Source organism: Podarcis filfolensis (genome assembly GCF_964270895.1).
Source record: "Podarcis filfolensis genome assembly, chromosome: 6".
In the NCBI taxonomy this organism is placed as follows: domain Eukaryota; kingdom Metazoa; phylum Chordata; class Lepidosauria; order Squamata; family Lacertidae; genus Podarcis; species Podarcis filfolensis.
In genome coordinates this window covers 86,506,812-86,650,990 of record NC_139609.1, presented here as the reverse complement: position 1 = coordinate 86,650,990, position 144,179 = coordinate 86,506,812, and the positions used below count along the sequence as shown (strand labels likewise).

At 43.2% G+C, this 144,179-nt stretch overlaps 3 protein-coding genes and 2 long non-coding RNA genes across 13 annotated transcripts; 3 read left to right on the top strand and 2 right to left on the bottom strand.

Annotated features, from left to right (window-relative positions):
* Positions 1-4,842: 4,842 nt before the first annotated feature.
* EDN3 (endothelin 3) lies at positions 4,843-44,048 on the bottom strand. 3 transcript variants are annotated; one of them, XM_083619218.1, is made up of 5 exons: positions 42,820-44,037; positions 39,264-39,537; positions 11,584-11,760; positions 9,791-9,930; positions 4,843-7,696 (listed from the first exon to the last, which is right to left on the bottom strand). In XM_083619218.1, the coding sequence occupies exons 1-4, from the start codon at positions 42,869-42,871 to the stop codon at positions 9,804-9,806; spliced, it is 630 nt and encodes a 209-aa protein (XP_083475344.1). In that variant the 5' UTR covers positions 42,872-44,037; the 3' UTR covers positions 4,843-7,696; positions 9,791-9,803. The 3 variants fall into 3 exon arrangements, with proteins under 3 accessions (XP_083475344.1, XP_083475345.1, XP_083475346.1); XM_083619219.1 differs by having other exon boundaries at positions 9,822-9,930; positions 42,820-44,026; XM_083619220.1 differs by lacking the exon at positions 9,791-9,930 and having other exon boundaries at positions 42,820-44,048.
* LOC310764820 lies at positions 20,898-34,219 on the top strand. Of its 6 annotated transcripts, none has more exons than XR_014549227.1 (4): positions 20,898-22,033; positions 24,857-25,062; positions 25,838-25,914; positions 31,102-34,219. It is a non-coding gene; the product is annotated as an uncharacterized lncRNA (long non-coding RNA). The 6 variants fall into 6 exon arrangements; XR_014549228.1 differs by lacking the exon at positions 20,898-22,033 and adding an exon at positions 22,859-23,087; XR_014549229.1 differs by lacking the exon at positions 20,898-22,033 and adding an exon at positions 23,365-23,810.
* LOC310764862 lies at positions 43,230-50,063 on the top strand. Of its 2 annotated transcripts, XR_014549289.1 has the most exons (3): positions 43,230-43,362; positions 44,672-45,029; positions 45,932-50,063. It is a non-coding gene; the product is annotated as an uncharacterized lncRNA (long non-coding RNA). The 2 variants fall into 2 exon arrangements; XR_014549290.1 differs by lacking the exon at positions 45,932-50,063 and having other exon boundaries at positions 44,672-45,060.
* Positions 50,064-95,833: 45,770 nt separating this feature from the next.
* Positions 95,834-104,376, top strand: LOC310764783 (large ribosomal subunit protein uL15-like). Its single transcript, XM_083619277.1, has 5 exons — positions 95,834-95,971; positions 99,013-99,076; positions 100,630-100,705; positions 102,904-103,078; positions 104,203-104,376. The coding sequence occupies exons 1-5, from the start codon at positions 95,969-95,971 to the stop codon at positions 104,329-104,331; spliced, it is 447 nt and encodes a 148-aa protein (XP_083475403.1). The 5' UTR covers positions 95,834-95,968; the 3' UTR covers positions 104,332-104,376.
* A 472-nt stretch (positions 104,377-104,848) lies between these two features.
* ZNF831 (zinc finger protein 831) lies at positions 104,849-142,973 on the bottom strand. The gene is given in 9 exon segments (XM_083618308.1): positions 104,849-107,466; positions 108,866-108,951; positions 112,145-112,317; positions 114,554-114,705; positions 115,047-119,267; positions 140,592-140,612; positions 140,614-140,646; positions 141,572-141,630; positions 142,889-142,973. Coding segments are annotated over 8 exon segments (5,526 nt in total). The 5' UTR covers positions 141,617-141,630; positions 142,889-142,973; the 3' UTR covers positions 104,849-106,671.
* Positions 142,974-144,179: the final 1,206 nt, after the last annotated feature.

Sequence of the window (144,179 nt, the reverse complement as noted above, 5' to 3'; positions counted from 1 at the left end):
GTCCAGTATATCTGAAGGAGCGTCTCCACCTCCATCGTTCTGCCCGGATGCTGAAGTCCAGCGCCGAGGGCCTTCTGGCAGTTCCCTCGCTGCAGGAAGCCAAGTTACAGGGAACCAGGCAGAGGGCCTTCTCAGTAGTGGCACCCGCCCTGTGGAACGCCCTCCCACCAGATGTCAAAGAGAAAAACAACTACCAGACTTTTAGAAGACATCTGAAGGCAGCCCTGTTTAGGGAAGATTTTAGTGTTTGATGCATTACTGTACTTTAATATTTTGTTGAAAGCTACCCAGAGTGGCTGGGGAAGCCCAGCCAGATGGGCGGGGTATAAATAATAATCCTCCCTCTTCAATCCTCTTCTGGTCCTGGGGCAGGAGAGGGAGATGTGGAAGCCTCCATCAGCCTGACCTCTCTCTCCCTTCTCCTGCAACTGTTCTTCACTCTCCGAACCTGCAGTTTCTCCTGTCTCTGACCCTCATCTACCTGGCTGTTACATGTTCCCCAAGTTCCCCAATCCCTTCTTCCAAGTCAGCCTCCAACCCCACTTCTCCTAGTGCCCACTCATCAGAATCCAGCCAGCACTCCTCAGTGTCCAGCCAGCCTCTGACAGCAACCCAGGGAAGAGGAGAGGAGAGGAGCCAGCAGTGATGAGTGGAAGAGGAGGCCGACAAGCATAGAAGGCAGTTCCTTGGAAGTCAAATTTGCCACCTGAGGCAGCTGCTTCACCGTGCCTCATGGGCGGGCCGGCCAAGGGCAAGTCTACTATGAAACTAATGAAGCTTAAACTTTAGGCCCCGTAATCCCAAAGGGGCCCCAGAAACAACTTTAGTGCACATTGCTCAAAAATTTTGGGTCTAGTGAGTGGCATGACTCAAATTGATTAATTTTTTGTTGTATATATATTTCTACAATCCCAAAGTTCGACCATCAGTAGCACAGATGTTGTAAAGGTGTGGTGCTCTGTCATGGAATAACCCCACTGAAGAAGATAACAGTGGTTACTCAGAACTCATTGCTGGTTGAGAAGGGCGTCCCCAAATGTAGATCTGCCAGTGGGGCCATCCCTGCTTCATAGTACCTGTCCACATATGGAGTAGGGATATCTCACAGGGCTACAATTCTCAGCGTTCCCTCAGAAGAAGGATTGGCTGTTAAACCACTTGAAAATTGTAGCTCTGTGGGGAGAAGAGGGGGTCTCCCAACATGTCCCATCACCCTTAACAAACTACAGCTCCCAGAATTCTTTGGGGTAAGCTATGGCTATTTAAAGTGGTACCATAGTGCTTTAATTGTATACTGTGAAAAGTGGCCTAGGTGTTGCCAATTTATTATTTAAGAAGCTTTGGAAATATAGGACAACCCAAATGTTCCCTTCCTCTTCTCCTCTGCCCCTCAAACACACAAACACACTGCAAGTAGAGCTTTCATTAGAAGAAAGTGCTTTTTAAAAAAAAAAAAAAAAAGCAGCTCAGTAAAATACCAAGATAATGTAAACAGAGAATTTCAATATTCTTTGTTTAAATTGCCTGGTATATTGTAAACCACTTAATCCTGAAAGATTTTGCTGTTCTATAAACCTTTTCCATACATAGAGAGAGATGTATTTCTAATCTCTTTTCTCTTTTCAGCATAGCTACAGAAACAGATCTTGTTCTGTGTATTTAACATTTTCCTTGACTGCTGCCGTAGCAGATTCTAACAAAGGGATTAAGAAGTTTTAAAGTCCACAGGGGTGGCACATTGTTCCGTTGGTCAGGAAACACTTTTGTGTTAGTTTACTCAGCTTAATAGTGGCTGAGATTACACTCTTTGGAGCTTTATTCTGACCCAAATTTCCTGGACCAAAGAGTTTCATGGTTTTTTGTTTTGTTTTGTTTTTGCACAGGGCAGCCTCAGAACCCAGAGAGAGGAGGCTTTAAAAGCAGGGAATTCCATGAGCTAATGGGCAGGATCAGGCCCTCTCAAGCATTCTTTCAGACATTGAATCCTCTTCTTTAGTTACCTTTACTTAACCAACCTTTTCATGCTTATAGATACCTGATTTTTATTTGTAGCCAGCCCCAGTAGAATGGTGGGTCTATCACCTTGATATTTATTTGCTGAGATTACCATCTGAGATAGCTTGGATGATAAAGCATGGGACTCTTAATCTTAGGCCACCTCCTGAGAAGAGAAGACTCCCTGGAAAAGACCCTGATGTTGGGAAAGATTGAGGGCACAAGGAGAAGGGGACGACAGAGGACGAGATGGTTGGACAGTGTTCTCGAAGCTACCAGCAGGAGTTTGACCAAACTTCGGGAGGCAGTGGAAGACAGGAGTGCCTGGCGTGCTCTGGTCCATGGGGTCACAAAGAGTTGGACACGACTAAACAACAACAATGGGATCTCAGGGTGACTTTTACCATCAGAGGGGAGAGCATAGGCAATTGGTTCCTATTTCCCTCTCCAGAGCACCCAAGAGCCTACAAGTAGCCTTGAGTAGTCATGCTGGCTTACCCTTCAAGTCTGGTGGTGTTGCTGGTGAATACCAAGTCGGTCCATAATAAAACATTGCTCAGCCAGGATTTGATCATGGATGAGGAGGCTGGCCTGGCATGCATTACAAAGGCCTGAGCAGGTAAGCCAGTTGTGCCCTATTAGGTACTTGGCCACATCAGAGGGTCAGAGGAGTCGCAATTGACCACAGGGGTTCCATCATAATCACTAGGAAACCAATCTGGCTGGGTGCCAGATGTGAGCGGCTGTTATCAAGTGTTGGGTGACCGGCAGATACCACTTGCCCTGATTCATGCATTACAGTCTTCAAGTGTGGTTTGGAGAACTGTGGGATTTCAGCTTGTCATTTTTTCAGGTCCAACTCAGAAATTCATGGGCAATGCGTCAACCACTGGGCTGCCTTAATACACTGATCATAGGTCCACACATAGTCATGTCCTTGGTCTGGTTTTTACTACAGGACAAACTAGGAGTAATCCAATGGCCAGGAGGGGTGAGCATCTGCTTTGCATTAAGAAGGTCCTATGTTCAACCCTTGGTATCTTCAGATTGGGCTGTGAATGTCCCATCTGAACTCCTGGAAAGTCAGTGCTAGTTGGTGTGTACACAATATAGAGTTGGATGGAGTAATGGTCAGATTCAGTATAAGGCAGCTTTCTATGTTTCTGTGTCATAGACGGATCACTTTCCGGTGTAAAAGGTAAAGGGACCCCTGACCATTAGGTCCAGTCGTGGCCGACTCTGGGGTTGCGGCACTCATCTCTTTATTGCTTTATTGGCCGAGGGAGCCGGCGTACAGCTTCCGGGTCATGTGGCCAGCATGACTAAGCTGCTTCTGGAGAACCAGAGCAGCGCACGGAAACGCTGTTTACCTTCCCGCTGGAGCGGTACCTATTTATCTACTTGCACTTTGATGTGCTTTCGAACTGCTAGGTTGGCAGGAGCAGGGACCGAGCAACAGGAGCTCACGCCGTCGCAGGGATTTGAACCGCTGACCTTCTGATCGGCAAGCCCTAGGCTCTGTGGTTTAAACCACAGCGCCACTCGCATCCCTACTTTCCGGTGAGGTTTGGACTAATATGCCCCCTCCCTACTTGGGGCAAAAAGAAGAAACAGTCCTCCAGCTACTTACAGCAAGATACTGGCCATTGTGCCTTTTAAAGCACCTACCCACCCCACAATGACTCCTGGGAACTATAGTTTATCCCTCAACAGAGCTACAAATCCAAATTGAAACGAGCACCGCTAGGCCTGCAGCATGCAGTTGAAGAGCCAAAAGAACTTCCTTCAGCCTGTTTGTGGCTAGCCTGCGAAGGAATCAAATATGTTACTGGTACGGAAGAGTCTTTATTAGTTTAGTTTCCCTGCATCAAATAAATAGTTGGATGGCAATCGCAAAGCTGCAGCCAATCACTGTGCTTTGAACTGTTTCAGATTCCTTTGATCCATTCATATCCAAGACAAAATGAATTATGGCACTGTAATGTGGCAAGTGTTGCATCCTCCAGAAACTTGGCTGATAAATTACCCAGGCAGAAGCATCACTAACCCAGAAGCAACGAAGAGAATCATGTTTCAATCACTTTGTGGGTTTTTACCATTGGAGTTTGTCTACAGACATGGCATCCCTTGAAATTTCTTGCTAAGCTACTCATTCAGATGCAGACTAAATCTATTCAGCTTCATATTTATCTCATTTAACAGGAGCCAGGGTTAACAAACTAGCATTCCTTTTGGCTGAATCAAAACTAGGCATATCTTTGTTCAACAGTAAGTTCTACAATTTCTCTTTATGACTCAGCCTAATGTTTTAAGAAGGATGGAAATAATTTGACAGCTCTGTCACTACCCTTCAAAAAATGTACTGGGATGAATTCTGGAAATGGGGAAGGGGGGGGGGACTTAGATCAGTTTGAACTGAAGGAAAGCTGACTGAAAAAAATCCCTTCTGGCTAGCATCTGTGACATCACCAACAAGGCTATTTTAACTTTTTGCTTACTTTAGACGTTTTATGGAGAAGCTAATAACACTTTATTTTTAAAAAAGCATACCTATTTTTAAAAAAGCATTCCCAACAGTTGCTAGAGAAGTTTTGCAACTTTTTTTTTAATGTTTGCAGTTTTTGCTTTAATTATGTGACTGATAATAAGACTTTATGTACCAGAACCATGCTTTGGCCAAGGTTCCCAGAAGCAGCACCACCACATAACAGCATCTTCAAAAGCGCTTGGCACTCAACAGCAGAATCCGTACCCAAAGCTGAAAGTTGCCGTGGCTGCTGGCAATTTAGGCTTAATCAAGTGTGATGCAAAGAACTTGTAGCCTAAAATATTGAGATTAATATCATCTGGGTAAATCACAAACCTTTTATTTTGCAATATGTTGTTGTGAAGTTACTCAAGTAGAGGTGGGTAGCAATCCGACAGGGCCAAACTAAACAAACCGCAGAAATTTGCTACAATCCATAAGTTAAAATTGAAAACAGATTCCATAGGAGTTGAAGCAAGTTTTGACCTGTATTTACCTAGGCTCAATAAAGAGCCAGTTTAATCTCATCATTGAGCCTCATCAAACTTAACAGAATAAATTAATCACAACTAAATTTGAGTCTCCATTCTTCTTATGTGATGCAAGTATAACTAATTACCTGGCTTGGAGACACCATATTTGCTCAATTTGATCTTTTGCTACACTAATTAACGCCTGGATTACAGAAAATGGATTTCCATTGTCTATAGGAACCCCTATCAAACCATTTGGGACTGTAAGGAACCTTGGGGAAACTGATATTCTAATTAAACCATTGACATGGATTTAATTCCATTACCTGATGACATAGATTTCTTTATATGTTGAAGGCCACATACTGGGGAAATTTGGGGGCACAATGTTGGACTTTTTTGGCACATGTTACATACGGTCAAAAGATTTAATTGTTGTGATAGAAAATACTCAGCTGCCTAAGTATCCTTACAACAGTGTCAAACTTCCTATGTGTCTATTCCAGAAGACAGCTGGATTTTTTGAAAGAGGTAAGCACACAAGCGACATATCCAATGCCTAGCATTTAGGTCAAAGATGATCAACTTATTCTCAGGAGCTACTACAACTCCCATAATCACTGACCATGAGCCATGCTGGACAATGCTCATGGGAGTTGTAGTCTAAAACATCTGGAAGACGTTGAGTTGACTACCATGACTCTAGATGATAGTCTGAGGTCCAGAACTGTTTGATCCACACTGACACACCTAGTGGACAGTTATATTCCATGATAAGGTTACTGTCTAGGATGAAGGACTTTCTGGGTAGAGACTGCATGAACTCAAATGCTATGAAGTCACTGATTGGGGTTGGGCTGAGGGTTTGCCATATGAAAGATTTGTGTACCTTTCTGCATTTTCCGAGTCTATAGAAAATAGCGACAGAATAACGTATGCATGAAGTACACGAAGAGCATCATTTTTCTTTTGCTTACAATTGGAAGTGGGCAAAGCTGCAGCTGGATTTGGGCCTTATTCTGTACGACAAGGGCCTGCTTTAAAAACAGTTTCATATGCTCACATTGCACACACACATTGTGACTTTCTAAAAGAAATCTGTGGTTATTAAAATATACCACATATACCTCAGATAGCAATCTACCTCATAATAAAAGGTTAGTTTCTTGAAACAAGAGTGATTTCTCCACTGAGTTAATGAAAAGAAACACACACAGTAAGAAAAGCTATTTGCCAGTACAATAAATAGACTACATCTCAACAAAATACACCAAATTGGGGCCAGGAAAATAGAAAACTAGTATAAATGTGATAATAGAGAGAGGTGTTTTACTTTTATAAGTAGAATAATTTATTTATGTAATATATTCATATAATGTAATATATTCATATATATAATATAGACAAAAGATCTCTTCCTTTCTTGCTGAAAACAATGTCCGTTTCTTATTTTGCAAATTTTATATAGCTGGTTTGGGGATTTGCACATTTTCTGAATGAGCCCAAAAGTTCATCAGTTCAGCCTACAGTCTTAACTGTGGTCTCCAGAACTATGTTCTTGTAAAATAATAGACTTTTAAAGAAAAATCCATTCTTATGAAAGTATCCTTTGGAAGATTATCAACTATCAGTAATGAATGTCTTTTTCCTCTTTCTGATTAGCAAACACTGGGTGAATGTTCTTCCGCAGTCTTCTTAACATGCACCCAACTAATTCAAAAAGGCCATCCATTGATTGTGTAGAAATACATCCAATTCTTTTGCTTTGTCTGTTCCTCAAAAATGAACTTTCATAATTGCAATTAACAGTTCCCATCACTGTATTTTTCCAGCCAGTCCTTCTAGCAATTTGAATTAAGGGCTAATATATGGCTTTGAATGTCCTTCAAATGCATTTTTAATGTTTCAGAATTTCTTCACCCCGGGGCAGCAGAGTGGAATAGGACGGATAAACTAGCGTTCTTCTCTCTCAACATCTATCCAGTAGATCTGTTGTAAAATTCCATTTCAGTGCAGGAATAATTGGTGCCTAAATCCAATAGCCTATGAAATACTCCCAGTATACTGTTAGCTTGCTATATGTTATAATTATATTATTAGCCATTCATATTCAATCTGCATAGATATTGTCATTTACATTTCTTCACCACTGAGATTACAATAGGAAGACAGGTTTGAACAACATTATGGAGAAAAGGGTGCCTTTTATAAAAAAAAAAAGTGACCAGAATATCAAATACAGGTACTGTTCCAATGTCCCAACTTGTCCCATGACAACTGCATGCGAAAAGCTGGACATTCATACATATGACAAGCAAACAAGTGAAGCATTCTTTTTTCCTGTCCCGCATCTTGACAGAATAGGAAAGTTTTTCACTCTTTGAATCTTTATTTTTTTTCTTTTTTAGCCAGTGAGGGCTGTTCTTGGGACCGTAAACAGCGAAAATGTTGCTTTCCAAAATTGATGGATGCCATCATGGATGTCACCATCATATGGGGTGTATAAGACTCAAGCAAGACATTAGCCAGAACATTGCAGTTCAGTAACACTTCCTCCAGGCAGGTACATTGTCCACTTTCAAGATTGCATCAGTTCAGGAAAAGGAAGCACCTGCAGGTAGATAATCCATTTGAGAGTCTTGAACATTTGTTCATCTTCAGTGAGTTTCATGTCTTAGGTAGTAGGTACTCAACTTCATACCTGTGGAAGAAAAATGCACAATGAAAGGCTTTTCCAAATGCTGTTGAAATTTTGTTTTGTATTCTGAAACCATTATTATTTTTAATGGCCAAAAGCAAGGGTTATTTTATAAATAAATGAAATAAGCACAGAGAGCCTGTGTGGTGGAGTGGTTAGAGCTGCTTTCCTCAATGTGATGTCTACACAGATCAGCTACAGATCCCACAAGACCCCTGCTCCATACAAGACTTCAAGAAAAATATATATTTACCAGGTGTCTGGACATACTGCAAAGCAAAGTGTTGTCAAGCCATCCAGCTCATTTCTGGTGGTTACTGCAAGACAAGACTTAGCTCCAATTTCCCCCACAAAAACCAATTTGTTGCTGTTGTTGTTTTGATTGATGACATGGGCTTTTCAGGAACAAACTAAGAACAGAATGCTTATGCAACTTTTGAGCCATTTGCTGTAGAATAATTCTTCATTTATAAATATAAATATATACCCAGAAATGTAGCAATCAGTGCCAGGAAATGTGCGGGCAACAGGCAAAAAATTAAATTTCTGAGAACTATTAGCCATATGTTACCACAAAAATCAACTGCCATTCTAGCAAAGAGAATGGAATTGGAGTAAGCATCATAGTATGGAAGGAACTGCTTTTAGTTATCATAGTGCCTTAGTCCACAACTAGTTTTAAAGTAGGTCAGCTCTGAGCAGGGAAGGGAGGGTGCTGCAGCAAGCCTCCCCCGCCCTTCTTCAAAATGGGCGGCCAGCAAGTCCTACTGCAATTGCTGCCACTATCTTCACACATATCTCTCATATCTGGGTCCAGCATATTCCTTAGACCTTAGGCTAGGGGCTTCGATATGGCCCAGTCTCCAGCTGGATGGAGTTCTACTTACTTCATTCAGGAATAATCCCACAGACATGAAGTTAGGGTAATGTACGCAGGTGGCGCTGTGGGTTAAACCACAGAGCCTAGGACTTGCCCATCAGAAGGTCAGCGGTTCGAATCCCCACGATGGGGTGAGCTCCCATTGCTCGGTCCCTGCTGCTGCCAACCTAGCAGTTCAAAAGCACGTCAAAGTGCAAGTAGATAAATAGGTACCACTCCAGCAGGAAGGTAAACGGCGTTTCTGTGTGCTGCTCTGGTTCACCAGAAGCTATTTAGTCATGCTGGCCACATGACCCGGAAGCTGTACACCGGCTCCCTCGGCCAATAAAGCGGGATGAGCGCCGCAACCCCAGAGTCGGTCACGACTGGACCTAATGGTCAGGAATCCCTTTACCTTTACCCTTGGTCCACCTAGCTAGATTAGTGAAATTAGTGCGATGGAGGGGGCATCTTCCCCAGGTTGGTGCCCTCCAGATGATTTGAGCACTAGCTTGGGAAATGCTGGTCTAGTGTAATGTTTTGAAGGTTAGCTGTGCACGTCGGAAACCCAGTGTCAGTTCCCTGATGGGTCATGAGGTAGTGTGACTGGCTGGCTGTCATCAAGTCTTAATTTTTCAGCCTAACCTATCTCATAGGTCATATTGAATCAAAAAAAGACCAAGATGTGGAGTGGGAAACCCCTGCCAAAGCTGAAATGTTATCTTGTTATCTCTGCCATGAACTCAGTAGGTGGCTTTGAGCAAGATACTGTTTCTTAGTACCCGCTCCAACTTCAATTGTAGGAGTAATAAAACTAATCCATCTTATTATAGGGCATCTGTAAGGCTTACTTGAGATAAGGTATATGAAGCACTTCGAACACTCTGAAATGCTATATGTTGCTATTAATAACACAGTATTAAAAAATTCTAAAATCACCAAATAATTATTTTAGGTTATGCTTTCTGTTTTGCACCAAACAAAGCTATTGAGTTGAGTTTGGTTGCACATTTGAGTCAACAGAAAACACTTTACATTTTGAATACAACACTTCTGCCTTGAGGCAAACCAATTTCATTTTTTGGCTGGAAGAACAGCGATGATTAAAAAGTGCCTTAAATATGCACATGATCAGGTAGAAACATGCCTGCTACCTGCTTCTAGGCCTTTTCTTTAAACTAACAGACTTGACAATTATCAAAATATTAACTTGCCCTCCAAACGTTTTAGCCACTTACGCGCACAATATAATTAAAACATAGACTGCACCTCTCCACTTTGAAGAAGCTGAAAATTCTCCTGGGCTACAGAGTGAGATATATGCTCCTTTTCTCGATGGGGATCTGTTTCTTCTCTGCTGTTCAGTTGCTCATTATTACTATGGAAAAGAAAGTTGGGGCTTTTAAATTACCATGCAATTTCTTCATCCCAAATATTTATCTAGCTTTAGTTTTTAATTTGCACTTTGTATTTTATTATATTATTTGTATCTGTTGTTGAAAACCACCATTATCCTAAAAGGTTTTTTAAATAAAGGGTTGCAGCCAATGCTAGACCTACTAAGAGTTGATCCACTGAAATTAAGAGACATGTTCTTTAATTTCAGTGGGTCTGCACTAAGTAGGACTAGCACTGAATATAATCCAAAGATTGTCTCTTTCAAAGAACAAGTTCAAAACATACCCATTGCTTTTCTAGCGTCTGCCTTTAAGGAATGCTAGAATAAAGCAAGCACTGCTTTGCTTAACAGTTAACTGGACAAGTGAGCATGACTTTTTTTGACACTATTTCCACAATGCTACATCCCAAATAAATATTAAGGGCTCTTCTCCATGTTTCTTCCATTCACTAAACTCATCTGGGACAAACTCTGTTGCTTGTGCTATCTTACAAACATCTGAGTTTCCTTGTAGGATCATAGCAAGGATCAATCTAGTCCACTACAGTGGTACCTCGGGTTACATACGCTTCAAGTTACATATGCTTCAGGTTACAGACTCCGCTAACCCAGAAATAGTACCTCGGGTTAAGAACTTTGCTTCAGGATGAGAACAGAAATCGTGCTCTGGCAGCGCAGCGGCAGCGGGAAGCCCCATTAACTAAAGTGGTGCTTCAGGTTAAGAACAGTTTCAGGTTAAGAAAAGACCTCTGGAACGAATTAAGTACCTAACCCAAGGTACCACTGTATTCTGTTTCCAATGGTGTCACAGCCAGATGATTCTCAACAGCTCTCACATGTAAGGTGTTAAGATTATAGAGATCCGTAACACTTCTGAATGTGAATACACCAAACAACTGAGCTGGCTGAGCTCAATTTCAAACGAATTAACAGTGGCATAACGCATGGGCCTTTCTTACCCATCTGAACTATGAGGATGCAGCTAGCTGTGGATGCATGTGAAAGGGGACAGTGCTAACGGCCATCATCACATTTGTGGTAGGGAATTCTATACAGTTGTACCTTGAATCTCAAATGCCTTGGCTCCCGAACAAACCGGCCCTCGAGCGATCGAAACCCGGAAGTGAGTGTTCCAGTTTTTGAACGATTTTCAGAAGCCAAGTGTCTGGTGTGGCTTCTGATTGGCTGCAGGGCGCTTCTGAAGCCAATCAGAATCTGTGCCTTGGTTTTCAAACGGTTCCGGGAGTTTCGAATGGACTCCCAAAACGCATTCTGCTCGAAAACCAAGGTACGACTGTACACTGAATTAAGTACTTCCTGAAAAGTTACTTCCTGTTGCTACTGCATCATTTGGTTTCTCTTATATGAGAGAGGGAGAAAAATTATACCCACGCTATTCTCAATTCCTTTTAGATACACAAATATCATAAAACAGGAGAGTGCAACATGCATTATCCTTGGGCTAATTTCATGTGAGTGGTAAGAAGGGGAAAATGAGGGAAAGGGGGCTATGCAAGAGAGGATAGGGGACAGCCCCATCCACCATAAACTCTGTCCCCACCTACCATCAGTATGGCGTCCCTCAAAAAAAAGGGGGGGCTTCTCACCCCTGTCACAGATGAACAATCTTACCATTGGCCATTCTGGGTCCTTCTGCAAAAGTGCATACACTGCTTGTCGAATCTGTCTGCACAAGAGCAGCGCAATGGAGGCTGTTTTGATGAATGCAAGCTCTTACGATGCCGCTCTGTAGATCTTTTGCCTCTGAAACTTCCCCTGTAATTTGCCAGTCCATATGGAACAATCCTCCTGCAACAAAAACGTAAGAATGCCTTAGCATTTTCAAGATCGTATGGAAGCTATTTAGGGGTCAGCAAACTTTTTCAGCAGGGGGCCGGTCCACTTTCCCTCAGACCTTGTGGGGGGCCAGACTATATTGGGGGTGGGGATGAACGAATTCCTATGCCCCACAAATAACCCAGAGATGCATTTTAAACAAAAGGACACATTCTACTCATGTAAAAACAAGCTGATTCCCGGACCGTCCGCGGGCCGGATTTAGAAGGCGATTGGGTCGGATCCGGCCCCCGGGTCTTAGTTTGTCTACCCATGTTTTAAGTGTTTTTACCCCACACTTCAGACAAAAAGAGCAGCCATGGTGGGCAGGAGAAGGGGCATCCCAGGAGAAGGAAGGAGGATGGTATATATTGTATTATTGCTTCCCAACTTACACCTCAACACAAGCAGCCTCAATATCCTCACTGGAGTGACAAACTTCCTAAATTTATATCCAAAAGATATGATGATATTAAATGAATTAGCGAAATAATTTTGGAATACGTCCTGGAGTGTAAAAAGGGAGTCTACTCCAGACCTGGTAAGAATCGTGTGGGGACGATCGGACTGGAAAGAAAAGAGAAAAATAAGGACATGCTGTAGAATTATGGAAGAGAGGGGGAAGGTAGCTGAATGACTTTAATTAAAATTGAAGAAATAAACCACATGATTTCCCCTCCTCCCCTCCCATATTTCAACAACTCACTTTCAGCCTCAACAAAATAAGAGTTCTGAATTGAAGAAGGAAAACTGAAAAAGCCAGAAGCTGCATATAAAGTCCACATGGATCTATCTATTCATGTAAGAGCCCCCCAAATGGCCTCACAATACATTTTATGTCAACATACATACTTAACGAAAGTAGCTGCAGCTTTCAGCTATACCACACAAATCAATTTGCATGCACTAGTTCACTTAAGAGACACAGCCAGTAATCTGGTTTGGGGACAATGCTAAACTATGGCTAAGTGCTAAAATGCACTAACTTTGGGCTTGTGCACTTCTTCCAATATGGCTGCAAACAGAAACTTGTTAGTTTTCACTTCCGTTTTCAATTAACTGAACTCAAAGTATGGTTAACCTTAAATGTGGTTTAGGCAAATAAGCAAAGATAATAAACCATGGCTTTGGGCTTAACGCTAAAGTGCGGTTAAGCAAAAGTAGAAGCAAAAGTTTCCAAAATCCTCCTCATAAGGGGAGGAATGAGCAAACCAAAGGCTCAATGAGGCTTGTTTCTGCAACAATAAACCATCATTCACCAATTATATGCCCACTCAAATGCTTTGATCTTCAGAACTGGCACGTTTACAAGAGCCACATAATGTTTGTTAAACACTTACAATGAACCAGCGCTTCAGTGTAGGTAGGTTTCTTTGTTGCACTGTTTTCCGTGCCTGGTAAAAACTTTTTTGTCTAGGCAAGCCTACCCAGACATGTAAATTTAACCAGTATTTTAATATGTAACATTATTTTATAGTGTATATTTGTTAACACTGCTGCTTTTATTTCTATTTTGGGGAAAGAGTTGTTCAACCTGTTTTAAAACATCTGATTTTATCAGTGATTTTAATTTATCACATATGTAAACCACTTAAGAGATTTTGATGCTCTTAAATAAGTAAATGCCAAAAGGTATCAGAGAGGGAGACGAACAGTGAAGACCAGAGCTTTCCAAACTGTGTGTCGCAGCACATTAATGTATTATTGTCACAATTAGTTTATTAATTCCCTTCTAAATCACTGTCTCTCGGCAATTTACACATACATTAATTATAAAGTTAAAACGCAGTAACAGCAAATAAATTTAAAACAAGACTAAAACTATGACAAGTGGACCCTCATGGTAAAGACCCAGCCCAATCAGCTGGGAAAGACTGAATGAATAAAATTGTTGTGAACTGTTTCTGGAAATAGCGGGTAGCGGGTGCCAGTCGTTCTGCGGCAGGAATTGTCATTCCACAGAACAGGGGCAGCAGCACTAAAAGTCCTACTCTGAGTTGCTACAGAGTGGGCTTCTGAGATCTTTAGAATTTGCAGGAGAAACTCTCCTACAGACCACAGCAATTTACTGGGTTTATAAGAGATAAAGCGGTTTCTCAAGTAACCTGGCCTTGACTTACAGGAGGAATTATAAGACTATGTTAGCACCAATACCCTCAACCAGCTAGCAAATTGGCAGCTAGTGCAAATTCTGAAAGTAAGGAATTATATGCCCAGTGTTAGCTTACAGCCACAAGCAACCTAACCACCATGTTCTGCACAACTTGCAGCCTCCAAACCAACCCCACATAGAGAGCATTGTAGTAATCCAACCATGAGGTTACTGGGGCACGAACAACTATGATAAAGTTATCCTGATCCAGAAAGGACTGCAACTGTCTTGTTGAAAAAAGAAAAAAAGGCACTCCTAGGACTCAGCTATAGAGCTGCTATACAGCTGCAAAATAAAACATTTTAAGTGTGTTTTATGTGCAATATACAATGTGACGCTAGATGGTGAGCCTAATGGAAAATTCAATGTATTTTTAAAAACACTTTTTAAAAAAAAAGCATTTTCAGAACTGTTTTTATATGTGTGTAGATTCCACCCTAGTCACTAAGGACACCTGTACAGTGGTATCTCGGGTTAAGAACTTAATTCATTCTGGAAGTCCGTTCTTAACCTGAAACTGTTCTTAACCTGAGGTACCACTCTAGCTAATGGGGCCTCCCACTGCCATGGCGTCACTGCCGCTGTTCTCATCCTGAAGCAAAGTTCTTAACCCGAGGTACTATTTCTGGGTTAGCGGAGTCTGTAACATGAAGCGTCTGTAACCTGAGGTACCACTGTACCTCCAGTGACAGAACTGGAACAAGGAGCATCCCCCAAACCACACACCTATAGTACTCCTTCAGGGAGAATCCAAATTCATTTAGCATTATGTCCAAAAGGGACATTGAAGAGTCATGAGTCCCCACTGAATCATGTAGCTCATTGGAGTAAAACAATGATAAAATTGGAGCTCTAAGATGCTCGGAGGAAGGGTGGGAGAAAATGTAACTATTCAGTAATGGCCAAGATTGGTTCCAGCAATGTCATCACAACCATTTCCTTCCTCCACTTGAGCGTCCAAGAAGAGCTCAATCATCAAGAATGATTACATTCTGCTGGAATTGCCAAATGAGTCTTCCAAACAGCACTGAAAGCTTACATATGTACACAAGAATACAAAGAATGGCAACGTTGATTGGCTATAGTGGTTACAGAAATCCTATGACTGAAGAAGAGGAATTAGGAAGGAAAGAAAGAGGAGGAAGGGGTTTGACAGCTGAAAGTGTAGGAGGTTGCATCAAGGCCTAGGAATGGCCTGAAAGATTGGTACAGAAGACATGTATTTGCAAAAATAAATGAAAGTAGATAAGAAGGCATTAAGTGAAACAGGCAGAAGAGAAAGGAGGAAAAGGAGTGTAAAATCATGGAAAAGTTACAGCAATAGAGAAAACTAAGCAATTTAAATGGGCTAACCGTGAATAAATGAGCAAGTAATTGCACTCCAGCGCAATCCTTTTGGGCTTCAGCCTACACTGAAAAAGTCAACTCTCACTTATTAAGATTTTTTTTTTAAGCCAAACACAGTGAAATTTATATTACATGTTTTAGGTTTATGTGCTCCTCCCCAAGTGCCCGTAAATATTAGCCTGACTGTGAAAAGCAATGCGTCAACGAAACTACCGAAAAATTTATTAGAGTGGAAATGGGAGCGGGGAAGAATTCGCTGAACACTGACACTAATCCTGGAAAAATTAATAGGGTTTCGCACCAATGTGTATGACTAGTAAAATTCCCCATCTCAAAGGCATTGGGTGGCTGTGTGTCTCATTTCCTGTTTTCCCCCCACATAGTACAGCAAGCAGTCTGATCAAAATTAAGTTTTATTTTCTCTGGTTTTGTACACACACACAAAGAAAAAAGGAGGGAAATTCTAAATTTGTGCAGCATAAATGTTGTTAATATGGAACCATACAAAATTCTAAAATATTCAAACATTATTCAGATGAACTGAATTGAATGCTACAGTAGAAATCTCAGCTCCAAGGAAGGTAGTACAAAATATTTTCTTGCTCACCAAGCCACTTGTTTTCCATCTATTTCTTTAACACACACACAAGCACACAAGAAAAATGTTCTTTTCTCCCAACCCCCTCTTCTCCTGTGTCTGGGTCAAAAACAAGGCATGAGAAATTAATTTCTGCCTCTTAAAACAAAACAGACCTTCCCGCAATAAGGAAGGGAAGAAGGGCATCAATAAACATCAATATAGAGGTAGAGAATGTGAAATAACGCAGAGCATTTTCTGCAGCAATAAACACAGCATATGGGAGTTAGTACTTACTCTTCTGCATTTTTATATTCAGCAGCATGAATAAATGTACACCAGTATTAAATGCCTCAGGACACCTTAGACCAAATTGGTACCCAGTCCAGCATTTTAGCTCTAATATTGGCCAGCTACCTGTGAATGTCCATTTATGTCATTCACAAACATGGCCTGATGGAAACAGCCATTCTGGATTGTTTACATCTTGCATCTGATAATCAGGAGTGTACTGCCCCTGAATATGCCATTTTTCATTATTTTGGCTACTAGTTTCCATGAAGCCATTCAATCCTCTTTAAAAGGACCATTAGACAGAGTGTTGGACTATGATCTGGGAGGCCAGGGTTCGAATTCCCCATCCAACCATGAAGTTCAATGGGTGACTTTGGGCCAGTCACTGCCTCTTAGCCTAACACACCTTACAGGGCTGTTGTGAAGATAAAATGGGTAGTGGAGAATCATGTACACTGACTTGAGCTCCTTGGAGGAAAATATGGTACATAAATGGCAATAAGAACATAAGAAGAGCCTGTTTATCAGGCCAATGGCCAGTCTAGCCCAGCATCTGTTCTCACAGTAGCCAACCAGATGCCTGTCAAAAGCTCACAAGCAGGATTCAGGCACAAGAGCGCTCTCCCCTGTTGTGGTTTCCAGCAACTGGTATTCAGAAGCATTGCCATCATGAATTTGCATTGCCATCATTGATTTGTCTATCTAGGTTAGTGGTCATCACTGTCTCTAACAGAAGCGATGCAGTTTCATTTTTTCTTCTTCAATCTATTTCAGAAACATGTCCTTTTTCTCAATCAATCCAAAATCCACTTACCCAGAAGCAACATTGAACTCAATGGGACTTCCCTCTCTGCAGATATGCATAGGATTGCACTTTCAAATGTTTTATTTAAAGCATGAACAGGTGGACCTGCCCACATAGGATGCCACGCTGTTATACCCTTTAAGATAAAAAATAAAACATGCAAAACTGACCAAAGACTGTAAGACTAATCAAATCTGCATCAACTAAGACTTGGGAAACTAAACCCAAAGCAAACCATGGGGCTACTGTCCTTAACCACAACACCACCCTGAAATCTATTTTTAGGATGCAAGTACACTTTAGACTTTTTCAAAATAAATAAATTTAAAAGATAAACGAAACTTTCCCATTCAAGGAGGAACGGAAAGCTTTTGCTGCTTACGATGTGCAGGCTTAAACCTCAACCAATTTTATTTTTCTCAAAAATGTCTGAGAACCACCAACATTACAATTTGCATGTAAAACGTCAAATGATGTCTGTCTCTGAACAGTTAGGCAGAACTAGTAGCTTCCAAAAAGGATTATCCGCTGTCTGTTTTGCCTGCCCTTTTTCCCTGTAGCGATTAGAACTGTAATCTTTCCATTATTTACTTTTAATAGCTTGAGACATTGATTCACTCTTAATCCTTCTGTCTGTCTCTCTCTCATGCAAAGTTGGAAGCAAATGCGTATACAACCCGGTGCTGTATAATTCTCTCACGCAAATCTCCCAGAAGACCACAGCAGTTTAGCAAAGGCTCAGGAACTATCCAATCCTGGGTAATGGCATTTATAAGCTTCTTTACATAATATTCTGTGTGTTTAGCTAATTTTATTTGAACTGCAATTAACATTAAACTGTGTTAGCTGGATTGATCTTCCCTACAAATATAAGGAATAAGTATGCCAACAAAGTATAAATCCTTTATTTTTATTGTGTTTTGAAAGATGTGGCCAACACAATACTTTCGCAACCTCGAGAATTTATCTGCAACTTAAGACAACTGTACAGTCATACCTCAGCTTACAGATGCTTCAGGTTGCGTTTTTTTGGGTTACGGACCCGCCGAAACCCAGAAGTACCAGAACGGGTTACTTTAGGGTTTCGGTGGTCGCACATGTGCAGAAGCACTAAATCGCACGTGTGCCGATGCGGCACTACAGGTTGCGAATACTGCGGGTTGCAACGTGCCTCCCGCACAGATCACATTTGCAACCCGAGGGTCCACTGTATTCTCTAAAAGTGTGTGTATACATACACACACACACACACACACACACACACACACACACAGTGAGTCTTTTAAAAGAGGCCCCATGGAACATGTGTACTCTGTATCTACAGGGCCTCTTTTAAAGGACTCGCCCTGTATATCTGCCTGCAGCAAAAAATACATGAACAGCTAATGTTTCATGAGCAGGTGTCAATGTTACAGGAATGTTTACTGGAAACTGTGGAAAGAAAGTTTTCCGATAAATGACCTGTGACCAACAAGTGACTATTCACTGACAGATACACAAATAAAGGCCTCATGCATATAAGGCTTTACTATGTGTTAACAAATTGCAGATCTGCACGGAGCCCATGTGGGAAGTTGTAATGCCCTTGGGAATTTGCACTTGGCTGTGGCAGTGTCCAAACTATTTGTTTCTTTTCAACCTAATCTTCATCTTCATTTGCAAGGAAGACAAATGTCAGAGGAGTCCCATTTTTTAACACAAGGATTTCATATTCAAGATCATCATACCGTCAACCATTTTCTTTTCAATTTCCATCTCAGACTCAACAATAACAAATTTGCCAACTGAAACCAGTACTTCAGTGACTGCTTCAGCATCTGTGTTTTCTTTCAGGATAATCATATTTCCTATGAGGGCATCCTCCCCTGTGTTCATTTTTAAATATGTGAAATATCCATTTACACTTTGTGTTCAACACTGCCTTCAACATTTCTACATTTCTACATTTGTACTGTCACCCTGTGAGGCAAAGTAAGAAGCCTTTGGCTCCAGAGGTGAAGTTTTGGATTTGTAAATGAGTCCACCTGTTCAGCCTGGCTCATCAGTCTGGGCCTCCCCCTCCTTGACGCATCTGAATGGAAACTGGTAGGAACTTGTATATACTTCAAGAAAAAGAGTGGGGGCTGTTAGAGAAAAATCAATACTTGAGAGAGGAGTAGAAAAATTCTAAGTTGTATGTAAAATGTCGTCTTGAAAAGCTGCTTACCAGATGGAAATTTGGAAAGTTTTCTTTAAGATTATAAAGAGCACGTTCAGTATATATGAAAATGAAAAATGGGTCTGTAGGTTGACATTTTAATGGAATTACCCTCCTGTTGTTTTCAGTGGGTAGTATGTGAAAGGGTTTGCATGTAATGCTGGAAAGTAACGCAAGTTTGGCAGCTGCAGAAACCTAAACAAGGTTTTCCACAAGTTAAATGTCAGTGGAAAGTAGCATGCAAGGGGCAGATTGGACAACACTACTAAAGACCACCATATCCAATCAGCAAATACTAACGTATTATATATACCGTTTTTTTCCATGTATAAGACTAGGTTTTTTTACCCAAAAAATTGATTTAAAATTAGGGCTCGTCTTATACATGGGTAGTGCTGAGAGGTGTTTTCTTAATTTGGAGTTCAAAAAATAGGGGGAATCTTATACCTGGGGGCATCTTATACGCGGAAATATACGAGATATATATATATATGTATTAAAAAACCTACAACATGTGTATATTGCCTTTCTATCTTTAAATAAATACAGCCTTCCCAAGGCAGGTAATAAATCTCCGTTAACTTTTTTCTCCTTGGATGCTTAACTTACATAAATCTCTGATACAAAACTGTCCCGTGCTGCCCACTTCTGCATAGTAGAAAGAAGTGTGGCCCATCCCGTTTCACCACCCGAGGTGAAATAGGAAGGTGTCGCCCCCACCAAAGCTTCACTTTCCAGGGTATGCAGGCTGAGACCCTATCTGCCCGCAGGCTGCCTGGCAAGAGTGGTGCATGCTCTGGTTCTCTCCCGCTTGGACTACTGCAATGCGCCCTACGTGGGGCTACCTTTGAAGGTGACTTGGAAACTACAACTAATCCAGAATGCGGCAGCTAGACTGGTGACTGGGAGCGGCTGCCGAGACCTCATAACACCAGTCTTGAAAGACCTACATTGGCTCCCAGTATGTTTCCGAGCACAATTCAAAGTGTTGGTGCTGACCTTTAAAGCCCTAAATGAAGGAGCGTCTCCACCCCCATTGTTCTGCCCGGACACTGAGGTCTAGCACCGAGGGCCTTCTGGCGGTTCCCTCGCTGTGAGAAGCCAAGTTACAGGGAACCAGGCAGAGGGCCTTCTCGGTAGTGGCACCCGCCCTGTGAAACGCCCTCCCACCAGATGTCAAAGAGAACAACAACTACCAGACTTTTAGAAGACATCTGAAGGCAGCCCTGTTTAGGGAAGCTTTTAACGTTTGATGTATTACGGTATTTTAATATTTTGTTGGAAGCCGCCCAGAGTGGCTGGGGAAGCCCAGCCAGGTGGGCGGGGTATAAATGATTTATTATTATTATTATTATTATTATTATTATTATTATTATTATTATTGCAAGATTTTGAAGTGAAGCTGCTGCCAAGCGACTCCAGGGATTCCACCATCCAAGGCAGCTGCTTCAGGCTGCCTCATGGGAGGGCCAGCCCTGGAAGGAAGCTCCAGAACCACTTTACAGTCCACCGGAAGTTTGTATTTTTAAAGGAGGTGTTCCTTTACATACGCCAGTGAGAAGTAGATAGGTGCACAGATAGGCAATGCTAGTATTATCTGAACTGTCAGTCACCAGAAGGAGAACCCCTCCCACAGACGCAGAGCCAGCTCCATGACATCAAAGATGTTTTCTCTGTGTGTTCAAAGAAAGCCCAAAGGGACCTCTAGAGACAGCTGTGGCTTCAGGTTTCTTTTCCCATGCTTTTTTTTTTTAGTTTAACATCTGCTTAACGGTCCATTAAGGAAACAACTATTGTTCACCGTCAATTAGCAGGCTATAAGAGAACACTCTCACTGTCCTTTACACAGCAGCATTTTCATTGCAAAGGACATTATTATAGCTCCCGACATTCCAGCAGAGTGTCAGTCAACAATGAGGAGTCTGAGACTAAGCCGCTGTCCAGTTCAAGGACAGAGGAAAATAGATTTTGTAGAATTTACACTTATAAAAAAAAGAAACCTACCACATTACTAATTCTTAAAGCAACAGGTTGCTCCACACTACAAAATGACAACTCAATATTTGAAAGCAAAGGAACAAAAATAATTTTAGTTTTAAAACTTTTTTTAAAAAAAAAAAAAACATTTTATTGGTGATGCCCTAATAGTAATCAGACTGGAAGTAATGGGGATAATTTTCAGCATTTGTGGCTTTGGCATAATAATTCAATGGGAGATATTACAATCAGCAATGTGAAACAGCTGTGTGGCAACAGCTGAAGGCAGAAGTTGACTGCATTTTGATTTCGGCAGCCAGGATCTCAGAAAACAATTGAAACTATACTTTTTGTAGCACAGTGGGCAAAAGTGAGAAGGGAACATTTCTTTATTTTTGTTCTCTTGTGAAGCACCCGAGCTAAAAATCAGCTACTGAAGTTAACCACAGCAAATAAAGAACCAGAATATACTGTGTGATTCTGGAATTGTCTTTGTCACAAAAAGGCCATAGATGTGTTCTAAAAATAAGTTCCAAAAATGAACATTGACACTGATTTGTTACGGCATTTAGTGCATCTGCCCTTGGTATTAATGAGCAATTCTATAGTTAGTCACTTATCCAGAGCAATTCCTAGTTGCACCAACTATTTTGTAACTGTTCTAGGTGGACTGAGGGGGGAAGGTGTGAAGTGGTAAAACATTTTGAAGTAATCTGCATTTAAAAGGGGGGGGGGAAGATTCTGGGGTTGCAATCCTAAACACATTTACTAGGCCACTCAACACAGTTACTGTAGATTTACTCCAGAACATAAATGCACAGGACTGCAATAAAAGCTGCTCAAGAGCTGTCCAGAGTTCCCTGGAAAGAGGAACTGATTGCCAAAGCCACAAATCCTGTGAGGGGAATATGAAATACGGGTCTCCTTGGGTGGCTTTAAAAGGTGGCTTTCACTGAGGGCTCAAACATGTTTCTGCTTATCCCACGCCTAGAAAGCACAGTCTGAGAGGGTTTCCCAGGGGCAAACTTGCTCTTTAGCACTAAACCTGAGCAAACGACTGGAAAAACCAATTGGCGTATGCTTTGATTCAGCGCTAAAGAGTGTGTTTTTTCCCCGGCAGGAAAGCGGCAAGACAAGCAGAAGTCTGGATGAGCCCAAAATCTTTTTTTTTAAATAATATTTTTATTATTTTTAGCATACAAATTTTTTTAAGACATACCACACAAATTATTATACATATGTCCTTGTTTGGACTTCCCTCAGCATCTCTGATAGCCTTCCGTCTTGATTATTTCTCCTGCAATTCTTAACTTAATATTGCCTTTACCTTTTCTAACAAATCATTTCTCCCTTTCCATTTTTACAATATTTCTTAAATTACTCCTCACAGAACTTTTTGTAGTCCTACAAACATAATCTGATCATCACAAATACTTTTCAGATACTCAGTATACCCAAAATCTTGAAGCATGATGAGGCTATTAGTGGCAATGCTGCCGCCCATTCTCCTGACCCTGGCGCTATTTAGATACGCTCCGCCACTGACAGGAGTCTCCTCACAGCACGCTTAACAAACTACAGTTGCCAGGATGCTTTGGGGAAGCCATGACTGTTTAAAGTGGTACAATGCTGCTTTAAATGTATAGTGCAGAAAGGGCCTTGCTCTTTATTTTTTAATTTCTTCCTCATTAACTCCCTACCGCCATTGCTAAGCGACATCTCAAAGAAGGCGTCTTGCCCTCCTTCCACCATTGCTAAGCAACAGCTCATGGGATTAACTGTCAGTTCCAACTGCCAACTTGAGGGAGTAACTGTCAGTTCCAACCAGGGTGGATTTGATTTAAATCATGATTTAAATCACTAGTCAGTAAGACTTGATTTAAATCATTATTTTTTTTACAGAAAGACTCATTCTTGCTGGTATAATCTTAATATTTACAACCAGATGAAGGTATCATTTTTGGAATAATACATTTTCAGAGTAGTTTTTACAGTTATATCACAAATTACTGATTTGGTTATACTATGAGAAATAGACAGATAATTATGAAATTATTGTGAGGTTTAATAAGTTAACTGTTTATATTTGCACAACTTTTCTGCTGTACTTTATTGGAACGAGAAAAATAATCATTAGTAACAATTTAAACAATTTATTTAACTAAAATAATAACATTATAGCATATCTTATCCTGGTCTGTGACCATAATAAAGTTCATTCATTATAGCATATGTATCCATGTTAACTGATGTGGTTAAATGATTTTTTTTAAAAAAAAAAAAACCTACTGAGTTTTAGCACACATGAAAAACTTAAATCCTTATTTCCTGATGAATAGCCTTTGGACTATAACGTAACTTAAATAGAAAACTATCTTTAGAAAGATTTTTCCTCCAAAAGCATTTTATTTTAAAAATCCAATTTAAATCAAAAGAATCTGATTTAAATAAAAAAAATCTATTTTTTTAAATTCTTTTTTTTAAAAAAAATCATTGATTTTTATCCACCCTGGTTCTAACTGCCAACTTGACTTGGAAGGAAAGGGATGGTTACTCAGATCGTGTCAAGAGTTGAAGGGGGATTTACATGGCAAACATTTCATTTGGCTGCTCTCTCATGGCAGGAGCACGACTTCAGAATTAACTCTTTTTAAATGGGTTTGCACCAGCAAAAGTAAACCTCACCATACTCTGGTTCACTTTGTATTCACAATGTAGTTGATGTTAAAAAATAATAATTAAATAATTAAGTGCTTTATAATAAATGATTAGGTGCTGCACAGAACATTAAAAGATGTTCCTGCCCACACACTTCCAGTTCCACAGACATGATACAAAAAAGGTGGGGAAGAATGGGCAGGGAAGAGAAAAGCAAGTAAATGTGAAGCAGATATGGGGAAATTGTCCCAAGGGAACCTTAAAATAACAAAAAGCCACACGGGAAGTCAAGTATTTGCAAACATTGTAAGCTGGCTGGGAATAGCTCACCTAAGTAGGCCTCTTTTCAATGGCTACATGCATGTGGTTTCCCTTAAGTTGTATAAGCAGTTAATAGGGGAGACGTGAAAAAGCTGTTTTAAAATGTATTCTATATTATAGCCAAAGTAGGTTTTATATTTAAATTAGAAGCACAGATAAAGTGTGCTTAAGAGACTATTGCGAGAACAGTTTAAATCTGCTTTGCCCTGCACACAAACATATTAACTGTCCTGCTGGATGTACAAAAATATCCATTTAGTCCAGTCTGGTTTCTGACTCTGAGCATGGTTGGTTCCTTTTATAGCCAAAGGCTGTAAATATTGTCTGACATGTACATGGTTTTTCCAGTCCCCTTCTACGTTTGTGGCAGCAAATTCCCCAGGTTCATTGTGTGCTTTGTCACAAGTACAGTGGTACTTCAGGTTACATACGCTTCAGGTTACAGACTCTGCTAACCCAGAAGTAGTGCTTCAGGTTAATAACTTTGCTTCAGGATAAGAACAGAAATCGTGCGGCGGCGGCGCGGCAGCAGCAGGAGGCCCCATTAGCTAAAGTGATGCTTCAGGTTAAGAACAGTTTCAGGTTAAGAACGGACCTCCGGAATGAATTAAGTGCTTAACCCGAGGTACCACTGTACTTCCTTTAGTGGTGAGGAGTCTTCCACTTCCATTGTACTGTTCTACCGTTATAATTTTAAAGTCATATGTAGTAGTTTAACATTCTGTTTTTTGTTTTATGAAGATCCCCTTTACAATAAAGACATTTTCAAGTAAAGCAGCAGAGCACAGAAACCTGGCCTAGAGCAATTCCACTTCTAGGTAACTGTGATGTCAAATTCTACCACAGAGAGCAAAAGGAGTTCGCAGAACTATGAATTAAGCCTCGTATGTCCCTTGGCAGCTGTGTTTCCTTGACGCCTCTGAGTGTTAAACAGTCTGCTCCAAAGGGTGAGTGTTCATTACATTCTAAGGTGACTCAAAATTACATCACTCTCATAACCAATTTTAATGCAAAACTCAAGACTGCACTTTAGGGCTTCTTGTAACATTTCTAATACTATGATTTCGCGTCACAAAATCAGTACAGAGAACATACAACCCTCTCCCAAACAAACACACACACAATTTAATCAGGAGAAAATAATGATCAAAACAGTTTTGTATCTTGTTGAGCATTACCAGTGTGCTGTGATTTGGGCAAGAATGTAAGAAAAGCTATACTGGATCAGGTCAAAACCCAGCATCCTGTTCTCACAGTGAAGAACCAAATGCCCATGGGAAGCATGCAAACAGGACCTGAGTGGAACAGCATTCTCCCCACTTGTGATTTCTGGTATTCAGAGGTATAATGCCTCCCAACAGTGGAGGACTGAAAATAGCCATCATTGTTGTAGTCACTGATAGTCTTACCCTCTATGACCTTGCCTAATCTCTCTTAAAGCTATCCAAGTTAATGGCAATCACAACATCTTCTGGGAATGAATTCCAGCATTTAACTGTGCAGCGTGTGGGAAAAGCACTTTATTTTGGCTGCCATGAATATACTAACATTCAGTACTGTACTTGATGGCACCCGTTTCTATGATTACAAGAGAGGAAGAGAAATGCCTCCGTATCCAATTTTTCTATGCCAAGCATAATCTTATACAACTCTATCATGTCCCCTTTACTCACCTTCCTTCCCCAGACTAAAAGCTGTTAATGCAGTAACCTTTCTTTATAGGAGAATTGCTCCAATCCCTTGATCATTTTGGTTGATCTTCTCTGAACTTCTGCTAGATCTATGATATCCTTTTAGAGGTAAGAAATGTACCAGAAATGTGCACAGTATTTCCAGGATGGTGTTCAAAACTCACCAAAGATTTGTATAACCGCATTATGATATTGACAGTTTCATTTTCATTCTTGTGACTAGTGATTCCTAACTCGGAATTCACATTTTCCACAGCTGCCACACCCTATGTTGACATCTTCATCAATCTATCTGCTAGAACTAATTTTCTATGTGCCTGGAACTTTCTTCAAGTCAAAGAACAATCATGTGAGACACACTTGCAGTTCTACTTCAGTGAGAACTGGGTCTTGCAGGAAGGAATGTGTAAATGTTTGTTATAAACATCTGCAATGTTTATTATTACTAGTGAATTTTTATAGAAACATCTATGTACGTAGTGCTTTACAAAGAACACAGCTGACATCTTCCTCCTCCAAAGGGACTTTGCACCCTAAGTATTTCAAATAGGCATTCAGATAATCTTTATTATCACACCCTGCTTAATGTGGAATAACTCAGTGTTCGCCAAGACCTCAGTCACGTAGCAACATGGACTCGTATTTTATTTCTATTCAGATATCCACCCTGCTTCGTAAAGCACAAGTAGGAAACCTTAGTCACAGGGGCCAAAGGTGGCTGCCCAGACCCTCCCCAAGCCACAATCTTTACTGGCTCTGTTCCAGGCCCTCCTTTTAAGTGATTCTGCCAGGGTAGAGGTGGGAATGTGTCCTGGCACTGTGATAATACCTCAGTTGCCTGGATGGATGGATGGATGGATGGAAAGATTTTGTGGGTGTGTAGAAAGCCAACCTGTTTGTGACTAGAATGTAGCCTACTATACAAAGGCGAGTGTCATATATTTTGAATCTGGCCCTGCCCAGAACTAGCATATGGTCCCTGAAAGGTTTCCCATGCAGGAATGCAGCAGTCAGGCTGCAAAAGGTTCGCCATCCCTGTCATAAACCATGCTCTCAAATATCTTTTCAATTAAAAATCAAGAACAGTAGAACTCAGCAAAACCAAAATAAAGGAAATGAACACTAAGTTAAGACCATCAACTTGGCCACAAAAAGACCCGTTTCCAGAACAATTATCTGCCTTCCCCTGGTCTGCAAAACAAAAATATTTTAACCACCTACAGCCTGGGAGAGAGTTTGATTAACATAATTCTGTGGCTAGGGAAACTTTTAAGTTCCTTCCTGTGGGTAACACCACTTGGCTGGGGGAAAAACATGAAACAGGAGAGTCACATATTTCCCGAGTTTTTTTCTCCCTTTGCATAAAAGTAGCTGCTGAGGTGACTTAACCCTTTCCCTAACACCATTTTCTATATGTAAATCAAGCCCTTTAGTTGAGACAGCCTTTTATTGCATAATTTTGTTGTTGTTTAGTCGTTTAGTCATGTCCGACTCTTCGTGACCCCATGGACCAGAGCACGCCAGGCACTCCTGTCATAGAATCATAGAATCATAGAGTTGGAAGAGACCACAAGGGCCATCGAGTCCAACCCCCTGCCAAGCAGGAAACACCATCAGAGCACTCCTGACATATGGTTGTCAAGCCTCTGCTTAAAGACCTCCAAAGAAGGAGACTCCACCACACTCCTTGGCAGCAAATTCCACTGTCGAACAGCTCTTACTGTCAGGAAGTTCTTCCTAATGTTTAGGTGGAATCTTCTTTCTTGTAGTTTGGAACCATTGCTCTGTGTCCACTTCTCTGGAGCAGCAGAAAACAACCTTTCTCCCTCCTCTATGTGACATCCTTTTATATATTTGAACATGGCTATCATATCACCCCTTAACCTCCTCTTCTCCAGGCTAAACATGCCCAGCTCCCTTAGCCGTTCCTCATAAGGCATTGTTTCCAGGCCTTTGACCATTTTGGTTGCCCTCCTCTGGACACGTTCCAGTTTGTCAGTGTCCTTCTTGAACTGTGGTGCCCAGAACTGGACACAGTACTCCAGGTGAGGTCTGACCAGAGCAGAATACAGTGGCACTATTACTTCCCTTGATCTAGATGCTATACTCCTATTGATGCAGCCCAGAATTGCATTGGCTTTTTTAGCTGCCGCGTCACACTGTTGGCTCATGTCAAGTTTGTGGTCAACCAAGACTCCTAGATCCTTTTCACATGTACTGCTCTCAAGCCAGGTGTCACCCATCTTGTATTTGTGCCTCTCATTTTTTTTGCCCAAGTGCAATACTTTACATTTCTCCCTGTTAAAATTCATCTTGTTTGTTTTGGCCCAGTTCTCTAATCTGTCAAGGTCGTTTTGAAGTGTGATCCTGTCCTCTGGGGTGTTAGCCACCCCTCCCAGTTCGGTGTCATCTGCAAATTTGATCAGGATGCCCTTGAGTCCATCATCCAAGTCGTTGATAAAGATGTTGAATAAGACCGGGCCCAAGACAGAACCCTGTGGCACCCCACTAGTCACTCTTCTCCAGGATGAAGAGGAACCATTGATGAGCACCCTTTGGGTTCGGTCAGTCAGCCAGTTACAAATCCACTGAGTGGTAGCATAGTCAAGACCGCATTTTACCAGCTTCTTTACAAGAATATCATGGGGCACCTTGTCAAATGCCTTGCTGAAATCAAGGTAGGCTACATCCACTGCCTCCCGCAGTTTGGTCAAACTCATGCTGGTAGATTCAAGAACACTATCCAACCATCTCGTCCTCTGTCGTCCCCTTCTCCTTGTGCCCTCCATCTTTCCCAACATCAGGGTCTTTTCCAGGGAGTCTTCTCTTCTCATGAGGTGACCAAAGTATTGGAGTCTCAGCTTCAGGATCTGTCCTTCCAGTGAGCACTCAGGGCTGATTTCCTTAAGAATGGATAGGTTTGATCTTCTTGCAGTCCATGGGACTCTCAAGAGTCTCCTCCAGCACCATAATTCAAAAGCATCAATTCTTTGGCGATCAGCCTTCTTTATGGTCCAGCTCTCACTTCCATACATCACTACTGGGAAAACCATAGCTTTAACTATATGGATCTTTGTTGGCAAGGTGATGTCTCTGCTTTTTAAGATGCTGTCTAGGTTTTTCATTGCTTAATTAAATTGCCTCATTTGGTCTGACCCCTTGGAAGTTACACCAAACCTTCTGTGCTAAAATAGTAAAGTTTAAAACATGGCAGGAACCCACAAAACAGCAGGGAATTAAAATGTCCAGGCATCAAGCACTGGCCATTAGAAGTCTTTTCGTCTTAATAGGGAGAGAAAACAAAGGGTGGAAAGGTTTGTGGTGCTTCTGGAAAATGTTCAGCCTCTAGCAGATTGGCAGCTGCCCATTTGGCAGCAAGAGTTAATGAGGAAGGAATCTATTTGAATTCAATTATATTGTATACCTAAATTCCTTTTTAAATATGTTACTCGCCTTGAAGCTTTGGAATTAAAAAAAAAAAGGTAGGAAGGAATGAAAATATAAACCAGCTAGCAGTCTGTCAGCATGTTGCTAATGCAGCAGAGCATGTGAAGAGGAAAACTTGGCATACCAATGTCATTGAGTAACACTGCCCAATAAGCAACACATGCTTACTGATTCCAACACATCAGCAGGCTGGCACATTTCAAACACTTTCCCACCCTTATTATTCTAGTTAACTCCCATTCCCTACAAATAAGCACGTATATAAGCCTGGATAGTTCAGTCGGCTAGAGAATGGTAGAGAATGATAACACCAAGGTTGCAGGTTCAATAGCTGTATGGTGCAGCTGCACATTCCTGCACTGCAGGAGGTTGGACTAGATGATCCTCAGGTCCCTTCCAACTCTATGATTCTATGATTCTATATTATACCAGCAACCATGCCACATTTAATCATAGAATAACAGAATTGCTCCCTTCTTACATCAGTTTATTATGCTATCACCAGGCTGGGCATCGCTTTCCTTTTGGGTGAAGACAGAGGCAATGTGGGTGTTTGTCACCCAATAGCATTTCTCCATCTTCTCCATGCAGAGGACCTACCACTTGTTTCTTCTTCCTCTTGCTTCGAACACAGAAAACTTTTAAAATTATTTTTAACCTCTCTTGCAAGCCTGAGCTCATTCTGAGCTTTAGCCCACCTGGCATTCACCCTCCAAATGTTTACTACTCGTGTACACTCCTCCTTTCTTCCATTTCTTACACATGCCCTTCTTAACTCTCAGCTCATCTGTAAGCTCCTTATGCAGCCACACCAGTTTCTTTAAACAATCGTCTTCCAAAGCAACTACTCTATTCCAAACTTAAAAATGGAAAGTGTAATGCTGGTGGTCCACAAAAGAGGTTTAAAGACAAATCTTTAAAAATGTAGTATAACTGTAGTATAACACTGACAACTGGGAAACACTGGCCTGCGAGCACTCCAACTGGAGAACAGCCTTTACCAAAGGTGTCATGGGCATTGAAGACACTCGAACTCAGGACACAAGGGAGAAACGTGCTAAGAGGAAGGCATGCTTGGCAAATCCACACCGTGATCAGCTCCCTCCCAGAAACCAATGTCCCCACTGTGGAAGGACATGTGGATCCAGAATTCGCCTCCACAGTCACTTACGGACTCATTGTTAAAACCGTGTTTATGGAAGACAATCTTACTCGGCTACGAGTGATTGCCAAAGAAGAAAGAAGAAGGAAGAGATGCCTCAACCTTTTCTTTCTTGTTGGAATTGTCTGCCTTTGTGCCTTTGATAGCTGACCCATTCATCTAGGACTCCCTTCTCTTGAGTATTTCTGACCCAGTAGTGCCTTAAGCTTTCTGAAATCAGCCTTAGCTTGATTTACTTAGTGCATAAATCCTCAGAATAATTGAACATCCTGTCAATTTGTAGGTAAATATTAGGGAGACAGAATCAAGTCTCCACTGTTTTCCAAATTTATCCTCACAACAACCCTTTGATGTAGGGTAATGATTTACTCAGTATTGCCCAGCAAGTTTCATGCATAAGCAGCTATTTGAACCCATGCATTGCCCTCCCATGTTCAGCAGCCTGCACTGTCAACCAAATTGCCAGTGTTGCACTAGCAAAAAGAAGGAGTAAGGAATCTGCAGCAAATAACAATGGCATGTGGGGTAGAACTTCATGTCTTCCTATCTTTAACACCAGAGGTAGTTGGTGGCTAGACCAACTACAGTAGAGAATTTGGCTGCCTGAGTCTGAATAGTCATTCAGCATAGCAAAAAAGGCAAATCAAATTCAAAACAGTGTTTTCTATTTTAACACTCTTTCACAGTTTATTAGAAAGCACTGCCAATTTAAAAATGGAAAGCATATGATTGATTCATTGCAGAAGGCCCATTTTTCAACATTAAGGACTGGAACCAGCAATTCTGCACATAAAATCCTACTAAGGTGAGCGGAATTTGATCAAGGATAACTGGCTCATTGATTGATTGATAGTATGCTATGATGTGAGATGTTTATTTCCCAAATTCAGATCTCAAATTTAAGCTGCCTCAGGCAAGAAGGTTTATCTAGACAGATAATGCTTTGGTACAAAACAACATTGATAAGAGTTTAATATTCCGTTGTATTTTATTGCACAGAAATGTGGCAGGAATGTGCAACCTATTAAAGAGAAGGGTGCATTTATCATGTGTTTGAGGAGCTCATCTACACAAAAGCAATAACTTACAGAAATCTATATTGTGTGAAAAGGTCCTCACCCTAAAAGTTCCCTAGCAGTACCTCTTTTTATATATATACTCATAAAAGGTTCAGAGACTAAGGACAGAAGTGTGCAATCCAGTAACAGTTTTCCAATAACAGTTTCCCAAGAAAGAAACACATGCTTATCATATGTGGTATGAAAACCAACCACATGTCTAATCTTTTCTCCTTTGAAAAATTACAAGTGGCAAACAGCAGATGTCCTGGGTCGCATTGATTAATGTTTTGAAGGGAACAGCCACAATTTGTTTATGTAGGTTCCTTACAAAACCAGTATCAGAAATTTCAAAACACAATACTTTGAAATAACCCTAAGTTTGCTTTAAAATGAGAACTCCAAATGCATTCTTATCCATGTCATCTTCCTTTAGCAGATAAATAAAGATAAACAGAAGCTCAAAACGTGGCATATTCAATGCACAAAAATTGTGAATACTGAAATAATGTCTTATTATTTGGGTCATGATTTAGCCTGCATTTTAAAAGAGAAATAGAGTTTAGAATGTCAATTCATATTCCTTTATTAAGCCACTTCACTCACAGCATTTTAAAGGCTTACTTCTAAAAAAATGCAATTTGTGAATTAGGCAAATGTACTAATGTATGGCACAGGTACACCTAGAGAGCCAGCATTAGCTGCACCAATCTTTCAACAATTCACTCAGTACATTACTGTATGGTATGTGGTATGGCAATTATTCTGCATTCCATCTCTGTGCCAAAGAGGAGCATTAGGATCAAGAATCACAGTGATATAGCTTCCAGATTCCGGTGCACCAGGAATGGGGTCTCTCCCATTACTGCAAGAGAGAAACAGACTGAGATAATCAGATGATGATAAGGGGATTTCATTATCTGCATTCCTCTTCGGTTGGAAGAGGAACCAGGCTCTGACCCGCAGTGTGCCTGGCGGTCTGGCACTCACTTCCCCATGGAATGCGAGGGTAGGCAAAGGTACTGGGTGCACAGAGCACTCCGGCTGCCACGAACCCCCCCCCATCCCGTTCCTGGAAACACAGGTTATGCTGTTAATTGGATTTTAATTTGAGAAAACTACAGGCATATGCCAGAGACGATGAGATAAGAAACTGCGAAAACAACCCAGCTACAAGGATGTGAAAGGTTTGGATTGAGAGCTGATTCCATTTGGTGAAAGAGACAATGCAGAGAGGGAAGCCCACGTTTGCTTACTTAAGGTTTCTCTCTACATTTCTGATACAGCAACCCCACCCCACCCCAGAATGGAAGTTTTATTTTTAAATATCTGCACAAGTGAGGATGGAAGACATTGGAATATAATATGGAATTTAACAAAATTGAAACTGTGTGTGAGAGAAAAAGGAACTGAGGGGGAACCAGGGAAGAAAGGCTATGCTTTGAAAATATAGCGCAAAATGCACCCTAACCTCCATTATCCACAAAGGAATCTGTTTGAGATAAGGATAAATGGCCATAAATCAGTGGCAGGGAGGAAAGGAGTCTACCAGTTGCAAGAATAGAAGCTTTTGGATTAACTATCTGCAGTCTGGATACAGACCGTTCTTTCTAGGCTGGAAAAATGGCGAAGATGGCTTGTTTACTAGAAACTGAATCACGGGACAAAGCGATGCAGTGACTTTTGAAAACTCTGAGATAACAATTTCTCCCAAGACATGACTGGAACCATCAACAGTTGCAGGAATAAAGGATACAACACCATATATGGATGGAAAGACATCGTGGGGGTAAATGTCACACACAGGAAAGAATAACGATTGCAGCTAAAGTTCCTCACTTGAAACTTTATAAATTACCTATTATACCAACACGAATTGAAATCACAAGATTGTAACTGTTATATAAGGGATATTTATATCTGAATGGAAAGGAATGAAAATTATTAAAATTTTGGAACACAGGAAAAATGTAGAAGAATGAACTCTAGCATGCGAGGAGGCCAGTTTAATTAAACTTTATAATTTGACATTTGAATAATTGGCATTAATAATTGTATCAATTGGATAAAATTGGTATTGTTATAATGAGGCTGTTATTGGAGCAATATACTATAGTGATATGGAAGCCAATAGCAGCATATCCTATCAAAATATCTAGCAAAAACCTTCACTTACTAGTACAAGCAAAATACTATAAAAGTGTACTGGGGCAAAATACTGTAAGTGTCCTGGAGCAACTATTACAGCTTTTCAGATATGCACCATGGAAAACTAAGCAATCTATCATCTGACAAAAAGTGCAGTTGAGAAAATCCATATGTGCAACATGATGGGATCCAGAGAAACATACTATTTCCAGTTTTCAAAAAAATCCTGTAGCATCTGGATTTCTCTTATGAAGTTATTTGCTATTACACAGGAGTTTTTAATTGAAAATGTATGCTTGTATAGTTCTTTATGACACAGCGGGCACTGTTTTCAATTCCTGGCATTCATCTGTGAGAACTGGGTACTAAAGTGGAAAACATGCATCTGGGTGTCATACATTTTCTGTGTATATGGAATTTAAATGCTAACTATTCAAGCCACAAATCAAGTGTATTTAAAAGTTGGATGGATCTGAAGGACTGCAGCGTTTTTGCAACTGGTATCTTCATGAGGGTCAAAGTAATCTGTATTCCAGTTTAATTCTAGTGCTGCTTTTGTTTCTTATAATGTATTTTAACATATTCCAATCCGTTACCCCCGAGGATGTGGACAGGCTGCTTGGACGCGTGAAACCAACCACCTGTCTCCTTGATCCTTGCCCACCCTGGCTAATAAAAGCAAGCCAGGAAGGGCTGGGCGATGGGCTCTGCGGGGTGGTGAATGCTTCCCTCTGTGAGGGAACATTCCCAGACCCGCTGAAAGAGGCGGTTATTAAACCGCTTCTTAAAAAACCATCTTTAGACCCGGCCAGTATGGCCAACTATCGCCCAGTCTCAAATCTTCCATTCTTGGGCAAGGTGATTGAGCGTGTGGTTGCTGAACAACTCCAGGCACGCCTGGAGGATGCGGACCATTTAGATCCCTTCCAATCGGGATTCAGGCCTCATCATGGGACTGAAACTGCCTTGGTCGCGCTGGTTGATGATCTCCGGCGGGCTAGGGACAAAGGTGAGAGTTGTTTCCTAGTTCTGCTGGATCTCTCAGCGGCCTTTGATACAATCGACCATAACATCCTTCTGGGCCGTCTAGAGGGGCTGGGAGCTGGGGGCACTGTTATACAGTGGTTTCGCTCCTTCCTCCTGGGCCGTGTTCAGAAAGTGGTGGTGGGGGATGAGTGTTCAGACCCCCGGGCTCTCACTTGTGGGGTGCCTCAGGGTTCTGTCCTCTCCCCCATGCTTTTCAACATCTACATGCAGCCGCTGGGAGAGATCATCAGGGGGTTTGGGCTGGGTGTTCATCAGTATGCGGATGATACCCAGCTCTACCTCTCTTTCAAATCAGAACCAGTGAAGGCGGTGACGGTCCTGTGTGAGTGTCTGGAAGCGGTTGGAGGATGGATGGCGGCTAACAGATTGAGATTGAATCCTGACAAGACAGAAGTACTGTTTCTGGGGGACAGGAGGCGGGCAAGTGTGGAGGATTTCCTGGTCCTGAACGGGGTAACTGTGCCCCTGAAGGACCAGGTGCGCAGCCTGAGAGTCATTTTGGACTCACAGCTGTCCATGGAGGCACAGGTTAAATCCGTGTCCAGGGCAGCTGTGTACCAGTCTCCATCTGGTACGCAGGCTGAGACCCTATCTGCCTGTGGACTGCCTGGCAAGAGTGGTGCATGCTCTGGTTCTCTCCCGCTTGGACTACTGCAATGCGCTCTACGTGGGGCTACCTTTGAAGGTGACTTGGAAACTACAACTAATCCAGAATGCAGCAGCCAGACTGGTGACTGGGAGCGGCCGCCGAGACCATATAACACCGGTCTTGAAAGACCTACATTGGCTCCCAGTACGTTTCCGAGCACAATTCAAAGTGTTGGTGCTGACCTTTAAAGCCCTAAACGGCCTCGGTCCAGTATACCTGAAGGAGCGTCTCCACCCCCATCATTCTACCCAGACACTGAGGTCCAGCACCGAGGGCCTTCTGGCGGTTCCCTCACTGCGAGAAGCCAAGTTACAGGGAACCAGGCAGAGGGCCTTCTCGGTAGTGGCGTCCTCCCTGTGGAACGCCCTCCCACCAGATGTCAAAGAGAACAACAACTACCAGACTTTTAGAAGACATCTGAAGGCAGCCCTGTTTAGGGATGCTTTTAATGTTTGATGTATCACAGTATTTTAATATTCTTTTGGAAGCTGCCCAGAGTGGCTGGGGAGGCCCAGCCAGATGGACGGGGTATAAATAAATTATTATTATTAATTATTATTATTATTATTATTATTATTCTGATCGGCAAGTCCTAGGCTCTGTGGTTTAACCCACAGCGCCACCAATTCCTGGTCTGAGGAAAACGTGGTGTATTAACAACAACAACGGAAATGGAATTCTGCACATGCTAAAATGCACTATTATTATTTTGAATGATACAATACAGAGTTCCAGGGTCTAAGCCCCTCCAAGGTGTGGCTCAGCCTGTGGGATGCTGGCTTATGTGTTTATGTTTGGGTTTTTATCTTTTATAGTACTGAAATCTGAATTACGCGATCTTGAGGAACCTTTGACTGAAAGGTAGGGTATAAATCTTCAAACTCAATGGCAACGGTATGGAGGATGCATAAAGGGCTACTCATTCTTAGTCTAAAACAAGAAACCAAACCATACTGTCTTTTCACACACCTAGTAGAAACACAAGAGAAGGGTATGCTAGAATCTTGTCAACATGCTCATTTTCCACGGGCAGGGGTTAACTAGTCTCTTGAGGGAGCAATATGCAGTCTTTGCATTCTGAAGCTGTATGTAGTCCAAGCCAAGGTGGAAACAATTGTTATATGTCTCCTCCAATGTTTATTTCACTTGTTTAATTAAATAGTGCTAACCATGTGCAGGGTGTTTTACAATTTGTATGAATATAAATGCCTGCCCCAAGAAACTTACAGTCCAAAATTGTAAACAGGAGTGGCAAGACAGGGGAAGTGGACAGGATAAACCTTTTGGGGAGGGGAAAGAATATATGTCAACAATTAAAAACTTTAATTAACCTGAATATACTCATCTTTTTACCTTTTGTCACATGATGAAATAAGAATAAGGAACTTTTTTTCTTTCATACAGTGCCTAATATGTTAAATGCATAACATTATTAAACATTATTATTACTACTATAGTAAGCACATAGCAATTTCACATGTCAAAGTAATAATAAATATAGCCCTGCAAATAAATTTACAAAAGATGCTTACCTACAACCCTTTTTCTAGCCTACCTGCTAACTTTATACATTCCAAGCAGCCACTGTCAGCTAAGGGATGGTTGAAAGAAAAATAAATACAGTGTTCCCTTCCTTGTTGCCTGAAGGCAATGCTTCACCACAGATGATTAGATAAGTGGCTACTTATAAGCCTGTAATAATATCATTAGCAGCCCAGTGTAACTCCAGTGAACCAACTGCCGGAACAAAATATTCCAACTAGAAAGTATTTGTGATAGAGGTTCTAGAATCGTAGAATCACAGAATGGTAGATTTGGGAGGATTTCCGAGGGTTGTCTAGTCCAACCCCCTGCAATAAAAGAATCTCAACTAAAGCATAAATGACAAATGACCATCCAATCTCTGCTTAAAAACCCCAAGGAATATTTATTATAACTGGAATCTATTGGTTCGGGTCCCACCCTCCAGGGCAGGAGAAAACAAGCTTGTTCCATCTTTCATGTTGCATATCATATCTCTCAGTCTCCTCTTCTCCAGGCTATACATACCAAACACTCTCAACCGTTCCTCATAAGGCTTTGTTTCTAGACCCTTGATCATCTTGGCTACTCTCCTCTGCACACATTCTGGCTTGTCTATATCCTTCTTAAATTGTGGCACCCAGAACTAGACATAGTTGTGGTTTGAGCAAAGCAGAATTGAGCAGTAATACTACAAATTTATAGGAAGGGGGGAAAGAGTAAGGGAATTGTGTGTGTGTGTGTGTGTGTGTGTGTGTGTACTTCTTGCATGCCAGACTGTGCTGTCCATAGATTTTTCTGGAATTCTTGAAATGTCTAGTGAAAAGAGTGGGATATAAAAATTAACTCCTAACTTTAACATGTGCCAGATGAACAAATTCACCAGCTTCCTCCAAAAAAGAGAAGGGGAACCTTTTCCAGCACTTATTGTAAAAATGAAAAATAAAAAAACCCTTCCATTTTTATGTAAACACTATTGGGGCAGTACTTCAGCATCTGAATTATTTTTGTCAAATTAGTTGTCAGCTACAAAAATAATTTCATCTATAGGTTCGGTGGCACTGTGGTCTAAACTGAGCCTCTTGGGCCGGACTGAGAAGGCGAATGGGCCGCATCCAGCCCCTGGGCCTTAGGTTGCCTACCCCTGCTCTTGGGCTTGCAGATCGGAAGGTCAGCGGTTCAAAGCCGTGCAACAGGGTGAGCTCCCATTGCTCTGTCCCAGCTTTTGCCAACCTAGCAGTTGGAAAGCACACCAGTGCAAGTAGATAAATAGGTGCCGTTGCAGCGGGAAGGTAAACGGTGTTTCCATCACGGTCCTCCGTGAGCCAATAGTGGTTTAGTCATGCTGGCCACATGACCCAGAAAGCTGTCTGTGGACAAATTCCAGCTCCCTTGGCCTGAGAAGAAAGATGAGTGCCACACCCGCCTTTGATTGGACTTACTTCATACTCCAGGATCTGGTGAAGACACTGCAATATTTAGGGTAGGAAGCAGGCATCTACAAATCGACTTGCTCAGTTAAATACCCCAGGCACTCTGGTGAAAAAGGACATCCAGCAGCTCACAATCCCGCTCTCTTCCACACTGAAATACAGCCAACTGCATTCGTATTTCTACTTGGAGAAGACAAGAACCAGCATCGCCACACCTCTCCTCTGCTGGGCTCCAGCGCATGAGGAGGTTCCTCACACAATGGCCCAACGCTGCCATGCCAGAGCTTTCAGGCTGACCCAGGGGCAGAAGAGGAGGTGTGCCACTCATCCGCTGGAGTCTGGCATGTGAGGGAGCTGCAGAGCCAGCTTCCTCACATGATGGCCCAGCACCACTGAGCTGCCCAGTCCACCGGGGGTGGCACTTGCCCCGCTGGGGCACCAGCAACCTATGCTATGCCACTGTGGGTGAGAATAAGTAGTGACTGGTAAGAAAGCCAAGCCATTATTTGCAGACTCAGAGCTGGAAGGAATTTTCATGCCAGTAAGATCAGCTACTGACCCTGTTCAGTTTTTGCCTTCCTATCCAATAGTTGCCTTTGCACAATTCACTAGGGCTATCATGTGAATAGTTTTACTCATTGGTTGCTTGCTTGATGGCTACTCCACTTGGATTCACTTTATCTCATCCTATTTTCGGCTTCTGGTACACTACTAGCTAGACGATACAAATCAAACTGTGTATAAACAGGTGCACACGCAGTCAGTTATATACAGCCACTGGAAGCGCAGCCAAACTCCACAGAAGAGCTACATAAACAACATCTAAGAGATGTATACAAACTAATACCGTATCTTATTCATTCAGCATAACCAGACTGTACCGTTATGCAGATTAAAGTGTATATTCCATATGTAACAGTGCATGTGGAGTATATAAAACAGCAGGGAGATTCACTTTTCACACATTATTTAGAGCAAACCTCCTCACTCACTCTGGGGTGTTGATCCAGATTATGTCCAGGTGGCAGTAATAAACACACTCCTTATCTTTGTAGGTGTAGCAAGTGCAGCGCTTGGCTCTGTGGTGTACCTCCGGTGGGCCAGCCACTTTCCCCACGGTGGCGTTGCCGGCTGAAAGCAGCCCTCCTACTGCTGTCTCGTTTTCTTCGCTGACCCTCCCGTGGGGCCCTGGAAACCTCAGCTCACTGTTGCTGCTACTGCCACCACTGTAGAGCAGCAGGGGGCGAGAGACGGGCAGTGAGAAGCCTGCAAAGTCGGGGAGAAAATAAAAGACAAAGTTTAATCAGAAGGGAAAGCTTCTATTTCTGCAATAAGGCATTTAAGACCAATAAAAAGGCAGCAACATCTGGAACAAGATTTAAAGGACCATTGACTGTCACAATCCTTAGCATGTTTGCTCCGAGTTAATAGTTGTTTTTTATTACTTTTTAACATATGGAATGGAAACTACAATAAATCATGAACATCTATTTATGCTAATCGACAACTCAGACTTCCACCTATGATTACATGTGTTCAGACATCATAATAAACCACAGCTTATTGAGACACTGGATATCTCAGTTGGTTAGAGCGTGGTGCTGATAATGCCAAGGTTGCAGGTTCAATCCCTGTATGGGACAACTGCATATTCCTGCATTGCAGGGGGCTGGACTAGATGATCCTGCAGGGTCCCTTCCAACTCTACAATTCTATGATTCTGTGATTATGACAGGGATGAGCCTGTGTGAGCCTTGGTTTGCACACATCCCTCTCACCTCCTCTGTCACGGCCATGAGGAGCTCAGAAGCTTTCTTTACAGTTTGATTCACCATGACCTTTTATGCCATCTGAACAAAGAAAAACTATGCTTAATGATAGCTAGGGTTTGTTTGAAACAAGAGAGCTTCAAACCACGGGGTGTAACACTACACAGCTATTAATCAGGAACAGAAGTGAAACTTCCAATCCACTTCTCACAGTCACGCTGGAGGAGTGGAAAGCTCACGAGCTGAAAACTTGCACAGGCTGATCCATCTCATAATAAACCAGTTTATCATAACATCTGAACATGGCCAATGGACGCATATCACTTAGCCATGGTTAATAAATCATAGTTTAATGAACCATGGTCTACAAAGCAGGACACTAAGTGAGTAGGACGGCGTGCATGGCATTTTAAGCCACAGTCTAGCATTAATGAGCAGATCACTCCCACTTTGCTAAAAAGAACACAAGAAAAGTCTACTGGTTCAGGACAATGGACCATCTAGTCCAGCATCTTGTTCTCACAGTGACCAACCAGATGCCTATGGGAAGTCTGAAAGCAGGACCTGAGCACAACGGCACTCTCTTAGTGGGAACTTAAAACCTCAATTCTTGGCTTAGAGTTCTATCCAAAGCAGGGATTTGTGGCTTAATTCAATCCCAACAAACCATGGACATAGCCAGGGCGCTTCCCCCAAATCAAGTAAATAAATAAAAATACTTAACTAATTGACCAATTGCATTGAATATAATTCAGTTCTGCCCCCCCCCCAATATAAAGCTTCCCCCCACAAAAAAAAGTCCTGGTTACGCTCATGCAACAAACCGTGATCTGAAGCCAAATTTTGCTTGTAGTTTGTTTGGATAAAAACAAATCACAGTCAACAATTTGGACACCATAAATCAAGGGCAGTTTTGTAGCTCCTGCTCATGCAAGGGGAGGAGCAAAATGAGACTGATCCATGCATTCCTGGTAAAATATTAACTATGGCTTACCTGAGAACAATGCCAATGAGGGAAAAGTTGAGCAAATGGATGAAAAGAATACAAAGTCGTGCATTGATTGTCAAACTGCACTACTTTGCCAAGTATAACAAGCACTAATTTCTCCTAAGCTGCCAGTATACAAATATCAGAAGTCTTTTATTGATGTTGGAGGACCACTGGCTTCAACATTTGCTCTTGGCCACTAGAAATGTGCAACTTATCCCTCGGAGTTGTGCAACTTCTAGATCCTGAAATGCAGGAAATACTCCAAAAATTCCTTGAATAATTTAGTGCCATATTACACTGTGAGAAAACCTCTCACCAAAAGTGTGCTGCCTTGCAACAAGCCATAGCATGCAAGTTAGAGGCACATTTTATTGTCATCTGCCAGATCCTTCTGGCATGCAGGATTTCAAGGGAGATCAGAGCAATACCTGCAGGGATGACAGTGCAATCTTAGAGGTGAACTCCAGGCATCCTCACTTCTACAAGCAAAAGATCCTAGATGCAACCAGTACACAGTGCAGTACAGCCATGTGAGATACCCAAAATAATGCAGTATTATTTCCGTCAGGGAACTTCCTGGTGGAGACAATACCGGACTTTTTGCGTCTTCAAAGCATTTCAGATAGACTACTAAGATGATTCTCGCAACCCCTTGGTAAGGCAAGCAAGAATGATCAACACCATTGCAGCCAAGAGACAGTGGTTTTGCTATCCTTAATGCTATGAAGAGAATGTGTTACTGAGGTTAGATTTCAGCCAGGGATTTATTCCCAGGCTCCCTGTTCATCACAGCCACAGCACGAGAAAACATTCTTCTTTGTTCAGCAGCAAACGTGCATAACTCCAAAGTACACATAATCAATATAATACTTTGGAAAGGTCTCTGCTTTTTATTTTTTAGAAAAATTGTCAGATTTCCTTGATCCAGAAAATCCTACATATTTCATTTGAGGAACAGTTAATATGGAAAGGTGGGTTCGTAATTTTTTGTTGCCAAATAGCATTATTTTTAAAAAGCAAGGGGATGGAAAAGCAGTTTTAAATGTTTGGTGTTTGGTTTGTTTCTATTTTTTATTGCTAATTGTTGTTTTTAATTATTGTACAGTGTATTTTTTTAATTTTGTCTTGCTTTTAAGTCACCAAGGGAATAGTCATTGATGTAGCCATTTAAATGTTATAATTACTTAACATTTCAGAAGTTATAAGCTTCTGGCAAGATTTTGTTGTTCCTATTTATTCTGTTTGGTATTCCATAGAGCACATTGTTCTTTAAGTTTTATATTTATTATACAGTATTGTATTATTAATAATAGGGCTGTTATTGTTAAACAGAAGAAACAGTGTTTAGAATTTCTCTAATGCCATTAAGGGAACTGTATCTTTCATCTTGACTCTACAGTTACTAGGAGGCACTAATGTCCACGGGATTTGAGACTCAGCAGTAAATCTTACTTTACTTCAGTGGGCTTTACGCTCAGGTATGTGGGTATAGGATTGCAATCTTCCACACTTGACTAGGAATAAGACCCATAGAACTAAACTAGATTTACCTCCGAGACGTGATAGGATTGCACAGCTCAAAACCTATCCACATTTACTAGGGAAGTGAGCCAATTCAAGGGCTGGGTTTTGAGTAAACTAATTACGGATCGCGCGGCTAATCGCTGCAAAATCGAATTCTTGTTCAGTATCGCCGCTCCCGGGAATCCCTCCCGAGAAAGCGATCAGAAATAACCAATACAATCGATCTCTTTCTCCACCACCTTTGTTTGGTTTGGGGTTTTTTACCTGTACTCGAGATAACTGTAAGCCCAACAAGTACCAGGAATCCCAGCTCCATGAAATCCAATGGGAAGCTTCGCAACTTGCAGGCAAACACAGGCGGCAAGGAAGAAGGGGCTGGCGGGGCGGGGCGGGGAACCCCCGTAAGACTTGCGCGTGCAAATATACTCCTGACGGAAGGGAAAATCCCGGGTCGCGGCTACATGGAAGTTCTCCTCCCGGACGTGTTTCCTCCACGCGCCGTGGAGTTTACGGCGCCTGGGGTCTTGGGTTGCCGGTTGCGCCCCCACGCCGCTTGCCCTCCAGCTCCCTCTTTGCAGATCTAGTCCCGAAGAAAGCGTTGCAAAGCCAAGACGCCCTCCATAGCTCGCCTTTCCTTTCCTCTCCCTCCTTCTCTCAGCACCTCTGGATCCGATCCGAAACGCGGGTTCGGGGCTTCCCACGCGCGCACCGACACAAACCGCTTCCAAGCGAGACTGCCGAGTTGCTATCGTCTTTCTCCGTCTCCTCCTGTTTCCCGCATCCTGCTGCAACGGCAGCTTTGCCCAGGTAAGCGCCGAGAAAAGCAGCAACGCCGGACGCTCCTCCGCCAAGGCGAGCCCGCTCTCGCCAAAACGGGGTTTTGCGCGCGTTTCTCATCCCATCACTTGCGCCGAGCTGTTAAGCGAGCCGTCGGAGGAGGGGTGGGTTTAGGGGTGAAGGCGGGGCCTGGGAGCTGGTTCTGGTCCTGATTGGTTCCGCCCCAGCCCGGGTTTTGCATACGGAGCAACAGAGAGTTGGCATTAGCTCGCAGGTTGCATCGTGGAGAAGTTGTAAATCAGTCCACAGCCACTGCGTGTTACGCAGCTTGTTTAAAAAGCATGTGCCCATATGGGCGTAGCCAAGCCCCTAACTCAATAAAAAATCGATACAAATCTGAGGTTCTTCCCCCTCCTAACAAAAGCCTTCCCCCCACCAACAAAAATCCTGGCTACGCCCATGCATGTACCGTATACAGAAACGGTTTAATGTGCAAAGTGCTTGGCAATCTTGAATCTTTGCTGGCTATCCTATCCTGAGCGTGCCTGCCCCGCCCTGCAACACCCAGGGACCGGGGCCAGAAGCCGCAGTTGACCTGTTGGGGCTGAGAGACAGGAATACTGTATGACCAAAGTCGTAAACAAAGACTACTAGGAAATAGATCAGGGTTATGAACCTGAGACTCAGGGCAAGGGAGTAGTAACGAGCCTACTGTCCAAAGGCAAAATTTGCATTTCTTGCTCCAGCCCCTTTTGCCTGTGTTCCTTTGAAGGTTGTCCAGAAGGGAATGCAATCCTCAGTGGAAAATGTAGCCTACTCCTGGCATAGATCAAAGATGGGGAACCAGCTGTGGCCCTCCAGATATCACTGGATAGCAGCTCCCATAATCCCTGAGTATTGGCTATGCTGACTGGAGTTGATGGGAGTTAAGAGTTCAACAACAAGGGCAACTCTCAGGCACTGAGAGCACTTGAACCCAGATCTAAGCCTGTCCACTAGATCAGTGGTTTGAGAGCTTCCTAACTTCATAGAATCCTTCCCATGTCATCTACCAAGACAATGGATTCTGGGCCACATATGTTCCAGGGCACACTCCCCCCTCACAGAAGACACTGAGGAAGGCCGCCTTCTGTCAGCTGAGAAGCCATCTCTTTCAGCTGCACATTGCAGAAGATTTCTATTGATGGATAAGCTGTGTTTCCAGGAAGTTTGTCTGCTGTTACTGCACTAATCATTAAGGAATAGCTGTGGGATGTGAAACACAGAGCAGTCAAGTACAACATCCGTAGAGAAAGGGGATGTCTGGACCAGCCAGTCGGAACTTCCTGTTTCCTCCTAGGCTGGGACAGACTTCCTCTACATGTGACCAGAGGTGGGTGTGGCCTCACCTGTGCAGGTAACAAAAGCATAGGGCTGGCCGCCATATCTCTCTCTCTCTGACTACATTCGTCGAAGAAGCAACATCTGCTTAGCCTAAGATGCTCTCTTGGCTTCCAGCCAAGCGAGGACAAAGGGACTATCTCTTTATGGGACTGATTCCAGGTATATTACTTTTGTAACGTAAGTCTGCCTTCTGCATAGCTGTCAACGTTTCCCTTTTTTAAAGAGAAATTCCCTTATTCCGAATAGGATTCCTCGCAAGAAAAGGGAAAAGTTGACAGCTATGGCCTTCTGGGATCCAGCTGCGGACAGAATGAGTGAGTAAACTCTTTTTATACTTTTATAGAAGACTGTGTCATGTCTATTTATTTTATGAGGGACTAAAGGGGAAATTACCGGGTAAATTATTTTAGAGGCTTTAGCGAGCCTGAGCAAATGCATCCACTGTTCAAGTTTAAAAAGGGGAATGTTACTCTGCTAAATTGTAGAACTCGTTAACACAAGTTGGAAAGGATATAATCAAATGATATATCCTCTCCTGCATCCCTGAACATCCCCACAATAGTAGATAACCTTTCAAGGAATTCCAAGGGTCCTCCAGAACACAGTTAGAAAATTGTTGCTCTAAAGCTGGCTAGTTGTTACTTTCTAAGTAAGTGGGGGGGGGGATAAGCACACCAACCCTAATAAGTTACCGTATTTTTCGCCCTATAGGACGCACTTTTTCCCCTCCAAAAATGAAGGGGAAATGTGTGTGCGTCCTATGGGGCAAATGCAGGCTTTCGCTGAAGCCTGGAGAGCAAGAGGGGTTGGTGCGCACCGACCCCTCTCGCTCTCCAGGTTTCAGGAAGCTATCCACAAGCCAAGTTCCCACGGGCTCGCAAGGCTTGCGGGCAGCAGCCTGCAGCCCGAAGCACGGGGCGCGCTGCACAGCTGCGCAGCGCGCCATCCCGCTGTTCCCCGACCTGGTTTGTGCTTCAGACAGATCTCCGCAAGCGTGGGAGCCCGGCGGGAAGTTGCGCCGGTCTCCCAAGGCTTGCGGAGAGCTGCCTGTTCTGGGGGCTGGGGTCGGGGGAAGCTCGGGCGTCCCCCGCCCCAACCCCACGCCTGGGGTGGAAATAAAATTTTTTTTCTTTATTCCCCCCCCCCAAAAAAAAACTAGGTGCGTCCTATGGGGCGAAAAATACGGTAACTAAGAAAGCATCACTTTTGAGTTCAGTGGTACCTGTTGGGTAGCCAGCTCAGTACTCAGGGACTTCAAAATGCTGGGCGGTGCTTAGAAGCAGCTGCCACCCCCTTCCTTCCTCGACAACTGAGGAACAGGACAGAAGCCGCAGCAGCAATAGCCTCTGTGCTTCTAAACTTTTATAGATGGAGGTACTATCTCTGGGTAAGGTCCAGGCAGTCTTGCTTCCAGACCATAAAGCAATGATGTGCAGTTTACAAGGGTATTCAGTACTGGTTGTGCTTATTAAAGTTTATTTGAGAACAACTTTGGAAGGAAGGTTACGGTAATTCCTCCTTATTGTAGGTGAAAGCCAGATTTCAGCTGCAACTAAAAATATTCCCAGCACTTCCCAACACAAGTACCAAATTCATTGCATCACAATAGCACGTTGCAGATTCCTCACTGATATGCTACACTGCAGATTTACAGTTATTGTGGCCTTTTTCTTCTTTACGGTAGATGAGTTACACAGGCAGACTATAACCCTGCAATATGTTATACCCTGGGATGGTTGACTCTGGCTAAAAGTCACAGGTGGGGCCATTGCTGGGTGAGCAAAGTAATATGTGTGCGAAACGCCCTGATTGAACTGTAATAAACTGAAGAGCAGCTTCTAGAGTGCTATAATTCACAAGTCTGGCTAAGTGCCCTTGACACAGGAATGGCTCCATTACAGCAGGAATTACTGTGTGATTGAAGCCATAATACAATAAACTGACCTCTGTGTACTGGCACATCATTGACACTATGCATATTGTGTCAGAGTACAGTTTCTTTTTCTTTTTTTCTTTTCTGAAAACCACAATACTGTTAGCAGTTGTCAGGCTGTAGGCCAACACCTCAAACTACAACTTACTGTCGGAAAATACCGGTATTCAGAATGATTTACAGCACACAAATGCATTGCTTTATATCTGGGTGTTCTAGATACTGCACTGATTCACTGCACAAAGTACCATATTTCACTTATTCATAGTAAATTAAAATGTACTAAGAAGACAGTTTCCTGTTGCAACGCATCATTGCAACCAATGAGACATTTATGAGGGCTTTGGTTCTTGGTTTTTATCATTTCCTTTGTTCAGATGTTGCAAAATTCCTTCTCTTTCCCAAGCAATGAAATCTTCATACAGCAATAAGGAAGAACAAGGGAACAAATCATAATTTTATTTTGTATTTATGAACTCTTGTTGACTCAGTTCCAGAGGAATAGCTGCATCAGTCTGTTGTAGTAAAATAGAGTCTGTCCCATCCTAAAGACTAACTGATTTATTGTGACATAAACCTTCATAGGCTAGAGACCACTATATCATGTAAACTGTACTGAGAAGACAGTCTCACTCAGATACTCTAATCACCATTTTCAGATTGCTCATGGTTTTTTTTTAAATAAGATATAATAAATATATGTAAGTATGTATCTAGAAAGCATGCTGGAGAGTTCACAGGTAGCCATCCTTGATTTAGAAGCAGCATCAGACAGAAGTGGTCCAGGATATTTTGTCGCCTGAAGCTGAACATCTAAATGGCACCCCAGAGTGGTAAAAATAAAATAATAAACTAGGCAAGTGGCTCTATGCTGCTTTTTAATGGCATACCCAAATTTGCTGTTTGAGTATGCTGAATAGCAGCTCTGGCCCTGACACAGGTGGCCCAGGGCTTTAAAATCCACTTCTTTCTCAACATAGATCCATCTTTGGTTCTTTTGTCTTCAAACGAAAATAGACAAATGACAGCTAATTCCTGAGCTGCAGTGTAAGAGTCCAACTTAGACATCAGACACAATTACTAGAGAATCAAACACTGGTTGGGCTGTCAGATTTCCTTTACTGTTTAAAAAAAAAACAGGATGTGTGTGTATTGTTTTCATTTGTTACTATATTGTGTATTTTTGTGTTTTTGTATTGTAAACCACCCTGAGATCCTCAGATGAAGAACCGTATAGAATTTACTTAATTTAATTAAGTTTGTATACTGCCCTTCATCCAAAGATCTCAGGGTAGTTCACAGCGTAAAAATACAAGATCAAAACACAAAATGCATAATAAAAACAAGAAGTTGATAATTTTTTATTTAAAAAAACATTAAATGAACATTCATACAATAATCCACTTAGTCATTCCTTATTAAGTCAACGAAATGAGAGTGAATCCTGTCCTGGATTCCTTGGAGGAAGGACAGGATTTTGTAAAGAGACAGAGAGATAGAGAAATAAAATAAATATTCCCTTACATTCATCATGTGCTGAAGAGCCAAGGAGTGCTTGGTCATTGCACCCAGTGCAAAGTCAGCTTACAGTCATAAAATATATTTCCTACTTAACAGCAATTAAAGTTCAGAATGGAACATCTTAGCCAATGCTTTGATCTAGCAACTTTCTTTGGGATATAATACAAATGACGTTTCCAACGCCAAAAGAAGGCCTTTGCTAAATATGTGAATAAAACAGCTTGAATTCTAGAAGACTCTGGCTGCTATCAATCAAGGCTGGGTTAAACATTTCTGTGTTTTGACTGTAATGCATCTGTGGGGTGGCTTGCCAAGAGATGGATGTCACCTGTAACTTGAGAATAGTTAGATGCCTGTTTGTTACATTTTCCTTACTGATTGAAACAAGAATTGCTTTAAGCCTCATGTGTGACAATGCCCCACAAATAAGAGCTAAATTTTGTCAGATTGCGCCATCTATCTTTATTCCGTTTCAGATAGTTGTTGCTGGAAAAATCCCATGAAGCCCAAAACAGATGCTCTCTTTCATTGGGCAAGCAACAAAATTAAAGTGAAATCAGAAATTTCACGCAGTCTTTTACTGAGGCAAAAAATGTGTGTGTGTGTAAAAGGCACAATTCACCCATTGAAGCCCCAATGATCTTAGTGGAAGAAATGTATGCATACGCTTAACTCTTCAAAATGCTTAATTTTGGCTGGATTGTACCCATAATGCTACATATAGTTAGGTTGCTTAGGTTAATCAGACCATCAAAAGCTCTGATAAAAGAAGGAATCTCTCAAATGTCAATGATCAGGGATATTTCCAAAGTAATCCCATTTAAAGTGATAAGTTGAATACAGTTGTGATATCATGACTCTTCGTTGTTCATTCAAATGAACTTGGTTTGGGAGTTCCAAACATAATTAAATGGTTCCATCCATTAATTCCCCAAGAGGGTTAAGTCAGTGGACGATGCCTCTCATTTTCTATTGTCATAAGAAAGGTTGGGTGTGCATTTTTTTAGTTCTGTGCAAATGTCACAATTTATAGCATAGCAACAACAGTCCAATCCTGCATAGAGTATGGCACATCTTAGCACATTGTTCAATATGCCTGGTTCTGCATAGGATTGGGATGAAAGGGGGGGAGCGATGAGAAAGGACCCTAATATTTATTTATTTTTAAATCCCACAAAAACATTTTATTTATATATATTTCTGTAAGCAAGCTTTTCATAGGCATGGGCATCCTGGTGCACATATTCTGCTGTTATGTTCACAATGGGGAAAGGTGATTAGCTTATTACTATAATTTTGCACACATGGATCTACTCCTTTCATTGAAATTAATGAAATGGCTTGCCCGCTTAACAGCTCAGTGAACTAATGCACACATGTGTATTAATGTTATGTCCTAGCAGTCTCTCAAGCTTGAGACAATCAGAAAATAAAACAATGGTTCTGAAATATTTAACAGCATAAATTTTAAAAGGAATAACATTTTTCTAAAAACAACCAATTTTCTTTCTCCAAATTTATCTGAGTTTCATATGGCTCTCTCTTTGAGAGCTACTAGGAAAGTACCGTATGTCCCATGGACTGCAAGAAGATCAAACCTATCCATTCTTAAGGAAATCAGCCCTGAGTGCTCACTGGAAGGACAGATTGTGAAGCTGAGGCTCCAATACTTTGGCCACCTCATGAGAAGAGAAGATTCCCTGGAAAAGACACTGATGTTGGGAAAGATGGAGGGCACAAGGAGAAGGGGACGACAGAGGACGAGATGGTTGGGCAGTGTTCTCGAAGCTACCAGCATGAGTTTGACCAAACTGCGGGAGGCAGTGGAAGACAGGAGTGCCTGGCGTGCTCTGGTCCATGGGGTCACGAAGAGTCGGACACAACTAAACAACTAAACAACAACAACAACAACAGGAAAGTTATCAATTTAGCCAAGTAAGTGCTTTGTTTCCTTGACTTTTAACAGTTGTTCCTAATAGCTGAAGTGGTGTAGTATTAAATGCCCTAGAAACAGTGATTCCCATCTCCATGTGTTCAAGGATTAATGTTTCCTTATTTGCAGCAGAGAAGACAACAACAAAAAAACTGTGGCCTTTTCTGTTGTGACAACAGTATACCCCTGCAACACAATGATTTTAGTTTTTGTAAGCCACTTTTGTATTTGGGTCAAAAGGCAAGTTAAAAATATATTAAATAATATTTAACCATTGGGTCACACCCATAACCTTGAATATATCAGAAAGCAACAGCCCAGATTTCCTCAGCACCATGCTAATGAATAGTGCAAAGTTCATGCTTCGCATTATTTCTAGTTATTGAGGCAATATCAGCAAATGTACGGGCATAAAGAATGCTGAATGTGCAGATGCATCACTCAAAGTGCAAAGGCATCACTCAAAGTAAATAGGTCATTCTCTGATGTCTGTGACATTTTGACTCAGACATGAAGCCATCTAGTCACCTTAGGGCAAGTCGCCATTACAGTATTAAACTTCAGATTCTCAACTGAAAAATGGAGCCATGGATGCCCAAAGGCTTGTTCTGAGAAACCTGACTACAGGCTCTGTCTGCTTTAATGCACTTACTAGAAGAGCCTCTCACCAGTTCTTGGAATTATTGCATGGAGACTATCCCTGGCCCTGTATCTTTAACGTTGCCTCTTAATAGGAAGTCGAGGAAGCATTTGCTTTTGTTTCCGAATCCTATTGTCCTTCCTCTTTCATGCCAAGGACATTGCACATCCTTTTGTAAACCAAGAATTCTTTAATTAAAGAAGAAGAAGAAGAAGAAGAAGAAGAAGAAGAACCAGACTCCAAGTGTGTCATACTACTGTAGGGGAAGCAGAAGATAAAAACAATAAATTAAAGGTGAATGGAAAAAGGAAAGCCTAGATGCCTCATCTACCCAACTCAGCAGCAAATTTAAATTCAGGAGGAATTTCTGCATTGTTGTTGTTGTTGTTGTTGTTGTTGTTGTTGTTGTTGTTTAGTCATTTAGTCGTGTCCGCCTCTTCGTGACCCCATGGACCAGAGCACGCCAGGCACTCCTGTCTTCCACTGCCTCCCACAGTTTGGTCAGACTCATGTTTGTAGCTTCGAGAACACCGTCCAACCATCTCGTCCTCTGTCGTCCCCTTCTCCTTGTGCCCTCCATCTTTCCCAACATCAGGGTCTTTTCCAGGGAGTCTTCTCTTCTCATGAGGTGGCCAAAGTATTGGAGTCTCAGCTTCAGGATCTGTCCTTCCAGTGAGCACTCAGGGCTGATTTCCTGAAGAATGGATAGGTTTGATCTTCTTGCAGTCCATGGGACTCTCAAGGGTCTCCTCCAGCACCATAATTCAAAAGCATCAATTCTTTGGCGATCAGCCTTCTTTATGGTCCAGCTCTCACTTCCGTACATCACTACTGGGAAAACCATAGCTTTAACTATACGGACCTTTGTTGGCAAGGTGATGTCTCTGCTTTTTAAGATGCTGTCTAGGTTTGTCATTGCTTTTCTCCCAAGAAGCAGGCGTCTTCTTCATTACAATCTAGCAACTCTAGCTCCCACCAAGGGCACAGGCCCAGGAGGGCACAAAAATTGTGCCTCTTCACTCTGGCTCGGAGTGGCAAGGAGCCCACGCATTTTCCTTGCCAAGGGCACAAGAGAGCCTAGGTATGCCTCTACTTTTGTTTACAGGTTTTTACAGAGCTTTAAAAAAAAAATTCACCACAAGGAACACATATTAGTGTGCATACCAAGGGCGACTATAACCCTGTACAATATTACTTCTTTCTGTGTACATGAACATGGGAGGAAAGAGTGGGGTTGTGCAAAGTAGCCCCACCTGACACCGGCATCTGCAACATGAATATCTGAAGGGAGGGGACCTTGGTGTGTATGGTGGGACATGTGAAAACTTCTCTGGGATCTAGAACCCGGATTCTTCAGGGTTACCGTTCCCAAGGAAACTTTTGTGCATATAACCATAAGCATGAAGGGCCCCCTCTCTATAGATGTTAATGCTGAATATGTGGGTTTTGCTGAAGGGACAGTCCTGCTCCTTGGCCCTTTGTACATAGCAAAAAATAACACCCAAATAGAGCTTACACCTATTAATTGGATCAACATCAACTCTGGTTGCAATTCGTGGGCAGTCATTTAATTTTATCCTGATTCTAATTTTTAAGCTTTATTTTAATCAATTGTTTGATTGTGTTTTAATGTATTTGATATTAACCGCCCTGAGCCTGGTCTTGGCTGGGGAGGGCAGGGTATAAATAAAGATTTACCAACTTTACTTACTTCCTTTTAGATACTATCAATTGTATCCAGTCTGGAAATTAGCTGATAACAATAATATGCAGATAGTGCTTGGAAATTATCTGCCTTGTAAATAGTTGTAAAGCTTGACATAAGCAAATACTTTGTATTTGGTACTTTCCTGAATCTGTTTTATTTTAATGGACTAACAGTAAGCTTTTCTGTTCATGCGCATTTAATTCTGAGATTAATGATTAATTTCATATGTTCTGTGACATGGATAAAAAGGCCCTTTTTGTAATCAGACAGAAAGAAATATTGTTACCACATGCAATTCTACTGTGATAGCAGCTTCTAAAGTATTTTGAGATGGGTGGTATTTCTTCTCTCTTTCATCATTTATAAATTTAGATTGGTTGCTTTTTGATATATGATTAAAGACTTTTGTAGTTAAAAAAAATCTTTTGAGAGCATGAGGTTCTAATGGTTGAAATCTAGAAATAAAACAAGCATCCTTCACAAAATAAAACCATCCCATACACATCATAATGGTGGAGAAAAAAACTAAGAAGATTCAGCATAATTAGAGCCAGAAACTTAGATTGCTATAACTGTCACTAGTTTTTGCTTTGGATGTGTTTGGTTAGATGTTGGAAAGGTAGGTTTTTCAAAGATGTAAATGGTACCCAGAGGGCATCAAATTTCCCTTAAGTCGAGGCAAAGCAAAAGATACCATTTTGAAACTGATGTACAACAAAATTCCCTTTGCACACCCCTTTGTAACAAATGAGAGCAACACAAGAACTTGTTCTTTGGCCCAGCTCACTTTTCATTTCAATTGGGTATATGCAGAAGAAATTCCTGGGGGATTGTGTCATAAACTCTAGTGTACTGCAAACACTTGCCATATCTTAAACTTTATTATCTTAATTACAGGTAGGTATCTGCCGTAGTCAAAATTTTTTTTTTTAAAATCCTTCCAGTAGCACCTTAGAGACCAACTAAGTTAGTTATTGGTATCAGCTTTCGTGTGCCTGCACACTTCTTGTGTGCATGCACACAAAAGCTGATACCAATAACTAACTTAGTTGGTCTCTAAGGTGCTACTGGAAGCAATTGTTTTGTTTTTATTATCTTAAGTACAACTCTGAATTCTGCAGGGACATTTGCCATAACTGCTCCCCTGCTAGGGCCCTAAGCCCAATGCCCATTCCCCAAATTCTAAACCTGACAGGTAACAGAGTAGCTAATCGTATTGGTACTATTCTCCCTAGGGGTGATACCCAATGTCAGACCCTATGAATAGGACTTAGCTGAAGTTTTCCCAGCTGTAGACAGAAGTTACAAATCTGTTCTCTTTCCATCAGCTGAACAACGCAAAAGGAATGAGAAGAGGGGAGCAGTATCCATTTAAAGCAGAGACAAGGGCAACACAATGTGGAAAGTGGAACAGCTGAGAAGGGTGATACCAGAATACCCAAACTGAGCTTGTAGTAGGAATCCCCAAGACAAGTGACTTCAACACATTCCATTTTCTATATTTAGAATATCATAGAATGGCAATGCAAATTCATCCCCACAGATTTCTTTAAAAGGTATTTGTCAAATTTGGCCTTTGTTTCCAAAACAGAGATTCAGAAGTTGTTATATCAGCGTCCCACAAGCATCTCTTTCCTGAATACAGGTCACTCTATTTCTGTGTTAATTATATATATAACAGATAACTGCCCTTCTGTTGCCAGACCTACACTGGAAAACTGTGCCTATCTTCATCATGCTGCCTTCATTCAGGTAACAGAGTCAAAATACTTTATTATGGAAAATAGGACATTTTCCATATTATTTTATGCATAGTTATAGACTAGAGCACTCTCCCATAATCAGTTCACAGTTAGTCTTTTTTGGTAATAAACCACTCATCCACTTAAGTTGCTACAAGCACCAGGCAGGCCTCTTTACTTTTATAATATATAATGCCCCATTCTCCATTCATAGAAAGTGATTCTCTCAGCATGCACAACATCCATCAAAGGACAAATTTTCAGGTTTGAGTGTTTCTTTCTGCAACATCCATTGCAATGCTTAATGAAAGACAATGTTTCCCCTTTCCATTTAACTACTGAATATATTTGATCAACTTTCTATTATATAAACCTTGCAAAAACCATCCTGTTATTTCAAAATACAGTGCAAATAGCTCTCCACCCCACAAGCACCATCCAGTAGCCACAGTGAGCTCCCATCCCTTTGGAATGAAAACACAGTTTTCCAGTATGTGGACGTCATTTGCACACAGGTCTCTCAACATGCAACAACTTTCTGTTTATAAATTAAACCCTTGGCATGAGGCTCAATCAATCTGTTGTATTTCTTCTCTCGGGTGACATGCTGTTTAGATCTCTTTGGGGGCCTCTCTTTGGTGGATGGGAAAGGAAAGGTCATATATTCAAGTGTTAGATTGCTAGATTGATGGGACACTGCTGTGGGAACAAATGAGAGGCTTTGGGCATAGGGCTGGGGCCTGCCTATTAATAAACAAAACGAAGGGGAAAGGGAGTTTCCTGCAACTGTTCATACCTCACTTTGGGCAGAATCCAACAAAGTCACTACAAGGGTAGGATGACTTTTGTGCCACAGAACTTCCCCTCCCTACCTCTCCCTCTGCATCGACTCTGGATGGTTAGGGCAGGAAGTGTGGTGCAAGGAGGGGTTGTTGTGGATTTTCAATTAATCACTGTTTAATTAACTAACTGCAGCATTGCAGTTAGATTAATCATTTCCAATTGTTCCCAGATGTTCCTAACCACATCCAGCTTCTTTGGCTCATTATAATGTTTTAACGTTTTGCCGTAGAGTATCCTAGATATGGTCATAATATGTAAAATCTCTGTCTGGTGGGGTTTTTTCACCCCACTCCCTTGGACCTGTGTAATAATAATAATAATAATAATAATAATAATAATAATAAATTTTATTTATATCCCGCCCTCCCCAGCCGAAGCCGGGCTCAGGGCGGCTAACAACATTCAAATAATCAAACAATCAAATAAAACAACATTCTAAAAATATTTCACTATAAAAATTAATTAAAATCAAGTTGATGGTAACCATTAAGCAAAACTCTGTGCAGGTTACCAGAGGAGGGAGTCAGGCTGCGCCCTGACCAAAGGCCTGGTGGAACAACTCTGTCTTGCAGGCCCTGCGGAAAGATGTCAGGTCCCACAGGGCCCTAGTCTCTTGTGACAGAGCGTTCCACCAGATTGGAGCCGCAGCCGAGAAGGCCCTGGCTCTAGTTGAGGCCAGCCTAACCTCTCTGAGGCCTGGGACCTTCAGGATGTTTTTATTTGCAGACCGTAGGTTTCTTTGTGGGGCATACCAGGAGAGGCAGTCCCGTAGGTACGAGGGTCCTAGGCCGTATAGGGCTTTAAAGGTTAAAACCAGTACCTTAAACCTGATCCTGTACTCCACCGGGAGCCAGTGCAGCTGATATAGCACCGGATGAATGTGGTCTCGCAGCGAAGACCCCATAAGGAGTCTCGCCGCGGCATTCTGCACCCGCTGGAGTTTCTGGGTCAGTCTCAAGGGCAGCCCCACGTAGAGCGAGTTACAATAATCCAGCCTGGAGGTGACCGTCGCATGGATCACAGTGGCTAGGTCAGGGCGAGAGAGATAAGGGGCCAACTGCTTAGCTTGGCGGAGATGAAAAAATGCCGCCTTTGTTATAGCTGTAATCTGCGCCTCCATAGAGAGGGAGGTATCGAAGATTACACCCAAACTCTTAACGGACGGTGCTGGCACTAACTGCACCCCCGCAAGAGATGGAAGTTGCCCCCTCAATCCCATATCGTCCCGTCCCAGCCAGAGGACCTCTGTCTTCGAAGGATTTAACTTCAACCGGCTCCCACGTAGCCATCCAGCCACAGCTTCCAGGCATCTGGTCAGTGTGTCTGGGGCCGAGTCAGGATGGCCATCCATCAACAGATAGAGTTGGGTGTCATCGGCATACTGATGGCAACCCAGCCCAAAACTCCGAACAAGCTGGGCGAGGGGGCGCATAAAGATGTTAAAAAGCATCGGGGAGAGAATGGCACCCTGAGGCACTCCACACACCAAGGAGTAGCGCGATGACAATTCCCCCCCAAGCGCCACCCTCTGTCCCCGACCAGAGAGAAACGAGCGCAGCCATTGGAGGACTGTGCCCTGGATCCCCACGTCGGCAAGGCGGTGGTCTAGGAGTTCGTGATCGACCATGTCGAAGGCTGCTGACAGGTCTAGAAGAATCAGCAGCCCTGACCCGCCTCGATCCAGCTGCCTGCGGAGATCATCTGTTAGGGCGACCAGAGCCGTCTCGGTCCCATGACCAGCGCGGAAGCCGGACTGGAATGGATCGAGAGCCGATGTTTCATCCAGAAACCTACCAAGCTGTTCAGCAACCGCTCTCTCAATCACCTTACCCAGGAATGGAAGATTCGAAACCGGGCGGTAATTGGACAGATCTAAGGGATCTAATGATGTTTTCTTTAAGAGCGGACGCACCACTGCCTCCTTCAGTTCCCCTGGGAATATCCCGGTGCCAAGGGACAAATTGATGATATCCCCCAGGGGGGCCCGCACCTCATCTGGACACGCTCTAATCAGCCATGACGGGCACGGGTCAAGAGGACAGGTGGTGGGCTTTCCAGCTTGGAGGGGTCTGTCCACATCGGCTGTAGATATCCGGTCAAAGTGGTCCAATACTGGACCCGAGGACAGTCGAGGGGCCTCCAGTTCATTTATTGTATCCAAATTGGCAGGAAGGTCATGGCGGAGCAACAGGACCTTCTCCGCAAAAAAGCTCGCAAATGCCTCACAGCTATGTGTCAGATAGTTATTTAAATTTGGCTGTCCTTCAAGGGACGTTAAAGACCTAATTATACTAAATAATTGCGCCGGGCGAGAGCTAGCGGATGCAATGGAGGCCGAGAAGTAAGACTTCTTAGCGGCCTTCACTGCCATCTCATAGGTTTTCATAAAAACCCTATAAGATGTTCTTGAGGCTCCGTCACGAGCACCCCGCCATACTCGCTCTAGCCGTCTGAGATCCCGCTTCATTTTCCGAAGCTCCTCGATAAACCAGGGAGCCCGGTTTCTGTGGGGTCGCAGAGGGCGCTTAGGTGCGATCTCATCGATGGCTGCCAGGAGCTGGGTATTCCAGCCCTCAACAAGCTCAGTCAATGAGTCGCCAGGGGGAGCAAGGTCCCGCAAGGCTTGACGGAATCTATCAGGGTCCATCAGCCTCTGCGGGCGAGCCCAAATCGGCTCGCCACCTAAGCAGGGTGGGGGTGGAAAGTCAATCCTGGCTTTCAGAGCGTAGTGATCAGACCATGGCACTTTCATCAAAGGAGACATGATCACATCTATACCGGCGCCAAAGATCAAATCCAGCGTGTGGCCTGCTTGATGTGTGGGGCCCGAAACAAACTGGGAGAGCCCTAGTGTTGCCATGGAAGACACCAGGTCCAGAGCCTGTGAGGAGGGAGTGGCATCAGCATGGATGTTGAAGTCCCCCAATACCAATAGGTTAGGGAACTCCAAGGCCCAGCCAGCCACCGCCTCCAGCAGGCCTGACAGGGTGGCTGCTGGTGCGCTAGGTGGCCGGTACACCAGCCAGACAGCCAAGCTCACCTCAGAGCCCCACACTAGGCCAACACATTCAATGCCGGGGATCAGTGGCGATGGTAGAGCCCTGAAAGAACAATCTTCCCGGATTAATAATGCCACCCCTCCCCCCCGGCCCACAGTCCGTGACTGGTGGAGGACGGAGAAACCCGGGGGCGCCATCTCTCGTAAGGTAACAGTTTCCCCTTCGCGCACCCAGGTCTCCGTCACACAAGCCAGATCGACACCCTGCGAGGTAAAGAAATCTCGCAGGGTGGCGGTTTTGTTGCCTATAGACCTGGCATTGCACAACACCAGTGACGGAGGTGAGTAATCCTTGCTCACCCTACCCTCGTCCCTCGGGATGGGGCGCAGATTGGAAGGGGTACGAGCATATCCGTATCTCGATCCCCTTCGCCTATAACATCTGCCCCCACCGCCATACCTCCCTCGCCCCTCCACGGTAGCAATCCCAAGCCTCATACTTGCCTCCATTTACAGAATAGAAAAACAAAACAACCAAAACAATTATACCCAAACAAAACCAATCCCAATGTATAATTTAATAAGCCTAACAAATGGCCAATAAGAGTTACCTGGATGTTAAATGTAAAGGTAAAGGGAACCCTGACCATTAGGTCCAGTCGTGACCGACTCTGGGGTTGCGCGCTCATCTCGCTCTATATGCCGAGGGAGCCGGCGTTTGTCCGCAGACAGCTTCCGGGTCATGTGGCCAGCATGACTAAGCCGCTTCTGGTGCACCAGAGCAGCACACGGAAACGCCGTTTACTTTCCCGCCGGAGCGGTACCTATTTATCTACTTGCACATAATGTGCTTTAGAACTGCTAGGTTGGCAGGAGCAGGGACCAAGCAATGGGAGCTCACCCCGTCATGGGGATTCGAACCGCCGACCTTCTGATCGGCAAGTCCTAGGCTCTGTGGTTTAACCCACAGCGCCACCCGCATCCCTGGATGTTAAATGTATCACCCACCATCTCCAGCACCATTTTCCAGAATTCCCCTGCATTTTAAAGCATACCCACCCAGTGGCGGAGGAAGAGGCATGCGGGGGGAGTGCACCGCCCCGGCAGCGCGACATTGCAGTTGCCCCCCCTCTCATGCTGGACACCATGCCCCTGTGGGCGGTGTGCCACACCCCTGCGGGCGGCACACCATGCCCCCAGGATGCGCACCATGCCCCTGGGACGTGCGCCAGCCCCACCCCACCTGCTCTCGGCCCCCTGTGCCGGAGCATGAAGCTTCCATGTGGTTTCTCAACATAGCCAGCCCTTTCCAACACCTGCCTTACTGATTTATTTGCTTTTCCATGGGGTCCGATACCAGTGAGCTGCCATCTTTATGCAGCTTTCTTTATATGAAGTTGGTGTAGTTTAGAAAAATGGATGAAATTGCCCTAAGTGCTTGGGCCGTGTCTTCAGCAGCCATCTCCCATGTCTGGGTTCTGTTTAGAGAAGTACACTAGCTGGACTGGGTTGGACTAGATGACACTTGGGGTCTTTTTCAGCTCTACTACAGTTCTATGATTCTATGATACTCAGCCACATGCATAACATGTACTGGAGTGAAATCCCCCTCAGCATGTGGGCTGATAGTAATATCATTGCTTTAATTTATACTTCATGGCACATCAATGAACCAGTCACAAAACCAGATGAATTACCAGTTTGTAATTCTTCCTGAAGTCAATGAGTTATCCAGTCTTAACATGAGCTCCAGGTTTTTTATAATCCCTTTGAATTTCGAGGCATAAGCATCTTGTTTTGGCTGTTTCCTGGAATCTATTCTATGAAGCTGCTTTTAATTTTTCTCTCTCGGTTTCTCACATCTTCCTTCTGCCTTCTTAATGTATGTTTCTAAGGCGAGACAAGTGGCTACTTTATTTCCAATTAAAAGTCCGCATAAATCCTTCAGTTTAACAGCACTGTACATTGGGCAGATTTTCAGGGCAGTTTACAGCTCATAGAATTGACAAAGAGTGGTGTAGAAAGGTACTATACAAATTAAAAAATTATTTCCAGAGCTGCAGCGATGTCAGTATGTTGCAGCAAAAATGAGGGGGCGGGGGGAAGAGTCTTGTGAAGCCTTAACAGACAGACACTGACAACTTTGTACTTTCAACCCATGGGGTTCTCCACATGACTGACAACCCAAATCATGCAGATTCCCCCTTTTGGATTCGACTTCCGGTCAGCGCCAGCAACTGTAATGGCGGATTTCCTCCGATCTCCGGAGGAAATCTGCTTTGTGGAGCCAGGGTTCTACCGCTACGGCGAAGCGGGGACCTGAAAAAATCACAGGCGGGGAAGCCTGTGAACTGAAGGCTCGGCGGGCTCCATTTGCGTCCCACCCCGCTGCAAAGGAGCCTTTTTAAAGGCTCCGGAACATACCGGGGGTGAGCGGCGCAGAGCTGAGAGCTGTCTACCCGTCTCCGCGAAGCGAAGCCGCATGCCATGGTTGGAGAGCGCTGACTTCTTTCTCTGAAATTTGGACTAAAAGTAACAACCCGTGAGTATTACGGAAATTGGATATTGAAAATCTCCTTTTTTGATTCGGCACGAGCGGGGAAGGCGCAAAGAGGAAGTCCGTCTCCCCCCCTTGTAAACATTTTAAAGCAAGGACTAGATAACTAAGGTTGAAAAGAACATCTTCTCCGTGAGAAGTCAAAAGTAACTAATTTCACGCTTTGGCAGTATAAGTGAATGTGCTGGAGGATAAGAGTTAATTCTGAAAGTGGATTGTTACCCCTCCCCCAGGACCCGGGAGCGATCCGTGAGGGAGCCTGTTGGAGAGATTTAAAAGACTTTGACAGCTGTCAAACTAGCTGTCAAAGCTGAGAGGGGAAAAAAAGAGAGAGAACTTTGTTTCTATTGCCTCGGCTGGTCATATTTGTTACATTCAGGTAACAAATTGTCGAAAATCAAGGAAAATAAAGGACTTTTGGATTTACAACTGGAAGGAACACTAAGTAACCAGTACTCCCCTAGAGGGGGCTCTGGGACATTACAGAATGGCTGTAAGTGGAAAAATACAGACGGCACTTGAGAAAATCTTTCGTAGCCTGGGAAAACTGCAAGAACAAAGCACTGTTTTGGCTAGAAATGTTGCAATATTGAATGAAAAAGCAAACAAACCTGTGGAAATTGGAAGGGACTTGACTCAAGTCTCTGTACCAGAACAAAAAGACTGTGCCCTTGAACTAAAAGCTCTTGCAGCTGAACAAGAAAAGGAATTTGAGAAATTTGAAGAAGCTACACATGACATTTTAGAGGGAAAGGAAGGAGGAGCTATAATGCAGCAGAGGATTAAAGAAAGAAGCAAAAAACAAGATTTGGATTACAATCATAAATATGGAGACCTGGCAGGCCAAAGGCCTGTAAAGATGGATTTAAAGGAAAAGACAAATCTGATCAGAGTGGAAGCAGGAGTCTTTGGGACATTTGGACTTAAAAGAAGTAAAAAACAAGATTTGGATTACAATTTTAAATATGGAGGCCTGGCAGGAAGAAGTATGGACTTTATGGGGACAGAGCTTCTCCGAGATTTGGCGTTTAACATAAAGGACTATCAAAAAAACCGGCAGAGAGGAAAGGAGAGAGACTTAAGGGCCTCGGATGTGAGATCACCAGGCTGATACCAGATGGATTGATGGACATTGGTTGGAGATTGAAACCGGGAAAAGCAGGGAGTGGGGTTTTGGATATCCAAAGGCGGTACAAATCTTTCTTGTAAATAATTTGTTTTGTCATTCTAGATTAAAATGGGGAAATCGTGAAATGGAATTGGGGTTGACTTTAGAAAAAAGTATTAAGAATAAGATTTGATGTATTAAGATTGAGATTTTTGTTAAAATTGGTTAAACAAAAAGGATTTAAATATAATAAGGTAAAATTTGGGGATAGGAACTTGTTGAATTAAAAATTGAATTGGGATACAAGAAGGGGAGATGTGGGGAAGTCAAGGAAAAATGTTATTGAAAGGTATATGTTTGTTTTTGGTTTTTTTCTTTTTTTGTGTCTGTTTTGTTTTTCTTTAAATTTTCTGAAAACTTCAATAAATATTTTATAAAAAAAAACAGATTCCCCCTTTTGCCCAATGCACAAAGTTCTGGGGGTGGAACATTTCTGGAATGCAAGGAGAGTAGCTTCTTCTGAATTGGAGTAGCGGCGCAACCGGTAACATGCCAGTATGCAGAACAGCAGGAGTTTCAGTGAGTTACTTCAGGTGTTAAAAAAAGCATATAGTATTTTATTAGAGTGGGAAACAAAAGATGAAGAGGTTAAATCAGTTATGATTAAATGGGCTCAGGATGTGGGACACAACATTCGATTTGAAAGTTGGGGAAAATTGTGGAAAGTTGATGTAAAATTCACAGATTGCATACTATTAAGAGAGAATTTCGTGAAAATGATGTATAGCTGGTATATCACACCAGTGAAAATGGCAAAGATGTTTAGGAAAGAAAACAACAGATGCTGGAGATGTAAGGAAAAGAAAGGAACATTTTATCATATGTGGTGGAAATGCAAATGCATTTAAAAATATTGGGAAATGATATACAATGAATTGAAAAAAATGTTTAAAATGAATTTTGTTTAACACCCTGAAGCCTTTTTGTTAGGTATCTCAAATCAAGAACTACCGAAAGAAAAATGGACATTATTTATGTGTGCTATAACAGTGGCAAGAATCTTTGATTGCACAATACTGGAAGATGGAAGAAATACCATCAAAGGAACAACGGCAAGAAAAATTGATAAACTATGCAGAATTGGATAAGCTAACAGATAAAGTATGGAGAGAGTCAGAACTTACAGGGTTAAGAAGTTCTGAGTGACGTCTCACATTCTTTGAGGCGGGTTTAGAACACTGAAGTGGGAGTGTTTTACTGTCTCTGAGAGAGAGAGAGAGAGAGAGTCTGTTTCTTGTCCGCTCAAGGAGCGCACCGAAGATGAGTGCTCTGTCACCGGGAAAGTTACGATCTGTTGTTTTTGTACGAGAATAAAGCTCTTTGTAAGATAAGGAAGAAACTGAGCGTCGACCTGATTTATTGAGCACACACGACTCATCGCATTGCTTCTACCGCTGTGTACTGCGCTCTGCTACACTGCAGCTGGAAGCTGCCCAGAGGGAACAGACAGAGACACGCAGAGGAAGCGTGTGGACTCCGGGGGGCAAGCGAAGCTGCCAGTCAATTTTACCAAAGGTTATGGACGGTGAGCTGACGCTGTGAAGCAAGCCAAGTCCGTGCCGGTGTGTGCTGTGATCTCCTGCTAGGAAGGGCAGTGGGAGACGCTGGCAGTGGGAGACGCTGGAGAAGCTGAAGCCAGCTGGGAGCTGTGCCTAGCTCGTAAGGCAAGGAGCTCGCTGGGAGGAGCTGTGCTGGAACCGGGTGCGTGAAGAAGCTACTACTGTTCGTAAGTAAGTTGGGCCCCGGGGGAGAAGATGGCAGACAGCCATGAATCATGTGCAGTCCCTTTTGAAGAGGTGGACGGGAAGGAGCCCTGGGTCGCGTGGCAGGCACTGAAGATAGTGGGAGCCAGACCAGAGGGGCTGTAAGCTGCACTGAGGAACGCCCAGAGAGCCCAGTGGGGGCTGGAGCAGTGTTTGGAAGCCGATGCAATGCTTCGACACGCCAAAGTGATGGGCCGTGTGCTGGAAAGCAGCTGAGAGCTAGGAAGAGGAAAGCAGAGGCAAGCTGTTCCTCTGGAAGCTGTGCACCCAGGAATGGTTGTGCAGGCCAGATGGGCCGTTCCAAGGGTCTTGAGAGTGCCCAGGCTGTTTGGCAGGAGCTGGAAGCCAAAGGCCACGTCCCCAGTTGCAGAAAAGCCTCAAGGAGAGCTGCTGGCAAGAGCGGGGGGGCACAGAAGTCCAAAGGCCAGTTTGTGAAGTTTTCCACTCGTCGTTGTTATGTTTGCGGTTCCCCTGACCATCTGCGCCGTTGCTGTTCACAGAGAGCAAGGCAGAAAGGGCAGGATGTTGCCAAGGACATTTCCCATGGGAACCAGCCAGGTTTCCATGGCAACCAGCCCGGCAGAAGAGGCCAGCGTGGGAAGGCGCAGGGGCGACCAGAGGGGGAAGAAGGTGCTTATCAGTTGTCTGCTTCGATGGCTGTTTTGGAGAGCAGCACCTGCAAAGGCCCCAAGGAAGGGGGCAGAGGGAAGTCTATTGCTAAGGCAACAAAGGACAGAATGCTGTGTTGGATAATAGACTCTGCTGCAAATAGACATCTCATGCCTGAGACACCTGGTGTCCAGATAAAGAACTGCAGAGCTGTTTCAGCTGGGAAATCAGTGTGTTTTGCTGATGGGTCACAGAGGCTTGTAACAAAAGCTGGGAATGTTTTTGTTTCTTTCTTGCAGGCGCAGCTGGAAGTCTACGTATCGCCAGGAATGAAACATTGTCTTTTATCTGTACCGTGTCTTTTACAGGAGGGGTATATGGTTTGTTTTGAGAACAATGTCTGTACAATTTCCAGAGGGGGGAAGCAACTGGTACGTGTTGAGAAAAATCAGAACAACCTCTTTGTTCTGGAAACACCTCTGGAGGGAGTGGGGAATGCTGGGAAAGCTACCATTCACACTCATGTTTCATGTGCGTGCGTGTGGCACAAGAGGATTGCACATGGGTCTTGTGAGAACTTGCAGATGTTATCAGAATGCACCAAAGGGTGCAAGGTAAGAGAATGTGGTGAAACTCTAAATTGCAGGGCTTGCAGGAAAGCCAAGACCAAGGGATACAGTTATCCCAGGGTGGAGAGAGTAACCACAAAGCCTTTTGAGCTTGTGCACGCAGACCTGTTTGGGCCTATGCCTCAGCCAAGTCTGGGCAAAGCCAGGTTTCTGCTGACACTGACAGATGATTTCACTCAGAACTCTTGGGCTTTCTTGCTGAGAACGCAGGAGGACGCAACGCAACTGATCAAGGATTGGGTTGCAGAGGTGGAACTAAGGTTCTCCACCAAGGTGCAAGGGTTCAAGTGTGACCGAGGTTCAGAGGTCACTGGGTCTGCTCTAAAGAGTTTCTTTCGCCAGAGGGGGATACGTCACAAGGTGACTTCGCCTCAGGAGAGTGGCGTGGCAGAGCTGAGGAGTAAAGCTCTGGTTCAAGCATCAGAGGTCCTACTGTGTGACTCTGGGTTGCCTCACAGTTTCTGGGGGGAGGCAGTAAAGACGGCCAATTTCACGATGAACAGGTGCTACAATTCAGTGGTAGGTGACACCCCGTATTTCTTGCTCAACGGACAGAGGCCGCAGGTGCATTTCTTCCGTTCGTTTGGTTGCAGAGCCTTGGTGCCTGTACCAAAGTGTCTGCAGCAAGAGGGTGGTCCAAGGTACCAGGAAATGATCTTCTGTGGGTATGAGCCTACGACAAAGGGGTGGAGATTTGCATACCCAGAAGGTGATCAGACCAAGCTTCTGATCAGTAAACATGCTGAGTTCTATGAGCAGCAGGAAAGTAGGGCAAGGCGCAAAGTGAGCCATGACGTTCTCTCAGATTGTTTGTCTGAATCTGAGGAGGAGGGAGAGCCAGGTAATGGTGACCTGATCGATGATCAGGGTCAGCACCAGGGGAAGGCGTCTCCACAGGTTGTTAAAGGAGTGTCCAAGAGTGAGCCCTCATCTCCTGTTAGAGTAAAGGAGAAAGCTCACAGACAGGTCAAGTCAGAGGGGGAGTCGTCTGATGAAAAAGACGAACTTGCTGGCCCCAGTGGGTCAGAAGAAGCACCCCAGTTTGTGCCCAGGCGGTCATCTCGGGCAACAAAGGGAATTCCACCTGAGAGGTTTCGAGTCACAAATGCGTGGGTTGGTCTCGCACAGTGCGAACCTGAGATTTGTGAGGAGACTCAACAGGCAGGTGGGAAGGTGTGGAACACACAGAGGTCTGTAAAGGTATGTTCAAAGGTCCCCTCAGAATGTGATACGAGAGGGGGTATGGAGAGAGTCAGAACTTACAGGGTTAAGAAGTTCTGAGTGACATCTCACATTCTTTGAGGCGGGTTTAGAACACTGAAGTGGGAGTGTTTTACTGTCTCTGAGAGAGAGAGAGAGAGTCTGTTTCTTGTCCGCTCAAGGAGCGCACCGAAGATGAGTGCTCTGTCACCGGGAAAGTTACGATCTGTTGTTTTTGTACGAGAATAAAGCTCTTTGTAAGATAAGGAAGAAACTGAGCGTCGACCTGATTTATTGAGCACACACGACTCATCGCATTGCTTCTACCGCTGTGTACTGCGCTCTGCTACACTGCAGCTGGAAGCTGCCCAGAGGGAACAGACAGAGACACGCAGAGGAAGCGTGTGGACTCCGGGGGGCAAGCGAAGCTGCCAGTCAATTTTACCAAATAAACTATGAGAGAAAGACAAAAAGGACTTCAAAAGAGTCTGGGAACCAGACTTCCGGGTTAGCGCCTCCGGTAATGGCTGAATTCCTCTGATCGGGAGGAATTTGCTTCGTGGAAATTAGGGTCTGGCCGCCACGGCGAAGGTGGGGACCCACAAAAAATCACAGGCGGGAGAAGCCTGTGAACGTGGGATTCGGCTGGCACCTTTTGCGCCTCCCCTACTCGCGGGGAAACCTGGTTTCGGGGATCCGGAGCGACGTGGGGTGAGTGGCACGGTGCTTCAAATTGACTGCTTCTTTCACGGAGTGAAGCCGCATTGCTGTTGCCAGAGAGCGCTGACTTTTCCTGTGGACAATTTGATCTTAAAACAACTACCCGTGAGTAGAATGGAAAATTGGATTTTTAAACGTCTTAATTTGGCACCGAAACGGGGAGGTTTCAAACAGGAAGTCCGCCTTCCCCTTCTGTAAATAGACTGAAGCAAAGAGGGTGCAAGCTAAAGTCTTGGAAAGCCTTCCGTAAAGGATTAAACTTCCATTGGCTAAAATCATCAAACCCCCCTTGGAAGCAGGGGAAGAGGGGGGAAATTTTGGATCGTGTAAGCCTGCAGGAGAGTGAAGAAAGTCAAATTACCACCGCTCTGAACCTGGAAACGGGCTGCTAGTAAGACTGACGTTTTGGAAATGCTCATTGACTGTGAATAGATCGTTTGTTGACAGCTAGTTAAATAAGAGAAATACATTGTTTCCATTGTCTCCTTCTGCGTTTAAAAAGGAGTTAAAGTAACTGAAAATTGAAACTAACTTTATTGCTTGAACTGTGCTTAAAAGGATTGATACAAATAGAAATTGTTTCCCCCTAGAAGAAGCCTTTGAAATTGTTACATGAGCTGAGCTGGGGGAATTTCCAGCTGCAAGATAAAAAACTGTGAGAATCTGGGATTGACCTTGGAGCGTTAAGAATGTTGACAGAAGAAGCCTTAGTGGTTGCATTATGTAAGATAAATGATTCACTGGAACAGCTCCATAAGAAGACGGATGCGATGACTATAAAAATTGATAACTTGGAACAAAAAGTGAATAATTTGGGACAAAAAGTGAATATTAATACAGAAACTATTCAGGAATCGATACAGGGATCTACTTTGACATGGCAAATTGTGGAGAAGGCGGGGGAGAAAGTTGTTGTTGTTGAACCTAAAGTAGCACAAGTGGAGAGGGAGAGAGCCCCAGCCTTACAGATGCAATTTGATGACTATAAGTTGATGCTTTTTATGATTGAATTTAGAGAAAGTCAGATTTTGAGGACTGGAGCCCCGCTTGGACTGGAGAAGGAAAGTTGGATAGATCCCTTCATGCAGGGATTTACTGACCTTTGGGACCTGGACTTGGGTCAGGAGGAGACTGGAGTTGTGGGGACCACCAGATTTGGAGGAACTTTGAAATACGTCCTGAAATATCTTTTGAATCTTAGTTTTAACTATGGAGATTTGGCTGACTTGTCGAGAAGGAATAAAAACATTGCTAGGTGGGAATTTCCCCGAGATCTACTCTTCAGCATCAAAGGAAGGAAAATAAGAACAAGATCAGGAGAAGACAAAGTAAAGTGCATGTATAAATATGAAGAAGACTTGCAGAAGGGACTTGGAAAAGAGTTAAGAGCCTCGGACAGAAGATCACCAGGTTGATGGACTATATGGAATTGACGGAAATGACTGGCAGAATCCGAGACCAGGGAGAAGAGACGGTGGAAGAATATTGGAAAAAGTTTAAAGTCTATATATGGAAATAATGTAAAATTAATGAGTGTTAGAAAATGTTGGAATGGAATTATACGGCTTTAGTAGAAATGTTATAAGGAATTAAGCATAAATAAGTACTATAGTATTAATGGAAAATAAGGTTAAAATATGTTAAGATAACCATATGACAGAAAATAGAGAAAGATGGAAAGGATTTGCTGAAATAATTAATAGAAATGGAATACAAAAAGGGAGGTGAGAGGAGGTTGATGAAACAAGGGAATGAAAGAGAGGGTATTGAGATGGTATGATGTGTGTTTTTTGAATTGTTTTTGCTCTCGTTTTGTTTAATGTGTTAATGTTGTGTTGTATATTGTTTATATATTGTACTGTATTGTTTTTCCTTTCTTTTGCTTTTTCTTTTTCTTTTTTTCTTTTCTTTTCTCCTTTTTGTAAGGTTTAAAAGTAATAAATATTATTTTTTAAAAAAACACAAAAGAGTCTGGGAACCATTTACAGTTTATTTGCACAAACAACAAAAGGGATTGGATTCACTGCCAGGATTTGAATAAACATTCACAATTTCATTTGAGTAACAGATATTTCAGAGAAATGATAAGGGATTTTATTTTTGTGTAGGAAAAGCACAATAAATAAAACTAAATAACTCAGCAGAGGGGGAGTTGAGGGAAGCCCAGAGGAGGGGAGGGAGAATAATTGTAAATAACATGATGAATAAGATTTGTATCATTATTCGTTATAAAATTCAATAAATATTAATGTACCAAAAAAAAGTGAGTGAGTTGAGGTGAGTAGTTATGCAGATAGAACTTTAAGCGCCACCAGCTTGTATGTAACTCCAGCTCCATGACACAGAGACCAGAATGGGGTGGGGGAGCAGGGAAGGGAATGTAAAAAAAAAAAAAATTAATAATAATGTTGCACTTAGCCAACCACTTGGCAGGGCTTCCCAAACCAGAAAAATGAAACTTTGTACCCATTGAGAACAACAAGCTGTGTCAAACGAGGTCTCAGCTATGCACCCTCCCATTCAGAATCCAAAGAAGCACCATGTGTGCTTGACACGTGGCTACAGAGACTTCCCAGGAGTCCACAGGACTCTTGAAGCCTCCTCCTCTATACAAGCATAGCTCAGTCAAAAAAGGGTGGATACTCTCTCTCAAAAGTCATTGGGGAACTCACTTGTGTATGCGTGCCATTTTAATTAATTATTTCCACAAGTCTTGGGTCCTTGAAGGGAAACTTGGATTGGCTAGAGCCATCTGCTCAGAGGTTGCACATACTTCTTCAGCAAACCACTTCATTCTTCTAATCCTTTGTCTAGGGGGAATATATTAATGCCGACCACTACCACAATCAATTGCACTTCTGAAGTTGCATTTTCTATCCAAACCACAAACTGTAGTTGCCAGGAAAATGTGACAAAAACATCCTTTTCTACACAACTGTTGAAGACACAGCAGCCATGCCCTAATTGGCATTTTGTGGCGAAGAATGCCACAAAATTTTAGAACAATAGGGCTTTTCTGAGAGGGCATTTTGCGTGTTTAGTACAAACATACCTTGCTCTTCCGCGGTCAAGCTTATGGGCAAGGGGAAAGGAGGAAGAGTTCTGAAAATTCATATTATGGGTCGGAAGCTGTCTGCGGCACTAATGGGCTGTCCCATGCGATGCCACTGAAAAATATTCTCTTCTCTCATCCCAAGAGCAGTTTTGTTTGTTTAAGTTTGCTTTAGAAAATTAAGCTGAGTAGACACATCAAAACATTAATGGAATGCTTTTAAAAACAACTTAAATTGTGAGCGGTTGGGGCAAGTTTAGCAACAGAGCCAGCATGCAGAACTCACCTTTGCTGAAGTTCAGTCGTGGCAACACAGAAGAACTAATGATGCTTCATATGACTTTGTAGGTAGTGCTGAGTCTTCTCTAGATAGGATGGCAGTCCCTCCAAACCAATCCCTGAGTGGTGAGAGATTCCAGGTGTTGTAGGCCCTTACCCAAGGTTCAGTTTCCTTGGAATGAGGAACAGTGGAGACTATGGTGTCTTTATGATATATGGCTTATTCACACATACAGTGGTACCTTGGGTTAAGTACTTAATTCATTCCGGAGGTCCGTACTTAACCTGAAACTGTTCTTAACCTGAAGCACCACTTTAGCTAATGGCGCCTCCTGCTGTTGCCACGCTGCTGGAGCACGATTTCTGTTCCCATCCTGAAGCAAAGTTCTTAACCTAAAGCACTATTTCTGGGTTAGCGGAATCAGTAACCTGAAGCGTATGTAACCTGAAGCTTATGTAACCCGAGGTACCACTGTACTGTATATACAACCTGAGCCTAAGATGGAGGGGCTCACAGCATTAACACCCCAAGAGGTCTTGCTTCTCCCACAGTCACAGCCTTGGAATCAAACAGAAATCTAACATGGTTCTCACTCTCTATCTTCTGCCTGCTTCTACCCCAGGTTTTGCACACCACTCTGGCTTTTGTTTTTCTCACTTCCAGCCAGGTGAGGGAAGGGGCTCCACCCATTTGCTCTCTGCCACAGAGTCACTTCTTAATGGGCTTAGGCCCATTAACTCAACAAGAAGCTGGCCTGGCCATTTCAACAATTAACTCCTCCATTATATTTTAACCCTTGCTGGATCCTGGATCCCAAGAACTGGAAGGGATTCAGGCATCATACTGACTAACCCCACAAAACTCACAACAATACAGTGATACCTCTGGTTACAGATGCTTCAGGTTACAGACTCCGCTAACCCAGAAATAGTACCTTGGGTTAAGAACTTTGCTTCAGGATGAGAACAGAAATCGTGCTCCGGCGGCACGGCAGCAGCGGGAGGCCCTATTAGCTAAAGTGGTGCTTCAGGTTAAGAACAGTTTCAGGTTAAGAATGGACCTCTGGAACGAATTAACTTCTTAACCCGAGGTATCACTGAATCCTTTTTGAGATGCAGCAACCACAACTGTACTCTGTGTATTTAGTGTGGTTGGCCATAGATTTCTATCCCAGCATGATACTAGCAGTTTTATTTTCTCCTGAGTAATCTTAGCAGTCAAGGAAAGAGGAGAGGTCCTCTTGTGGATGAGGAATTTGTGAAGTAGCAGGAAACACAATGGAATAGATGAGACAGAGAGGTGGAGGAGGCAGCCTTGCCTTGTCAGGTGCAGAATAATTGAGATGAGCAAGGGATCTAGGAGTTGCCAATTCAGCACTCACGTTCCTGCTACCTAATACAATTATCTCATTGCAATGCTCTCCTCAGGTATGGTCACTTGAAGCTCTGATGTCTTCTCAGCAGCAGCTGAAGACCTTTTAATTTTCTCAGACCTTTCTAGATCAGTAAGCATGCAAGGCTTACCAGGCATGGGCCAGATCACTCCCACGGAGATCCTCCATGGGCCAGACACTGGAAATAGCGCCTGCGCATGTCTGCGGCTCCGGAAATCGCTTCTGCGCATGCCCAGACACTGAAAATTGTGCCTGCTCAGAAGTGGTTTTTGGCGTCTGGGCATGCGCAGAAGCGATTTCCGGAGCCGCAGAAGAGAGTCCCCACACTGCGCAGGTTAGCACAGTGCGCATGGAATTGCCGATCGGTCGGCTCAGTTCGGGGGCAGCTCATGGGCCGGTTAAGCGATCCTCATGAGCCGCTTCCGGCCCAAGGGCCTTAAGTTGCCGACCTCTGGTTTATGCTAACGTTCTGTTGGTTTTACTAATTTCATTTCATTGTATTGCTTTTTTGTTTTAATGAATGTAAGCTGCTCAGCAAGCCTTTGGACTGAAGAGTGGATTTTATTTTCTATGATCATTAAACAAACAAAATAAAACTAACATTTGATTCGCTGGTATGCAGATGTTTAATTTTAGTTTTAAAGCTGGAAGGAAGCCAGGCTTACCAAACAGCTTAGGGATGTGCATTCTCTTTTCATATTCCGTCTGACTTTAGCCTCGGTAGCACTGCACTGTTTAGAACCTCTCTGTTTAGCCTGGCACAGCATAGCAGGGAAAGGTTATGGGGACCACTGGGTAAGTTAGCTGAACAAAGAAATACCTCGTGCTCTTAATAAAGCTAGACCACCACCCCTGAGATTACATTTTCTGCACAAGAATTAAAGATATCGTTGAGGACAACCTGTTGCCAGATGCATGCATACAGGACTCAAGTCATGAACTAGAGCTAATCTCAGGAAGAAAACCCAACATGAGCTCACATTTGTTGGTTCCCCCAGCACATCCTGCAGCCTTTGCAGTTGTGGTAGTCAGAAAGGCAACCAAAGAAAGCATGAAACCACCACAAGATGAACACAATTCCAAGTTTCCAAATGGGAAGCTTTTGAGACCTAGCAGGCTGGCTGTGGGGCCGGGTTCCAGAGAACATGTCAGCATGGATTACCTAATCCACAAAACCAATCTGGACTTTAAACCAGCAGCCCCACTACTCATTTTATTATTCATCACCTTTCCTCCATGGACCTCAAGGTGGCACATGTGGTTCTCTTCCTGCCCATTTGTCAGGGACTCAGAGGAGGAGAACAGTGGAGAGGGGGGCGATGTCAGGAGCTGGGCAGAGAAGTAAGAATGGTGGAGACCACCTCCTCATCCTGCCCTTCCAGGGAGGAGGAAGAGGGAGACAGTATAGATGTACAAAAGTGGCTTGCAGGAGGTCACAGATCAGAGGCAGATGAGGGGGAAAGCTGGGAAATAATGGGAGAGGAAGAGCAGACAGAGCCAGAGCAGCAGCTGGCTGACATGTTGTCACTAGAAAGCATTCTAGACCTACCACCTCCCAGAAACTGGCGAGCCTTAAAAGTAGGAGAGCAAAGAGCTCAAAGACCGAGGGAACTTAGCGGCACCCATAGAGAAGGTGGTGATGATGACGAATGAGGACGTGGGAGAGAAGTGGGGTGGAGATTCACTTGGGACAAAGCTATTATCCAAGAGCATAGATAGGTGGGTAAACTAAGGTCCAGGGGCCAGATCCAGCCCAATCACCTTCTAAATTTGTGTGCTGGCCTGGGAATCCGATTCAGAGGCTGAACCGGAGGAATCCCAGCCTGCACAGGAGTCCCCGCCTCCAGGGCCGGCTGAGCTGGGGCAGGGCCTTGATTCTGAAGCACCTACACCTGTGCCGGATCCTCAGGAGCAGGCACCAGGTGAATCCACTCTGGCTCCGGAGGTGGTTGAGGACTCAGGTGAGTCTCCCCCTGGGTCCAGTAACCCTTCAGCCTCTCCTGAACTGCAGAGGCTCAGGGCAGAGAGGCGAAGGGAACTGGTTTCTCCCAGGAGGAGTGCTCGCCTTAAGGCCAGGAGAGGCGGGTCTCCTGGGGGCCGGGGCCGCCCCTGGCCTCAGAGGAGATAAAGGCCAGTCAGCCCGGTCCCAGGTTGCAGGAGCAACGTCGTTGAAGAGCTGTTTTGGCCAGCATCCAGTCCTGTTCCCCCAGAGTTCCTGTCCTTGCCCGGCTTCTCGCTGTGGACCCCGCTTCGCCCGTGGAGGACTGTCTGCTGACCCTCAACTCAGGTCCTGGACCTCGCCCCACGGTAACCTCCCCCCTGGACCAGCACAATTTGGCCCATGGATGGTCTGGGAATCAGCATGTTTTTACATGAGTAGAATGTGTTCTTTTATTTAAAATGCATCTCTGGGTTATATGTGGGGCATAGGAATTCGTTCATCCCCCCCCCCAAAAAAATAGTCCGGCCCCCTGCAAGTTCTGAGGGACAGTGAACCGGCCCCCTGCTGAATAAGTTTGCTGACCCCTGTCCAAGAGGCTGGGTTCTATAGCCTCTCTCTGTAAAGTTTGAAATAAAAAAAGAGTTAGTTGATCTGATGTGTAGAGCTCTTTCCTATTCTAATTAATTCAAGAGGATTCTGGAAGCTTCTCTGTGTGACAGAATCTGGTGCAAGCTGGAAGTTTCTATTCTGCCTAGAAACAAGCAGAAGGTTCATGATGTTTGGGTTATTCTTTCAGAGAAGCTGAGCACAGCTGGTTTAAACTGGATCTGTTATTTCTTCTGTCCAGGTCATGCTGACTATAATAAAAAGGTCAGAAGGAGCCTGGGTTTCTCTTTCTCTCTTCCTTCTGGTGTGATGTTCTATACATAATATGCTTAGTGTTAAGGTTTTAGTCTTATTACAAGTTATTGTAAGTTTAAGTTAAGTCTGCTGCAACTGGATTTCTAATGGACAGTGCCAAATCGGAATGTATTGGATTTGTGACCATTATGCTCATTTGCCTTCAGTAGCACTAAAGCTCTGCTGCATGGAATATTAATTGCCTCTGGTCTATTTTGGGGGAATCCGGCAACGTGTTTAGGTTTTTACTCTGCTAACTATATGTTGGAATCTGCTCTGGATCAATATGAGTAGAATGTATGACAAAAAGGACTGTAAGAAGTTTTTCCTTGTCTTTATACTTTCCTGGGCAACCAGCTGGGAGCCTCTGACAGCATCATGATACTATTTTAGCCTCACAAGAAGCCTGTGAGTTTGGTTACGCTGAGATGCTGTAACAGTCCCAAGGTCATCCAGTGAGCTTCATCTCTGAACAAGGATTTGAGCCCTGGTTTCCCAGGACCTTGTCCAACACCCTTTAACTACTACAGGCTTGGTGGTTCTGATGCAAAAATGTTATCTGAATTGCTGTGGAAACTGGTTAGATGCTGAGACAAACCTGGTCCTCAAGTAAATGACAGGGCTGAGGAACTGAAACAAAACAGAGCCAGCAAGACCCAGCCAACATCCATTCCCCAGCTCATCATCAAATTATTTACTCTAAAAACTACGCATGAGTTCCCTGCATTTGTAAATTGAATGTGCAATAGCTGCATTAATATAAGGATTGTTCTCATCTGCTTTCTATTATAAGCTAACAGCACAAAAAGACAGCATCACTTATGAAAACAGCCTTAATAAGTAGCTGTTCCCATTCCAAAAACCTAAACAGTGGAGGGTGGAGGGATGCTGTGCTGTTGTCACCATAGTAACCCTTTTCTTACTTCAGTCAGTCCGGCAACTTTGCTGTTTATTTGAAGCAAGTGGGATTTTTAATGGAACAAAATGAGAGCCGAGAGCTGAGAGGCAACCTATTAGAGGGCCCATTGGACCTGCATCAAATTGAGTAAATAATCTTGGTAATTTTGCCCCAGGACATATGTTCAGGTCCTTCCAAACTCAATACAAGTAGTCTGTCAAAGCATGCAAAAGCATAACAATCTCCAAAGCTGCTTAAACTCAGCTGACGTAGCTCCGTCTAGAAAAGTCAAAACCCTTCAGGATACAGAATAGACTGTCTTGCCCCCACAGTCCCTCCATATTTATTCAGGGGATAAGCACTGTTAGTAATGTAACCCTAATCTATATCAGGATCTGATGTCCTGGTGGATGCTGCCACCTGAGGCAGTCACCTCATCTCGCCTCATGGGAGGGTCGGCCCTGCCTGGATACACACCATCCATTTAAAGCACTTGACTTCCCCCAAAGAATCCTGAGAACTGTAGTTTACCCCTAACAGAGTTACAGTTCCCAGCACTTTTAACAAGCAACAGTTCCCGGGATTCTTTGGGGGAAATACTGTACTTTAAATGTACACGGTATACACAGTCCATTTCCCCCTCAACAATACAACCTAGCTGCTCTCTCTTCCTCGGTCATTTGCGCATGCTTTCCTTACAATGCCTTGGCCAATACTTTCTCCACACCTAACCAGCATGTTCCTCTCACCCGGCCTCTGAAATGGGACACTGAAAAAAACTGCTTCTCCTCCTTGCCCCATCAAAATTCTTCCCGTTCAGCCTCAGGAATGGAAATGTGCCCCCTTGGAAAAGAGGTATCCACACATTGGGGGGGGGGAGGGAGAGGGGGGAGGGGTGACCTTCCCACCCATTTCCATTTTTTTAATTTTAATCTAATTTAGGCAGTGCTAGAAAATTTCCAAACAGCTGCAGTAACAACAACAACATTAAAAATACACATACAAACATGAGGACGCTGCTAAAAACTTACCTGGTAATTATTTAAGAACACAAGAGAAGGCTTTTTTTTTATTTTACGAACATTCCTGCCGTAGTTGTGGTATAGGGATTTCCCCACACACACACACACACACAACTTCACATACTTACATTGAACCACATGTACCGTTTTGCAGCCTTAATTTTTTCTTCTTCTTCATAGTCTTCTTTGTTTTCCATCGCACTGTTGTCAGGAGCACACCTTCAGAATTCAGGACAATGTTTACAGTACTGATACGGAAGGGGGGGCATGTCTTCTTCACCTTCTTCTTCGCTACAATATATCAATTTATTTCCAATTGTCAATGTCAAATGGGACTAAAATCTATAAAATTCATAGAAAATCAACGTGCCAATTTGCTCAATTTCTCTAGGACTCCATCACACCTCCCCTGTCCTCCATAATCCCTCAAGCAAGGTGTCAAGACCCTAATCCTGTCAAATCACTCTGCCAAGCCTTTCCTCCAGGAAATGCCAGTACATGGACCATTGTCTTCTCGTCAGGATGTGCTTATCTGCGCATATCTCCAGCTCTGCATATTCCCCCTCCCTCCTCCATATGTTAATCCTGTGTAACCCAACCTCCTCTTAATGTATTCATGATGTAATCTGTGTAACCCAACCTCTCTTTAATGTATTCATGATGTAACTGGGATGTATTTTGCACTGTATTCTGGGACATGGAGGGAAGTTTCAAAAGTTTATGTCACCCCTTTCTCGCTGTTCAATCTCGCCTTGAACCTGTTGCGCAATAAACGTGGATCTTCTGCAGCTTGCTCCTGTCTCCAGCTGAGCTCATTTTCCTCCGCAGGGACCCGCGGACTTAGTCCGACGAGCTGGGTGGCTGAGCAGCCTCGCACCCAGATTTTTACCGTAACAGTACCAAACTATGTATTTGGTTCCAGAATTACTACCCTGTTGATTCTGTGGAGGAGGAGGGTGCCCTTCTCAATTCTTTTCTTCCCAGCTTCTATGCCCCCTCGCATACAGAGTTACACCTCTCAGTACATCCCTCATTCGCCTTTATTCCACAGAGTCCGTATCCATGGGTTATTAATTCCCATTGACTATCTCCTTTCCAGGTTCCTAGCCAGAGAGGCTACTTGAGCCTTCAATGGCAGAGCTGGATCCGGATTAATTCATCAGTTTCTGTTCCTGTGGGTTACAGGCATCCTTTCTTTACTCTATTACCTTTATAGCCCAATAGTGCTCATGTCCCTGTTTCTCATTGTGCATGGGTGATCCAGCAATTCATGTAAAAAACAACAACACAGGCAACAGTCCCCTAGTGCTTGTGAGAGATGCATCCTTTTCAATGATACATCATTAGGGTACTCTGAAGGCCAACTTTTTCAGTCTTGTGGCTTTCGTTTTCTTTTAATCTCCAGTGTGCTAGCTGCCTTTGTGTTTATATCCAGATTGCTTTTATTAAAAGCTCCCCTGTCATTTGCAAACATGCTGTGCAGCTGGGAAGGAGCAAAAGGAGCCTATCCCTTTCCCACTCGTTAGCCCGAACAGTAACTAGAAAGGATTGGGAGGCACACAGCTAAGCAGAGGAAATTTTTTGACAGGAAAGGCCTCCTGCTGAGGTACAGTTTTGTTATGACAAACTGCAGGCTTCCCTCGCCAATTATCTACTTAGCAGGAGAAACCTCTCCTCAAGTGCTTTGCTGCTGGGCCTGCTGTGTGCAGATAGATCTCTTTAAGTATTAGTCCTAAAGAAAGGATTGACAATGGCATTAAACATAATGCCAATTAACTCTAGTGTTTACTACTCAATCTTTAGTGCTTTTGTTTTGGGGGAAGCACAAAATATTATCGTGTGTGTGTGTGTGTGTGTGTGTGTGTGTGTGTGTGTGTTTATATAGTTCTTACTGATATGGAGTGCACATCCTCTCTTTTTTTGCTGCCTATCATAGCCGTTTTGTGCCATGACGCTTATAAGAATACCAGCATCTCATTTTTAATGAAAAAAAAGTTGTTATTGTTGTTATGCCTTTCCTCCAAAAGGAGTCCAGGGCAGCTATCCCCTCACCCAACCCCACCCCAGAAACACCTCAGCACGTGTACAACCGATTCATTTTGTTTTGCGTTGCATTGACAAACTTCATTATTTAGGAAGTTTTCCAGTGGCTCTAATTGCTAGGACTTGGATTTTTTTTAATTAAAAAAAAGCCCTGCAAAAGAGCAGGCTGATGCACATGCATATTTTTCTGTCTGCAGCAGCTTATGCAAGTCACTTTATAATTAAGTTTCACAACACCAGAAGCAATGCCACGTGAAAGTCATTTGATATCTTTGGGACTGCAGGGCGCATAATGTGTTTCCTAAGCAAGAGAAGCAGAAGAATTTGCAACAGCCAGGATGAGAAACCTCTATAGAAGAACCAAGAAGAAAAGGAGACACAGACTACGGGCTCATCCACACTGCCACTTGTCCCAAGCCTAGAAAGAACAGGTCTGAGCAGTTTCCCCCTTGCCCTGCCCCATTCCCATGGAAAACCCACTCTCTGTCTCTAAATTGGAACAAATGGCAAGCCACAGAAAACCCGAATTACTCCAACTGAGCACTAAAGCCCAGTTTCCCTCTGGGGGAAAGCAGCAGAATGAGAGGAAGTGTGGATAAGCCCTAGCTGTGGCTCACATGGGAGAGTGGCAGAAGAAAGGGTAGGTCATGTGAAGTGCAATAAAGAACGTGCCAAGTAATTCATTGTTTGCTAAAGAAAGCTGATAATGCCAAGGTTGAAGGTTCGATCCCCATAAGGGACAGCTGCATATTCCTGCATTGCAGGGGGTTGGACTGTTTCCCAAACTTGGGTCTCCAGCTGTTTTCGGACTACAATTCCCATGATCCCTGACCACTGGTCTTGCCAGCTATGGATGATGGGAGTTGTAGTCGACAGCTGGCAACCCAAGTTTAGGAAACACTGGAGCAGTTGATCCTCAGGGTCTCTTCCAACTCTATGATTCAATGAACATAGGGAATTCTTAGAAACCTGCGACATATCTCTTCCCATGCCAGAGTTCAGTAGCTGAGCTCCCACCTACGTTATTCCCCATAGCGGAAGGCAAAATGCCTGCTAGAATAAAAAAGTATAGCTGCCAGAAGTTCAACAGAGAGCGGGGCCTGTCTGACCTCAGCTGGAAGAGCATTCTGTGAAATAAGGCCCACAATACTGGATGCTGTTGTGGTCAACATCACTATACTGTAAATTGTGGACCGTTCTGATGGCACTAATGGCCTGCTTTTAGGCTTCCCACGAGCATCTGGCTGGCCACTGTGAGAATACTGCACTAGAGAGGCCTCTGGTCTGATCCAGGAGCAGACAAAGGGGAAGGATCCTGCTGCACACCTGGTCTACCAGCAGCAGCATTGCTGCACTTATCAGGCGTGAGAGGCTGGTGCTGTGCAAGTGCACTGGCAGAGCCAGTCCTGCATTCCCACCAGTGCATCTGCACAGGGCCAAACTCCCCTCCTCCTTGCCCCTCTCCCTCATCGCAAGTGTGGTGTTTCCGCTGGTGGGAGGCCAAGTGTACACCACGGCCGCCTCATCTGTTCCAGCATGGTTCCTCCTGTGTCCTTATGTCACTGAACAGCTGATGAGATGGCCATAGAACTCATAGAGTTGGAAGGGACCCTGAGCCAGTCCAACTCCCTGCAATGCAGGAATATGCAGCTGTCCCATATGGGAACTGAACCTGCAACCTTGGCATTGTCAGCACCATGCTCTAACCCAGGGGTAGGCAACCTAAGGCCCGGGGGGCCAGATGCAGCCCAATCGCCTTCTCAATCCGGCCCGCGGACGGTCTGGGAATCAGCGTGTTTTTACATGAGTAGAATGTGTGCTTTTATTTAAATTGCATCTCTGGGTTATTTGTGGGGCATAGGAATTTGTTCATTCCCCCCCCCCAAAAAAAATATATAGTCTGGCCCACCACATGGTCTGAGGGACGGTGGACCGGCCCACGGCTGAAAAAGGTTACTGACCCCTCCTCTAACCAACTGAGCTATCCAGGCTGAAATGCATGGCCAGACACAAGCCATAAACTATTTTCCCTCCATCTCTGTCTGGCAGGCAAACTGCCCATTTCACGGAACATAAAATATCGGCTTCATGCAAGGAAGACTTTATGTCTGACAGCCAACATTACACACACTTTCTCTCCTGGAGCATTCTTATATGCAAACTTCTCTCTTTCTCACCAGCCTTGACTGCTCTGTCCTTTGTCCCTTTCTCAGCTGTTCCATTTTTACTTCCTCCCCCTGCAACCCCTCTACTGATCCATTTTTAACCCTCCCATGGGCCCTGGCTGTTTGGTTTTTTTCATTCTCCCATTATGTACCTTTCTTTCCACTAGGAAAGCACAGATGCAGCCAGGCCTTGCTATCTCCTCTTCTCTGAGCCCATGCTCCCTCCTGCTGGTAGCATCCAATTAAAACTGCCCTGTCTCTTCTAATAGGATGCAACCAGCAGAGAAAACTGCCTTCTCTTTTGGTCTGCTGGCCAATTAGACTTATAAGGAGGCAGTGTTTTCAGTACTTGTTCAGGGAAGTTTTTAATGGGTGACATTTTAATGTATTCTTAATCTTTGTTGCAAGCCGCCCAGAGTGGCTGGGGAAACCCAGCCAGATGGGCAGGGTGCAAATAATTTATTATTATTATTATTATTATTATTATTATTATTACTACTACTACTACTACTACTACAGTGGTACCTCGGGTTACATACGCTTCAGGTTACACACTCCGCTAACCCAGAAATAGTGCTTCAGGTTAAGAACTTTGCTTCAGGATAAGAACAGAAATCGTGCTCCGGCGGCGCAGCAGCAGCAGGAGGCCCCATTAGCTAAAGTGGTGCTTCAGGTTAAGAACAGTTTCAGGCAGTGGCGTAGCGTGGGGGGTGCAGGGGGGGCCGGCCGCACCGGGCGCAACATCTGGGGTTAGGGCAAATCCATGGGTTAGGGGGCGCAAATCCATGGGTTAGGGGGCGCAAATCCACGGGTTAGGGGGCGCAAATTACTTGCCTTGCCCCGGGTGCTGACAACCCACGCTACGCCACTGGTTTCAGGTTAAGAACGGACCTCCGGAACGAATTAAGTACTTAACCCGAGGTACCACTGTACTTGGGAGAGTGACGAGGAATTCAGATGGCTATTCTAGTTCACAATCTGGCACGAAAGGAACTAGGGAGCATGGCAGGCACCCTGATAGATCTTGGGGCAGGGGGAACTGGTGCCCATGGGAGCTATGATGGGGACTCAAGCATCTGTTTATTTAAAGAAGGGGTGCAGCCAGTTACTAGACAGTGCTGTTCTGACTGTGGGTGCTTGAAGGAGGGGATTAGACACAGCAGAAGCTGCAAGAGGTTGGGTTTCTCTCCCCGCACCCTAAAATACTACTGCCATTGGTTCAACTGTATATGCAGTGTTGTGAAACCAGATGGTACAGCAGACTTTCGTACCTTTCTCTTACTTAGTACAGCATGTCCGTATTCCTGTTACAACAGGAAACAGCACGGATTCGTGATAAAAAGGAATGTTCTTCTACTTTTAAGTAGCGCACACACGAAAGTGACCAAAAATTAGAGCTTTGTACTCACAAATGTTCTTTTGACTGGTCCCATCCCTCCCCCTCCCTGTTCAGCCAATAAGTTTGTTCCTGAATATTTTGGAGCCATTCCCATTTTAATATGGTCTGCCTATTGCAAAACTCTTGCCACAGGACTAAATATGCTTTCCCGTAGTTTTAATTTAGTGTGTAACGTTATCCTGTCCTGTCCGGGGCGGGGGGGCGCTGGTATTTATCGGAGGGTTTCCCTTACAAGTCTGAAATTTCACAGCACCTTCTTTGTCCTGTCTGCTGATTGGAGTTGGGTTAGCACCGTGCAGTGTCAGACAAGGGAACGTAAACCTGACCAGATTCTTCTTGCCAAAGATTACATATAGCTGTGGAAGCCTGGGGCTTTTGCGGGAGGCAACACTGAGGACAACTCCTCAAATACAGTACAGTTGCTGAATATGATATGGTATTGTATTATGACAAGCTACCATTAAGCTAATAGGTTAGTGTGGTGGAAGAAGGTAGATCAGGATCTAGTTGGTTTCTTACTCCCAAGTGCTTAACAATGGCAGCAACCAACCTCCCCCTTGAAGTAGGAGGAGAGAAGCCCTGATCTTTAGTTACACAGATGTACATGTTAGGAGTATGCACAGGGCACAAGTTCTGCTGTATCTCTATGCCTTTAAAAAATCTGATCTATTTCTGAATTGCTCTCTGTTCGCTCTGCTTCAGTCTCTGTGTGTTTCTGAGCCACTCTGTATAAAAATAATAACTTTTCTCCCTTTGGGCCAAAGTGGATAAAATTTACAGGCACACAAGTCCACTAGAGTGGACTAAGCCTGCCAAATTGCAGACAAATCCGTCCAGCCGCATTTTGTAGGGGGAAGTAAAAAGGATCCGTTTTCCTCCATAATTCATAAGCGGCAGGAGCGGGAGTTTGTCTCTTTCTTACTCCAGAACCACTAAAGAGCAAGGAGAAGTCACTTGACCCCAATGTAAGAAGCAGAGCAATACTGCGAGAGTTAGCATGAGATTTGGTGGCCAGAATGTTGGCTTTGGTTGTTGAACAACTGTATTCAAATTGTCGCCCATCCAAAAACTCATAGGGTGGCCTGACTACAGATCCTCATCTATAAACTAATACATTGCTCACAGGAAGAGCACAGGATAAATTGCTCAGTTGCAAAGCACATGCTTTGCAGATTCAATATGCAGTTAATTGATCTCAGGTAGCATGCACAAGCAGGAAAGACTTCACAAGGGTACAATGCCGGGCCAGACAGATGGGCCGGTGGTCTGATGTGGATTCAGAAATGCAAAGCATTTTGCTTGCTACCAAAGAGCCTATGATGGATGAAATTAAAAGCTTCCATCGGGGGGGGGGGGGTCTGGGACAGTTGCTGCCGTATGCTATGCAGGTTTATGTATGTAAATGCCTCTAAGATTGATGGGACCAGGCACCCTAACTCCTGGAGTGGAGGTGTCTTTGGCCCCCTCAATATCTGAGGGGCAGAGCCAAGCACAGCACAGTTCAGCATCTCATACCTCCTGAGCGCAAGAAAGGAAGCGGCGCCATACTGGACTCTGCGCTTGGTCTCCTCCTGATGATGCAGCGTTGCACGTGTGATACATGTTGTGCACATGTCACACACACATGGTGCATGCCAGGCAAACAACATCATGCGCAGAACATGCACTGGAACCCCCCACCCACCCAAACCTGGGTACAAGACGGTGAATGGGACCTACTGCAAAGTATGTCTGCACTGGATTTTAGTCTTTTTCACTCACAGCCAGATTTAGAACCCAAAGATGGATGAGCCTGTGCTGGTTGCCAAGCCACTGGATTCTCTCTGTGTGTTCTCTCAAGTAACTGCTGCAATGCTACATATAGCTTTGCTTTTGTTCATATTGCTTAAGATCTTGTAGCTAATTAAATTGTCACATATTTGCTTGTGGAGAGGAGACAAAGAGCAGAGCACAGAAACATACAACAGCCTCCTGAAGCCAATTACAAGAAAATGTATCTTTATACTTTACTTATTTGGTATGTACTGTGCTTGGTTTGGGAAGAGTTTCAGAAGCCCAGATCTCCAGGGTCTTAGTTGGACTGGGTCAGTAGCATTGGCAACCAGTACTTCCATGATGACTATGCATTGCCTTCAGGGTCAGAGGAACTAAGCCTCTCATAATGACCACTTGATGAGAGACAAAACCATGTTGACAGCTATTGCCACAATGTCCTGATTATACGTGTCCCAAAGGAATCTAGAACCCCACTCAAGAGCTGGAAACAAGGCTGACCCAGCTTTTGAACTAGACCTTGTAACGGTTCCTTTAATACTAGTTTGCTCTGCAGCGATTATCATATGTACCTTCATACCGAGAAAAAATTGTCTGCTGATTGCTGCATATCAGAAACAGACGGAGGCCAGGTTGCTTTTATCTAGGTCCTGCAAAAGGCATTTCATAGGTCCTGCAAAATCCACCAGCAACACTACCTGCTCTTGAGCATTTTCTACTGGAGTTTTTCTTCTATTAAATGTTTTTGGACTACAACTCCTAGCTCGAGACCCAAGTTTTGGAAACACTGGACAGGTTAAACCTACCCAACTCCTCCAACCATTTCTCACAAGGCTTGGTTTCTAGACCTTTGATCATCTTGGTTGTCCTCCTCTGAAAATGCCCAGCTCTTGCCAAGATCCTTCTTAAATTGTGGTGCCTGGAACTGGACAGTACTCACAGTACTCCAGATGTGGTCTGACCAAGGCAGAATAGACTGGCACTATTACTTCCCTTGATTAGGACACTATAATTCTGTTGATGCAGTCTAGAAGAATGTTAGCTTTTTTGCTGCTGCTGCTGCTGCTGCTGCTGCTGCATCATACTGCTCACTCGTGTGAAGCTTGTGGTTTACTAAGACCCCTAGATCCTTTTCACATGTACTACTGGCAAGTCAGATGTCCCCCATCTTATATTGGTACAGTGGTTATTCTTGCCTAAGTCTGTTGTTGTTGTTTAGTCGTTTAGTCGTGTCCAACTCTTCGTGACCCCATGGACCAGAGCACGCCAGGCACTCCTGTCTTCCACTGCCTCCCGCAGTTTGGTCAAACTCATGCTGGTAGCTTCGAGAACACTATCCAACCATCCCATCCTCTGTCGTCCCCTTCTCCTTGTGCCCTCCATCTTTCCCAACATCAGGGTCTTTTCCAGGGAGTCTTCTCTTCTCATGAGGTGGCCAAAGTATTGGAGCCTCAGCTTCAGGATCTGTCCTTCCAGTGAGCACTCAGGGCTGATTTCCTTAAGAATGGATAGGTTTGATCTTCTTGCAGTCCATGGGACTCTCAAGAGTCTCCTCCAGCACCATAATTCAAAAGCATCAATTCTTCGGCAATCAGCCTTCTTTATGGTCCAGCTCTCACTTCCATACATCACTATTGGGAAAACCATAGCTTTAACTATGCAAACCTTTGTTGGCAAGGTGATGTCTCTGCTTTTTAAGATGCTGTCTAGGTTTGTCATTGTTTGCCTATATTAAAATTCATTTTGTTCGTTTTGGCCTAGTCCTCCAACCTGTTAGGGTTATCTTGAATCCTGATTCCTTCTTCTGTAGCCTTAGCGTCCCCTCCTAGTTGGGTGTCACCTGCTAATTTGATTAGCATCTCCTCAATTTCTTCATCCACGTCTTTTATAAAGACATTATACAACAACAGGCCCAGGACAGAACCCTGCAGCACTCCACTTGTCACTTGATTCCAGGATGATGAGGAACCATTCATTAGCACTCTTTGGGTTCGGTCAGCCAACCAGCTACAAATTCGCCTAACAGTTACCTCGCTCAACCCACATTTTACAGCTTCTCTGCAAGAGTATCATGAGGGACTTCGTCAAAGACCTTACTGAAAGCAAGATACACACTACGTCCACAACATGCAAACTGAACTTTTGCAACTGCCTGGCAAAAGTTGGGGATAAGTGAAGCTGGAAAGGATTGTCTGTATTTCCCTAAGGGGAGGAGCGACTTGGATGGGAGCCAGAGATTTGACACAAAGGAACCTTAACGTTCTTTTAATGGCTGTGGGTGTTTCCTACATGGGCATTTTGCCTGTAAGGGTAAGGTCTCCCAGACCAGAGTTTGGCAGAATAGCAGTTTAGAGACATCTGTACGTTGAGAAAGAAGCATCTTGGGGTGCAGGATCCTTTTCTGGGGAATTGATATAGGTTAGTGGAGCTGCAAGTGACACAGCTGTGGCCGTAAACTTCTGTGCACACTTACTTGGGAGTAAGCCCATGGACCACAGTAGGAGTGGACGCCTGAGAAAACTTGGCTGTGTTGAGTTGAGAAGTATCTGATTTAAAGAATAGTGGATTACTGAAACAATGGCTTATTCCATATGTCACAGGAAAGCTTCTTCTTTCTTCTTTGGCGATCACTCAAAGCCGAGTAAGTTTGTCTTCCATAAACACGGTTTTAACATTGAGTCCGTAAGTGACTGTGGAGGCCAATTCTGGACCCACACGTCCTTCCACAGTGGGGACATTGGTTTCCAGGCGGGAGTTGATCACGGTGTGGATTTGCCAAGCGTGCCTTCCTCTTAGCACAATTCTCCCTTGTGTTCTAAGTTTGAGTGTCTTCAAAGTCCATGACACCTTTGGTAAATGCTGTTCTCCAACTGGAGCGCTCGCAGACCAGTGTTTCCCAGTTGTTGGTGTTTATACTACATTTTTTCAGATTTGCCTTCAGACAGTCTTTAAACCTCTTTTGTTGACCACCAGCATTATGCTTTCCATTTTTAAGTTCGGAATAGAGTTATTAACAGCAAAGCAGTTAACAGTTCACTGAGAAAGTGAACATCCGGGCTGTTTTGCTCCTGCCCGCTAACGCATGGAGGCTCGATGATAGCATCCAAACTAGGGATTGCGGATTGTTTTGTCCAGACAAATTATAACTAATAACCCATTGACTTTATCAGTGTGGTTTGCTTGGAGAGAAACAATCCGCAACTCCTGGTCCAAGACATAATACTAAGGCAGAGGTTGAGGTTTGTTTCTTCCCAGTGCAAACAGGGTGGAGCAAAAGCAGGAGTTACAGTTTAACCGTGATCTGCAAACATGGTTATAATAATAATAATAATAAATTTTATTTATACCCCGCCCTCCCCAGCCAAGGCCGGGCTCAGGGCGGCTAACAACCAATAATAAAAATAGGTTGAATGAATACAACTTAAAAACAAAATTAAAATACAACATTAAAACATTAAAACAATTAAAATGCAGCCTCATCACAGGAGGAGAAAGGAAAAAGAAAGAGGGGGAGGGAATCAAATTGACTTCAAGCCAAAGGCCAGGCGGAACAACTCTGTCTTACAGGCCCTGCGGAAAGAAATCAGATCCCGCAGGGCCCTGGTCTCATGAGACAGAGCGTTTCACCAGGTCGGAGCCAGTGTTGAAAAAGCCCTGGCTCTGGTTGAGGCTAATCTAACTTCCTTAGGGCCCAGGACCCCTAGGGTGTTGCTATTTATGGACCTTAAGGTCCTCCGTGGCACATACCGGGAGAGGCGGTCCCATAGGTCCGAGGGTCCTAGGCCGTGAAGAGCTTTAAAGGTCAAAACCAGCACCTTAAATCTGACCCTGTACTCCACCGGGAGCCAGTGCAGCTGGAAAAGCACTGGGTGAATATGCTCCCATGGCAGAGACCCTGTGAGGAGCCTCGCTGCAGCATTCTGCATCCGCTGGAGTTTCTAAGACAGCTTCAAGGGCAGCCCCATGTAGAGCGAATTACAGTAATCAAGCCTGGAGGTGACCGTCGCATGGATCACTGTGGCCAGATCAGGACAAGAAAGGTAAGGGACCAACTGCTGATGAGAGTTGTTGGAGTATTTTTGCCCTTCAAAAAGTGCTCTATAAATGCTAAACACATTATCTGACTTGGTGCCCCATCCTCTACTCTCACATGTGTTGTTTGTTGGCAAAATCATGTCCTGCAAATCTCGCTTCCTGGTTGGCCCCTAGGCAGTGGGATGCATCCACCACTGTGTGTATCTGTTGTCACAGATAGTGCTGGATGCCACCCCACTCTCCAAGCGGTACAAGATTCCGGGAGTCCCAGGAGCTCACCCAAGGTCTTTGTTTCCTTTTGGAGCAATGAAGTAAAGCAGAGACTACGGTATCTTTATGATATATAATTTATTTACACATATATACAACCTGACCTTGCGATTGAGGGGTTCATGGCATTAACACCCCCAAAAGGGTCATTTCTCCCATAGTCGCAGCCTTGTGTTCAAACCGAGATCAACCATTGCTCTGTCTCTCTAGCTTTTCATATTGCTTTTCCCTCCAGTGCCATCACTAAGCTTCTAATTCACATTGCTCCTAACTCTCTACTCTAAACTCTGGCTTTGAGAGAGGGGCCTATCCATCTGCAGAGTGCTTTGATGCTTTGTTCTTTTAATGGCCCATCATCTGGGGCTTATCACCTCAAGAGGAAGCTAGTGTGGCTTAATTAGCTTTTAACACTTGTTAGATCCAGGGATTAGTCTGCCACAAGCCAGACTTTCATTAAATTCTAACACTTACTGAATCCAGTAATTTAGAAATGCCTAGCGCCCTCAAACTCGTAACACCAGACTCATCTGCAACTGCTTCCAGTTCCAGTGTGACTGTGGTGTAGTGGTTAAGAGCGGTGGACTTGTAATCTGGTGAACCGGGTTCGCGTCTCCGCTCCTCCACATGCAGCTGCTGGGTGACCTTGGGCCAGTCACACTTCTCTGAAGTCTCTCAGCCCCACTCACCTCACAGAGTGTTTGTTGTGGGGGAGGAAGGGAAAGGAGAATGTTAGCCGCTTTGAGACTCCTTCGGGTAGTGATAAAGCGGGATATCAAATCCAAACTCTTCTTCTTCTTCCCTACTGTGTTTTGCATCCCTTTCCCAAGAGGACTCAAATGTTATACGTCCTTTCTCAGAGCCTGTAACATAGACATTATCTCAAGCCCTTAGAATGCGTTGCCAAGTAATTGCTGCCTTGTAAATCTCCTTACTATTTATGCTCGGGCTGCTTCACTGAATTTCACGAAGTACACCCACCCACGACACATAATTGAGTTCAGAATATAGGTTATTTTAACCTTTCTTACTAAACCACTCCTTAACCATTCTGTGTTTCTCCTGCTCCGATTTCCATACCATTTGCCAGCTTTGTGGGGTCAAGGGAGCATCAGTTCTGACAGGATGTGGACTCTTCTTGCAGTATAGGACTTGCAAGTCCCCTCAGGTATGGTGCTAATTATGGATAGTTCCTCAAGCTCCACTTTTTTCTGACCCATGACGCCACAGTTCACATCTGGTATGAATAAAAGCAAAAGATCTGATTTTTATGCTCTTCATATCAGACATGCAAATATAATGATCATTTGCCTTTCACTCAGGTTTCTTCAATCAGGCTAAAGCTGGCCAACTTTTTTCCTTTACTCCCTTAAGCGTCATGCTATTTCCCTAGATAAAACCTCTTCTATTTTTCTTTTTCTGCTGCTTTCTTTCCTAACTGTGTTTACTCTGTCCAGTTTGAATTCCTCGCTCACTTTCCGAGCCAACAAGTTTATACAATTCAATCAAACATGCTTATGCAAACTCTTTCATAAGCTAGGACGTGTCGACAAGTCAGAATAACACACCCTGCTTTCTATCATCAATGCTACAAATAATTTCTTTACAAATTGAGAGGAGGTGAGTACATACACTAAATTTTAATTTCTCTGATCTGAAGAGGATGTAAGGGGTCTCTGTGAGGGCACCTCATTCTCTGGATTTTAAATAAAAGGATGGGGGGGAATCTGGGTGTTTTAATTTCAAATTAGACCAGGGTCATTTAAGTCTGTTGCTTATTTCCCATATTTTCAAGCACACAAATTAAGAAGCTTGAATTTAAAGCAACAAAGAGTCTTGTGGCATCTTGTGGCAACAAAGAGTCTTGTGACCTTTAAAGCCCTAAATGGCCTCGGCCAAGTATACCTGAAGGAGCATCTCCACCCCCATCGTTCTGCCCAGACACTGAAGTCCAGCGCCGAAGGCCTTCTGGCAGTTCCGTCACTGAGAGAAGCAAAGCTACAAGGAACCAGGCAGAGGACCTTCTTGGTAGTGGCGCCCGCCCTGTGGAACGCCCTCCCATCAGATGTCAAGAAAATAAGCAACTATCTCACTTTTAGAAGACATCTGAAGGCAGCCCTGTTCAGGGAAGTTTTTAATGTGTGACATTTTAGTGTATTTTTAATCTTTGTCGGAAGCCGCCCAGAGTAGCTAGGGAAACCCAGCCAGATGGGCAGGGTACAAATAAATTATTATTATTATTATTATTATTATTAAAGACAAAGAATTGTGTATCCAACGTCAGTTCCACTCAGAGTAGACTCACTGAAATTAACGGACATGACTAACTTAGGTTGATTAATTTCAGTGGGTCTATTCTGAGTGTACAACTTAGCTAAAAACAGCACTAACATAGTTACCATGTCATAACCCCTTGTTGACTAGAGTCCACTTTTTCAGATCCGTAAAGTATAACCTTATTAACCCATGGGTACAAAGAAAGAAAACATGTAGAGGTTGGAGACAAATGACAGTGAAAAACAAAAAGTACAGAAATTAACAATTCGATTAAGAGTTTAAATGTATGCAAAGTAAGCACACTGACCCTTCAGGACAGCAGTACATCATAGCCTTGCTGAGTAAATCAGCATCTGCAGTGGGACTACTAACCATTGTCTCTATTTATACCCAAACACATCTAACTAAACATCTGGGTAAGGTGTAATTCAGCAGTTTCATGCTGGAGTTTCTCTTTGAAGTTCCTTCACTGACCACATTAAGGTCAGTGACAATATGTTCTGATACCTGAAACGTTATTTTACTGTGTCCATTTATTCTATTGTGTAGCGAAAAGAACTGGAAGAATCAGAAACCTGCTCCTGACCTTAAGGTTGTCAGAAACAGTGTGTATATTGCTTTTAAACCTGGGTTTTCCCAACAATGGGGTTTGTGGGTTTTTTGTATTTTTGCTACAGCTAAGTAACATGGTTACCCCTCAAAAGCCTATTATTGCATTCCCCAAATTGAAATGCAGTCACTTATCAGTCACTGCCAGGAAAATAAGAGTTACTATAAATGTAGTTAAACTTATTAATAAATCTGGTTTCATTTTGGATATATAACATACCTTCAAAAAAAAGAAAAGAAAAGAAAAAGTGTCCAAATATCTTCATTGTGTAATTGTGCGCACTTTTTCACTGCAAAGGCAGGGCAAGAAGTGTAGTCAGCTTGACAGTGTTCCTTGCCCAGATAGTTTTATAATATTCTGGCTTAAAAATGTGTAGTCAAGGGCCAACCAAGCTGCTGAGTATCAGACTAGATGTCATAAAGGAGCCTATTTCTGTCTTCTAGTCTTGCCAAGGCCGGAATCTGTCGTAGTGCTGAGAGATGCTGTAGACAGGTTCTTTGGACAGGAAGCTGATTCTTGCTTCCCAGGTCCAAGAGATGCTAAAGTTCTGCTAGGCAGGGGCATAGGGCTGTCGGCAGGTGCCCAGGGCAGGTGTCTGCGCCCCGCCCCCCAAGCAGGGGCAGAGTGTGCCAACCCATTTCTTGCCACTGCCAGACAGGCACAGTGGCTGAAGAGCAGCCTCTGTGCCCAGTCCCTGCCCGGCACAGCAGCACCAGCCCTTCACTCTTCTTTTTATGTTTCTGTTATGTATTAAGATTGGTGGCAGTTCTCACTCAGGGCCACCAGTATGTAAATGAAGGATTGAAAACTGTCGCTCCTGGTTGGTTAGCTAGTTGTGAGTTGTTACTGTTTCAAGTTACTTAATATTATATAAAGCAGCCAGCTAGGCTGCAGTCAGTCTTATTCCAGGAGCAGTTCTAACTGCTGCGATAAAGAGCTGTGAATCCAACAGAGCTGTGTCCTTCGTCCATCTTTTCCACCATTCAACAGTTTCAAACAGAGATGATGTAGATTTCTGCCACAGTAGTCTTTAAGACGCGGGTGGCGCTGTGGTCTAAACCACTGAGCCTCATGGACTTGCTGATCAGAAGGTTGGCGGTTCGAATCCCGGCGACAGGGTGAGCTCCCGTTGCTCTGTCCCAGCTCCTGCTAACCTAGCAGTTCAAAAGCACGCCCATGCAAGTAGGTAAACAGGTACTGCTGTGGCAGGAAGGTAAACAGCATTTCCATGTGCTCTGGCTTCTATCAACGTGTTCCGTTGTGCCAGAAGCAGTTTACTGTCTATGGACAAACACCAGCTCCCTCAGCCTGAAAGCAAGATGAGTTCCGCACCCCATAGTCGCCTTTGACTAGACTTAACCATCCAGGGGTCCTTTAAGTTTACCTTTACCTACTGTAGTCTTTAAGATGCCAGCGGTTTCATTTTTCTTTTTTGCTGCAAGAGAATGAACTTTGCTCCTTCTTTGAAATTTTATGGAATTCTGACACACATGACAAGCTTTATTTGGATATTCTCCTTTTTCAAGCCTTGCACTATTTGGGAATTGATTGATCAAGTCCATGGCCACAAGATGCAATTATGGCTTTATATGTAGATCAGACAAATCAATTTGCTGTGGCCCCCAGCTGCAATACCCATGGCCAGAGGCACAGAACATTAGGTTGCTGTAGGGCGGGCACTGCAAGGACATGTTACTGCCATAGCTGTCAACTTTCAGTTTTGAAAATGAGGGATCAGCAGCCTCACCTATCCCAGGGACAGTCTACGGGATATCTAACAATCCGGGATAGCAACGGGAAGCAGCGGGAAATGGCGCTGGAATAAGGGAATTTCCCGCCCAAAAAGGGAAGGTTGACAGCTATGGTTACTGCCTTCCCACCCTGCTTCTGAGCAAACCTGATGCTCTCTACATCGCTCCTAAGCATCAGCTACAGTGCCTGTAGCTTCTGGAAGTTGTAGTTCAAAACATCTGGATGGCATTGAGTTGGGGAAAGGCTTTACAAAAGCAACTGCTTGGCAACTGTTGAAAGCAGGACACTAAACTAGACCGTATATTGGCTTGCTCCGCTGGGACTCTTCCTAAGAAGTATTAAATCAGTTTTTGAGTCTGGGATTTAGATAAGTCTCAGGGCTCCCCTGTAGCTAATTGTGAATCCTATGACTTTTGTTATAATTGTGATGTTTAGCTTATTTATTTAGTTGTTTTGTAAATAGTGTTTTTTAGATTGTTTTACTGGTGATTTGTAATTGTTTCACTTATGATTTATCAATTATTTAATATGATTTATGTGGCATTTGTGATGTCCTATTATGTCATTGTTGTTTTTTTGTTGGTAAGCTGCTTTTTGATGTCTGTGAATGAAAAGTGGCATAGAAATATAATCAATCAAATCAATTTATAAATGGTAGCTTGTCCCAGGTGAAATAGAGAGTAAATAAATGAGAGGTGGTGTAGTGGTTAAAGTAGGGAACCAAGACCCAGGTTCAAATCCCGACTCAGCCATGAAACTCACATTGGGGAAGTCACTATCATTCAAACTTACACGGTTCTGAGGATAAAATGGAGTGAAGGGAAAGAACCCTGTATATATTTTTTGATTTCCTTGAAATGCAGACTATAAACTTGTTTAATGAAAATGAAGCACACGTTCATGCTGAATTTGTATTCTGAATGAGGAAGGTTAATAATCATGTCATTCTTCTATTCAGAAGGCAGAATGCTGGGGAAATTAATAAAAGGTCCTCCTGCCGTCTGGCACTGATTCACTCTGATACCTCTAGGTGCGTAAATAGACTGATCTTAAATGCTTTAGGGTTGAGCTCTTACAACGTGTTGGAAAAAATATTGAGACTAATGTATGCCCAGATAAATAAAATGGAGGGGGAAAGAAACGTCAACGGATAAAAAAGCAACACTTGGAATTTAAACAGTTCAGTTTATTATCCGTAGCTTGCCTTTTGTTATAATAATTAAAGTGGATTACCAGAGGTTTTTTTATAAAAAAGGAAGAAAGTTGCACACATTGAAACAATATAATGGCAATATTCGTGTGTGTGTAAAAATTTTAAAAGCGGCTTTTACCAATCACCTAAAAGAGGAAGATACAGAGAGCAGAACCTGCCACGCCACCGCAGTCCTTGTGGGCGCTTCTTGTCTATCACAGCATCAGTTACCTATCACAACCCTACGCACACTAACCTGGGAGTCTTCTTCTCTTCTTTGGTGATCACTCATAGCTGAGTAAGATTGTCTTCCATGAACATGGTCTTAACGGTGTGTCCATAGATGACTGTGGAGGCCAATTCTGGATCCACTTGTCCTTCCACAGTGGGGACATAGGTTTCCGGGTGGGAGTTGATCATGATGAGGGTTTGTCAAAAGTGCCTTCCTCTTAACACTTTTCTCCCTTTCCTCCTGAGTTTGAGCATCTTCAAAGCCCATGACACCTTTGGTCAGGGGTTGTCAACCTGGTCCCTACCGCCCACTAGTCAGCATTTCAGGATTCTTGGCGGCCGGTAGGGGGTTCTACGGCACAAGTGGAACCCTCCATCCAGAGAGCACTGGTGGGTGGTAAGGAAATTTTACCATCAAGAAAGATGCATTAGTGGGTGGTTTACTACCCCTGCCTTTGGTAAGGGCTGTTCCCCAGCTGGAGCACACGCAGGCCAGTGTTTCCCAGTTGTTGGTGTTTATACCACATTTTTTTTAGATTTACCTTGAGAGAGTCTTTAAACCTCTTTTGTTGACCACCAGCATTACACTTTCCATTTTTAAGTTCGGAATAGAGTATTTGCTTTGGAAGACAATAATCAGGAAACCGAACATGACCAGTTCAACGATGCTGAAGAATCATTGCTTCAACACTGGCAATCTCTGCTTCTTCCAGTACACTGGCATTAGTTCGCCTGTCTTCCCAAGTGATGTGTAAATTTTTTCGGAGACACTGCTGGAATCTTTCAAGGAGTTGGAAATGGCATTTATAAGTGGTCCATGTTTCACAAGCATGCAGTAAAGTTAGTACAGTGGTACCTCCGATTATGAACGCTTCTGGTTACGAACGCTTTGGGTTACGAACTCCGCTAACCCGGAAGTAGCTGCTCCTGGTTGCAAACTTTGCCCCAGGATGCGAATGGAAATCGCACGCCTCTGCAGCGGCAGACCTCACTAGCAAAAGTGCGCCTCAGGATAAGAATATAGCTTAAGAACGGACCTCCGGAACAAATTAAGTTCGTAACCAGAGGTCCCACTGTAATACAATAGCTTTGTAAACAAGCATTTTGGTTTGCCTGTGAATGTCCCAGTCCTCAAACACTCTGCACTTCAATCAGGAGAAAGCTGCGCTTGCAGAGCTCAGACAATGCTGGATTTCAGCATTGTGGAAAGATAACTGCCAAGGTAGGCAAAGTAATTGGCACTTGCCAACATTACACCATTAAGTTGGATTTGTGGCACTGCAGAGGAGTTGTTTTGTGTTTGTTGGCGCAGCACTTTGGGTTCTTTGGATGTTGGGCGATAAGCCAAGCTTTTTGTAAGCTTCTGCAAGGACATTTAGGATGATTTGGAGGTCATCCTGTGGGGGGGAACACACGACGTTGTCATCAGCATACTGAAGCTCTATGACAGAAGTTACGGTAACCTTACTGTTTGCTTTCAGCCTGCTCAGATTAAAGAGCTTTATATCTGTTCGACAGGTGATTCCTACCCCGGTAGGGACATATCTGGGAGTAAGAAACCACTGAACACAACAGGTTGCACTCGTATGCAGACGTGCACGGGGCTGAGCTATGGGGGGGAGCAAGAGTTCTCAGCATCTGGGACCATGTAGCCCATAGAGAACCGAAAGACCTCCCCATATACCGCTCTAAACTTTCCCCCCTACCTCTACCAAAACCGCGATCTATGCAACAAGCGCTTCTGACTCTTCTCAGCTGCTATTGACGACCGCGACGCGGTTTTTTTTTTCCTGGGGCCACGTGATCAACGGAACGCCGCCGCGCGAAAGAAGCCGGCACCCAGAGTATCGCGAGACTCCGCTCTCTCTCTCTCTCTCTCTCTCTCTCTCTCTCTCTCTCTCTCTCTCTCTCTCTCTCTCTCTCTCTCCGCGTGCGCGCAACGTTTACAAGGCCCGTCCCCGAGGGAGGCTTTGAGACCTCGCGATAGAAGGGCTTTCCTTTCCGTGAAATCTCGCGAGAGGAGCGCTCTTTCCCTTTTATCTTCTTGGAGCCGCCAAGATGGTAGGTGGCGAGTGAGGCGGGGGCGCCGCCTGAGGAGCGGGGCCTGGTGGTCCGGCGCCTCAGAGGCCGTTTCTCCCGACGGAGGGTGGCCGCGCGGGGACTTAGCCGCCGGGGAATGGCGGCTGCCTCTCGGTGGGTGGTGGTGGGGAGGTTTCTCGGGGACTTTTACTAACAGTGAACTCAAGGCCGGGCTCTGCACTCGGAGCCCCCTTCGCCCTCGGGCTGTCCTACCTCGCAGGGTTGTTGTTGGAAAGACAACATCCACCACGCGCTTCCCTGCCGCCTCCAGCTCATCGGGACAGGCGCTTCTCCCTACGGCTTTCTTTTTAAGCCCCCCCCCGGCCCATGGTGGGGTTGGGTTGGGTGTTGAATAGAGCAGCGCCGCCCCTCAAAATATCTGTTACTGATCTGCTCCTTTCTCAGTCGAAGGGATAGCTGGGGGGACGGGGCGGGGCGCCCTTTAGATCAGGGGCTCCTAAACTCCGGACTAGAAAGTGGCTCGTGAAGTTCACTCAGGTGGCCTGCTGTACGTAGCACACCTGTAAGAATAAAACTTTTAAATCGTACAGCATCTACCACAACACTTTACCATTGCTCCAGTGAGGAAAAAGACCATCATCAAGTGGTCTGACAAGGTAAAGGGACCCCTGACCATTAGGTCCAGTCGTGACCGACTCTGGGGTTGCGGCGCTCATCTCGCTTTACTGGCCGAGGGAGCCGGCGTACAGCTTCCAGGTCATGTGGCCAGCATGACTAAGCCGCTTCTGGCGAACCAGAGCAGAGCACGGAAACGCCATTTACCTTCCCGCCAGAGCGGTACCTATTTATCTACTTGCACTTTGAAGTGCTTTTGAACTGCTAGGTTGGCAGGAGCTGGGACCGAGCAACAGGAGCTCACCCCATCGCAGGGATTTGAACCGCCGACGTTCTGATCAGCAAGTCCTAGACTCTATGGTTTAACCCACAGCGCCACCCGTGTCACGGTCTGACAAGACCCCGCAGCAATTTTTGAGTGTTTCATGGGATAAAAATATTTGCATAGAGGTCCAAAAGCATTTTTTTCTGAATGCCTTATGTTTCTGCTCTTTGCAATGTGTCATACATGGGTGTCGGCACTGTGACAGTGAACAGGTTTGCTTAGTGGACCTCTGGGGAGAGATGCGCTGTAATTATTGCTTTGCCTGCTTTTAATTATTATTATTATTTATACCCCGCCCATCTGGCTGGGTTTCCCCAGCCACTCTGGGTGGCTCTCAACAGAATACTGTATTAAAAACATGATAAAACATCAAACATTAAAAATTTTCCTAAACAGGGCTGCCTTCAGGTGTCTTCTAAAAGTTAGTTGTTTGTTTCTTTGACGTCTGATCAGAGGGCGTCCCACCCATCTGATCAGAGGGTGGGCGCCACTACAGTGGTGCCTCGCAAGACGAAATTAATCCGTTCCGTGAGTCTCTTCATCTTGCGGTTTTTTCGTCTTGCGAAGCACGGCTATTAGCGGCTTAGCGGCTATTAACGGCTTAGCGGCTTTAAGAAAAAGGAAACGAACTCGCAAGAACTCGCAAGACGATTCGTCTTGCGGAACGACTCAAAAAACGGAAAACTCTTTCGTCTTGCGAGGCATTCGTCTTGCGAGGTACCACTATACCAAGAAGGCCTTCTGCCTGGTTCCCTGTAACCTCACTTCTGGACCTCAGTGTCTGGACTGAACAATGTGGGTATACTGGCAAATATACCACATGCCAAATAGGAGGCATGACACAGGAAACTCGCACCAAGTCAGGTGGTTGGTTCATCTAGATCGGTTGGGGTTTTTTGGCGGGCAGTGGCTCTCCAGGACTGTGGGAGAAATCATTCCCAGCCCTACCTGGAGGTGGAGATGCCAGGGATTGAACCAAGAGCCATTTGTGTGTGCTGTACCATGGAGCTATGGCCCTTCCCATGTTGAGTGAGGAAGGTCTGAAGGGGGATTTTAGTCATGTTTGCATGATTGGGAAACCTACTTTAATCAGGAAACCAAGCTGCACATGCAAGTGAAAGGCTGCTTCAGACCTCAGCTCAACATGGGAAGATCAGGAAATGAACGGGCAGGGCTGGTGCACGTGGGGATATTAGGGGTTGCGGAGGGTTCTACTTCCATATTCAGGTGAATGTCTGAACATGCCTATATACAGTGGTACCTCAGGTTACATATGCTTCAGGTTACATACGCTTCAGGTTACAGACTCCGCTAACCCAGAAATAGTGCTTCAGGTTAAGAACTTTGCTTCAGGATGAGAACAGAAATCATGCTCTGGTGGCGCAGCAGCAGCAGGAGGCCCCATTAGCTAAAGTGGTGCTTCAGGTTAAGAACAGTTTCAGGTTAAGAATGGACCTCCGGAACGAATTAAGTACTTAACGCGAGGTACCACTGTACTGTTATTGAAGCCAATCTTAATAGCCTGAAAAGACCGCTGACCTGAAGGGATTTATTTTATTTATAGTTGTATTTATTTTATTTTATTTTACATAGGTTTTAGTGTGGCTTATCTTGCTAGCTTAGTATGGCTAGCGCTATAGCATATTGATGCATATATAGTATGGCATCCATACTAGTACGGTGGTTAAAGTTTCAGGCTGCAGAGACCAAGGTTCAAATCTCCGCGCAGCCCTGTGGCTCACTGGGTGATCTTGGGCTGATCACAGCCTAATGTAGACACAGGAATTTGTGCAGATAAAATGAGGATAATGGTGTATATGCCATCCTGAGGTGAGAAAAAAAATGAGATTACTTATTTACCGGTAAGCACCACTTGAAGTTAATTAAACAGTCAAAGCACAGCAAACATTCAAATGCCAGTGTCTTCAGAAAAGGTAAATGGGAGGCACACATTAATCAGGCCTGTAAATCTGATTAAGGTTCATAAGCAACTGTTCCAAGCTGGAGATCCTCCACTGGTGTATTGCAATCATTTGTTGATTTTAGAAACATCATGCTACATTTGTTGTTCTTTCATTGGGCACTGATATAACATATGCTGTCGTATTGTCTTTTTCTTAAGCCTTCAAGACTGAGGAAGACCAGGAAACTGCGAGGCCACGTCAGCCACGGCCATGGTCGTATTGGTACGTATAGAAGCAGCTTCCATGTAGAACTATTTTGATACTTAAATCTATTGTTGCTTCACAGGGTTTTGGAACCCTGGTTATCAGGTGACTTAAACCTAAAGGGAAAAAAGGCTTTTTGGTGTCTGACACTTGTAGTTTTCTGCTTGCTCGCCCCCTTTTTAATAAAACTCCTGAGTCTAGTTGCATGGAAGTAAAGCATATGATTTATTTATTTTTATATTGCCTTTCACCCAAAGATCACAGGGCAGTTTACAATATAAAAACACAAAAATATATAGCATAATTACAAACTAAAACAATAACACTCCCCTTCACACACACAGTTTAAAAGGCCATAGATGGTTTAATTAGCCAAAAGCCTGGGAGAAATGTTTTTGCCCGGCTCCTAAAGTCAGGCAAGCAGAAAAGGCCTATTCTTTTGTTGCTCCCCTCTGGACCTCTGGCAGAGGATGCACACGAAGAAGGACCTCAAACGATGATCTGGGTCAGTTCATATGGGGATAGATTGTCCTTGAAGTGTTAGCTGCTAGCAAAGACTATCCATAGCTACAACCACCATGCCTTTGGGGTCCAGCTTGCACATTCCAGAATGAATACAAGCAATGGGGAAGAAGTTCCTTAGTACCTACTTTATCTCAGCCAAGGTTTCCCCTTGCTAATATGAGGTTCAAGCTCTTTGCAGGAAAATAGGTAACAGAGAAGTTTTAATAAGTGTATTTAGCATAGCTCTTGGGTCAGAACTATTATGAAATGCAATATGGTTATTGTATAGAAGCAGAGATAAATAGCATCAGTAGTAAATATAGGATTGCTTATTAACAAGTTCTGCTTCACTCCTTGACACAAATGGGTTTACCATACTTGGTGCCTAAACTTGCATAGGTTTCCCACATCCCTTCAGGCCTTGTTCCAAACCCAAAATGGCATCCACTATATGGCCTCTGGAGCAGTTGTAGCCTAACCATATATTTTTAGGCAGGCATTGGGGACAATGAATGGGTAAAAGAACTACCGTCCTAAGTCCTGCTTTGTGTAACTAATTATACTTCCAGTTTGCTTAGAGCTAGCGTAGCATGAATGACATAACTTTAGAAAGTGGAAATTCCAAGTTCCTAGAAATGTGGTCTGAAGAAAGTAGATCTCACTGCTTTGCCAGCCTGATAAAAAAAATTGAGCTTTTTAAAGCCATAAACTGGAAGTCGACCTTGACTGTTAAGGCCAGTAGAGGTGCAGCTAATCACACAGCAGACCTGTAGCCTGATCCTTTGCAGGTTCACTATGATTCATACAAAGGCTGAACTAAATGTTTACTAGAGGGAAAACACGATGGAACTTCTGAGTAAACATGTGTAAAGTTGTGCTCTAAATTCTTGGACAGTTAACTCCTCTATGATAGTATGGGTGTGTCTGCAGGCTTAAGCTTGCCTAAATCTTGTGTTGGATTGTGGTCTTTAAGTACTGGTGATGATAAACATTTAAGCTGGCAGTGTGTGCGTGTTTCTCTGCTTTAAAGTTTTTAAAAAATATTTCTGTTTGATGTTTCTCTTTAGGTAAGCATAGAAAGCATCCTGGAGGACGTGGTAATGCTGGAGGCCTGCACCACCACAGAATAAACTTTGATAAATAGTAAGCTAGCCCTTTTTTCTTTACTTCCCTTCATTTCTTCCCTCATCAACACCCCCCCCCAAAAAAAAAACTGGCACCAAAAAATAACTACCTATGTAGATTCAGCAGTTAAGAAATACCGTTTTCAAATACTGAACTGTATTTAAGGAAAGTATACATGCATTTTATTGCAACAGCTGTGGAAAGCTTGAACTTTCATCACTTGTGGCTTCTCAGAGCTCTATGGAAGCCAGTAAGTACAAGTCTATGTAAAGTATATTTAGTATCTGCTTTCCTAATGAATTTTATTTCAAATAGTTTTGGGGAATACAGTGGGATCCCCCCAGCCTTTCAGAGCAAATTCTTTTGGTGGAGTAGGCTGCAAGGGGAGAAGGACCCCCCCATTTGCACAATCAGAAGTGTGCTGCAGGAGGCCAATACGATTGGATGGTCCCCCTTGTTTTGTTTAGTAAATATTAGCAAAATATGCCAAGTAGAACCTCAAGTCAATACGGGGCATTAGAAAAAATTCCAAAGAAGTTATAATGATATTTTTCAAATGTAGGAAGCTGCCCTATACAGAATCAGACCATTGGTCCATCTAGATGAGTACCATTGACTGACTGGCAGTGGCTTTCCATGGCTGCAGGCAGGAGTCTCCTCTAGTGTTACCTGGAGATGTCAGGAATTGAATTTAGGACCTTCTGTGTGCAAATCAGATGGTCTACCACTGAGCTACCTATGGCCCTTCCAGAAAATGAAAGTGCTCGCCCACTTTTTATTACAGTGGTACCTTGGTTGTTGAACTTAATCCGTTCGACTCCTGAAACGGTTCGAAAACCAAGGCGCAGCTTCTGATTGGCTGCAGGAGCTTCCTGCACTCAAGCGGAAGCTGCGTCGGATGTTCGGCTTCCGAAAAACATTTGCTAAAAAGAACATTTCTAGGTTTGCGGCATTCAGGAGCTGATTTGTTTGACAACTAAACTGTTCAGGAACCAAGGTACCACTGTATTTGGACTTCAGGTGCACCTAGTATCATAAAACAAACTGGCTCAACACACTAGTTTTTAAAATAAATTCTTTTTTAGCCTCTAGATTCTGGCTTATTTCAAATGTATGCAGACATGTAGAATAGCAATCTGTCTGTTCCAGTCCATAGTATACTGTCATGCACAATCTTTTTCATGCTTTTATCTGTTCCCCTGAGAATTTGGCAAGACAATGAAGTTGCATATTTACAAATAACTGAGACTAGAGTCACATCTAGATATTGTCAGTTATCATGGTGTGCTATAGTGCTCAGAGAGTAACAACTGACTTTTATTCACCGACTGTGCTCCGCATAGTACAGTCAGCCACCAGGTTAGTAACAGAGTAAGGTACCTCAGAGTAAGAGATGTGGGTCAGCACGAGGGTGCAGACAACAATGTCTCATGTAGAGCTTTCTCCTTTCTCAATATTTGCCTCATCTTTCTACCCTGTATTAAGAAAGAAGCTTACTTAAAAGCACTGTGAGCTCATGGCTGACCTCAGATTTGAACTAAGAATGTTTGCCTCACACCTTTTGCTCTTAACCTGTGCCAGATATTTTTGTGAGTACCGTATTTTTCGCCCTATAGGACGCACTTTTTCCCCTCCAAAAATGAAGGGGAAATGTGTGTGCGTCCTATGGGGCGAATGCAGGCTTTGCGCACCGACCCCTCTCGCTCTCCAGGCTTCGCGGACCTCTCCGCAAGCAGCGGGAGCACTCCTGCTGCTTGCGGAGAGTTGCCTGCATGCTGAAGCCTGTGCGCGCTGAGCTCAGCGCGTCCAGGCTTTGTGGACCTCTCCGCAAGCAGCGGAAGCGCTCCCGCTGCTTGCGGAGAGTTGCCTGCATGCTGAAGCCTGCCCTCGCTGAGCTCAGCGCGTCCAGGCTTCGCAGACCTCTCAGCAAGCAGCGGGAGCCAGCGCTGGGCTCCCACGGCTTGCAGAGAGCTGCCTGGTTGGGGGCTGGGGTCGGGGGAAGCTTGGGCCTCCCCCGCGCCTGGGGGGGGAATAATTTTTTCCCCTTTATTTCCCCCCCCAAAAAAACCTAGGTGCACCTTATGGGACAGTGCGTCCTATAGGGCGAAAAATACGGTAAACCTAAACATGGTCATCCAATAAACCGAAGTATTGTTGCTCATGCATTTAAAAATGCATCATGCAGTGATTTTTCTGTTTGTGATTTTTCTTTCTAGCCATCCTGGTTATTTTGGAAAGGTTGGTATGAGACATTACCACTTGAAGAAAAACCAGCACTTCTGTCCCACAGTCAACCTGGACAAACTGTGGACACTTGTTAGTGAGCAGACAAGGCTCAAGTATGCCAAAAATCCGGCCGGATTATCACCTGTAATTGATGTTGTGCGCTCAGTAAGTGTCAAAAACCTTTGGATGAACTTTTTATAATGATGCAGAGCTTCCCAAATGTTGCTTTTATATTTGCTTCCTATCGTGTAAAACCAAGGAAGGTCTGCGTAATTTGACTACAGTAGGCCTGCCCAGACAAATGGGAGTTTGCCAGCCTCTTGGTTTTGCTACCTGTTGGCTGCATCTGGCTTGATGGGGCATAGATGGTGGAGACCAAGCTATAGCCAGGCTTGTACAGTCTGTAGAGTGGGCATTTTTAGATTTCATTTCAAAAGTGATTGCATTACTTAAATTTATTGTAGGTTTTACAGTTTGTTGGTTTGTCAGAAGGAGCTAAACCATGAGCCTGTGTTTGGATGAATGTTATACCAAACCATGGTGTTATGTAGTGTAGGGGCAAAATGACCAAGAAACGACAGTCTCCACTTTGGGAGCCTGCTTGTTTGCAATAAGCCATGGCTTGTGTCAGCATTATGAGTGAACTAGACTTACGTTGCGAATTGTAAAAATGCAGTTGTAGGATACTGGTAACCCCATAACAGCTAATTTTCCATTTAAGAAAACAAAGGCAGTGCCCATTCAATAGACTTGGCTCTTTCTATTACTCATATACTGAAAATATGGTGAGACTTCATTGTATGTCTGTAGATACTATAATTGTATAGCCAAAGGGCGGGGTGGTAAAAAGATGGAATGTTTGTCTTTCTGTCTCTTTACATTAACTACGCACTTTCAAACAACTATCTCAGTATTTCAGTGAAACATGATATGGTGAAAGCTTCATTTTTTTACTTTAATTGCCCCATATTACCCAAATATTCTGTTGGCTGGAATGCACATCTATAGAATGCTTAGACTCCTGCTGATGGGCATAGTGAACATCATGAAGTAGCAAGCACACTTTAAATTGCACATGTTCCATTACACTGTCAGGTTGCTATTTTCTGTTTCCTCCCTTGTAGTCTCTAGTTCTACAGTTTCCCTGCTAGGCACAGTTTGTTTACTTGCAATATTTCACAAAGTGTACATAATCTTGTAGTTTTATTGGAACTGATCAGTGATGTTTGGAAAAAAACTTGGTACCTTCTGGGCTTGCTGACGATTCTTCTATCTGTTTATGTTTTTAGGGTTATTATAAAGTCCTGGGCAAGGGGAAACTGCCCAAACAGCCTGTAATTGTGAAAGCAAAGTTCTTCAGCAGAAAAGCAGAAGAAAAAATAAAAGCAGTTGGTGGAGCTTGTGTGCTAGTAGCATAAGACCTTCTCTATGTGCTCAGATTAAAATAAACATCATTTCAGATACCTGGTACTCTCATTTTAATAAGCTGTTGAGAAAGACTGCTAATTCGAGTGCCTGCTGGCTTGTTTACAGGAGACAAAACCTTTTCTAATGTACCATATTGACTTGAATGTATTGCACACCTTTTTTGGCCAAATTACATCACAAAAATTAGGGTGTACATTAGATTTGATGGTGCCAGCAAATACTTTTTGGGTTTCAGGGTTTTGAAAATTGAGGTGTGCATTAGATTTGCGTAAATGCAGCATCTCCTGGCATTCTTTTCTTTCAGCAAGAAAAGGACAGAAGGCTCAACAAACGTTGTCGACCAACCATTGTACATTATGCATCACAGCAAGATGCACAGTTGTCATTTAAGAAAAAAGGGGGCAAATTTCACATCCAGTCATAATCGTTATGCCTACAATTAACAAGTGGAGCTGAATTGACTCTTATTGTCACTCTGAAAAAATACCAACATCCATGACTGTAGTCTTCACTTGGAATTATGGTAATGTTTTAATAAGCACAAGATTTCATGAAGATAGAAAGGCATTTGCAGAGCATATGTAAAACCCACCAAGAAACACCTACTAGAAAGTTTCTAAGATGATACTGCATACCTCTGTTACACACCTTCCAACAGAGCTTATGCAATTCTGTACTAGCTCTTCAGTAGTAATAAAAAAAAAATAATTTAGGTTTGGTAGGTTTTTTTCCACCCTGCAACATTCAGTATACTAATAATCAATACAAAGCTCTTGCAATGTGGGTACCAATTTGGCAAAGTATAAAAAGTCTGCATTTACAAAGTTGAAAGGAACAATAAGAAGTTTGATCATTTTCAGCCCTACATATCTTATGGATGTGCTGCTTTGCTTTTTATTGTTCAGTAATGCGTGCCTTTCCTAGGTATGCAGACTTGGGGCCAGCAGGAATAGATGGCCTACAAGGTTTCATTTTTACAAATTTTGTTTTGATCAAGGAGCAAGCAGTTATGAGTTTCACATGAAAGATTCATTGCCTTGTAACATAACATCAAAAAGTATTCCAAAACTCATATGAAATACTAAATATAAAACCTGAATATAATAAAATAGTGCAATTGTGTTCTAAAATTGGCATCACTTCAAATTAGTGTTATAACAAAATTGGGTTCAGTTTAGAAAAATTCAATTTGACCAATTGGACTTTGTACATAGAAGCTGGTGAATCTTCAGTGAAGTGTGTTTTGCTGCTGCACTAGTTCAAAGACTGGACTAGCACAAAAACTATGGGGGAAGGAAATATGTTTTGGTATTTTACATTCAAGTCCTGGGGCTTAAACAAAAGAACAGCAACCCTGTTGAACCTAGAAAACAACTCAAAATACTCCCAATTTCAGAAACCTCAGGAAATGTTCAACACTGGTGAGCCATGTTACCAGAGCAGTGGGGGATACAAAATATTCAAATTCGATTTCAGAAGGCACAAAACACAAAGCAAAACATGCTTGTGTTGTCTGTCACAAGGGAGCACAGAATATTTATGCAATATGGAAAAGCTGTAGGATGTCTTAAAGGTGCAGATCTCCTCATGCAAAAGTCTAGATGGAAAAACTTGCAGAAAAGCAGCAGCAGGGAAAACAACTCCAGAGTTGGTGACACTCAAGTGTCAACCCTCAAATTGCACATGGTCTCTGCCTTCTATTGTATCAACATAAGGGACTGACCAATAGCATTGAGCTTACAACAAAACTTGAAGCAAGGAGCTGCGGCGATGTTGGTTTACTGTGCGGGGACCAACTGCTTCCTTGCTTCATATAAAAGTATTAACACATCTAAAGAAACCCAACTTGAGGTCAGGAATGGTTTTTTTTCCTGCGCTTAAGGTGGAGGATAAAGGAAGGTCTGGTCCTTACTGGACTTCCTATTGATCATGCCCCTATATCGGGGGCGAAGAACCTCAGGTCTAGAGTCTGAATTTGGCCTTCAGGCCAGCTTTCAGGACTCTTCCCCAAGCCACTTCCATTGCCAACCCTATTCTCCGATGTCAAGTCCTTTTGGTGGGGTAGATAATGCTTCTTGCTTGCCAGGACAGAGGCGTGGATGTAGAAACCTGATTTCTGCATGGCTGGAATGTCGCTCGCTGTACAGAGCTAAGAGTCGTACACCCATTTCTCTGCCCATTTAGCCTTTGCTTCCACTCACCTTTTGCATCTAGCCCTGCCAACCACTAGTATGTGGCCCCTGGAAGGTTTCCCAGGAGAGAATGTGGCCCTTTGACTGAGAAAAGGTTTCCCAATCCTGCCTTATCTTCAACAGCAGATGGGCTAGTCACTATATTTCTATAATCAGCCTGTCTTCATCATCACTGCTGCTTATGTCATCATATTCCACGTGAGCTTGTTTGCTCATCACTTCTAAGCTTTGTTTTTTGTAGGGTTTGGATAGTGTTCCAGAGCTAGCTATGAAAGTAGAGGGGGGTTTGAAAGGAGGAAATCCAGGTTTAGAAAGCTTTCCTTGATCATTGCCTGGTTTTGTAGAGTGGATGTTCTTGTCTGTACAGCTACAGGGGCCAGGAGAGCTGTTGGTCTCCTGCACAAGCCCTGAACTATGTAAAGGATTACTTGAAAATGATGTACCAGTAAGCAACTTGGATCCGAACAAAGCAGGACATGGAGTTTGGAAGGTGGGGGCAAGCTGCTCTTTTAGAGATGGATATAAATCCCCACCTGTGGGTTTTTCTTTTCTTCCTGTGACGTGGACAGATGGCTCTAAGTCGGTAAAATTTTGATACTTTGATTCTACATTATCACAGTCTGCATTTGATCCCACAAATATAGGACTAATAACCTTTGAATCCACAATGCTGTGTGAATGGCTCTTGCCTGAAACTATCAGTTCAAAGTTGCAATGCTCAATGGAAGGCCAGCAATCGTCAGAAATAACATCTGGCTGTGGTTCTTCCTTAAATATTCCTAAGGCGTTGACATCAAAGGTGTTTGCTTTTTCCACTACTGCATCAGTGGCCAGTGTAAAGGAATATGTTGCTTTTGAAACATCTGGAACTGCAGGCATCATCTGAAGAGAGAGACTGCCCCTGGTGTGTTCATTAGCTGACCCAGGAACTTCCTACCAGAGAAGGAGATGAAATTATCAATTCATTGAATTCACTTTCAAATCCAAAGCCACCAAGTGCATTGTGTAAATTAAATAACTCACTTAATTACACTGACTGCAGCCTTACCCAGAAGTTAGTCCCGCAGAATTCTATGGTGATGACTCTCAGGTATGTGAGGTTAGGATTGCTGTTGCTGAGCAGTATTCAGTGCACTCTTTCTGTCAGTGCAGGGACATCTGGCTGTGTAATGGAACTTCCCCTCCCTCTCCTCTTTCCCCCAACTTAACCAGTTCTGGGAGTGTCCCAAACACACAGTTATAGATGGTGTGAAGTATTCAGCAGGAGAGGAGGGGAAAGTTGCACAAATTAAAATACTTGCACTAAAGTCTTACTTCTTCAAGAAGTCTACTAAGGTCCCATGCTGAAGGTTATGTTCTCACTGCAAAACGGCTTGCAGTAAGTAGGCACCTTCTGGAAAAGGAATGTCATGCAACTTGTTCTTGTAAATGGCATCTATGTTTAAATTTGGGGGGGTGACACATTCCTGAGATAAGTTTTCATATGGTAGCCATGGTGCCTGCCAAAATTCATCTTGTAATACAAATATCTTTATTGGAAATGGAAGATCACTGACCATCGCAAATGACTACCATTTCGTTTCCCCTCTTCTTGTCATAATATTAAGAGATAAGCAGTTCTGTTAGTTCAATAAGTTTTCACGGAACAAATGAACTTCTCCTTCTCCTCTCCTCCTTCTACCCCCCCCCCCAAATCTGTTCTGGAGTTCCTCCAACCCTTTGGATCAGAATTAGGGGAGGTGCATAGAGAGAAGAGGGGGACTTCCATTGTGTGATAGTTCTAGCACTAACAAGTCTATATGGCTGCCCTACACTACAGGGCCAGTTCCAAGGTTCAGGTGTTACTTTACAAGGTGCTTAACAATTTGGGTAGAGGATAACTCTAGGATCCCTGCCTGATCACTGAAGTCTTTCTTATAACTCATGGCTCAGATGCACAACTCATTTCCACCACGAACAGTGTGTTTAGTACTGTGGGACCAATTTCATGGAACTCTCAGTTGAGGTCAGCCAGGCCCCTTCCCTACTGAAGTTCTGGTACTTACTGAAGACTTTTTAAAAATTCCAGTAGCCATTTTAATTAAAGTTTGATTTTATAGTTTCAACTGATGTTTTATTTTTTGTATTGTACTTTCAACTTGTTTGTTTAATGATTTAATTAAGTATTATTAAGTTGAGTACCGCCCAAAATATCCCATTGCTTTTTGCGAATATTAAAACTATGCAGGGGGGAATGGCTGGTTTATCAACTACTTGTCCTTTCAGCTTTCAATTAGTCCAATGTTACTTGAGTTACCAAGAGTTGAAAAGGTATTCCCAAATGACTCCTTACTTCTTTCATCCGGTTCTTTTTCACAGAGGAAGCAGCTTTGTCAGTTGGGGCATAAGATGTCTCCTGCTGTAGATTTTGGTCATTCCCTGTTTGGAAAGAAAACAGAGACACCGTGGTTAGCAGGCTGATTTTCGTTTTCCACTTTTTCTGGGCAAATAGGTTCCAGGTGACTTCCATTTAAGATTTGAATTCATAGTTAGTGATATTCAGAACACATTTGACAAATGCAATTTTACAAGCAGTTGCTTAATATTTTAAACCTTTATTTATGTAGATGTTTTTGCCACCTTAACTGCTTGTGATGTCTTGGAATACATCAATGTATTTAAACATCTCTGTGAGGCAGGCTGGGCTATCAAGTTTAGTTTACCATGCCCAAAGCCAACATTTATCTGCACTTCAATGGCAACATCATCAATTAAATTTGTATACCACCCTTCATCCAGAGACCTCAGGGCTGTTCACAACTTAAAATAAACACAAAATACATAATAAAAATAAGAACAAATACAAACACAAACCAATAATCTCCCCTCCTACAACACATTTAAAAGGGCATCAGATTTCAGTCAGCCAAAGAGTATGGTTGAAGAGGAACAAGAATTCTGAATTGCAGACCAACAGGTAAATGAAGTGGAAGCCGGGGGGAATGCAAATGTGGGTGAAAGTGTCCAGAATTAGGAACAAGGGGAGTAGAAACATGTTTCATGCTTTGAAAGGAGTTGTCACATCTGGGAATGGTACCTTTTAGCCCTCACAGATGACAGATGAGTTGGAAGTCAGAGAAGGAAAAATGGAATACCTCAAAGGAATAGCACACAGAAACAAAGTAACCAGGGAATGTATGATTAAACCTATTAATACCCTTTTTTTAACATGATGGAAATAATGGTGTAATAATTCTCAACTCTATAGTCCATGTTTTCATACTTCCATCCATGGAAGCTGAAAGCACTTTATTGTAAAATCCATCCTGTGTAATACTGTCAGCCTTATAGTTTCAATCTAAATGATCAAGAGAAAGGCTGGAAAACAAATGCTATGCTGGCTTCGATATATCCTTTAGCAATAGAAAAGCTGGGCCTCATAGATACTCATCCCTTGAAAAACAGCTTATACTCCTTAGTGCAGCAATTACTAGTTCATGTCTCCAAGGAAACAGCTACCAAAGATCTAAACAGAGATGATTAAAAAGGGAAAAGATGTGGAAGCAAGGAGAATGTGTGCTGAAATGGAAACTGCCCCAAGCCTCTACTTTAATTCAAAGACAGACAGTGTTAACTGGGGGCCCTGGGGCACACTGCTATAGAGATGGGGAGCCTGTGGCCCTCAAGGTGTTGTTGAATTCCAACTCCCATCAGCTCCAGCCAGCACAGTAAATGATGAGGAATGATGGGGGTTGTAGTCCAACAGCAGGAGGACCACAGGTTCCCCATCCCTGTACTAGCACCATATGTGGCCCAATGGGAATTAAAGTACTTCTGCACTTGACTCAAAATTAATGCAAGTACATTTGTCAAGCTGTTGGTATCGGTTGTCTGGTACCAGACACCTTGACATGCCATTTCAAATCTGAATACTTGTGCATCCCTTTTAAGCAGTGTAGTGTTAGTACATACAGTGACAGACTTGGCAACTTAAGACGGCATGGCCAAGAATTGGCATATTCCAAAATTTTCACCTGCATCCAAGAGCAAATGTTCTATTACATGCTTACTTGACGTAATTAAGAATGTGGCATGTAACCATTTGTGCCAGGGCTATCTTTCATATGAACCATGAATTAAGAGGAAAAGACAGTGAAGCTGCCATGAAAATTGCTGTGGAGGAATGTCACTTGAACATGACCATCCAATGCAGCGCTATGTAAGCCTCCCACCAGCACAACAATTTAAGCTTGCGCACTGGGCTTTTATCGCCATTGCATGTCCCCTAAATCTATCCTAGGGGTTTCCCCAACCCTCCAAGGCTTATTTGGGAAGGATGTAGGGAACACATGGGGAGTCCTATTGCACAAGTGAAAATTCTTGTGCTGACAGGAAGAGAGAACTAGGTATTTAGCAGGAGTCAGCATCCCTCTGTGAGCAGAGGCAGAGTGAGGTGGGTGCAGTACACCCCGGGTGCCAACCCTGAGGGGGGTGACATCGCCGCAGGCACCCCCCCCGGATGCTACCTACTGCTGGCACACACCCCTGGGACATGCACCACTGGCAGAGTACCCCCCGCCTCTGTCTGTGAGAGAGATTGAACTTGGACCTTCTGCATTCAAAGCAGCTACTCTCCCACTGACCTACGAGCCCTTCCCAAACACATGTAGTACACATGAATGCATGAAGCAGTAAGGAGCAGCTGCATTTGAGCTGAGAATAGTCTGGGGTCAGTCACCAAGCCATCCAGCTGGACTGGAGTAATGATGTGCTTCCAATTATTATCTCCTGGTGAGACCAGAGGGACGTCGCCTGGGTGTGAGTCGTGAAGGCCACTCGCCGCAAGGCCCTTTCCATCTGGCCTAGGGGGTGGGGCCCAGACTCACCCAGCTCCACTAAAGAGGCTCCTGGTGAGACCAGAAGGACATCGCTATGCCTGACAACAAACCGTAACTACTGGATTATTTTGCCCCACTTTTTTGTGCCTGCCAAACAGCTGTCTCATGCTTATTTTATTCTCTTGTTAATCATGCTGTTTTAAATGTGCATTTTATATTTGACTTCACTTAGCAATTATTATTATTTTTGGAAATGTTTAAGATTATTATTTTTTGTTAACTTTGTTTGTGTTAAATATGTATTCTGTAGTTGACCTCCTTTGTAATGTTTTATTTTGAAATCTTTAAGCTAATATTTTAGTTTTCTGTTAATTATGTTGCTTTGACTGTATAGTTTATATTTGATTTTCTTCTGATTGTGTTATTGCTGTTTTATTGATGTTTTAATATTCTGTAAACCGCTTTGAGATTTTTCTTAAAAATATAAAGCAGTACAGTGGTATCTTGGGCTAAGAACATAATTTGTTCTGGATGTCTGTTCTTAACGTGAAACTGTTCTTAACCTGAGGTACCACTTTAGCTAATGGCGCCACCTGCTGCAGCCGCGCAGCCGCCGCGTGATTTCTGTTCTCATCCTGAAGCAAAGTTCTTAACCCTAAGTACTATTTATGGGTTAGAGTCTGTAACCTGAAGCGTCTGTAACCCGAGGTACCACTGTATAGAAATAAAATGAAGAAGAAGAAGAGGAGGAAAAAGAGGAAGAAGTAGTAGTAGTCATGGAAAGCTAACCTTACCTTGAGAGGCTGTTGGAAGACAGGACCATTTTCCACAAGGTTCATGGCTGTCAGATGTGTGGGAATTGGGACGCCTTTTGGGGGTCTCCAGGGGCCTGTTTGCTGGCCAGCGTTGCTTGCCCAGTCTGTTGGTTTTCAGCAGAATGTGTCTATGTCCATAACTCCCCTTATATCTACAAAGTAAAATATACAGGTTTATGTCTTTGGAATGCTTTATGACCTTGTTTTCCGAGGGCCACATCTCATCACAAGCATTGGAGGGCCCTTCCAGATTGGTGCTTTTGTGCAGGTGTGTTCTGCAACATGCCACGCAATAACTGTGCATTAGTGATGGATCTACACTGGACCATCCACACATGGTTCTACTTCATTAGTTGTTCTGTGGTGCTTCTCCAATGTTACCACATTATTGCCATCTGCAGGGGAACTCCTGCACCGAAGTGCAAAATAAAAAAAAAAGCAGAACCAGGAATTTAAAAACCCAACCCAACCATGTATGGTATAAAAATTTACTGGATTTCAGCAGGAAGTTATGGGACATGCACAGATTGGAATGTACAGCAGTACGTTCACCCTGAAACCTAGTGGCTGAAGTGGAGATTCCAGCTCTAAGCAACATTCCAGCCCCGATAGACAACAGTTCACAGAAGCAAATTAAACAAGAGTGGGAAGCACACATCTTGTGGGTCATCCGTCTTATGCGGCTTTTGTATGAGACAACAGGTTCTTTACATTCCAGCTTTCACCTTTTAGACTCTAAAATGACTGAAAAGCAGGATAAAATATGCTTTAAATGACAAATACTGAAAATATTGCCTTTCCCGTTTTGTAATGAAGCCATTATTTGTTCTATAGTGCTTGCCAATATCTTGAAATCAATAATGTCGCACATGAAAGCATATCTGCAATTTAACATTAATCCAGTTAATGTCACCAAAGAGACGATTTACCCCTGCTGAAGACTTGGCCTCAAGACCCATACGTTTTGCTTCATTATTGTAAACTGAAATCTGGTGTCCAATCGAACCCACACATAACTCTTTCTTGAACTTAGTTGCCTATGACGCCAAAAATGCCAGCTAATCTTCTACTTGGGACAAGGGTAGCCACATAACATGTGTTCTAAGTCACAATGCGGCTCCATATGTATTCTTCACTTTAAGTGTTCTTGATGATACCATCTGTTTTGTCTGAGTTCAGTCAGTTAGGATCAGAAAGCAAATTCTCGTCCAAAAACCATTTGGCCTAATTCAGTTTTCTTTTAACCATATTGCAAATGGCAAGGGTGACTTCATGCGTGGTCTAATCTGATGTTACTACAGATATGAGATTCAGGACTACACCCAGGCTAATCACATTGTGTTTTATAGAAGCTCTTATGTAACATTATACGAGCACTGCAATTAAACAGTGCTCGTCAAATTTCAGGATTTATCAGCCATGCTGAGGTATAAAAGGAGAAGATACCTTCATCTGTACTTCCTTTGGCATCTATTATTTGCTATCTCCTCTTCCACCTTCTTTGTCACCTCTCTTTCTTCTCTCTCCTTTACAAACTCAGTCATTTTGTTTTCACGGGGGAGCCAGAGAATAGTTAAAGGTAAAGGGACCCCTGACCATTAGGTCCAGTCATGGCCGACTCTGGGGTTGCGGCGCTCATCTCGCTTTATTGGCCGAGGGAGCCGGCGTACAGCTTCCAGGTCATGTGGCCAGCATGACTAAGGCGCTTCTGGCGAACCAGAGCAGTGCACGGAAACGCCATTTACCTTCCCACCAGAGAGGTACCTATTTATCTACTTGCACTTTGATGTGCTTTTGAACTGCTAGGTTGGTAGGAGCAGGGACCGAGCAACGGGAGCTCACCCTGTCGCGGGGATTCGAACTGCCGACCTTCTGATCAGCAAGTCCTAGGCTCTGTGGTTTAACCCACAGCGCCACCCGCGTCCCAGTAGAGAATAGTTACGGAGACAAATATAATCATAAATAGCCAGGACCAGGGGCAGCCCATCCCGTTTCACCACCTGAGGCAAAATAGGAATGTACTGCCTTGTGCATGGCTCCCTTGCTTATTGGGGTTGCTGAAGCACCTCATTTACCATGGTCTCAGGAAGCTCACAGGAACCTCTCCAGAGGTGGCAGTGGGGGAACACCCGAGGCAGCCACATCAGGAAAGACCAGCCCTGACCAGGTACAAAGTCCGGTTTTTCACATTTTAGTTGCTGTTGCAACGAGAACACCATCAATGAAAGTTTTACCCACAGAGTTACACACATGCACTTTTGTTCTGAGAGAAAAAGACATCAAGAACAGTACATCTGGAGCTACCACCATGCCAAGTTTGTAAATACTACACATATCCAGAGAAAATGATTTTTCTATTAGATTGAAGCTAACCCCGATATTTCTCACCGTTTTTGACTGATCTTCATTTTTTTCCTTTTACGGCTTCTCTTTCCTTTATTGGTTGCGAGTCCTCTCACTTTGTTAAGCTTTTCTTTTGCCTCTTCTGCCTCTGGAATGTCTTTTAACAGCACATCAGATCCAGCTGTTGTAAAGCACTGCTGCAAATATAAAAATAAAACAAAATGGCAAGATAAATGTAATTTTTTAAACCACCAAAATTATGGAAGAATTTAACCCATATATAGAGCACTAGAGAGAGAGAGAGCTCAGAGCTCTATTAAGGTAGGTGATCACCCCATGTTTTGAAGGTATCAACCAATGTTTGTCATGGATGGCCCCATGGCCCTTGGCTATCAGAGTATGAATCGATCATACGCTGCTAGTATTAAGTACTAACAAGAAAACATATGAGCCTGCTCCTTAACCACCATTCTTCCATTTTATTCTAGGTACAATGTGACATTCCTCTATTTGGGAAGGAAGGGAGTAAAGGAATTACCTTCTCTATCTGCTGCTTCTGTGAAAAGCAGGTGACTGGTGCTTTGGGGGTCCCAGCCGTCAAGCCTTGGCTAGCAGCCTTCTTGGTACTTTTCATTTGGCAAAAGGAAAGACTACATTTTGACACCATGCTTTCATTTTTGCAGGTATGCAGGGAAGAATAAGCAGAATCTTTATTCTCCATCTGCTCAACAGGAAGAGGGAGGTTTCTAGATAAGCAACACCACGTTAGCTGAGGCTCCGCATTTAGAGTTGGGAAGGATATATTCAAGCTTGGAACTTTCAAGTTTCCCGCAAGAGAAACTGCACTTAATTGGGACAGAGTGCAGACTTCCTTTTGTTGGGTGCAGAGCACATGGCAATAAAGCGTGTCCGAGGAATGGCAAAGGCATTTGGAACTATCGACCGAACAGCTGGGCAGATCTTGAAATCCTGGAAAAGGGTTAACAGCCGACTGCCATTCTGTGATTTTTGTGTCTGTGTTTCCACAAAAAACTGCCCTTTCCACTAATGAAGACACAGATAGAACCGAACTGTTCCCTGAGTGTATTAACTGAAGGGCGGGACTCTGCCCTGTCATGTCCGAAGATATAAGAAACCCTCCTCTATACATAGATGTAAAGCATATTTTTCCCCCTGGCATCTGTGATGTACAAACAATCACACGTTCATCCCCTTCCTGGGGTAGCTTTTGATCACCTAAATGCTCTCCATTATTGGCTCCTTTCCCCTCATCTTTCGTCTTCTCCTTCTGCCTGGCATTCTGAAGATGGCATCTTCTGTCTAACCTCGTTGTGATGCTGGTTGTTTCTAGGATAGCTGGTGAGCAAACTACCAGAGACTTCAGCGTTGTATGTACTTCCCCTTTTAGCTCTTTTGTTCTGTTCAGATGACTCAGTTCCAATTGCAAAGGGCACAAAAATACATCTGTGGAGCTGGTTCCAACTGATCTATTGTTACTGGCAAAGGAAGAGGAGTCAGTTGACGTGCAGGGCAGTGAAATACAGGGCATTTCCTTTGACACTCCTGCTAGAATTAATGGCATGTCTGTACTATTCACTTCTTGTGCACATTTTAGAATATACTTTGGGAGAAATTCATTTTTCTTTACATGTGGAGCTGCTTGATCAATTACTATATGCTGTGTGTGAGGTGGTGCTGTATCTCCACTCTGATATGACATTTCTGTCCCCGTTATCATCGGACATGGGTTTTCTGTCAGTTTTTGTAAAGCAGATGAATTGCAGGTGTGCTCCTTTTTTATCCCAGCCTTGAGTTGTTCAGAAAATGAAAATGCTGGTACACTTGCTTTATCAGTGAGATTAGCAACATCATCCTTATTATTAGAAACCATTATGGGATATTTGACTGCTTCCTCATATTCCATGTTGCCACCTGATGCATTTGCTCCTACTGTTCCTGTCTGCTTTTCTCCTTTAACTGAGTGACTTACTGATACTGGAGCAACCATATTAAGAAGTTTGTAATGGTCTAGCGGTTTCACAGTTCTCTCTTCTGAGCTGCTGTGACCAATTCTGACTTTTAGTTTTGTATTTTCTTTGCACTTCAGTTTCTCCACTTTTAACTTTTTTCTCTCTGAGGGTAACTTTTGAAGTGCCTGCACTGGCTCACTGCTGTCGCACTGGTGTGGTGGTAAGCCCCCCTGCTCAAGCTGAAAGCTTTCTTTTCCACCAGTATCTTCTCCTTTGCAGGTCAAAATATCATCATGTAATGGGGGCAAAAGTTTAATAAATTCTTCTTGTGTAATTGTCTCCTCTGAGCCAGTATTATGCAAGCTAGCAGTCTTTAATGAGGTAACAGTCTCTTGATCTGTGGCTTGCTGAAGTGGGAACTTCAGCTCACAACTGGTACTTAAAGGCTGGACCTGAGTGTTGCTATTTGAGTCTTCCTCTGAAACACCCAATTCTTTGCATCTGTGTTCAGGAAGTGTTTTAGTCATATCACTGTGTTCACAATCACTGACAGTACTTGATGTTTCCATTGATTCTGCAAAGTTCCTTGAAGTCTCCTGTAAGGAAACACATTGCAATATAGGACTACTGATAGAATGGCCTTTCAATTCTTCAGTATTCAGTTTTGCAGAAATGGCTGCCATTGCGTTGCTTCTGCCTTCTCTTGGCAGAGTAACTCCCTCCTGACTAGTTGTTTCCTTGGCATCCAAATGGATGCTTGAAGTATCTGTCTTATTTTCCTTTGGTTTCTTGGTCATTTGACTGCTTTTCATTTTCTGGTAGATTTTCTTAAATGTCTCATCCCCATAAACCTGCCATTTTTCCTGAGAGAACATTTTAAATTTTCTTTGACTGGGTTTCTTAGACTTTGCGTTTGCTCCTTCCCCCCCAGCTCCAGGCTTTTTAGCGCCTTTCATCTCTTCCGAAGAAGATGAAGATTCAATCACGTTACTTAGCAGTAAGTCATCTACTGCCACCTGCCTGACAAGCGCTCGGGGGTGGCTGTTAGGAAAGCCTGCTGTACTTGCAGCAAAGTTGTTGCTATGCAATAAACCAGAAAAACTTGTGTTTGGGGACATTCTAGCGAAAGAAGTTAATTTTGAACTATCTATTTGATCCTGTACCCTCCTAGTACTCTCAACAAAAGGCAAAGAGTTACTTCTGGTAACAGGAACGCAATCAATTGTCGTAGAGAACTGAGTGGGGACCGAGTGAAAAAACAATGGCTTTGATTTTTCCACAGGTGTGAATATAGACTTGGCTGAGAACAGAGAAAGATTCTTTTTTCTGTTTATGTCAACAGGCCGTATGTCAAAATGGAACGAGTCTTTATACGTATAAGGCATCGGCAAGTCAATGCTGCCCTGTTTGGACAGGACTGTTTTCCTGGGTCTAACATTGTCCAGTTGGGTGTCATCCACCACAGCTTTATTTTGAGATATTAGCTTTGAGATATGCTCCTCCAATTTCTTTTTCTCAAATGTTAAGGCTCCTGGTGCTTTCTCAGCCAAATCTACTTTTGAGCTATTTCCTGCTGTGTACCTGAGGTTGCTAATGGCTGTATCACTTTCTGACTCTATGCTGTGCTCACAAAGACTGTGCAGGGGGCTGGGAGATAGCATCTGCTGTTCCACACTATCAGAGCGTGACAGGTATCCTGAGTCAGTGCTTTCACATTTCTTCAGCTTGTAGTCTGGAGATCTGCTGTCCCATAGCTTCTCAGAGTACGTGGCTTGCTGCCTCTGTAGCTGACTGTGCTTACTAACAGTTGGAGACCTTTGCTCCTGGATCTTTCTTCTCTGGAGCGAATTCAATGGATCTTTCATGGTCTCTTTCTCAAGGGCATTCTGATTTAGCCCTCCATGATAGTTGTCCGTTGTCATCCACTGGTTTTCAGATCCAAGGAATAAAGCATTCACTGCTGGCAAAGAAACATCAGGAAGGTGCTTCTCCCTAGTTAACACATCTGTGGACTCCGAAATGGCTTGTTTAATCACTGTCCTTGGCTGGTCAGAGTTTCTATCATTGGCTTTTGTTGTCTGGAGAGCTCCAACACTTTCAGACACCTTCTCGTTCTCTTCTAATGTACTACTGTTGTCAGATTCTGAGGGCTGCCTGGCATTGTTTACATGTGTTTGGGATCTCCTATGTTTATACAGATTGCTTTGAGTTTTAAATGCAATGCCACACGTAGTACACGGAAAAGGTCTCTCACCTGTATGTGAGCGCATGTGTTTCTCAAGAACACTTGGTTTTAGGCAATCACGGCCACAATGTTTACAGAGGTACTTCCCAGCACTTTTGGATTTCCCTGGGCTTCCAAGTGGCATGCATGGAGAAGGATTTTGTGGCAAAACCGATAAACCACTAATTATATTTATTGTCCTAGGTTGCTTTTGAATGACTGCCTGAAGTTGATCTGTCCCCTCTGAATGTAAAACTGGGCTTACGATTAAAGGCATATTAGTGCTGTCTAAGTTGATACTGGTTCGGCCTGTGGGCAGTCTGTTGTTTGGATGATGACATTCTGTCTGGGTAGGTTGATAAAGTGGTATGGTAAGGGCTTTCAGATATATAGTCTGGGAGACACCTTGTTCTGGCTGAAGGACCACCGGACTCAGTGAGAGATTTGATGCTGCTGGCACTGCTTGAAGGCAAGAGAGCTGAACTGGCTGATCTTTTAGTGACGCCGGAGGACAAGGAAGTCTCTGCGCCTCCATTCTCTTTATGTTATATAACTGTTCAATTGTCTGTAGAAGAAATAAAACAGAAGCTGTTAAATTGAAATCAACACTATGGGTTGGAAGAAGAATTAGTTCAATTTAGATCTCATTGACAGCATTCTGAAAACTTGTCAAAATTTAAGTCCAAGTGATATCATAGGGGCCTAAGAGACAGCTGAGTCTGGATCCATCCCCCTGTTTATTTCCCACATTCTGAAGTTAGATGTCAACTGTAGCTTCTGGTCTTCTCAAAGGAATATGGGCCATTGTGGTAAAGAGAACAGTGGCCTAGATGGATCTAATATTGTAGGGTTCTTCTTATGACAATTCACAGTCATTTTTTAAAGAAAGCTGAGTATTAACTTTGATATTTAATTTAGCTGTCACTGGGAAACAATGCTCTAAACATTCCTAAAAAGAAAGCCAAATGTCCTGATCCCACGGAAAACGAACTTACAAAACTTACATTTTAATCAGCACCTGCTGGTTTAAACTACGACTGGATGAAGGCAGGCCTCAATTATCAGGAAACATGAGCCAATAGACATTCAGTGACTTGGTTTTGCTTATAAATCTGTCATGCACTGTCACTAATAAAGTAGAAAATATCAAGCTTTCACGGACCAAGGCTCTATGCAGTGCTTAAAGTGAAATTGAAATGGAAGTGGCAGAACACTAGCCGCCCCATAAAACTCATAATATTAAATACTGATGGCTGTGTGTCCTTACAAATTGGTAACACATCAGTTTTAACTATTTTAAGTAGACAAGATATATTCTAGAGTTTGACCTTAAAATTAATTTCTTCTGTCAGGTTAAAGGGCAGGGCGCCTGTGTCTTTAAGAGCAGTGGAAAAGGAAAACCTTTGTCAAGTATGGAATACAGAGGTGAGAAACTTCTGATACTCAGCTTCTATTGGAGTCACCAATAGGAGTTTCCTCCTGTGCCAAAGGGGAGGGACACGGGTGGCGCTGTGGGTTATACCACAGAGCCTAGGACTTGCCAATCAGAAGGTCAGCGGTTCGAATCCCCGCGATGGGGTGAGCTCCCGTTGCTCGGTCCCTGCTCCTGCCAACCTAGCAGTTCGAAAGCACGTCAAAGTGCAAGTAGATAAATAGGTACCGCTCCAGCGGGAAGGTAAACGGCGTTTCCATGCACTGCTTTGGTTCTCCAGAAGCAGCTTAGTCATGCTGGCCACGTGACCCGGAAGCTGTATGCCAGCTCCCTTGGCCAATAAAGCGAGATGAGCGCCGCAACCCCAGAATTGGCCACGACTGGACCTAACGGTCAGGGGTCTCTTTACCTTTACCTTACCTGTGCCAAAGACCAGCTTGGGAAGGGCTTTTCAACAGTATCAGAGGAATAATTGGTTAACACCTCCCTCCCCATAGGTTGTATCCCCAATTCTTAAAGCACCTGCCAGCTGCTATGTGCAGTTTAACACATATACATGTAACACCATGTCACTTCTGCAAGTGTACATGTAGTTTTTGGCCCTAAGCATGGCTACTGCACTGAAAGTTTTCACAGAACTGTTTCTATCAACAGCCCCCTCTATCAAGACCCCCTCCAACCGTCTAGCTAATATTACCTGCCATTTGGCTTTTCTTCACTCAGAACTATCTCCTGCCCCGATTATATTACGCATGAGTTGCTATCTGCATTTGCTTACCGTGCCCCCCCCCTCCAATTATTAGATTTTAAACTAAACATTATTTTGGCTTGCAAACCACTTGGGAGTGTATTGGCAGAGAAATGTAAATAAATAAATAAATAAATAAATAAATGTACTCACACAATGGCTTCAAGCAAGCCACTACCGCTGCATGCACACGACACATGTACTGGAAAAATGCGTTTTAATGTGACTCCCAGCCTGAAGGACTGACATTAATTAAAGGTCAAAGGGTAATAGTATAATATAGACTATAATATTACACAGATGGCGTGAAGCAGCCGTCCTACTTGATGCCAGCAGTTCAATGTTTTCCGAAACAAGCTGATGTTATCTTGCTTTGTGGCATCCGGTGTTTTTCACATTTTTGTCTCTTTTTGTTGTTCTCCATGTTCTGAAGATTCTTCTACAGAATAGACACAGTGTGCTCCTTTACATGTGGAAACTGTAGTATGGTCTACACATGCAGCAGAATGAGGGGGAAGAGTGGACTGTACTGCTTCCAGCTGCAAATGGAGTATGATATTTCTGAATGTTTATATTACATTATAAAAAACCCCAACTGTGAAAACACTTAGCACAGAAATCCTTGTACGTTTTTCTGATATCTTGTAAGTTTTAGATGGGCTACGAGGCTGACAATTCATCCAATTCTCTATGTATAAAATGTAAAAAATGTAAAAAATATACTGTAAAAAAACACTACAGTATATCCGTTTGTTCATTTATTTTACTTAACAAAACTTAATTCCCAAAAAATGTGTTTAACCCAAGAATGTATTTTTGTTTTTGTTTTTCTGTGTTTTTATACTGTAAACCACCCAGCAATGCTCGGTGGTTTAACATTTTGTTAAACCAATCCCTCCAGTCTCTACCATCTCGTAGATTTGATCCCCAAGTTGCCAGTCCAGCTTGGATCATCCTTTTTATCCTGCAACAACCTATAGTTTAAACTATCATTGTCTTTCATAATAAGTTGTACATTCTTTTATTCTAGGCACTGGTCTCTGTCCAGTTACTGATTCCCCCTAATACACTTGTGCCCTACTGTAAGTGTAATTTACCATTTAGCATAACATAACTCTTAGCTAAAGGCCCTGAATTATGAGATAAAGGCAGTAAAAGGAATTTTGTAAGATATATTATCTCTGGAATTTCCCCCTTCTCTGCAGCGCAAGTGGAGAATCTGCATGCTGAAAAAGGCCAAATGTTATTTTAAAATAAGTTTCCTTCCCTCATGATTGCTGTAAAAAAATCTGAAAAAGTGGATTGCCTATGCTTTTTCTTCAAGGTTTCTTCAGTTAAAGAAAGATGCTTTATCAGCATTTTGAATCCCAGCCAAAGTGTGCCCCAAGTACATTTTAAGCTTGCACAGGCACAGACTGTACCTACATGGGAACATACAGCAAGAAGCTGAACTTGTTTCTCTTTGACAGAAGGATGCTGGGCTTATGGCCAACATACATCATTCATATACATCATTAATTCTGTAGAGCTTAAAGTTACCGGCAATGCACCCCTTAAAATCAATTGCAAAGCGTTCATTTAAACATTTCCCATAAGCCCAGAATTTACTGAATAAGGGATGGTTTTCTAATTGTTTGGAAAGATGAACCAAATACACCATATATGGTCTATTCAGAATATTTTTATTCAATGGGACAAAAAATGCAACCTAGAAAACTTCACAAAAAAGGTTTGTTCTAAATGCACCCATTTGGTTTCCAAACATTAGGAGTTTTTCACAAAGCCAAGATGTTGCAAAACCTATAGACCAGAAATTATTTACCACTAGGAAAATTACTAATAAGGACTTAATACAACCAAAAAGATTCTCAGGAGCTGGGTGTTAATTGGAAGGTATTTCCTGAACAATCCAGCCAGGATGCTCTTAGGCTAACTTGGGACTGCCAGGAACACGCTTTTGTTGCTTGGTCCCGCTTCAGTTCTGCAAGGAACTTATCATGGTTAGTGTGTGGAGCCATATTAAACTTGTGAATAAAATGCCTCAGGGATGTGATGTTCCCACACCAACAGCACAGGAGGTTTTGGAGCCCGGTGTGCTTGCAAAACTTGCTTGGTAGACTTTTCTTTTTTCAAGAACTACCAGGGTTTTTCAGCTGCAGTAGGAACATAGAAAGCTGCCTTATGGGAAGACCAAAGGTCCGTCTAGTTCAGTATTGTATACACCGACTGGAAGCTGTTCTCCAACATTTCAAATATCCCTACCCAGAGATGCTAGGGACCGAAACTGTGACCTTCTGCATGCCAATGCTCTATCACGGAGTCTTTACTTTCTGCAGTTGTGTATGAACCTGGCCCCAACTCCTATCTTAGCACTTCAGCAGCTGGTAACCTTGAGCTTCATGTATAAGTTGGAGCTGCTGAAGTGTCCTTATGGATATAAAAGCACAAATAATATTTTCATGGAGGCATTTTTGTTTCTTCCCAATGAGCTAGACCCTTAACAAATAGTCCAATGGACCCCAAATACTAGAAAAAAATCAAAATAAGCCATGTGTATATATCTCACCCATTCGCAGCAAGGAACTTGAAAATGACGGAACTGTTCTTACTGTAACTAGGAAACTGAGCTTTGGTGCACACAGTCTGGTACCCTAGTAAGTCTTTAAAAAGAGCATTTGTAAACTTATCCTTCAAAACAGGGGCCAATAAGTGTATGTCCCCAAATTTAAGATATTTTCAGGCCACGGGGGGAAAAGATAAATTTTGCACATACATAATGCAATCTACTCTACTTATTTTGGAAAAAGTTTTTAAAAGGAAACTTTCTGAATATAGCTTCCTCAAACTGATGGTGAAATCATAACTCTAATATGGTACTTCCAAGCCAGTCAGCTGAAGCTTCATATACAACCTATTCCACACATCACCAAAAAGACTGAAAATGGAGCATATTTAAAACATCAGAGTGCTCTGCAGCAAGCTTTTGCCCAGTTCAAAACAAATTGCCCTGCATATGCACAGAACCATATTTTAATTGCCTCAGGAGATAAGTCTTGGTTAGACACTTCCAAACTGGTCCTACAACTCAAATATCATATGTAGTTTTTGCCCAGAAAGATGAATTGGAAGTGATTAGCTTCCACATTTTGCAGGGAGGTCTAATAATCTCAGAGCAGTCCAACATGTGGCCCTTAAGACCATTTCGGCGGCCCTCAGCATCATTTGATGCTCCACTGCCACCAAAGCACTCACAGTGCCTTCCCAAACTCAGGTGAGGTGCTAGGCTCTGAGGAGGAGGCCTGGGGGCTCTGACCAGGTCCTAAAGTCCTCCCATCGTCTCCTTCCCGAAGCCTAGTTAGTACTTCCCAGCTTTGGGAAGGAACTGGGAGGGCTACAGGCCCCTGCCGGAGCCTTCCACCTCCTTCCCAAAGCCCAGTGCCTCACTTATCCAGCCTTAGCAAGGCAGCATAAAGACTGGTGGGGCATCGAATTTTGTCCCACCGCGTGACAAGGCACTGGGCAGCCCAATATGAAAAGTTGGACTGCCATGACCCAGCTGCTTGGCCTAACGCTGCACCTCTTTAGTTCCATCATGCCTTTGCCTTTCTTGGTACTTTATTTTCTTGTCCAAGTGAATCTCTCTGTAAGGAATGTTTGGAAAACATTCACGTTTACATGCACTTTTAATTTCAGGGTTGGCACAGGGGGGGGACAAACAGCTGAGAAAAAGACACCCTGCTGAGACCTGAGTGTCACTCGCAGATCTATTCTTCCTTGTGGTTTCTCCTTCTCCCGCCTCCAGTTCCAGGCCTACCATTTGTTTATTTATTTAACCAGCCAAGCAAATGGCATCATTAAGCAACAAACAGAGCATTTTCATTTGATCTTTCAGCCACAGTGTGCTCTGTTCTGCTGTCCTAAATTTAATCAGCAACATCTCCAGCTTTGCTCCACACTGAGACGAATTTATCTGGAAAAATCTTGCATTTGCACTTCAGAGCATACCATAATAATGCAGAATATAAAGGGCACAAGCATTCAGTGTTGGACTGGAAAGCAAACAGCAGGTTTTGAAAGCCCAACCAACACCAAATTAGTTGGACTCCGCAGCACAGGGAAAGTAGAAGCTTGTGCTAAAAGTGAAAAGGCAATTTAAAATAAAAATAAAAATATATGACTTGCGTTAGACCTTTGTGTGTCAGATTCAAACGGGGGAGACCCAAATTTAAATCCTCATTCACCTATTAAGTTCCCTGGGTGACCTAAATCTATCATGAAGAAATCTATCATATTTCACATTAGGATCACTGTAGGCTCTAACTTTGAGAGAGCCATGGCAAAATGCCCGCCCTCCACAGTGGTGAGCAGAAACAACACCATCAACAGTGCAATCAGCACCAGGCTCCTGCAAGGGCACTAGCACCCCTACAATGATGGCAGGTGGTGATGCCTATCCCAGTGAGGTGGTAGAACAAGGTTTGTGCACTGCGCTAGTTAAAAGAAAGGTGGGAAACAAATGTACCAAATACCCCCATCAAATGCAAGAAAATAGGATTACCTATGCACTAGTGAAAATATTTGAAGTTGTCTTGTGCTGCAAACTCTGGATAATGCACAAAAAGCACCAGTGTTTATTTCTCCAGCAATTCCAGATAAGTAGAGGGTCCTTCATGAATAAGCATAAGAGATATACCTGTGTTGAAGTTCTAGCTTAGGATGTCCACAGTCAATTCTTGGCTGCATGGAGAATTATTTTGATGTTCTTAGTAAGTGCTCTTCAGCTGTTTGACAGACAATAATAATGACTGTTCCAATGGGCCTTAGCAAATACAACCCACACAAACATTAAATGTTCAGGTGACTGGGTGGTTGTTTTCAAAAGCTAGTCCAGGCATCTTAGAGTCAGCTGAGAGATTCCTCATCTTTTGGCAATGTCTCACGTACAGAAAGCATGTTCAGTGCTTTGCACATGCATGCACACACAATCATTCTGCTTTTTTCACATTTCTTTAAATACACACTGTGAATGGCATATTGGGAAATCTCACAGCTGAGTATCTGAATACCTCTTTAAATGCACACACTGTGAATCACATACTGAGAAATCTCACAGCTGAATATCTGAAGGCAGGAAACAACCTAACTATTTGGACAACCAGAGCTTTATATATTGACGTAGACCAGCACAAAGGTTATATGTACACTACTGCACAGTGGTAACTGTAAAAGGCAGCCATGGGTTGGAGACAAAAACACTGGGAAAAGATCTCACACCTCTGCTGAAGAACCATCTCATACTAAATTGGTGTGCAGGGATCCTAAAGTGCAGGACAATGTCTCCTTTTCTTTTTGAAAAGGAGGGGTATGAAGAAAAACAGAAGGCAGGGAGAGAGAGAAAGCGAGGGATAAGAGGGCTCATCCACACCAGCTTCTCTCATGCCTAGAAAGCATGTTTCCAAGGGGTTTTCCACTTGTACTGTGCTTTCTAGGCAAGAGTCCCAGTGGTTTTGCTTTTCCTCACCACTTTCCCTTGGAAAACCCACTCTTTAGCAATAAATCAGAACCGACGGCAATCCACAGAAAACCCAATTGCCATTTGCTCCGATTCAGAGCTAAACCGCTGGTTTTCCTGGGGGAAAGCGGTGGGGCAAACGGAAGTGTGGATAAGGCCACAAAGAGACAAAGGTTACATAGTGGGGTGGGTGAGTTGAAAATAATGTCGATATATTTCACATCTGGCAGCCCATGTGCCCCTTTGCTTTCAGAAATTGCATGGGTAGATGAGTCTATAAAGCCCAGGACTCAGAGGAGAGTGGCTTCCTATACAATCATAGAATTGCAGAGTTGCAAGGGCACAATGGGTCATCTAGTCCAACCCTCTGCAATGCAGGAATGTCAACTAAAGCATCCACGTCAGGTGACTATCCAACCTCTTCTTAAAAACCTCCATGGAATAGAAGGAGAGTCCACCACCTTTCAAAGGACTCAGTTCCACTGTTGGACAGCTCTTACCGTCAGAAAGTTCTTCCTGATGAATACAAGTTCGCACCATCATCCATGTGAGTTCTTTAGATAAGTAAAGATGTATATCATACTCCTCTGTGTTTCCTCTTTTCCAGGCTAAACATAGCCAGCTCCTTCAACTGTTTCTCATAAGGCTTGATTTCCAGACCCTTTAAAATCTTGGGTCCCCCACCTCTGCACATTCCAGCTTGTCAATATCCTTAAATTGTGGTACCCAGAACTGGACAAAGTACTCCAGGTACGGTCTGATCAATGCAGAGCAAAACAGTACTATTACTTCCCTTGATCTTGCACCTCACCTGAAGAGGCTCCAGCAAAAAAGGTCGGAAAAGCCCTTGGTGTACATATACTGTAGTAGGCAAAATGCAACCCTCTGAATCCTTGCCAATTTTTAGTCATCTGATCCTTACTTCCTTTAGGTGATCATAGTTAAAACAAACTATGGTTCCCCAAGTTTGGACATTACAGGAAAATGAAAACTTCTGCTTCGTAACTAACTGCTAGCTCCTCTTCGTGAATGTAAACAAAGAGGAAATGAGAACACGTGATTCTAAACCCTATGAAGACTCATCCTCATGATAAACTATGGTTTGTTGTTAAGTCTGAATCCAGGCTTGCTGTCTTTCACTGCTCAAACAATGCAATGCAAAGAACCTACTGACTTTCATATCATGTGGGACCTGTGCATTTATGGTTGCACAAAACGATGAACAAGACCTCTAGCTGTCACTAAGAGATATAAAACCTAAACATACCTTTTAGTGAGTGGCATATCCAAGTTTTACTGATACAAGCTATGGCCAGGTTCACACATAACGCTGAGACAAACCATAGCTTAAGCATGATCAACCAAATGTCCAGGTTACAGCTGAACCTAGGGTCATTTGTCTTTACTTTGGGAAGCAACTCATTCATGCTATGCCATGGTTTGACTTTGTATTGCATTCACACCAGGTGCCTAAAATGTTCCCCTAACCTTTGAGAATTCTTGGAGTATAGATGAGGGCCCTGTAGACTTGGAGGCAAACAAATGGGCAGTGCTCTTCATTAGGAGTACAACTTTTATAAGCATCTGAAGCTTATGATTTTGGTTTTAACACTCAAATGCAGCCATAGAAAAATGAGCATTCAAAATGCATGGAGATCCACCAAGCTGGACAATAAGAACCTTTTGTATTGTATTGCAGTCATTTTCTCCTTTATGAGTACTATATCACATTTCAAAATGAAACTGGAGACTTCATGCTCTGAAACTCAATCACGCGTACTAAAGGAAAGAGCCACAGCTCAGTGGCAGAGAACATGCAAAAAGGTCTCTGGTTCAACACACACCCCCCCGATAGCCTCAGGTAAAGCTAGAAAAAACTCTTGCCTGGAACCCTGGAGAACAACTGCTACTTAGATTAAGGTTACCAGATTTTTTTCAAAGAATCTGAGGACACTTTTTTTAAAAAAAGAGAAAGAAAAAAGTTTTTTAAAAAAGTAATCTCTTCTGTGATCTCCTCTGTCGTGCAGCCTTCCTCTGGGCCCCGGCCTGCTCTCTTGGAGTGCTAGCTGCCGTGGAGTAGGTTCAGGTCGGTCCTGGGCTTGGCCACATGTCCTTGCCCTCCCGGTGCTCTCCTACCACTCCTCAACGGTGGCGGCACAGCAAGGTCAGGGCTCCCTTCTTTTTTCTCCTCCCTCTTTCTCTATCTTCCTTCTTCTTCTCCTCTCCTCCTCCTCGTGTCGGCTCCGGGTTTTCCTGGCCAGGAGCACCACTGGGCAGTCGCCCAGGCGCTCTCGCTCCTAGCTCGATTTGGGTTGCGGGGGGGGGGGAGGATCAGCGGTTCCCCCAGTTGACAAGCCAGGCGTCCCCGGTTCCCCCTCGGCAGTTGTAGTGGCAGCAGCAGTCTCAGCAGCTCATAGCCAGACTGATAGCGCAGTTGGCTCTGGCTGGCTTTAGGAGCTGCTCGCTGCCGTGGCACCCACCATTTTGCCTCGCCAGAAGTCCCCATATGATGCGTCTTGTGCCATTGAACCAATCACGCAACATTCATTCCCTAATAAATCTATAACACTTAAAAAATAAACCCAGGGGCATTAAATGAAAACTGGAGACATTCCGGGGACAGATTTTGTCCGGGGACAGCTTTGTAAATCCAGAGACTGTCCCCGGGAAACAGGGACGTCTGGTAACCATAAGTTAGATGGGCCAGATCTGACTCTGGGTATAAGGCAGCTTTCTATATATTTCTATGTAAAGGCCATTTCTCAAAAACTAAGTGCTAGAGATATATGAAGTAATACTTGAGGTATTTAGGAGGGGCAAAAGTTAAATTTTGAAGTTTTGGGATATTTTAAGCACGTGTCCTGCTTTTTGTACCTACTGTCATTGCATATACTGTTGTTGTCCTCATCATCTTTCTTGTCAAAAGTTGAAAATAAATAAACATTAAAATTAAAAAATCTGAAATAAAAAATTAATACAGCTCTCCAGCATGTTGGGGTTCCAGCAAGTTTGTACTGCAGCATACAGTATTTCCTGAACAACAAGAAGTCGTGTGAGGTTGTTTATAGATGCCACAAAATGAGCCTAGAATAACTACATACATTGTCATCAGGTCAGTTCCGTGCCTTGCTTCTTAATAAATATGAAGGAGCAACTGAACAAGTATAATATTGTCAAACAGATCAGCCATTCCAGTTTCTTCCCTCCAATTTCCTCCTTCACTTACAATAACTATGGTTACCATTACTGAAATCCATAGTTCATTTCCATGCCACAGTTGGAATGTACACTTTGCAATGGGCTTGGGATTCTGGTGCACAAATTATGGTTTGTGGTAATGCTAAGCAAGCATAGTTTGTCTGATTTGGATTCAACAGTGAACAAGTTATTACAAATTAGAAAGTGCAGGAGGGGATCAGGGCATGAGTGCTAAGGCACAACGCACAACCTCAATAGTGGAACCATGATACAACCAGACCACTGCAAAAACAGGGCATCAAGAAGTATGTTTTGTCTTTAGTACTGTATTTACTCTAGTCTAATGTCCCACTGAATCTGATGCGCACCTTAATTTTCGCAATGTCATTTGGCCAAAAAAAGTGAGCTTTAGATTCGAGTAAATACGGTACAACACAGTAAGCAATCTACAGAGCAGATATTCAAAAATAAAGTTGCAGATTTCTGAGCTAGAGTAGAAATATTTCCCCTGCTATCTATTTCAACTGCAAACAATTTTCTTCTGACATTTCCCATTTTTTGTTTGCTGTTGAAATTGGTTTCATCCTCCAGTATCTTATAGCTAAAAGTTTCAGTGCAGTTGTTGACAATACATCCCAAACCTTATTAATGGACCAATTGCTGTAATATTCTCTTTTCAGGACCAATCTGTGGGCCTGATTTATGGTACTAAATAAACCATACTTCCATGAGATTATTGGATTTGGCTGTCTCCAGCGCCTTTGCTAACAAAGCCTGGCAGCCCAGCATTCTATTTCTAAATTACCAGTAACCAAGGAAGCTCATTGTCCTTATAGCATTTGAATCTGGGTTACAGACTTTATATATCTGTAAATGTTAAAACCATTTTGAATAATTAATTAGCCTTGCCTATGATTCACCCGAGACAGCTTGTAATATCAAAATGTGCTAGAAACTGTATTTTGTTCTAGTAAAATATACATGCTTATAGAAGTTTACAAAACATGCTTCAGTCATGGGAGTGGCAAGACTTTCTATAGATGCTGTAGCAAACATCTGGTAACAACCTTTGCTAGTGCCACAATACAGTCCCATCAGTTCTTATTTTAACGTAAAAGCATTTATCCATTACTTAACTCTTATCCTAGAGTAATAAAAGTCACTTCAGAGCATGCAATAGGATGACAGAGCAAATTATTACAATTAGTACAAAGGGCTACAGAGCAGATTCTAAAGCCGTTCATTAAAAATTCAAAGCAAAGGAAGTAAGAATCTCTGATTCATCTCAGTATGGAAGAAAAAAAGCATTCTTTATTTTTACTCTCCTGTTTGATCATTTGCAAAGCTGGAAATTTCAAAAGCTGACCTCAGTAAAAACACCCTTTGCACAATAAGTATTAAAGCAAATATTGTTTAGAGCACTTGCCTTCTCCTTGACCAATGTTAATTCAATATGAATATTTTTCCGATACTAATTCTAGCAACAGTACTCATGAAAACTGAATTACATAAAGTATGCACGATTTAGGTTATTTTCATGGCAATTAAATTTAGATTAGTTCTTTTAAAGGAAAAACAAATCTTATACATGTGTTCAGCATTTTCATAATAAACTGCACAAACAAGATTCTTCCTGCAAATGTGCGTAACAGGGAGTTTCAAGTTATTCTGGTCAAAATCACTTGTGCTTTACAGTGCCAGAAAAGAGTTAACTGTCCTTAGCATGCATACCACACATCAACAGGCTTGCTTTTCTATAAGGACAGAAACAAACCTGGTCCATATTTCAAAGTTTCTGATGCTTGAGCAGAAGGTGCAAAATATATCAGTAATAAAGCCCTATTTAAGGTTCTTTGCTTTGGGGGGGGGGGGAGTGCTGTGTGTGTCAGAGAAAAGCAACCATCCTAACAGTCACTGCATTAAAATACCCACAACTTAGCCCTTCCCGTTCTTTGCAGTCTCTCATCAAAGCTAAGCAGAGAAATTAACAACAAAGCTCTTGCTAACCTTTAGATGGCTAAGTCCACAGGCCAGAGGTGTGCTTCAGGTTTCTTTGGGAAAGCGCTGGAACAACAACAACAAAGGATTCAGAGTCTTCTTTTCAATTGTTCTGGCTCTCTTTTTTAAAATGTGTAAAAAAAACCCGATGCACAGAAGGTTTGGTGGTGGGCGGTGGGCTTTGGGGTGGGGAGGGAAGAAGAGGGTGATTTCAACCCACATTTGGCGTGGGAAGAGTTTTAATGGCTCTAGCTGGTAATATGGTTTTCCTGCTACAGTGTCTGTACTACTGCAGCTCTGTGTGGGCGTAAAGAAATGACACAACTGGGTTTCAAACCATTAGAGCAACATTTGCAAACAGATAAAAAAAAACCCATCAGGTACAAATGAAAAAAATCCCTTTTTTCTCTTTAAAGATACAGCAGGACTAATAGCCTTTCAATCCATCAGAACCCTCCTTCTGGTCGTGTAAAACACAAGCAGCAGCTGCAATACATAGGAATAGACTTGGTAACTTTTTCATGTAATAAATGTTGTATGGATTACTTCTGTGAGCTCTTTGTTAGGTATTTCAGAAGGCATTTCAGCCATTTGTTCCATTGTGCTCTCTGTAGTCATTGCCCTATGTTCTAATTCCAATTCCAATCTCCAAGTGCCCTCACTTACATAGCCCCAACAGTAACAGCCCCATACAAAAGAGAGGCATCAGCAGACTGAGTGAGGGTAATCTCAAGGTTTGCATAACTGGGAGAGAGAGACCCTCCAAAGAGAGTCTAGTGAGAACGAGTGTGCTCATGCTCATAAAGATAAAGGTAAAGGGACCCCTGACCATTAGGTCCAGTCGTGGCTGACTCTGGGGTTGCGGTGCTCATCTCGCTTTATTGGCCGAGGGATCCGGCATACAGCTTCTGGGTCATGTGGCCAGCATGACTAAGCCACTTCTGGAGAACCAGAGCAGCGCACAGAAACGCCGTTTACCTTCCTACCAGAGCGGTACCTATTTATCTACTTGCACTTTGACGTGCTTTCGAACTGCTAGGTTGGCAGGAGCAGGGACCGAGCAATGGGAGCTCAAACCGTCGTGGGGAATCGAACCGCTGACCTTTTGATCGGCAAGTCCTAGGCTCTGTGGTTTAACCCACAGCGCCACCCGCATCCCTGCTCATAGAATGTTCATAGAATGCTGGCAATTGGGGGAGGGGGGAGGGGAGGGGAGGGATGGGCAATGGAATAGCTGGAAAAGTAAGATGTCAAAAACACAGACACACAACACATATAGTGCCCCCCACTCACTTTCTCACAATCTAGAGAGTCTCCTACATGAAAAGGGAGGCTCCCCCCTCCTCCACCAGCACATACACATACACTTCCTTTGTTGCAGGGTCCCAGTGCTATACACAGTACAAACAGTAATTTTAATTCTCTGAGTGCCTGTTCTTATGTAGCCAAAACAGTACTATCCACACAGAGAAAGGTATCAGCCAGCTTACTGGAAGAAGCTCATAGTTTACAGAAATACAAAGAATATTTAGGAAAAAATCTCTGCCCCCCAAAAAACCACAATTGAGGACTGAGCATGCCCAGTGGTCATGGAATGCTGAGGACTGGAGTGGGGCATGGAATTTGAGTATCCTTGAAGAGGGCAGGGTTTCAACCAGCAATGAACAGGGATGTTCCACACTAATACATTTTGTTGCAGGTCCCACTTGCATAAAGATAATTTTTAAAGAATGATGAAGTTTTTCCACTTGTGCACAAAAGTGAACTATACAAATATTTATTGGATAATATAAAACAATACTTTTGAAATTTAAATTAATGAAACCCTCAACACTCCTCTATGGATGCAGCAGGCAAAAATATTATTCTCCAACAAGGCCTTTGACTGATTAACATCTGATACCCTTTCAAATATATTTGTGAGAGGGGATGGGGTTTGTTTTTGTTCTTGTTTTTATTATGTATTTTATGTTGTATTTCAATGTTGTGAACCACCCTGAGATCAAAAAGAGCTACTAGCTTGTAACCACAAAGATGAAAGGAAATCAGAAACAGAAGCAACTAACAGTTCAAAAACCAAACCTGAATTTCTATGTTAAGCTCCCAGGAAATGGTGCAGAACAGGTGTAGAATAAGGACGTTATTGGGGGGAGGTAGCCTAAAACATGCAATTATGTAAATATCCTCAAAGGTCTAGATTAGAGTGTGCCCCCCCCATCCCACAAAAAATATTTTCTCAGACTAAGAGTAGCTTCCCCAAAGTAAAGCAGCTGTGTCTACAGATAAATAATGACCTTCATAAATGAGGAATGGAGCCCATTCTTTAAACAAAAACACTTTATAGAGTTCTTCATTCAAATTTCTACTGGTGAAATGTGTATCAAGGCCATTTATAGCAATTGTGAGAACATTTCAAGCGTGCAAGTCTCTGAACCCAAAGTGCATTTTACTGCCTCAGAGTTCTGAGATATTTAATCCAATGTCAGGACTGCAATGATTCAACGTGATTTCAGACTGAGAGGACAGTGACTGTTCCCCCACTCAGAGGCAAGTTCCTCCACTATCTTTGTTAATTGACAGTCTAACTTAATCCAACTTTCAGCAGTACACAGAGAATCATACTATTTCCATTCTGCACATGAGGAATTGTGTGTTTAAAAAAGCACCTGAAAATTCAAACGAAGCTTGAAGTGTTCAACCAAAGGTGCTAGCTTTGTACCTGGTGGGAGTTTTTTAAATGGGCAGAGATATATTTCATCATGCAGTCTCTCACTGATATATCTCAGGTGGTACAATTTCATTAAGATTATCACATGGCCTTGTCAAGTCAAAAATTGAATTTCTTCTTATGGTTCTGTTTAGCGTACAGTCATCATATTCCCTCATTTTAAAAGTCTTCTGGAAAACATTTTCTTATTATGATTACACTTTCTGGTTATTCTAAATCAATATACAACTGTTCTCTACTGCAGACGCTGTTTAAATAGCCCCTTCAACTTTATTCCTCTCAACCACTCTCCCCCCCCCCACCCCAATTTTTCTCTTCCTCCTTCCCTTCCAGCTCCCCCATCTACATGAAATCAGGTCAAGAGCTGCATGTGACTCTTGGAACACAGCGTTGGAACACAGGGTTCGTTGCCCTGGAATAGATGAAGTTGAAACTCCACAAGATTGCTTATTATTCAAATCAACAAATCTCACATGTACTATGCTGCTAGTGTTCAGCTGCTGCACAAATAATTACCTGTCAAACTCTTTGACTGCATCAAATCAATGGATACATGCCTCTTTATCATAGCCATCAGACTGGCACAACCACAGTCAGAGTTGTAATAGTTTGTATGTGGAATTTGGCATCCAAACAGGATTTAGGAATGACATAGGAATCTGCCTTATACCATAGATCCATCCAGCTCAATACTATACAGTGACTGGTAGTGGCTCTCCATAGTTGTTTATCAATCCTTTCCAGGGAATTCTGGGAATTATAGCTCTATGAGATGAATAGGGGTCTCTTAAAAACTCATCACCCTTAACAAGAGTCCCCAGGATTCTTTGGGGGAAAGCCACGACTGTTAAAAGGATAAAACTATGCTTTAAATTGTGCGGATGTGGCCATATACGCCACTGGATCCAACCCTTGGAAAACATTCATCAAGCTTAGCAAGTCTGGTAGATGAAGGAAACGCAGTGGATGTAGCCTACCTTGATTTCAGCAAGGCATTTGACAAGGTGCCCCATGATATTCTTGTAAAGAAGCTGGTAAAATGCGGTCTTGACTATGCTACCACTCAGTGGATTTGTAACTGGCTGACTGACCGAACCCAAAGGGTGCTCATCAATGGTTCCCCTTCATCCTGGAGAAGAGTGACTAGTGGGGTGCCACAGGGTTCTGTCTTGGGCCCGGTCTTATTCAACATCTTTATCAACGACTTGGATGATGGACTCAAGGGCATCCTGATCAAATTTGCAGATGACACCAAACTGGGAGGGGTGGCTAACACCCCAGAGGACAGGATCACACTTCAAAACAACCTTGACAGATTAGAGAACTGGGCCAAAACAAACAAGATGAATTTTAACAGGGAGAAATGTAAAGTATTGCACTTGGGCAAAAAAAAATGAGAGGCACAAATACAAGATGGGTGACACCTGGCTTGAGAGCAGTACATGTGAAAAGGATCTAGGAGTCTTGGTTGACCACAAACTTGACATGAGCCAACAGTGTGACGCGGCAGCTAAAAAAGCCAAAGCAATTCTGGGCTGCATCAATAGGAGTATAGCATCTAGATCAAGGGAAGTAATAGTGCCACTGTATTCTGCTCTGGTCAGACCTCACCTGGAGTACTGTGTCCAGTTCTGGGCACCACAGTTCAAGGAGGACACTGACAAACTGGAACGTGTCCAGAGGAGGGCAACCAAAATGGTCAAAGGCCTGGAAACGATGCCTTATGAGGAACGGCTAAGGGAACTGGGCATGTTTAGCCTGGAGAAGAGGAGGTTAAGGGGTGATATGATAGCCATGTTCAAATATATAAAAGGATGTCACATAGAGGAGGGAGAAAGGTTGTTTTCTGCTGCTCCAGAGAAGCGGACACGGAGCAATGGATCCAAACTACAAGAAAGAAGATTCCACCTAAACATTAGGAAGAACTTCCTGACAGTAAGAGCTGTTCGACAGTGGAATTTGCTGCCAAGGAGTGTGGTGGAGTCTCCTTCTTTGGAGGTCTTTAAGCAGAGGCTTGACAACCATATGTCAGGAGTGCTCTGATGGTGTTTCCTGCTTGGCAGGGGGTTGGACTCGATGGCCCTTGTGGTCTCTTCCAACTCTATGATTCTATGATTCTAAGTCACAGGATAGGAAGACAGGTCCTCTTATGGATCAGTAACTGGTCAAAGAACAGGAAGCAGAGAATAGTAATAAAATCAACAGTTCTCACGATGAAAGGATGGTAAGTTTTAATAGCACTGGAACCAACAAAAGTTGCTAGCTGCCATTAAAGAGCAAATTAAAAGGGTAAAGGGACCCCTGACCATTAGGTCCAGCCGTGACCGACTCTGGGGTTGCGGCGCTCATCTCGCTTTATTGGCCGAGGGAGCCGGTGTACAGCTTCCAGGTCATGTGACCAGCATGACTAAGCCGCTTTTGGCGAACCAGAGCAGCGCAGGCAAACGCCATTTACCTTCCCGCCGGAGCAGTAGCTATTTATCTACTTGCACTTTGAGATGCTTTCAAACTGCTAGGTTGGCAGGAGCAGGGACCGAGCAACGGGAGCTCACCCTGTCGTAGGGATTCGAACCGCCGACCTTCTGATTGGCAAGTCCTAGGCTCTGTGGTTTAACCCACAGCGCCACCTGTGTCCCAAAGAGCAAATTATTTTGCTACAAATATCCATTATCTTGGATTTGCTGTCAAGCTCACTAAGATTCAAAGAATCATAAATACTCACTTTCCCTCCCTTCACCCACCCCAATTTGACGAATCACTGCAATTAAATATAAGAAAGAAAATTTCAGGCTCTTGCTAACTAATCTAAAGCAACCTACTAGGTGAAGCATCTTAATTCCATTACACTGGCATCTTGAGTATTTTCACTCTCCCATTGACACACTAATAATTCTTTGAACTCCTACAGCTCATAGCACTTCATGAATAAAGGTCTCAGAGCACTTCATGAATAAAGATTAATTTTTACCACTTGTGTTCTGCATATGCATAATCGAATAATGGGTTCTTGGAAAGTAGAGTCCTTGCTATTATGTTTATAAGAGTGTTAATCTGAAAGAATAGAAACACTGTTAACTATTATTATACAAGAAAACATCATAAAATATTTCTTCCAGTAGCACCTTAGAGACTAACTAAGTTTGTTATTGGTATGAGCTTCCGTGTGCATGCACACTTCTTCAGATACCCGTGCATACACACGAGAGCTCATACCAATAACAAACTTAGTTGGTCTCTAAGGTGCTACTGGAAGGATTTTTGTTTGTTTGTTTCGACTACAGCAGACCAACACGGCTACCTACCTGTAATCATAAAATATATCCACAAAATCAGGTATTCCCATGATTATCATCAGTGTAACTTGGGGGGGGGGGGAGAGATCAGTTTTTAATTGCTCTGCAGAAATGAAGCATCTTTGTGAATCTTGCTGGAAATGAGGTTATAGTTCCCTTTTGAGTTCACTTTACCTTTAAAATAAATAATTGTATTTCCATTTAGAGAATCGAAAATATATTAGCAAAGAGGACTACAGAAAAACTTTCTACCAGCAAACAGAATAAACAAGTCCTGGCAAAACTGATAGTTGTGTGCATAGGATTAAAGACACAGCTAGCAAAGACACTTAACTTGCTCAAAACTGCAAAGAATTTTGCTTGGCAAAAATTCAAAGCACCATGGAAAAAAATGAAGTCACTGGCACCAAATAAGCCCATCCATTCTAACATGTCTTTATGGAGAATGTATTGAAAAGATTTGGAGAAACAATATCATTGCTGTATATGGATGAACTGATCTACGTTTAGCAGTGGCCAAACCTGTTCCAGGTCATGCCTATCTTGAAAAACCTAGAGCCAGTTCTCAAAAGGGAACAGCATCCATGCAATCTCTCCTGGAAGTCACAAAGATGAAGTGGTGCTCCACTGTTAACACTCCATGATCTCCAATCATGGTATGATGACAAACCAGATCCAATGGTACCAATTTAGCTGCAGTTGCACACGCAGAGGTTTCAGCTACTGAAACAGGATTGGAGACAGCACCTATCATGTTTGGATAAGTGAATTTTCGTATAACGAGCATTTTGGATGGATGTACTATATTTTTGAATCAAAGAATGTGACAATGCTGCAGTTCCCATGGTCGCCAGTAGGTGACCATACCAAAGATGACAGAGCAGCAGGCAGGCAGGTAAGCAGTGGGCCCAGATGAGCTGCAAAGGAACAGCTAAGGCAAGCCAGGGCAGCCACTGAGCAACCTTACTGCTCTGCTGCTGCAGCTGCATACCTCATTCCAGCAACACAGTGTCTGCCCCAGCAGCATCAGGTGTCAAGGAGGAAGAACGTGGCAACAAAGCAGGCCTGTCACTGGAAAACTGCCCCAGGAGGCAAGCAGCCTTAGTCATGAGGAGGTAACCAGAGGCAGGCAGGTGGATCAGTGTGCAGTGGGCTTTGCAACCCTTCCTGCTTTCCCTGCCATTGGCACTGGTTGCTTTGGGAGATAAGGTATGAATGAGTAGGCCAGCAGATTGAGTGGGGAAGACAGGTGGCTGAAGCAGGCTTTCCCATACCTCCTCTTCTGTCTCCCCTTTGCCAATGAAACATGGAATCTCCAGTACACACATGGAATATGCCCATTCTCAACTTTCAGACAGTCCCACATTCAGTGTAACATCTGCGAGCGCTCTGGACATGCATTTATTTAGACTAGTTAGTCACTTGTTACTTGAAGGTCTGAAAACAACTTACAATATATTTAAAAACAAACATAAATAAATTATAACATTAAAATATGGCAAGTTCTTAAAGAAATGGGAGTGCCTGATCACCTCATCTGTCTCCTGAGAAATCTCTATGTGGGACAAGAAGCTACAGTTAGAACTGGATATGGAACAACTGATTGGTTCAAAATTGGGAAAGGAGTACGGCAAGGCTGTATATTGTCTCCTGCTTATTTAACTTATATGCAGAATTCATCATGCGAAAGGCTGGGCTGGATGAATCCCAAGCCAGAATTAAGATTGCCGGAAGAAATATCAACAACCTCAGATATGCAGATGACACAACCTCGATGGCAGAACATGAGGAGGAATTAAAGAACCTTTTAATGAGGGTGAAAGAGGAGAGTGCAAAATATTGTCTGTAGCTCAACATCAAAAAAACGAAGATCATGGCCACTGGTCCCATCACCTCCTGGCAAATAGAAGGGGAAGAAATGGAGGCAGTGAGAGATTTTACTTTCTTGGGCTCCATGATCACTGCAGATGGTGAAAGCAGTCACGAAATTAAAAGACGCCTGCTCCTTGGGAGAAAGGCGATGGTAAACCTAGACAGCATCTTAAAAAGCAGAGACATCACCTTGCCAACAAAGGTCCGTATAGTTAAAGCCATGGTTTTCCCAGTAGTGATGTATGGAAGTGAGAGCTGGACCATAGAGAAGGCTGCTCGCCGAAGAATTGATGCTTTTGAATTATGGTGCTGGAGGAGACTCTTGAGAGTCCCGTGGACTGCAAGAAGATCAAACGCATCCATTCTTAAGGAAATTAGCCCTGAGTGCTCACTGGATGGATAGATCGTGAAGCTGAGGCTCCAATACTTTGGCCACCTCATGAGAAGAGAAGACTCCCTGGAAAAGACCCTGATGTTGGGAAAGATTGAGGGCACACAGAGAAGGGGACGACAGAGGATGAGATGGTTGGACAGTGTTCTCCAAGCTACCAGCATGAGTTTGACCAAACTGCGGGAGGCAGTGGAAGACAGGAGTGCCTGGCGTGCTCTGGTCCATGGGGTCACGAAGAGTCGAACACGACTAAACAACTAAACAACAACAACAACATTAAAATAGTTCATACAAACACCTACCTTTCATTCAAACACACACAGAGCTGTGTATACACTATGTATAAACTGTACACCCTGTCTGCAGCAAAAACATGTAGTTTTCTCATTCCATAATCATTCATTCAATCTAGTGTACTTGTAACAGAATTGGTGCTATATGAACTGTTCCTCTCAAATCTGTCAACAGTCAGACAGCCCCATTCTGCACTAATAGAAGCATCCAAACTCTTTTCCAAGGCAGCCCAAATAAAGCACGTTGCCCTAATCCAATCTTGGTTACTAGACTGTAGCCCAGTTATCACTGTAGCGCAGTTATCCCTGTCCAGATAGGGTCATGGTTGGGCCACCAGCCTAAGCTTATGGCACTCTATACCACTGAGGCTACCTGGGTCTCAAGTGACAGCAATGGATCAAGGTGAACCCACAAACTACAAACCTGATCCTTCAGAGGGAGTATGATCCCCATCTAGAGCAGGCAACACAACATTCAGCTGGAGAAAGGAAAGTTAATTTAAAGTTAGCAGGAAAGCCAAACCTACCCAGGAGCATCTTGCGTGCACCTAAAAACATACTAAGTCAAAACATCTAAACTGACATCAGTTAAATTAATAGATAACACTTTGTTTCATAGTGAAAACAGTCATTAGTACAGCAGGTGCATTCGTGAGTTGCCCACTGTTTCACTTATATCCCTATGGTAAAGACAGGAAGCTAATTGTTCCTCAGCAACTATACTGCATTTCAAAAAAGGATCACATGTGCACACGTTCCTTGCTATGGTAACAGCACCTGCACAACAGCCTACTCTGACTAATTCCTTCCGGATGACTTCTCTTATCACATCTGCAAATCTTTTTTTCTGCATATAGCCATTTACAGCACACAGACTTTTCATGGCAGCTAGAGTACTGTAACTCAAGAGCAAGCACAGTAATTCTGTGCTTCCTATATCACTCACCCTACTGTGCTCACCGAGCTCTTCTTTCCACTGAGGTTTAAATTTTTAATTCACAAAAATTCAACAAACAGCAAAGCAGCCTGCAACACAATTTTTAATTACTACACATTTTTCAGTATTTTAAAACTTAAAAACTGAGACAAGGTTGAAAAGGTGATGTATACGTTTTAAATAATTGACAATTCCATATTAATAGTGTGTGAAGTGTGTGAAGAATACTGCACAAGACACAAAACTGGCACAATTCCTGCTCAGATGGCCTATATTTGCTTCATTCTTAATAAGTCACAATAAGTCACAGGACATTTAAAATAATGGTTTAATCATGAAAGTACCTCCCTCCTGCCACATAGGTTCACACTGCTCCAACAAGTCAGGATTGGACTGGGTTCATTTGTTCCCAACAATCCATGAGGTCAGAAAAAACTGAACTTAAAAGAATACAATTTTGTACCTACCCACGCATCTGTTTCATTTACTTCGATTGGGCTTTTAGTGCACATCCGCTAGTGGAGAACTGTGTATAAGTAATAGAAAGATGACAGGAAAGGCCAAAATGAACTGAACAAAAATTATGATTAGTCGCTGCAAATTTAGGAAGTAGTTGCTTATAGACTAAGATGTCAGTTTTAGTGGCATGAATGTGAAGGGTCTGGGTGTAGAAAGAATATGGGTTTGCACTGAGAATGGAATGGATTGACAAGAGTCTGACTTATGATTATTTCTACATATAATGTGCAAAAAGGAAAACTTACCTGAAGCACACCAAATTATGGTCAAATCTGGCCAGGATCTTGCATTCTCATTTGCTTTCTTGAAGCCCCATCCAGATGCCAAAGAGTTTAGAACTACTCTTCTCATAATATTTCCCCCGCTCTTTACTTGCTATCTCAAGCGAGGTAAGAAGCCATCCCAACCCACACTATCTATGAGTGCTGCATCCTTCAACCTCAGTTTTTATGCATGTCTGTTTTTCTCAGTTGTCAGGGAAACACTACAATTTCTATTGTTGCAGCTTAGCATCTAGATCAGTATTACTACAGACAAAATGGTTTAGAAATATAAAGGCAACTCATTTAATTTCACTGTTTGCCTAGAGGCCAGGAATCATTCTAACATCTATGCAATCTTCTTCCATTATTAAAGAGTTGAAAGAGCTTAAGTTCACAGAAAATTTGTTTGAATGTTTCAGTCTATATGAAGCTTTTTTTTTTTTTTACATATAAGCAATGCTGTCTATTTTAAGCCTGTAATTTAATCCAAATAACACATATGAAAGATGTTACCATGCAACTACCTTTTCCAAAAGCAAACACATATACATTTCAGAAAGCAGATTCATTTTATTTAATAAGTAAAAATTAAGTCAGAGCTGTCTCATACTGCATACTAACTGCTAACCAAGGTGATGTATCATACAGTCATAATAATCTGACTCAGTATCAGGAAATTTTGGAAGGTTCGCTATTACAAATTCCTCCTCCCCTTTCTCCTTACTCTTGTTTAGTGATACTCTCCCTCCTTTCCTGCTTTGAAACAAACCCCAGCTTACCACTGCACCCAAACCAACAATCCATGATTTGTTCTTGATCAGAAGCCATGGTAAAACCCTGAAGTTTCTAACCTAATCATTATTATTATTAATTATTTGTACCCCAGCCACTCTGGGCAACACACATTCTCCCCAACCTAACCCCCCGCTTCCAGACGGATAAGGCATGAGTGGGCTAATTGTTTCTCCTCTGCCCAACCCCAACCCCTTCAACATTCTGTACCTCTTGAAACCATCTTATTTTTGGGTGGCCCCATTTGACTTCCATGCCGATAGCAAATCCAGGTCAGAAAGGCCCATTACATCTGAAAACAGAAAACATAGGCATTTTGAAATCCATTTTTAAATATAAAATTCAAGTTGCATTGTATACATTCATAGAAATACATTAATAGAAATACATATGGGAATCCCCCAAAGCACTGAAGTGTATGGTGTCATGAACAAAGATGCTTGTGCCTCACTAACTGAAAGTAGCAAGTAATTAAGATACTTCCCAATAGACTGTAAACCAAATGTACACTTACTCAAATTTACCATAACTAGGAAAGTCTAAAAATGGGTTGTTTTCATCTCTCTGAAACTGGGAGCCAGGTCTTCCAATAACAGAAGCCAGCAAAGCGAGCCAAAGCACAGATGGGAGACAATATTGGCCTGTAGGAGTTTCACCTTCATATACTTCAAGCGGCCTCTGGGCCAATTCAAAGCATGCAAATGTGTGCTTCACTTCCTAAATTGTACAACTGAGGTTGCTGGTTTGAGAATCATATGTTTGAATGATCCATCAAGAAGAAATTCCCCAAACACAGAAAACTAGATGATCAGGAATGGAGGAAGGAAGGTTCAACTGCTTTTCACTTGTGTAAAAGCTTCCTTCACAGGATGACATTTTTTTACACATTCAAACACTGTCAGAAGTGGAACAGCCAGCAGCAATGAATATTATTTCTGCATATTTAGGAACATAGGAAGCTGCCTTATACCATGGCCAGACAAGTTATCTGTACAGTCCAGCTCCATTTTACTCTATTCAGTGGCAGAGCTTCATGCTCCGGCACTGGGAGGTAGAGAGCAGGCGGGAACGGAGCTGGCGCACATCCTGGGGGCGTGGTGCACTGTTTGCGCGGGCTGGAGGGCAGCTGCAATGGCACCTTGCTGGGATCACGCTGCCAGGGGCGGTGTGCTCCCCCCGCACTCCTCTTCCTCCACCAGTGACTCTATTCTGACCAGAAGTAGATTGCCAGGGTCTCAGGTAGTGATCTTTGCATTACCTTTTGCCTAATCCTCAAATGGAGAGATGCCAGGGTTTGAACCTGAGATCTTCTGTTCACAAAGCATGTAGTGAGTGATGGTCCCTCCCTGGTTCTTAATTTGAGGAGGAAGATTTGCAGTCAGCCAGGAACATAAATATGCTTGAAGCATACAAGCTATATTATTATAACTGTATATATAATCAGATGAAATGTGAAACAACAAACCCTTGTAAGGATACCTATATACACATGATTGTACAG

What these genes read in the sequence shown, in the direction of transcription:
- EDN3 (XM_083619218.1), bottom strand. Translation starts at nt 42,871, where the DNA reads ATGGAGCTGGGATTCCTGGTACTTGTTGGGCTTACAGTTATCTCGAGT. An exon ending in ATCTGGATCAACACCCCAGA is followed by an intron (nt 11,761 to 39,263) that starts GTGAGTGAGGAG and finishes TTTTTGTTGCAG; the next exon opens with GAGGATTGTTCCATATGGAC. An exon ending in AGGACCCAGAATGGCCAATG is followed by an intron (nt 9,931 to 11,583) that starts GTAAGATTGTTC and finishes TCTTTTCCATAG; the next exon opens with TAATAATGAGCAACTGAACA.
- LOC310764783 (XM_083619277.1), top strand. An exon ending in CCACGGCCATGGTCGTATTG is followed by an intron (nt 99,077 to 100,629) that starts GTACGTATAGAA and finishes GTTTCTCTTTAG; the next exon opens with GTAAGCATAGAAAGCATCCT. An exon ending in AGAATAAACTTTGATAAATA is followed by an intron (nt 100,706 to 102,903) that starts GTAAGCTAGCCC and finishes TTTTCTTTCTAG; the next exon opens with CCATCCTGGTTATTTTGGAA.